At 38.6% G+C, this 123,950-nt stretch overlaps 11 protein-coding genes across 17 annotated transcripts; 7 read left to right on the top strand and 4 right to left on the bottom strand.

Moving 5' to 3' along the window:
* The first annotated feature begins 7,723 nt into the window (after window positions 1–7,723).
* Window positions 7,724–19,675, top strand: LOC140952656 (intraflagellar transport protein 22 homolog). Of its 3 annotated transcripts, XM_073402090.1 has the most exons (10): window positions 7,731–7,826; window positions 8,497–8,718; window positions 9,236–9,283; window positions 9,608–9,895; window positions 14,717–14,787; window positions 14,973–15,055; window positions 16,351–16,443; window positions 17,498–17,596; window positions 18,576–18,676; window positions 19,120–19,675. In XM_073402090.1, the coding sequence occupies exons 2-10, from the start codon at window positions 8,670–8,672 to the stop codon at window positions 19,269–19,271; spliced, it is 984 nt and encodes a 327-aa protein (XP_073258191.1). In that variant the 5' UTR covers window positions 7,731–7,826; window positions 8,497–8,669; the 3' UTR covers window positions 19,272–19,675. The 3 variants fall into 3 exon arrangements, with proteins under 3 accessions (XP_073258192.1, XP_073258191.1, XP_073258193.1); XM_073402091.1 differs by lacking the exon at window positions 8,497–8,718 and having other exon boundaries at window positions 7,724–7,826; XM_073402092.1 differs by lacking the exons at window positions 7,731–7,826; window positions 8,497–8,718; window positions 9,236–9,283; window positions 9,608–9,895 and adding exons at window positions 10,632–10,824; window positions 13,685–13,759.
* A 3,188-nt stretch (window positions 19,676–22,863) lies between these two features.
* LOC140953385 (metabotropic glutamate receptor-like) lies at window positions 22,864–25,585 on the top strand. Its single transcript, XM_073402869.1, has one exon. It carries the CDS (start codon window positions 22,864–22,866, stop codon window positions 25,549–25,551), a length of 2,688 nt encoding a protein of 895 aa, XP_073258970.1. The 3' UTR covers window positions 25,552–25,585.
* Window positions 25,586–26,801: 1,216 nt separating this feature from the next.
* LOC140951669 (uncharacterized) lies at window positions 26,802–41,418 on the bottom strand. Of its 3 annotated transcripts, none has more exons than XM_073400969.1 (6): window positions 41,231–41,418; window positions 37,177–37,837; window positions 33,335–34,129; window positions 31,462–31,593; window positions 30,736–30,768; window positions 26,802–30,301 (listed from the first exon to the last, which is right to left on the bottom strand). In XM_073400969.1, the coding sequence occupies exons 1-6, from the start codon at window positions 41,381–41,383 to the stop codon at window positions 30,186–30,188; spliced, it is 1,890 nt and encodes a 629-aa protein (XP_073257070.1). In that variant the 5' UTR covers window positions 41,384–41,418; the 3' UTR covers window positions 26,802–30,185. The 3 variants fall into 3 exon arrangements, with proteins under 3 accessions (XP_073257070.1, XP_073257071.1, XP_073257072.1); XM_073400970.1 differs by having other exon boundaries at window positions 33,335–34,099; XM_073400971.1 differs by lacking the exon at window positions 41,231–41,418 and adding an exon at window positions 40,720–40,957.
* A 45-nt stretch (window positions 41,419–41,463) lies between these two features.
* LOC140951667 (squamous cell carcinoma antigen recognized by T-cells 3-like) lies at window positions 41,464–62,802 on the top strand. Its single transcript, XM_073400968.1, has 27 exons — window positions 41,464–41,714; window positions 42,724–42,850; window positions 43,693–43,797; window positions 44,624–44,748; window positions 45,332–45,391; window positions 46,346–46,389; window positions 48,497–48,558; window positions 49,447–49,571; window positions 50,330–50,485; window positions 51,068–51,172; window positions 51,714–51,747; window positions 51,861–51,971; window positions 52,882–52,944; window positions 53,638–53,696; window positions 54,647–54,756; window positions 56,113–56,225; window positions 56,932–57,008; window positions 57,443–57,577; window positions 57,655–57,745; window positions 58,217–58,301; window positions 58,768–58,849; window positions 59,733–59,816; window positions 59,960–60,064; window positions 60,210–60,299; window positions 61,154–61,237; window positions 61,788–61,933; window positions 62,099–62,802. Exons 1-27 carry the CDS (start codon window positions 41,538–41,540, stop codon window positions 62,301–62,303), a joined length of 2,760 nt encoding a protein of 919 aa, XP_073257069.1. The 5' UTR covers window positions 41,464–41,537; the 3' UTR covers window positions 62,304–62,802.
* A 758-nt stretch (window positions 62,803–63,560) lies between these two features.
* On the top strand, window positions 63,561–75,695 carry LOC140952106 (uncharacterized). Of its 2 annotated transcripts, XM_073401531.1 has the most exons (8): window positions 63,561–63,670; window positions 64,716–64,911; window positions 65,723–65,835; window positions 70,522–70,607; window positions 71,923–72,076; window positions 73,391–73,531; window positions 74,177–74,260; window positions 75,268–75,695. In XM_073401531.1, the coding sequence occupies exons 1-8, from the start codon at window positions 63,589–63,591 to the stop codon at window positions 75,522–75,524; spliced, it is 1,113 nt and encodes a 370-aa protein (XP_073257632.1). In that variant the 5' UTR covers window positions 63,561–63,588; the 3' UTR covers window positions 75,525–75,695. The 2 variants fall into 2 exon arrangements, with proteins under 2 accessions (XP_073257632.1, XP_073257633.1); XM_073401532.1 differs by lacking the exon at window positions 73,391–73,531.
* A 5,505-nt stretch (window positions 75,696–81,200) lies between these two features.
* Window positions 81,201–81,863, bottom strand: LOC140953384 (uncharacterized). The gene has a single exon (XM_073402867.1). It carries the CDS (start codon window positions 81,861–81,863, stop codon window positions 81,201–81,203), a length of 663 nt encoding a protein of 220 aa, XP_073258968.1.
* Window positions 81,864–85,651: 3,788 nt separating this feature from the next.
* Window positions 85,652–86,314, bottom strand: LOC140953383 (uncharacterized). The gene has a single exon (XM_073402866.1). The coding sequence runs from the start codon at window positions 86,312–86,314 to the stop codon at window positions 85,652–85,654; it is 663 nt and encodes a 220-aa protein (XP_073258967.1).
* A 3,161-nt stretch (window positions 86,315–89,475) lies between these two features.
* On the bottom strand, window positions 89,476–94,097 carry LOC140951477 (uncharacterized). Its single transcript, XM_073400734.1, has 3 exons — window positions 93,948–94,097; window positions 92,764–92,968; window positions 89,476–92,322 (listed from the first exon to the last, which is right to left on the bottom strand). The coding sequence occupies exons 1-3, from the start codon at window positions 93,987–93,989 to the stop codon at window positions 90,647–90,649; spliced, it is 1,923 nt and encodes a 640-aa protein (XP_073256835.1). The 5' UTR covers window positions 93,990–94,097; the 3' UTR covers window positions 89,476–90,646.
* A 131-nt stretch (window positions 94,098–94,228) lies between these two features.
* On the top strand, window positions 94,229–101,036 carry LOC140951478 (glycolipid transfer protein-like). Its single transcript, XM_073400735.1, has 5 exons — window positions 94,229–94,426; window positions 95,991–96,049; window positions 96,551–96,681; window positions 98,132–98,264; window positions 100,729–101,036. The coding sequence occupies exons 1-5, from the start codon at window positions 94,318–94,320 to the stop codon at window positions 100,906–100,908; spliced, it is 612 nt and encodes a 203-aa protein (XP_073256836.1). The 5' UTR covers window positions 94,229–94,317; the 3' UTR covers window positions 100,909–101,036.
* A 3,634-nt stretch (window positions 101,037–104,670) lies between these two features.
* On the top strand, window positions 104,671–116,733 carry LOC140953113 (leupaxin-like). 2 transcript variants are annotated; one of them, XM_073402610.1, is made up of 7 exons: window positions 104,671–104,839; window positions 105,838–106,131; window positions 110,599–110,721; window positions 111,385–111,666; window positions 113,576–113,874; window positions 114,254–114,484; window positions 115,154–116,733. In XM_073402610.1, exons 1-7 carry the CDS (start codon window positions 104,827–104,829, stop codon window positions 115,418–115,420), a joined length of 1,509 nt encoding a protein of 502 aa, XP_073258711.1. In that variant the 5' UTR covers window positions 104,671–104,826; the 3' UTR covers window positions 115,421–116,733. The 2 variants fall into 2 exon arrangements, with proteins under 2 accessions (XP_073258711.1, XP_073258710.1); XM_073402609.1 differs by lacking the exon at window positions 104,671–104,839 and having other exon boundaries at window positions 105,527–106,131.
* Window positions 116,734–120,180: 3,447 nt separating this feature from the next.
* LOC140952462 (transmembrane protein 45B-like) lies at window positions 120,181–122,194 on the top strand. Its single transcript, XM_073401888.1, has one exon. The coding sequence runs from the start codon at window positions 120,493–120,495 to the stop codon at window positions 121,414–121,416; it is 924 nt and encodes a 307-aa protein (XP_073257989.1). The 5' UTR covers window positions 120,181–120,492; the 3' UTR covers window positions 121,417–122,194.
* The last annotated feature ends 1,756 nt before the right edge of the window (window positions 122,195–123,950 follow it).

Below are 123,950 nucleotides of genomic sequence, written 5' to 3'. Positions count from 1 at the left end.
TTTGCACCTTTTTCTACAAACAGAAATTCAAGGGCGAAGACTTGTCCATGGCCACTTAAATTTTTGAGATGGGTTTTTATTTATTTATGTTTTATCCGCTAGTGCGGTTATCGTAATTTTCCCTGATCACCGGTATTTCCTTGCGTTCACCTGGGATCTCGGCACCTCGATTTTTAGGTATTTTCTACTTTGTGCGCTTCCCTTTGGGTTCTTGTCAGCCTCCCTCAAACCGCTTCAGAAATCAAGAAGAAGCCAAGGTATCCCTACTGCCATTTTTCTTTACTATGGTCTAGCCATAGGAGGAGGAGCCTATCGCGTTCAGGCCAAAATTTACAGTTTGCGGGCTGTCCATGCCGATTTGCCTTAGTCTCGCTTTGTTCGAATTCCTAATGAGGATAAGTCCCTGTGGGAGCCCCGTTCAAATTTTCTCGTGGCTTCGTGTTCATAACACTCTCGATGGAAGTATTAGAGCCACGGATGAACGCATTGCTAAATTGTCTCACGACCTGGTGGCTTTGTCTTCATATTAGTCTTCCCCCACAGTCTATGTTCTACGCGTCCCGTGTATAGCTGGCCAAAGTATTTCCCTCTCGAGTTGCGTGGGATCCGTCGCGTGTATCATGGCCCGATTTCTTTTCTCGGTTGTTTACTCAGGTGCTCCCTGGGATAGCTAGGTTTTCCTGTCCGTTGATTCTTTGTATGAAATTGAATTTTGGTCGAACAATGTTAGCCTCTCCACGGCAAAATTTATTAAGGGGGTTCCAGTTCGCTTCCAGTGAGAGTAAGCTCCGGCTTCTCAGATGCTTCCTATTCAGCCTGCGGCGCTTAAGAGGAGTCGGAACCTGAGCTGATTTTTCATCAGAATTGGTCGGAAAGTGTTCGTAGATCGACTTGGAGAGAACTCAAAGCGGTTTGTCTTGCCTTACTAGCCTTCGGGAGCCCTTTACATAATCAGTCCAAGGGTTTTTGGTATTCTGACAACAATAACGTCTAAACCATTCTTCGCGACGGCAGCAGGAAACGCGATCTCCGGGATTTAGCCCTAGTTGTTTTTCAAATTTGCTCCCATCATTGCATTTCGTTCGAGGTCACGTGGATCCCTAGGGACCTGAACGCCAGTGCGGACTGTATCTGCAAACTCGTTGACTTCGATGGTTACGGCCTCAACGATTCCGTTTTTCAAGGGCTAAATCACCTCTTAGGTCCTTACACTATTTACAGGTTCGCCTGTAGCTACTACGGCGAGTTGCCTAGGCTTTACTCTCGATTTTTTCAGCCAGGCTGTTAGGCTGTTTATGCCTTCGCTCTAAATTAGAGTTACGAAGACAACTGCCTTGCCCCACAGGTTTGCCTCATTATCAGAGTCTTCAGAAGCATTGGGCTCTGCCGCGCTCAAGGGAACCCTTGTTCCTTCCCTATGGAAGTCAGCTATTTTCTGGAATGTTTCTACTAGAGATGAAGTGCATTGGAATAGTTTTGTTGTCGACTAGGTTTTATTGCCTAAGTTCCAGGGGTTATTTGTTCCAGGGAAGACCCGTAATTCCCTTTTCAGATCCAGGCCTTTATTTTTTGGCGTCATAGCGCTTCCAGTTTATTTTTGGCGCCCCAGACCTCCCTCGTCCCTGGCGGGCTTCTGCTCTACGCCGCCTGACGGAAATTGTTACCTGTGCCTCTACAAGCGTGTTATGCGTACCTTTAGGTTGGAAACCATAAGGTTTTTAACCCCCCGCCCCCCCCCTTCCGCCCACTCTCCTCTCACTTCCCTTTTCCGGTGTTTTAAGCTCGCTTTTTTTTTTTTTTAAATTCTTTTTTATTTCGTGCTCCTCACATTTTCTTCTTGTATTTTCGATTATTTTTCAGATATGTTCCGCTCTGGTTTCTAGCGCGGGCCCCAGAATTTCCCACCAGAGGGTTGAATACTGAGGCTGACAGACAGTCTACAATGCAATCGACGGTTCTCTCCTCAAAGGCCGTTAGTACGACAGTGGTGTACCTTCGTGCTTCTCGCAAGTAAAAATGTTTTGCTGCCAGTAAGCTTCATTCCTGGGCCTGTCCTGCCAGTCCCTGCCATGTTACCTTGTATTTGCAACACCTCATTGAAGAGTAGCACTCCCCGTGCGTCGTAGACTCGGCTGTTTACGGTAGTAAATGGGCTCATACCATGGCGGGTATCCCCTCTCCCACGGACAAACCGATTATTGAAGGGATATGTTCCGCTCTGGTTTCTAGCGCGGGCCCCAGAATTTCCCACCAGAGGGTTGAATACTGAGGCTGACAGACAGTCTACAATGCAATCGACGGTTCTCTCCTCAAAGGCCGTTAGTACGACAGTGGTGTACCTTCGTGCTTCTCGCAAGTAAAAATGTTTTGCTGCCAGTAATATAAGCTTCATTCCTGGGCCTGTCCTGCCAGTCCCTGCCATGTTGCCTTGTAATTGCAACTCCTCATTGAAGAGTCGCACTCCCCGTGCGTCGTAGACTCGGCTGTTTACGGTAGTAAATGGGCTCATACCATGGCGAGTATCCCCTCTCCCACGGATAAACCGATTATTGAAGGGGTTAGGTGTGCTTCCAAAACGATTTTAGGTTTGATGAGGTCTCCATAATTAGGGAGAATTATATTTTCATGAGGGTTTCATGATCATTAAGGTTCTCAAAAGCTAGAACGATCAACTTTGTAAGGGCGATGAATCGGAGGGATTTTTTCGGAAATGTTTGGCCCTGCTTGTACCTTGCCCATTTTTCCATCCCTCTAGCTCCAGGGATCTCATTTTTAGGCCCATATCTCGCGGGAACAGCTCCTCTAAGTTAGTTTCCCAGGACGAGCCTATCAGCTATACCACAATTAGAGAGGCTTTTCGCAAGGACCTGAGAAGTTTCGGGGTTGACCCTTCCACTTTTGGTTTTTTATTCCTTGCGTTCGAGAGGGGCCACTTCCGCTGCTTATAATGGGGTTAGTGACAGTGTGTTTCAGTGACTCGGCCGCTGCAAGTCCGTTCTAGCCAAGAACGTCTAGCGATGATGACCTAGGAAAAAAGGTTTTCAGTTTCTTGGGCTCTAGGAGCTTTCATTTGTCATTTCGCCCAATACTTTGTCACTCTACGTACTTTGTAGGGTTGGTTCTCGCCAAGTCGTCCCAAAATAAACTTATTTGCCATTACGTTTTGGCTGTTGATGTTGTGTAGTGGAGTCAAAATATGTTATTTCTGACGAATGAGCCAGCGAAGAAGACAGAAATAAATATTTTGACGGCACGAGATACAACAGGGCCTGGGTACTAGGCCGGGTGCACCATGGGTACCCATATCGGGGGTATATAAGGCTGCGTATATCACGTGTACGTCATCTAGGCTTACGAACCACCCTCTCTTTGGTTTTTCTTTATTTTTGTTTTATTTATTTTTAGGAGCAACATATCCTCGATGACATTGTAAAGTTCCGTAGGAAGGGCTTTGAGCTTGAGCCTTGGTTCCTACCCAGATTTCGTGCCCGCATTTTTCCCTTCGGGGTTTTTTGGGCAGGTTTTTTCTGGCCTCCGTCTGACCGCATTTACTTCAGTTTGTAAGCGGTAGCTCAGCTCTGCTAGTTTTCAGTTTTTTTCCCGTTTCTTATTTAATGTACTTGTACAGTTATCTCAGTTTTGCACCTGCTCCTTTACTTGATATATTTAGTTTCTATGTATGTCTAGGTCAGCTGTCCCGGAACCGCTCTTTAGGAGGCGACATAAGTCTCGTTTGATGCAATTAGGTTGCAGGCAATGTTACAGACTTCTAGCCAGGGTCGTTATCCATTTGTTTACTTTCAATGTCCTGCCCTAGCCTTTTATGGCAGCCTTACTGGTTATTAGGCTACGTGCCTTGTTGGGTACATTAGTGGAGATAATTCCCAGTTTTCCTGGCACTCAGCCTCTGTGCTCCTGAAGTGTTCCCGGTCCCAGTTATCCATTGATCAGAGTTTTATTTAATTTCCCCAGCCTAACTGGCAGCCTAACTGGCACTAAGCCTGCGTGCTTCTTTGGGGGACTCAGGTCGAGATCGACCAGTTGTAGCAGATCTCTCTTTTGCTTAGCCTCTGTGCTCCTGCCGTGTTCCCTGTGCCAGTTACGCGTTGTCAGAGTTTTATTAATTTGTTTCCCCAGCCTAACTGGCACTAAGCCTGCGTGCTTATTTGGGGGATTTAGGTCAAGATCGACCAGTTATAGCAGTTTTTCTTTTTGCTTAGCCTCTGTGATCCTACCGTGTTCCCTGTGCCAGCTATATGTTGTCAGAGTTTTATGAATTAGTTTCCCCAGAATAACTAGCAGCCTAACTGGCACTAAGCCCGCGTGCTTAGCTGGGTGATTCAGGTCAAGAGCGACCATTTGTAGCACGAGTTTTTTCTTTTTGTGAAAGCTAGTTTACGAGTGTTGTACATTAGGTATTCCCCAGTAATCACCTATTATTGTATTTACATAAGTACTTTGTAGGGTTGGTTCTCGCCAAGCCGTCCCAAAATAAACTTATTTGCCATTACGTTTTGTCTGTTGATGTTGTGTAGTGGAGTCAAAATAATCTATTAAAATAGTCAAAGAAAGCAAGCTATCTTTGTTTACCACGTTTCCCTCCTCATTTTTGTTATTCCCTCCTCCTCAATTTCGTTATTTTCCCTTCTCAATGTTATTATTCCCTCCTCCACAATTTTATTATTTTCCCTCCTCCTCCACCTCCTCCTCATTTCTATTGTTTTGATAGGGTCGATGTAGGGTCGATGTAGGGTCGATATGGGGTCGATGTAGGGTCGATGTGGGGTCGATGTAGGGTCGATGTAGGGTCCATGTGGGGTCGATGTGGGGTCGATGTAGGGTCGATGTAGGGTCGATGTGGGGTCGATGTAGGGTCGATGTAGGGTCGATGTAGGGTCGATGTAGGGTCGATGTGGGGTCGATGTGGGGTCGATGTACGGTCGATGTGGGGGTCGATGTTTTATTTTGGCTTCTTTGGCCTTTTCGAGAGAAAACAATAGAAAGGAGGAGGAGGTGGAGGAGGAGGGAAAATAACAAAATTGTGGAGGAGGGAATAATAACATTGAGAAGGGAAAATAACGAAATTGAGGAGGAGGGAATAACAAAAATGAGTTATGAAAAAAATTAAAAATGGTTATTATTCCCTCCTCCACAATTTTGTTATTTTCCCTCCTCCTCCACCTCCTCCTCCTTTCTATTGTTTTCTCTCGAAAAGGCCAAAGAAGCCAAAATAAAACATCGACCCCCACATCGACCCTACATCGACCCCACATCGACCCCACATCGACCCTACATCGACCCTACATCGACCCCACATCGACCCCACATCGACCCTACATCGACCCTACATCGACCCCACATCGACCCCACATCGACCCTACATCGACCCTACATCGACCCTACATCGACCCCACATGGACCCTACATCGACCCTACATCGACCCCACATCGACCCTACATCGACCCCATATCGACCCCATATCGACCCTACATCGACCCTACCTCGAGGAGGAGGGAATAACAAAAATGAGGAGGGAAACGTGGTAAACAAAGATAGCTTGCTTTCTTTGACTATTTTAATAGATTTCTTTCAAATCGCTGTGTATTTGACTCTTTTTGTTTTAAACGGTATCTCGTGTCTGATTTTATTGCTAGCAATTATTAGTCGCGTGTTTAATCAATTGATCCTTGTTAAGTTATTTGTTTTATAATAATACGTCAATATGGTCCCTTGAGGTTTTTCCTATAGAGCTAATTTGTATTCAACTTTGGGCTTGTGAACTCGCATAATTACCTAACTAATGACGCGTGAAACGTTGAGACTTCAATAGTTTTTCATTTCCTCGAGATAGAAAGGAGAAAACAGTTCTGTAGTAGTCAGACAAACTTGAAATAAAGCGTTTTCAGCTCCCCTTTGTGTATGTCTTGTTTATATATATCCGAGTTTTAGCGCTAAATAAGATATAGGAAGCTGTTTCTCGCGTTGCTAGGTGATTGCTCTTATTTTCCTTTTAATTAAGTTACTTACCGGGCAAGTCTAGGCAAGCCTATTGTTCCTATTGTAGTAGAGAAACACTCATTAGTAAACCTATACCGAATTAGTATGCAGGGCGACACTTAATTAGTATGCAGAAAATCCAAATTAGTATGCGGGAAGATATGATTATGAATTAGATGAAGGTATGATACCTTATAAATATAGATCATTTACAATTCGGGTGCAAGGGGATAAAAATGTCAGTCAGTTTTAATGGTCGCAAGCCGGAGACGGTAATTAGAAGTTTCAGTTTTGTTTCATATTTTTATTTTCACTGTTAATTTTTGCAGTTTGGTTTACATCGACTCCTGTTGGACATAACAAACTTGGAAACGTTGTTAGCAAAATGTGTAAAGACGCAGACCTACAGGGCCAATTCAGCAATGACAGTCTGAGGGCCACAACAGCAACACGTGGACTGGAAAAAGGAATCTCAGATAACTTGATTATGGAGCGTACGGGCCACCGAGATATCAGACTTAAAATTTTCTTAGAGTGAACACATATAGCCTGTATGATATATGGGATACTACTGTATTTTCTATAGTTGCAGAATAAATTTCTATATTTGTGTTAAAGGGAGAGATTTTCTCAGAATGTTTGGCAGGATCAAAGGAAGTGTATGATTTACTTTAATTGCTCATTATAAATGGAAGGGATTTATTTGTATATTGCCCAGGCCAGCAGGGCAATATACAAATAAATGCCGGGTATTTATATAGATATTGTCCTTGCATTTATAATTAGCAATTTATTCAATTCATCAGCCCCGCTCTTCCCTGCTACATTATCAAGCCCTCCCCGGACTTTCAGTTAGTTAAATATTCATGAAGTATGTAAGTTGAATAAAGGATGTTGAATAACAAAAGAAAATGTGTGATTCATGAAATAAGGTGCAATATGGTAGATGTGCAAGAGGCGAATCAGCGAACAAAATCGCTTAATTGAACATTGAATTTACACATTTAATCCAAACAACGTCAGCTTTTGACCGAATTGCAAAGAACTCAACTCTCCGTCTTGCGTGATCATTAAAATGCTACTTTTGTAACAGTTTATCTTACTATCGAAATCTTTTTCTCACTGTTAGAGTCCCTACTGCTTGATGGCATTTTGACAAAGAATTCATATTGAAACAACACGGCTTTTTCCATCCAAAGAAAACTAAAACAACCATGACTCGCTCAAGTTTTAATGGTAGATAATTCAACACAGCCACAACATATTGGGAACCGCTGTTTAACTGAAGTTTCTCATAAAATACATCACTACCTCATTTGTCGTATATGAATGTTCAATGTTTCGTACTCTAGATGGCACTAAAACTGCTGGTATATCCTAGCAAATTTTGAAACAAAAGAACTGTACTGGCGCATAGAGCAGGTGATGCATGTAAATTGGAAATTTAATCCCTACTTTTCTTTAATTAAAGATTCTGGGTTAACAGTTTTTGAAACATATAGATGAAGTGCTAAAACTTTGAAATCAATCACCACAACTTCAATGCTGTGAAGTTCAATAAAGTTATCAATCCTCAAAAAGTTGATCCCTAGATTGTTTGCTGTTACAAAAAAAATTAGCCGACATTTCTGCCTTATTGAAGATGCAAATTATACTTCCTTTTCAGCAAAATATAAATAGATTTATTATTCATTTAAAGCAACTAATCGATATCTGTAATTTTATATGGCTTATGGACTCTATTCGGTGTAAAAAACCATTTGCCGCTCCTCAAGGCGAACCTTGGTGCTGATAACCGGCTACAAAATGGATGCAAAGACCTCAAACGGTATGTATAATTTTTCTTTAGACGCATGGGAAACGTTCTTTTCGTAAGGTTAACCGGCCGGTGATGTATAGCTTATATATATTTTTGGAAGACTTTTTAGCTTTATATTTTTGCCAATCACGCCTTAAAATAAATATGAGCAAAGATAACAACTGTGCAATAAAAAAAGTTACAAGCTATGATTCGATTGGAGTTATTAAAAATGTCGTCGATCTTTCAATCAAGTGGCTTTGTGAATAGGGAAAATTGACAGAGATTTTTGGGATGAATTTTTATCTACTTTAAATGATTGAGATACATCAAGAGCCTTTTTTTTTAAAAAAGAATGGAACAACACAAAATTTTCACCTTGGAACCTTGATGACAGAGTTATAAATGGAAGCCAATTTGCCGCGTGGCTTAAATTTAAAACGGACTCTGTTTCAAATTATTTATTGTCAAAGGCTCTCGCCTTTTAAGATATGTTTATTGTTATTGCTATTGAAAGCTATGGCTTCACGGTTTTGTGTTTCAAATTTCCTGCCAGCGCTAACGGGGACTAGGGCTAGTCAAGTTCAGACGGTCCTTCTTCCCTTGTTCTTTGGCCGGAAGCCCGTCCGGCCATTCGTCGATTTTTCGCTGTTTTTGCCTCCCCCATTTGATCGCAGATTAACACCAATCTTGATTCCAGAACCCGCGATTGCTTAAGGAGGACGAGTGATGCGGGAGGTGGAGGTTGATGCTAGAATAATGGGACACTGCGAACAGATCAGGCGATGTGAAAATAAGTCACTTTAAAAAGTACATAGAAAACTGAGGAGATACGAGAAATTGGTTCGCTAAGTGGGAATTATATACTCTTTTATGGATCCACGCTGTAATGCGACCAAAGGAACGAATTACTCGCTTCAGGATAAACAAGACGTTTGTTAAGATTAGTTCTGATCTTATCCGTTAGTCAATTGCAGCTGTGCCTTTCTTTCCCTGAGAAACTGAGGGGACGGTACGCCTTGTCAGTCTCACCGGTCGGGTGTTCGGCCTTCCCCGAGGCTGTCCCGGCTTGACTTTAGGCCGTTTGACACACGTGGTGTCCGAAATACAAGCATGGAGGATTTTATAGGAAAGGACTAGCACTTAGACGCAGATTGGCCTTTTCCGTCAATTACTGGACGAACTTGGAGAGGTTTTTTTAGGGTAACCTCTGCAGTGTTGATTGGTCACGATTTCTGAGGCCAACAGGAGCTCCTTAGGGGGATCATATGCATCCCCACCACAGGGCATTTGCGAGCTTAGGTGTCCTTAATCCACTGGAAAAAAAATGACTCGGAGATTAAACTTGGGCAGAAGGTGCACAGTTAAAATTGAACGATGCATTAGGGTGAAAGTTTGTATTTAATAGTCATGTGCTAACGGGCCGTCCCTTTACACAGGTGAACAGCATCGACGACGGAGAAGTAGCGGTGCACATCCTGCCTCGGGTAAGTTGGGACACCTCTGCAACAGGAATTAAACTTTTGGAGCAGTTGTCGATTTCCTCGAAAAATCTTGTTTTGGCATTGTCGCTCCGGGTTACTCAGTTAAGTGAACCTACGACTACGAGTTTTTCATTTAGAATGGGTTGGAATTGCAACACAACATGCACAATAAATGCCAATAATTTGCGAGATTACTAATCTACTCTTTCCAAATCCGAGTTTGTCGCGGATTAACCTCCAGAAATCTGACCTTTTGGACTGTAATGAACTGACACCAATTTTCACTTTTTACTTTATTGTACTTATATAGTGTATCATTGAATCTAGGTCCGACCGGTCACGGAGATCAGCGACGTTCATCAGTGAGCACTCGAGGTCAAGACGAAAAACGACGCCCTTCTGTTCTAAATCGAACTCATGAAGAGCAGCGGCGTCCATCAGCTGGCGGCCGACCCGGTCACGAAGATCAGCGACGTTTATCAGCGGTTAGCGCACGTGGTCAAGACGAACAACGTCGCTCGTCCGTGGTCAACCGAACTCAAGAAGATCAACGGCGTCCGTCAGCTGGCAGCCGAATCAGCTACGAAGAACAAACCACGAGACGCAGATCCGAAGGCAAGTGCTACGCGCATGCACGAAACAAGGGGTCTTTGACTCGAATAAACGCGCACTTATAGGTTGGCATTTTATCCTTCTCTTTAATTATGAAAGAGGTATAGTTGTTCTTGTGTTTTCACGTTAATTTAGGTTGGTGATTACCATTTCTAGAAGCAAAAACGTTTTTTGAAAACACTTAACAAGCGCAATCTCTCTCGCTTTAAGCGGTGATTAAAAAATGACAGAGGTACTTATTAAAATGCTGATTATTTAACTATGTACCGAGACACGAAAATATTTTTGAAAAAACGAGAAAAGTTTACGTCGTTTCCAGAGCTGAAGCGGTTTTTCTTCATCTTTTTAAAACAAAATTGTACCAAGATCGATAATTTTGTTTTCATGGGGTTTTCTCTGACAATTGAAAATTGTCAACTCTGTAGATGAACACAGTACAGAGTCTTTTTCGTTGAATTTATTCGATAAAATGTTAGCTCTCTGATTCAAAATCAAGCATCATAGTGACAAAGCTAAAAGCCATCGAAATCTCATTGGCTTTTCAGTAAATCAGGTAAATCTCTTTCAAACAAAACGACAAGTTGTCAGAATAATGTTCCGGAACAACTGAATTTAAACCTCCGCCGGCGTCTCGCTGCACAGTATTAGATAAAAGAAAATGCTTGATTAAATCAAAATAATTTCCTTGATTCGCAAATGTCAAACGTGTGGCACTCATTATGTAAAGAGGTCTTTTAAAACTCGAATACCTAATACTTATTCAAAAAAGCAAATGTATATTAACCAAGCACTCGCCATGTCGGCCGAGCGTAGAGCAAATGTTCTAGCCTCAGCAAAGCATTCTCGGTCATCGCACAACGAAGGGCGGGATCAAACTAACCGTGAAAAGTCTAAAAAGAAATCTAAGCCTGAAAAATATGCGACGAATGGACGTAAGTATTAAAAAAAAAACAAGGTTGCAATTTGTACTAAATTGAATCATTGAAACTTTTGGATGGTGATCATTTGTTCCAGGATAGCTACGCCTAGATGCAAACACGAAGAGAGGTCGATATATCAAAATATAAACGTATATTTCACAGAAAATACTTCTAAATATTAATTAAGAAAGAAAGGAGACAAAAAAGCGTAAAAAAACAAATATTATATCGCTTTCCTCTAATAAGTGCAATCCATATGCATTTGATATTAGGGCCATTTATACGAGGAAAAATAAGAGGCGTCTTATTTTTCCTCGTATAAATGGCCCTAATGTCTCGCATAACTCTTTTAAAATAGACGGGTTGTCTCTCTGTGGTCTTTCTAAAACCTCTTTTTCAACTCGAAAACTATTTGCTAATGAATGGAAGTATTAGCTTTGAAAATCAGATAGATACAGGATGCCACATAATATTACCATTGCTAATGTCAATTCTATGTCAATTTACTTTTAAGGAGATCAAGCTTACATTGATCGATTTACAGCTGCCTTCCTCTGTTTCACTAAAACCTTTTATAGTGTACTTTTTATTCTGTTAACAGTAGACACAATCTTCTCGTATTTTTTTAAAGAAATCCCTCTGTTATAAAAGATAAAATTAAATACTATAGGCTTGTTAAAACAATATGAATCACACACTGAATCCGGAAACAACTGGTGATTTAAACCCTGCAAGTGGAAAAACAGTAATTCATTGCAAATAGCGATTGTCTTAAACCACAAACTCTTAGCGATTGAAACGTGTAACTCGCTTTCAATGCTCGTAGATTCATTTTTTCTAAGTAACATATTTGGAAACCCTCGCTGGCGCCTCAAAAAAGCAAGGCTTTATAACAACAACGTTGCAAGTTCATCATCTGGTTCATCACACAATACGATATGAAAGTGCCGTTTTGTGGGGGATGAAAACACAAGACGACGACTTTCTTTTTCTTTTCCTGGACTTCAATGTCTTTAGAATTAATTATCCAGAAAAAATTGCTAACATTTTACGAACTGAACGAGATGGAATATAAAGGAGATAAAGTTTGAAGCAGCGCGAATACACCTTTTAAGTGACGTCAGTTGTAGCCGTCGCCACCGTTCCCTCCAGGGAGCGGGAAGTAATATTACGTCACCTCTTTCAGAAAGTTTGATTGGTCCATCTTTTCTTTTCGTTCCAAATATAGTATTTACATGCGAAAATGAAAATACACGAGCATTTACCTGATGAGATCAGGCTCAATTTTCGTTTCGCCTGGTAAATCAAATTCTGGCGGGAAACGCGAAACGAAAACAAAGTTAAGGCCCAGATTTAGCGGGACCTCGTAAACGATGATACCCAGTAAAAAAAATACGGCATTACTTCACCCGTAAGCCTAATGAGTAGGAAACTGGCCATGGGTCGGGAAAATAGTAGGAGCGTCGTGTAACTAGTTTAAGAATCTAGACACAATTCTGGCTGTCGTTTCCTTTGAATGTGATGATCTGAGAAAGAGAATCGCATTTTCTAAGCTCCGCGACCAGATCAGTTACGGACGTATCTAAACACAAGAGAAGAAATCTTAGTTATATGTTCTGTTCTGGGTCCCTCAGTTTTATCAGTATCTGATTAGGGTTTTTAACGCTAAGCAAAAGGAATTAATGTCATTTCGCTTTTGTTGACGAAACTGTTATCTACCGCAAAAGTATTCCCCGCTGCTTTAGTTTTAGTATCTACAATGGATTCAATTAGAGCAATGATCTGACAGGCAATCGCAGGAGTAAAATCTTTCTTCTAGTAGCTAGTGACGTCGCGGTGATCAGTACGGCCGTCTCTGACTCGTCCCCAGTCGTCTCTCTTGAGAATCAGCGGCCGTCTTCTTGTTAGAGCACGAGGATAGGGTGCGCGCGTAGGCGAACTTTGTGATAAACTGCTGTTCGTGGGTTACCTGTGGCATAGCGCTTTTGTCTTGTGGTGTCGATGTTAGATCCTAATTTTTAAGCATATTTAGGAATAGAGGATAGATTTTCATCCAAGGAAGTTATCATATCAAATAATCTTATATCCAATAATTAAACCGAACACAAAATATTGATAGATTTTCCCGATTTCGTCTTGAAAGCGGAAAGAACACAAGACAATTTCATGGTTTGATCGCGGTTTTTTCTTGTCGGTCTAGGTATAATGGCCTGTTATCAGCGATTATAGTCACAGCTGTAGAATGCAGTCAGTTATGGCTAGGTGATCAAGTTATTCAACTTATAAAAAATAAGTGCGTGCGACACTTGAAAAAACATTTACAACTTAAGTCCTTTTCTTGATAATTTTCTCTGTTCCTTTGTTTGCAAGTAACCATGGTAACCAAGTTAGCCAGACCCTGACGGTTTGCTATTCACAGCCATGGATGGCCGGGACCGAGAGAATTTGAACACTTTTTACACACGTTTATTACACAACGCTAGACAGTCAACTGAAACTGACAGAGAAACAACGAGAGACGGGGGGTGAAAGGTTACCTAGATAACGGGTTAATTATGCGCGTAGCGAATAACAAAGCAGTACAACTACGCGAGCTATGGCGTAGACGGAGTTGTTTTGTTTGGTCATTGTTCGATTGACTAAACTTTTTGGGCTCATGTAAAGAGGATTCTTAATATTTTTTGTGTTTACCCTTGATTTGTGAGGCTTAATGTCGAGACATTTTCATATTAATTATTAAAAATTTGTTGTTCAATTTTGCCGCTGTGGAGCCAAGGTTTAGTAAAACATCAATATTTAAAAGCTCTATTTCGAACTATTGACGGTCAGTAGAATTCTATTGTTGATCTTCTTGTTCATTAATCAACTGAAGTCATGCCACGAACAACCCTTCAGAGCTCCGTCTTGACAGAACCCGTAGACATTCCTAGGAACTATAGGAAAAGAGGTATCTTAAGTGCTTTCCTATTTTGACCCTTTTGCAATCGCTATCCTTTCAACTCTTATTCAGAACGATGTGAATGCCTCATTATTGTTTTTGTAAAGCGATGCAAGTAGTTTCACTAACTAGGGTCAATTTCCGCTATTGCGGTCGTTTCCAACAAACAAAACTCGAGTCTAGACTTACACATTCCGAGTTAAAAAAGTGGTATAAAAACTTTTTCCATAGTTAGCACATTTTATTTTTAACTTCCCTCAAATTTACCGAAAATTGCAAGGTTTAATTTTAATTTTAATTTTTTTTGAAAGAAGAGAACAAATGTGGCAGGTGTTAGCTCAATAACAAGGACCAGACCACGTGATCAGAAGAAGCGACGGGCTCTGGGTACGAGAATGACTCAGTTGTCACTGGCGCTGATCTATGGATAGTCTCCCTCGCAGAATCCTCGCAGCCATTTTTTGGATGTCACGCAACGCTCCCCCAAAAGAACGGCTGCTGACATCCGAACTACATTCCTTTCTCATTGTCCTTTCGGTTTGTTTGCGGGGAGCGTTGCGTGACATCCAAAAACGGCTGCGAGGGAGCCTAATCTATGGAGTGCGTATACCAAACTTTAAAAACTCAGGGACTTAAAAAAACTAAAGATGAAGGCCCTGCGTTGTTACTGTCTTTCGCGCACTCAGTAGTCCGGAAATACGTCTGTGTCCACGGGCTATAGTCACAACGGCGCGAGTTCCGCTCAGTTGATACGGTTGCTGCACCTGGACGATAATATTCCACTCACTTTTACATTGCATGGTTTCTGGGTTCAAACCATAGTCACTGAGTTTTTCCTACCTACACCAATTATTCAATGTCTGAGCCACGGCAGCCCTGCAACTGTAACAATGATAAAAATTTACTTTTTTTACCAGGCGTTCCTTACACTCGCCCCAATCTTCTCCATTTTTTTTCTTTTTCCAGATCGAAGAAAGAAAGAGATCGCTTACCTCGGGATGTTTAAAGCAAAAGTTCTTGTGTTAGGGCCTTGTGAGGTAAATTTCTTAGATTAATCAACTAAATATGTCTGCTAGATCGCTATGGAGGGTTTCAAAAATATCTTAGGGCTGTCAAAGAAAATATGTGAGAAAATATTGTGGCGAGATGCTATGTTTTTCCACTCGAATAAGTCAGATAAGTCTGGCTGCTTCACTGTTAATATTTTTTTTGCTTTCCACAGAGCGGGAAAACCGTAATTTCAAATTTCCTCTCTGACGCTACCGAGACTTCAGGAGGAGAGTACCATCCAACACAAGGTGTCAGGTAGTTTTAAGAGATATATTTGATGTAGATGATGCACATTTTAGTGCGAAATTTCAATATATGGCAACCGGGAATGTTTATAAGCAGTGGAACTTAGAGACCAAGTATTTTGTAATTTATACTTTGCATTTCTTTATCAACTTAATGAGAAATCGAATTAATCAGGTTTTGTTTACGAATCTGTTGAGATTTGCGGCCTCAAAAATTGATCATGAATCAAAATGTACGAATAAGTTATTTTAGTTTAGCTTACATGTAGCACTATAATGGTTGTATAGGCAGCTGGAAGTTATCTCTTTTCTCTGAACTTGTGACAACCCGTCCTTGAGTGTGTGGACAGAATAAACTTAGGTTTGTATCGCTGGATTTTCGTGAGGTATTTGTTGATATTGCCTGTCTTCATTATTTGTGTGTCTATGCTAAATCGTCAGTGACATTTCATCTGATGTGGTTCAAATAAGCCTCGAACCTACCTGTTGCCAGTAACACTCGGGATACTGTTCTGACACATTAGAACATGTGCTGTGGGCAACAAGGAGTATTGCAGGTCTGCTGCTGGCATGCCTGTGAAGTTGAAATCAAGTCAACTTTGTAGGCGCACCGGCTTAGCAGTTGTCGGCATTTTCTGTCCTCATATCAGAACATGGCTATGTAGGTAGGTCGGCAGCATATAAATTATGTGACATCTTGGCATTACTTACATGTACTTAGCTTTCATTAAGGTGACATAAGCAGGTGCAGAACTGGTAGTAGCCTGCGCCACAGATGAAACAAAACTCTGGTTAAGTCCATCTGTGAGTCAGCGCCAAAATCCTTGTTCTGGGTCCCACCTTTGTACCAGGATTTGAGTAGGCGCCATGATTCACCTTTTAAATAAGCCATTGCCCAGAACAAGGATCTCAGTGCTGCTTTGCTGATGTTACTAACTGAGTTTAAATTATGTCTGTGAAGCAGGCTAAACTGACAGAAGCATACAAATTTTATCAAACTAATGTTGGCTGAAAAGAATAAATCTGTCATGGCAGGAAAGGAGAGGTTTTGGGACAAGTGCCCTAATTTGTGTTGCTTATGGTTATGTGGAACATGCCCTCACTGGAAATAACACTTACATAAGCATAAGTATATAAGCAGAGAGGAACGCAAGGTTTTGCTATTCTTGTGTTTCCGCTTAAACTCACTTTAGCAACAGCTACCTGTTTACTAGCACAATATCATCCGATGCATCTGTTGCTAGAAGGACTGTATTTATTGCACATGCTTGGTTTATTTATTTTGTATCATTATCTCCCCAACAGAATACTAGAATTTGAATGCAATGGGATAGAAATATCACCTGGCAAAACAGCCAATTGTGAGGTGGAGTTATGGGACTGCAGTGGAAATCATAAGTAAGTGTGAACTGACCTTGATGCCACTGCCTGAGTTGTCCAAGTCCAAGTTTGGTGTTAATTGGGCCAATATTGAACAAGATCCAGCTGTTCAAAAACTTAAAATTTTATTAAGAAATTTATGGATTGTGGGACACATTGTGTAGATGTCTTCTTTATTATTAATTTTTGGAGTTTTTAATTGGCTGTATCTTCATTCTTGTTGAACAAACAGCTTCACCTGTAAATATTCCATCCCAATTTCCTGTCCCCAAATTGCCAAGGATGCTATTTTTCTAAAGTGTCCCAGAGTTTTGTGATGGTTGGTGATCATTACTGCATTACTGTTAAGGATGTTTACAATCAGTTAGCAATAGTTAAATTGCTTGATACAGATTCTCTAATTGCTTGACTCCAGTCATTCTCGATGAATTAAAGTGACATTTACACTCAAGGTTGTGCTCTAGCAAAGAATGAAGGGAGCCGAATGAAGGGAGCCCAGTACTTCTGAACTCGGGAAATCTAGGGTGCCCAGCATATGATTCATATGAAAAACCCCAAATTTTCTAGTGACCTTTTTTTAAAGGGAAAAATTAAGGCTCCTGGGGTCAACAGGGGCTGTAAAGTCACAGCCTTAACACTGTAGGGCTGAATGTACTCTTTTCATAACATAACCACCACCTGGTTAGCTCAATTGGATAAGTGCTGGTTTGCCAAGCAGGAGGTCACAGGTTCAAACCCCGACCAGGCCAACACCCAGGGTGTTGAAATAACTGACCCCAGTAGTGTGGTACAACCTTTCATGGGCAGGGTGGGTAATAAAGGGGTTGATATCAAATTGGCCACTGGTGCTTTTTCATCCCCGGTAACCGTGTTGAGTCACTGTGGCGAATTCAATAAAGTAAGTATAAAGTATATGCTGGGAAAACAAAGAATTCCCTAGTCATCTGTGTTTTTGCAAACATTGTAAAACTGTGGCTTGAAACACCTGATCAAATCAACACTTAGCTAGTAAAAAAATAATATAGAAAATAAATAAAGAGCTTTTTGACTGTGATCTTTTTACCTTTTGTAGATTTTCTACCTGTTGGCCAGCTTTTCAAAAGGATGCAAATGGAGTTGTAATTGTATACAATCCAGATGAAGCAAACCATGATAAGGAACTGGAAACATGGTATGAAAAAGATAAGCTTCTTTCATTTTATCATAAATGTAGCGATTATTGTTGAGTGATATATGTAATAAATAATAAAGAGGATGTTTCACTGTCTAAAGGTAGGTTTGGTTTCCTCTGCATCGTTCAATAGAGTTTACTTCGATAAGTAACTCAAACAGCCTCATGTTTCACCTGCAGAGTTTACTTATAATCTGCACAAATAAACTTTCAAGATAAAAGTGGGGCTTCTAGTAACACAAACTACATATGTATTTTGAACAAAAATCTTGGTATCATAAAAAGACTGATTCAAATAAGTGGTAATTTTTACCAGTTATTTGATCTGAAGATTTATGCAGATCAAGGAAAATGTTATCGGCTGAGGCAGATAACGCTTATCAAGATCTGCATAATAGTTCTTCAGATCATGCAAAAGCCTTATCCAATAATATTGCTGATTTATTGTTCAAATTTGTTCAAAATTATGATACAAATACATTTATCTGTTCCACGGCAAATTAAGGATAGAAAGGGATTGTTGGTCTACAGTGTAGCAGATCATCTTCAATTAATAGCAGTTGTCATCCATTGAGTTGTACTTTTGCTGTTCTTGCTATGTTTTTAGGCAGAAGTTCCACAATTTCTTCATACCCAAAGAGTGTGAAATCCTCCGCCATTTTCTCCAGCTCTTAGTCATGCTGACAAACCCCCTAACATTTTGCCAACGTTTAACCATTTTTTTTGTCTAACATTGTTCTAGTAAAAGGTAGCATACAATCTGAGTGGATAAAGTATTATGACTCAGTGCTGTTTTCACCTGATTTTTTTTAACTTTCTAGCATATGAATTGAAGTAAGTATTTTTGACTTATGGACTTAAGTGCAAGTAAACCAAGGAGAAAAAAGCTAGAATTTTTATCTTTGGAAGAAATTGTGGCTAACTTAACCTTGTCAGTCAGTTTCATTCATTAGTTACTGTACTTCTTTATTGTTTCTAGGTACAGTCAGTTTGTTCAAGGACAAAACCTCAAAGATTCTCAATGTATAGTGTTTGCTCATCATCGGCCTTCAGCTGCTGATTTGACCAGAACACAACTTCGTAAGTTTATTATAGTAACTGTGTGCAGTGTTGTGCAGTGCAGCAAATAGAGGGTGATCAATAAAAATGTTAATAGCTGTTTGCCCATTCTCCATGGGTATGTAGAAAAGGCAGCTGCTTTTATCTCATGTTCAAAAACATGCATGGCTCAGTTTTGCTTGGTTCATCCATCTGTGTTTCTATAAACTCAGTAGCTTTTGTTGGATATGCGATGAATTTTTGCTTGTGTTTTGAGCTCTCTGTTAGCTCGCTTGGAAGGTGTTCGAAAGGGAGGGGAGAGAGGGGAACATTAGATGCACAGGAGAGGGGAGGGTGTGAGGGGATAGAGAGGAGGGGTTCTCACATGCCCAGTTTTTGAGACTGCACGAAAAAAAATTCGTAGTCGTCCTCGTCGTCGAATCTATTAAAAACTCTCTAATTTAATGCCTTGGTTCTCTCCTCAGCCTCATCGCTATCCAGAGTAACATGTGTTCAGACAAACCTTGATGAAGAACCAGAAGCAGTGAGGGATGAATTTCACAACTTTCTGGCTAAAGTGATCAGTAATTGGACTGATAAACGAGACCAGGAAGAACTGAGTATAATGAACACATGATACGGCTTTGATACAACTGTGATTCACTGTTTGGCCCCGATTGTTGAACTGCATCTCTTATGTACAAGATTTTTACGTTTAGAAAGCAAGCACAGAAATGCAGTGACTTTTCATCATCATTATCACTATCATCGTCGTCGTCATCATCACTTCTCTCTTGGCACATGGGTAAAGAAAAACCCGCACATAAGGAATAGTCACTGGAAAAGTAACCTGTGTATGGCTGCATAAACCTCTCGATTAACCCAAACAAAATTAGATTTTCTGTAGTGACAGAATGGCTCTTGTTCGGCACTTCAATTCTCGTTTGTTGCAACTCTTGTGAAATCAGTGTAAATAATTATTGTAAATATATTTGTTTTGCAAAAGTTTAAATTATTAAACGTTGTTTCTTCGGCGGTGTACGTTTTCATCTACTTTCGTTCATTCGGCAATTTTTGTAATATTTAATGTTTGTAAACCGTAGAGAAATACATCCAGCTAGAGATGATACCGTGAAAAAAAATTAACGTGTTTTATGCATCAGTCAATTCCACCTGCGCCCAGCCCCCCCCCCCCCCCCCCGGGCTGACCCCCGGGCATTAGCATTTTTTTGGCCTTGGATGGCAAATTCCCGGGGGTGGGGACTCTTGAGCTGTCAAATCCCCCGGGGTGGGGACGAAAAAAGAGGGCAAATGCCCCGTCCTCCGTCAACACTGCAACAGTTTTTATTGATCGCACAGTCAAATAGTGCCGTTTTAAGCATTTTAATGTGCGATTTTTTTTGGTTTAATTAACGGCTTTTTTTGTAATAGCGCGAGGATTCTAATTAAGACTTCGCACCGCGACGACATGCACCAGTTTATGGTTTTAGTATTGGTATAAAATTATTGACATTAAAATTAATAGAGCGCTGTAAAGTTATATGTTATGAATAGTTTTATAAATATGAAGGGATGTTCTTCAAATAGTATCAACATAAATTTGATTCAATAACCAAAAAAAAACGTTGATTCACATCGATAGCTCCAATTTCGCTACGTAATTCTGGCTTGATAAGCAATGAAAAAATTCATACATATATGTAAAATCGAGAACATGCCGTTACAACCCTCTACAATTTATTCCTGTCCTTGACAAATGAGCCAATCTGCTTTTCTTCCAGTAAAACCTTCTTTGTAGTTATATTCTGATAGGAAACCGCGTGCGTGTCAAAAGCTCGGGATTGGCCCGGGGGTTAGCAAATGCCCGGGCCCCGGGCAGTGCAACATTTGCAAATGCCCCCCCCCCCCCCGGGACTGACAAGGCGGGCAAATGCCCCGCAGTTGCCCCGGGGGGGGGGGGCTGGGCGCAGGTGGAATTGACTGATGCATTAGGGTCTGGTTTTTTTTTTTTAAGCGGTCGAAGTTGTGTTCTTTGTCATAAAACTCTACAAAAAATATTAGCACAAATATGTAGAGCCTTATAAATGGATATGATCGCGGTGTGATACAATACTGTTGAACAGAGTCTTAATTGGGGTTCTTAGCCTTTAGCTTTGAAAGCGATGCGTATGACAGATCTAGAATGAATGCGTCGTGTCAATACAACTCCCTCATGTTTGAAGGTGACGTACGACCTATAGGGTCAAATTCGGTCATATTAAAAGAAGACGAATTTTTTTTTTTAAATAAAAGACAAACTTAAACTAGATCGTTATTTAAGAAAAAACTTTTATTTTTTCGAAATCAGGAAATGTAGGAATCGGTAGCAGGAACACTCCGTTCGGAAAACATACAATTTACGGTGAGAGGATAACTTACAGGAATAAAAGATTTAACATTACATGTAGGAAACAAAAAGGTCTTAAAAAAGCGAGGCAAGGGTGTGGTAATAAAAATACTTTTCCCTTCTCCTGCTTTTATCTACATTTAATCATGAAGGAAGCTAGCACTTGGTTTGGCTTCTTCAGCTGCCATTTAAAAGGTTCCTTGCTTCCGCTGAGAAACTTGGCAAATTTGAGGATGATGAATTGTTTTAGTTTTGTACACTTCTAGGTCATCTGTTGAGTTAAGTCAGAGTTTTTTACAATGTCCGTCCTCGTTTGAAACTTTACTTCATGAAACAATTGTCAGGCGAAAGCCGCGTTGTTTTTTATCACAGAACCGGTAGTAAATTAAGCCGAAAAGTTGATGAATTATTTGCTTGTCAGAGTTAGGCGTTATATTTAGTCAGACCCAGAGAGGATAACGAAGCAGCGATTCCGCTTGTTAATATAGTAGTTGAAATGATCGGCAACTTTTCTCGACTTAAAGTTTACGGGGATCTGAACATTGCTAATCGCCAATTTAAACGTCTCCTGAAGCGAATAAGTTAGACCCGTCCGCTAAAACGTCGTGCTTTTGTCATGTCGAACTCAATTTATGAATTATAAATACTTAGGATGCATTTTAAAAATTGTCAAAGCCAGGCGTTTTTACATTTATGCTGAAACCAACAGTGGTGCAGTCTTGTTACAGTCGAGCCAGCCGGCTTCAATTTCGGCAGTAGCATTAAACTCGACATTTGAAACGATCGAGCCTAATGAAAGAGTTTTTGTATGGACGCTCAAGCAGTATAACTCAATAAGATGGACGTTAGCCTTTTGAAATGCTATCAATTGTAAATAAAAAAGAGCCTCAGGATAAAAGACTCGTTCTTATTAGCAAGATATTGGCGCGTTGTAGTCTTTTTTCCAGTACTTTTATATTAAACAAGTTTTACAGGTCTTAATCCTTATTCGACTTATTCCTGTGTAATTTGTCAGTGAGCGCATAGCAAGTGTTCAAAACTTCCAGCAGGAAAGTGTATTTTCAAAGACATCTTAATTATTACCTTAATTTCACCTGCCGGAATTTTCCTTTCTACTTTAGATGTCAGGTCTTCCTTTAAAAAGTAAATGTAAATTAATTACAGCCTCACAAATGAAGCCGTGGATCGATACCCAGCAGCTGACTTTTAGTTTACTGTGCAAACAGTTATCAGTGCTTATGTGCGCACGACTTATGTCCAAAGAAAAACCAAATCTTTTTTGTGTTAAATGTCAATTCAAATACCTACATAAAACTGCAAACTTGTGGTACGTCTTGGCGAGGTAAGGAGAATTACAAAACTAACATCAATATAGGTAGCACTTCTTAAAACGCAAACGAAATTCTATAGCCCGCCTAGCAATCTATGGTTCAATGTTATTATAAGTACATGTACATACAATGCCCAAATACGAACTTGAAAGAAATTTAATCCGTTCAAACAATTTGAGTTTTTGTTTAATGTTTTTGCTAATAAAAGTACTAAAGGTTTAAATCTATTTTGAGTGGACAAAATTTTGTTTTGAGAGATATTGCACTACGTTTATGGCGCATATATGACCGGCTGACTACCGCGACAAAGTCAAATGTTTTTATTAAATTTCTTAATATCTGCTCTTAGGGAGGTGATATTTTTACAAAGAGAAAGCCAAAAGGTGTGGCAGTTGATACCGAAAAAGAAAGAGCAATACAAGATGCGTTCTTCTGGAGGGACAACTGAACACTTTAAGAAAAACGCCGCCAGTTAGATAATAAACTCGGGCTGAGTACTTTTCTAAGGAAAGATGATTGCACGTTGCTGGCTAATTGTGGTCGCGATAACCGTGTCTTGGCGGACTCGAGCAAAAACAACTGAAAAACAGTCTCCGAGAATTTTTCTCCCGGGGGATGTAATTTTGGGTGGTTTGTGCCCACTTCATAACCCTCCGGGAACCAGGCAGGAAGATCCAGCTCAGAACTCCTACGGAGAAATTGTTGGTCACTGCGGCGGACCGTTTAATTTTCGAGGACTTCAACACGCTGAGGCCATCCTTTACGCGGTGGATCAGATCAACAAAAACGAAACTTTGCTACCTGGTATAACTATAGGCGTCGACATAAAAGATACTTGCAACAGTGTCGATCATACCATTAGAGAATCGTTGAAATTTGAGTTTGTTCGAGAGGCATATCTGCGCGTGGAAGGCGACGAGGGCGTGTGTGGATCTTCTCTGAAAACTTCCGCTAAGAGTAGAGGTAGAGTTGTGGCGGTGATTGGAGCAGCATATAGCGGAATATCAATAGCAGCCGCAAACCTCGCCGGATTATTTCATGTTCCTGTTGTAAGTTACGCATCCACGAGTCGCCTTTTAAGCGACCGCAAACGCTTTAAAAACTTCCTTCGCACTGTCCCGTCTGACACCCGCCAGGCTCAAGCGATGGTTGATGTGATCCGAGAATTTGATTGGAACTTTGTCTCTACTATCGCTTCTGATACGGAGTACGGCCGATCAGGAATTGATTCGTTCAAACAGGCTGTGAATAACCAAGCAGACCATCGCGTCTGCATCGCCGTGGACGAAGTCTTCACCGTGCGAACTCCAAAGGCGAGAGTGCGAGAAATTATAAAGAAGATTCGCGAACATCCCGAGGCTAAGGTAATCGTGCTTTTTGCTGAATTAAACGACGCTGACTACTTCATAAATACAGCAAGGGAGCAGAATCTGGCTGGATACATTTGGATGGGCTCCGACGCCTTTTCTCATTCATACTCAGTTTTGCGTCCTAACAAAGATGTTCTTAAATACTGGATCGCAACAGAACCTAATTCGAACGTTTATGAAGCCTTCAGGGTTTATTTTCAAAACATTACCAAAGAACGCGTGAAACGAAATCCGTGGCTAAGAGTTTATGAGAAGTATGTAGCAAAACTGCTGAATACGAGTGATCCGGTTGACTATTCATCTTACACAACAACGGCGGTAGATGCAGTCTACGCTGTTGCGTACGGCTTACATGATATGTACCATTGTTCCAATACGTCTTGCTTTATTGATGTTTCAAACACACTACAAACAGAAATTTATAACTTTATAAAGAACGTTTCATTTTTGTCCCCTACTGGTCACCATGTGTCGTTTGATGAGACTGGAAGCACGCCTTCTTATTATAACATTCGTTTTCTGAAGAATCGACGCGGGAAATATCACTTTGATATCCTTGGTTCTTGGCTTCTGGGTAAGGGATTCAGATTTTCGCCCCAGTACAAGCACTATGAACTCAGCACATTACAGTCCTATGCAAGATGTAGTCCAAAATGTCACCCAGGCTTCTGGAAACAACCTAAAGAACACTACCCAGAATGCTGTTGGAACTGCATTCGTTGTGGTGGAAACAGTGTCTCTAACCACTCAGGCGCCACAACTTGTGTAAGTTGCCCGGATGGATCAAAAGCGAATTATGCCAAGTCCTCTTGTGACGTCATCCCTATAACTGAAATCTACAAAACCCCAGCTGGCATAGCGGTCGCAGGTGCCTGCACTGTCGGTGTTGTTGCTGTTTTTCTAACTTTTATATCCTTGTTTAACAAAAGAAAAACTCCACTTGTGAAAGCCTCAAGTCAGGAAATCACCTACGTCTTACTGTTTGGACTTGCTTGGTGTTATATCATTCCCATATCGTTGCTTCTGCAACCGACACACCTCCTCTGTCAAACTCGCCCTTTTGTGTTGAGCAGTGGTATTGCCATGGTGATAGGCTCGCTTCTGACGAAAACCAATCGCATTGCGCGAATTTTCAGTGCAAAAATCATGCGAACTGGAAATACGAACTACCTTAGCAACAAGTGGCAGCGGGTGTTTGTGGGCCTGTGCATTGTCTTGGAAAACTCTTTTGCAGCCTTGTGGATCATCACATCCCCCATAAAGGCGACTCGTGTCTCTCATGGAAGCCATGAGGTATTGATAGAGTGTATGACAGATTCAATGTTGGGATTCACCATCTGGGCTGCGATTAACGTCGCACTTGTCCTGCTTTGCACCTATCAAGCCTTCCTGGTACGCAAAGTCCCGGAGAATTTCAACGAAGCTAAGTTCATTGCCTTCAGTATGGTGACAGTCTGTGTAAGTGGAGCGGTCTTCGTGCCGACATTTTTAGGCACAAAGGGACTCTACAGGATAATTTTAACCTGTTTTCTCGTTATTTTTTGCTCTACTATAGCTCTCGTTAGCCTGTTTGCTCCTAAGGTGTATATTATATATTTCCGTCCAGAGAAGAATAAACCACACCCACAAAAGACCGATCCTAAAATAGGAGCGCCCAGGCCAGAGTATTATCGTTCAGTGTCTTCATTGAGTACTATAACTGCATGTGTAACGTTGGATGACTTGGACACTCCAAAGCTTTCCGATGTACTGGATGTTCAAAACTCGCATTTACCACAAGGTATACCCGTGGGTACACCCTCCAAAAGCACGGAAACAAAGTGGAGTTAGTTTCCTTAGCATAAGCCTGGCAAACAGATTGCGCGCGTTTGAATAGGACTGGGTTCAAACCTTTCACAATATAACTTTTTTTTTGCGCATTTTTAGATTCCAAAATAATGAAATGTAGCTTGAACTGAGTTGATATGCGTTATCAGACGAGAGGTCAAAGTGGTTGGATATTTGTCACGTTTTCTTTTGTTGATTAGAGTAGGAACTCGGTTAAAAGGAGAGTCCTTAATCGAATTGGAATTTGGAATGTTGGTTTTGAGAAGAAGGGAAACCGGAGTACTCTGCGGAAAACCTCTCGGAGTGAAGAAGAGAAATGGGCTGCGAACAGTCTCCCTTTTTCTCCAGATTTGGTGAAGAAAGTGTTCGCGTGCGCGATACCCAAGAAACGAGCCCGGCAGCCTCTTCCGTCTCGCGCCCTCGTTCACGCGCGTGGTGAATGTTTCACTCGGCAGCCTGAGAAAAATGAGAGACTAGTCTAACCCTAGGAGAGAACCAACAACAAACTCAGCCGCCATATGGCGTTGACGCGATTTTTAACCCGGGCCACATTGGTAGAGGGAGAGTGCTGTCACCACTGCGCAACCTTGCCTTGCAGGATGATGTTAGAATCAAAGTACAGTCAAATACCCGTTAATACGGACACTGAGGGGGCCATACAAAGTGTCGGTATTAAGCGGCTTGGATTTAAAGAAACTGCATCGACAAAGCAAACTGTCCGTATCTATAATTAAGTGGGTATCCGTAAGGCGGGGTTTAACTGTAAGTTCTTTCGCAAGTATTTCCTTCCGATTTGTTTTTCTCCAAATCCCTAGTATTGTAGCTAGTCCGAGTTCAAATTCAATTGAGCGTTTTGTTATCTTTATTTGCCATCCTCTTCTACCACTTCGCTTTTTGACTTCACTCGTGGTCTCACTTGCGTTGGCTAGGTTATACTCGGGCTTAGTATGTACTTGTACTGTCTAGTAATATGTGGAGACGAAAACAGTGAACCTAAAACTTACTGATGAATAGCTTTGAAACGGACCGAAAGCCACGGAAATACAAGTAATACACACAAGAGAAGAAATAATTAGATTTTTCTCAAATTTCTTTCCAGTATATCGATCTGTCATGCACGGCTGTTACATTCCTACACAAATTCTTACACACTGTGACCCGATACTGTATGTTGACAACATCCAGGGAGGTTAGGAAGGTAAGGCTACCTTTGTCCGCGCGTAAAACAAATACAAAATACACTTTTGCACCTTGTACAAAAACATTTTTATTAAACTCACCCTTTTTCAAGGTTGCACAATTCTCAAACTTTAAATGATCCCAGTGAAATGCATTCTTGTGCAATTCAGTAATAAATTAGATTACAAGTAATTGTTAGCCAGTTGTTGGCCCTTTTACAATAACAGCCTATCAAACTATTGCAAAGAACTGGTAGTTTGAAATTAAAAAAATGGATAAGTCTGTTTTCTTAGTCCACTTTACATACATAAGAGTAAGAAAAGAAATTACTGCCTGGACCAGAGAGTAGGTTTTCAAATCATAAAATCACAATAATCAGAACTATCTTTTTAATTTAACTCAGAAATTCACTCCCAAGTACAACAGAAAGAATTCCGTTCTTTTTTTCGCAACATGCCTGAAAACCGCTCAATAAGCATATTAGTTAGAGAACTATATACGAATTGCTTTCTTGTGAACTAAAAGGTAGACATTTTATCGCCTTTCTAAATAGCGAAACGGAAACTCGCGGAATTTGGGGTTGGCTTTTTGAAATGCGCGCCAAAACGTACCTAGCTTTCAGATAGGTTAGTCAATTAAGAAACTTAACAGCATTAGGAATTTTTTCCCAGAAGTCGAGCAAAGCTTTTCGAGTACTGGTACAAGGAACACACAGAAAAACCGTCTTTCAAGTTCACAGGAATATCACTCGAATATGGCCCTTACGTCATTAGTACATGTTTAATTAAAATAAAAAAAACAAAGAAGAAATTATCAGTATTTGCCAAGGTTCTCTAATAACTTAAATTTCCATAAAAATCGAGGAAAATGTTCACCGGAACATTCACCGAGGGAACTGTTCACCGAAAATTCATTCCGTACAATTACGGTTAACAGGGCTAACTTTCTCCACCAAATCTCATTTTAAATCGCAAGCTTAGGATGCCTTACAAAAATAAATTTACAGAAAAGGAAAGGTGGAATGAACACGGAGTTAATGTGAAGAATTTCCAACCAAGGCTCGGCAATAAAATTTTATTTTAAAGTCCGACGAATATGTAGAATATGGCTAGTTGAATTTCAAACATTGTATAAACCAAAAATAGAGTGACAACTTCAAACGCATGCGACGAGTGAAGGAATAATATTTCATGTTGAATAAAAAAAACTTAGAGAAAAATCATTCCGCCCTATGAAACTGTATCGAATGATTTCGTTTTCCCTTCAAAGGTATCGGCATTTACTGAGCTTAATTCAAGAAAATTCCCCTTTCCAGATGAAATAACTTTTTAAAGTACTCAAGCACAGCTTGAAAATATATATTCTAAACTGTTTATCAGCTTAGAATTCATTTTCGACTGCAACCACTCATTAATTGATTTAGGACGAAGTGCAATCACGTGCTGAAATATCAATCTTAAATAATCCAAATAAAAGTTCGCTATGTCTGTTTAATTTTTCTTCCTTTTTTAATTTTTTTATTTGCAAAATAAAATTCGACGTTTTTCCTAAATTCGTTCTTGGCCACTTTTGCTAAAATAGTTAAATAGAGTTCAGCTAAGGCACAAAAATCGTCAAAAAAAATCTAAGTCACTTCAGAAAAATAATAAAATCTAATGGAAAACAATTAACAAATAAGTTAATAGTGTCTTGATGTTGGCAAGAGCATCAAATGCTCTAACAGAAGAACAGTTGAAATAACTATACGGAAAAATGTTTTTGCTCTATTTTGCTTTCAACAGAAAAGAGAATATACTGTGGAAGAATGAAGACATCACAAGCAGAACTTCACAAACATAATGTAGACGAAAATTGAAAACCAAAATACCGTTGGCGACAAATAAATAAGGATTACATGCCGCTGGACTTTTTTCTTTCACATGCCTATGGTCAATGGCACAAAAAACATATTATCTTGTCTTAGTCATTAACACTACTGTCCCACCAAAAAGTTGAAATTGAGAAGAATTTGCTGAATAGTTAAGCACTGAGAAGCAGAAAAGGAGATACCTCGTACTTTTTATGGCACAAATTGATCCAAAATTACAAATACCTTATAAACTAGCATAAAAAACTACTATTACTGTGGCAAAACTGATCATAGCCTTGAAGCGTTGCATGCGCCAAACGCTCTTTTTTAAAATCACGATCCCTCCTATTTTTTGCTGCAAAAGTACCATGTGCAACACTTAATCATAAGCAGGTGTCTCTTTAACGATATACAATGGTTGAAAATAATGCGATACAAATTTTCATATCACAATCCAGGAGTTTCTGAAAATATACAAATTTTTCTTGCAAAATGGAAAGCAATGTAAGTCTAGAAAAGCAAGCTAACTGTCTTGCTTCCATGATAAAAGACATATAACTAGATGTTTTCAGTTGACTCAAATAAACTCAAGATAGAAAACATTTGCCAAACTGATGTGAAAAACGAATCAGAATGGATCAATATTACACCAATCCACTTTTTCACACCTTTTTTTCCAATTGAAGTGGATGGTGCTTGTTAGAATGAGGCATTCAAATAAATTAAACGATTAAAACATACAAAACTCTGAATGATGTTGAACAACCACTCGATAAATTCTTAGAAGACTATATGAAAAATAGATGATTCTTTAGTAGAAATTAGACGTAAGACCATTTATATGACAATACAGTAAACCCCGCGACTAAGAACCCTGGTGTTTAAGAATCTGTTGGCCTAAAATTTGCCAGTTAGGCCCCCTCTATACAATAACCTGTTTAGCCTAAAATTTGAAACAGGTTCTTATTTTTAAAAAAATCTTTACAATTGGGTAGGATAAGTCAACTTTCAGGATCCTCTTTGAGGACATAGGTGCATTTTAACTCCAACTGCAATGTAATGGTATGCAGATTTTATATAAGAAATAAGCTGAAATACCACTAAATGCTCTTAGCTACAACAAATTTTTTAAATTTTTTTCTTAAGAAAATATAGCTTGAATTTCAGATGATTACTTCAGGTCGTTTTTACTGAGGGAGTAAAAACAACTTGAAGTAATCGTCTGAAATTCAGGCTAACGAAATTTAATAAGAACCTATTAAAAAACCTAACTACCCAAATTTGTGTTATACCATTTATGTAAGAACCTGTTTAGGCTAACTTGGGAAAATGCGTGTTCTTAATCGTGGGTTTTTACTGTATTTAACATAACAAACAAACTGACTGGACATTTGAGTACAAAATTGAAAACTACATGTCAGGATTCCAGTACAACAATAATTTAGGTTAACGTGCACGCTGGAGAGTTTATTTCACACTCAAAATATTATTATTATTTCCTTCCCCAGCAAGACATGGGAGCACAAGCCCCAAACCATGGATTTCCTTCCTATTCACACACTGCATTTTGCCTATTTGAATGTCACCTTTTTTAGTGCTAATAGTGGTGTTACTTAGCTTTGTATATCTTAGAGGAATTATCAGGGTGGTTACTAGATGCAAGCGTTTTACGCTTTTGTTCACACAACACAGGATCTGTATCCACACTGAAATAAACAACTAAACCTGAAAAGAAAGAGAGAAAACAAAATAAAGTTTGCCATCAAGTATTTCATGGCTTGGCCTTAATAAAAACACAACTACTGTACATTGCCTTAATGTCCTGCAAGTGGAAAAAATTAGGAAACATACAACCCTCTCAGGCCTTTTGAAAACATTGCTGCAGCAAATAAATGCTGTTAATGTTCTAAGTTACAGTTAACTGAAGACTGCCAAAACATATGTAATAAATTATCTTCAAAACTAACAAGTGTAGTGAGTTTTCTCAACACTGTAAATTATTGTTTCCATTAAGATAAGAGTATCCTTGTTATAACCCAATTTCTATGGCTTTCCAAACTATGATGGCATCCCAAAATGTCTGGATATTTTATATTTGACAGTTGTAAATCTCATAACAGTACACACAAATTATTTATTCCAACATCTATTGTACTTACCTTGCTTGGCATTTGACATAACTTTTTTCCACGCTGAAACAACAAGAAAAATAAACATGATACATATAAGTTAATCAGGAGTTACTTATTTAATGTTCACTTTACCTCAATTTATATTAGCAACTACAAGAACAGATCCACTGTCCAAGACAAATGCAAAAGTCAAATACCAGTTTACCAAGCTACAATGTTATTGATTAGCATATGTTAAAAAATGGTTGGTACAGTGGACCCTGCCTTACGGCCACCTTGTTAATACAGCCACTTCTTTTGGGCTGCCTAGTAAAAACTGCCATACATTTTCTTGTAAAACAACCCTAGTTAAAGCTACCCTGTTAATACGACCACTTTTTCTTCTGCCCAATGGTGCCCGTGTTAACAGGGTTCCACTGTAATATTTAAGATCTATAATAACACCATACATTAAAAAGTTTTTTAAGAAGCTTCATTCCAGTTGTAACATCCTTGGTTTTCAGTAGTACATGTATGTATGAAGAAACAGAATATACAAAACCTACCACTGGTAAAAATGGCTTTGTTTCCCTGAATCCCCTCCCCGCCCCCCCAACACAAATGCATCTTGTTAGAAGCAAGCTGAAATCAGTGGCAGATTGCCCTGAGATGGATCATACATCAAACTGCTGGGAGAGTTTAAATGAGCTGCCATATAAATATTGGCAAAAATGAAAAAGGGTTTGCATTGAGTTGCCCAGGAGTTTTACTCACCATTTCGTAAATATTCAACACATTGCTGTTGGTTAAATGCATTAGTCTGCATTGCAGGCTGAACAATACTAAGGTCACATGAGCTGACACTATTAGCATCCACTCCACTGTCACTACTCTCAGGTCCCTCAACTATTGAAATAAAGAGTATTTATTGGTTTTGTAAAACAATAGACCCACATACATATAAGTAAATAGTTAAGTAGAGACGACTCTCTCTTAACAAGCACCTCTATAACACCTGTGCACACCTCAGTAAAATGGACAATCCCAGACGAAAGCTTCGTGCCCGTCCCAAAGGTGTCTGTCTTAGAGAGAGTTGACTGTAATTTAACTTCTTATTTTATCCTGGAACTCCATTTGAGGGCTTTATTTTTTCATGACAGTTTTAATTGTTTGACTGAGTGTTTTTAACAGGTTTAGGGTAATGGTTTAGTGCTGGGAATAACTGAATACCAGATGAGGAAATCTGTCTGGCAATTATTGAAGAGAAAATGAAAATTATTTAGAGTAGCTTTATCATCCATTAGAGGTGACCTTTCAAAGTGACTAAAAGACCCAGTCAAATCAGAGGACCTAGAATTCAATTTAAAAACTTGCCACTACTGTACCTAACCTTAACCCCACTGATTTGCATGTTCAAGACAAGGCAGTGGTTCTCAAGGATTAGGCTCAATTTCTGTAGCCTTGTTTGACCATCTGTTAAGTTATAAAAAAAAACTTAACAGGAGAGATAGTTTCAAGGCAGTTTACTCTTTTGATTGCATTTTATTTATTCTATTACGTAACACTGAATAAGAGGGTTTTTCTTTTAGAAAATCTTGACCAAAGCTGTGACTAGGTTTTGGTTTACACTCTACTCCTCTGGAAATGTTTTCTGAACTTCATTCATTATTCAATGTTGGCTTTCAGACCAACTCCCTTGGAATTTCTAACAATTTTAGAAAACCTTCATATATAGGCCATGGAGTGGGAACCAAATTTCAAGGAATAAAACAATGTGTGAAGTTTACAAGTAAAAATACCAATTGCTGCATTCACTCAAAAACAGCTTATAATAGTACTGAAAACGACTGTTGAACATTTTTTGCTTCACTCATAGTATCAACTGTACACTTGGCTTGACTGGTCATCTTGAAAATGAAATAAGCTTTTTTCCAGAGTTTTGGTTGAAAAATTAACACTGAATTATTATGAAATAGCCTTATTTGGCTGGGCAGTTCAGATTTGCAGTAGTGTTCTCTTTGTAAATGGGCTAATCTGGTCAGCTTGTTCAGATCTATGGTAAGTGTCCAAGATAGCACTGGTTAAAGAAAAAATGAAGATTCCCACTGTTTCCCTTTTGACCAATTTTGCTGTAAAACTTTTTATGCATGAATAAAATTTATTAATGCATAAAAAGTTTTTTGTATAGCACATGTACAGAAACTAGGGTATAAGCTCTCACTGGGCAGACCTTCATGGCTTTGAGTTTTTTTTTTTTAATCTAAATATCATTAAACACACATTTGAACATAACAGATGTCAAAATTGGGATTTTTCCTGTCCTGATCGCATATTGGTTGGGATTCAAGATTTTCAAGCAAAATCGGGAGAATCCTTATGTGATTGCGATGCTTGAGTGGTCTGTAAGAAGCACTACACTAATAACAATAATTACTATTATACAGGGATGTCACTAAGAGTTACAAGTTTCTAGGCACTATATAATAATTAGTAGGTGGAGAATTTGAACAGCTAAGAATTACTTTTGGTTGTAAGTTCCTCTTGCTTTTGAACAAAAATAGAAGCAGTCATGCTCATAGTACATGGCTTCAGACATTAGCGAAAGCCCTCATATTATTTGTGGATTTTTTAAAACATAACATCTTACCTTTTCTTTTGGCTTTGAGTAAAGCATCTCGGTAAGACAATACTCTTTGAGTTGTCACATTTTCCTTTTGAGAACTAGTTTTATCACTGGAAGGTTCATTTAGTCCATTTGTGACCCTTGACTCATTGCCTTTTGGAATGTTTTCATGCAAATGGCTCTTGGCACATTCAGGTGAAGATTCAACTATAACATTGTTATTTTTGTTTTCTGTATTCTGCAACATTTTATCTGATGCCTTGCTATGATTCTTTTTATCATCAACAGATTTCTTCCGATGATGGTTTTTCCTAAACTGATTTTCAGGCTGACGCTTATGAAAGTCTTTTCCCTGAAATCTCTCCATGTGATTCCGAGTTTCTTTGCCTGTCCTTGCAGCAAGCTCCTTCTTCTTTCTCCTGTGAGATCTCCTTGTTTGAGACTGCCACCCTCCCTCATCCTCCACTGCAGAGGAACTTGAAACATCACCATCCACAGAATCCCCTTCAATTACAACAAAGTCTTTGCATACCTCTTTGGTGTCTGACACATCACTGACAGGATCATCATCTATGGCAGAAGTATAAATACTACCTCTGTTTTTCAATGAAGTTTTATCAATATGACCAGCCTTTCCTAAATTGTGGGATTGCTGAAACACATTTTTAATGTTCTCAGAATTTTCTGCAGCAATTGTTGGATCGTCCTTTTCAAGTGCCACATTTGGCAACAGTCCTAAAGCAGATTCCAAAAGCTTTTGTGATGAAGGTGGGAATCCAAATGGAGGCTCTTTGTAGAAAACAGGAGAAGTATAAGATCCTGCAAATACACAAAATGTTGCACTTGCTTAATCTTAGTAGAACACTTAAAAATTTATGGTTCTCAAAAAAAAAAAAAAAATAATAACAGCAATGATAATAACTTGATTTTGAAGGAAATACCATCAGTAACATCTAAGCAAGTACACGTGATGAAAAAACATGTTCTAATTGCGTAATGCACACATGTTTTGCTGACAAACATTTGAAGTTTGGGGTGGCATTAAACATTAATGTTCACATGCAAAGTACGTAGGCGGCTGTTTGTTGACTTGATTTGTTTTCCCTCAACAAAATATTCATCACAAGAATTTTTAGATGTTGAGAAGAGTTTCTGGAGTTTTTAATAATTTTAATATTATTCCAAAGAACAATTCTTGAAAGCAACTGTGTGGTGTTTAAAGTACTGACAAGAAACATAGAAACAACTTAAACCTTTGGCACAACAGTTTGCTTTAACGGCTGTCAAACTTCAAATGTTTGACAGTAAAACACGTCATGTCTGGCACCCTATTAGAACATGTTGTTTTGTCTTGCGTCGACACTTAGATGCCACCCATGGTATGAGTACCTTAAGACTGAACTGTTGTAATGGACCATTACCTTGTCCACACTTGCTCGATTTGCACTAAACACGTTTAGAACACTGAATGTTTTTCTTTAAGTTTTATGCCTATTCCTTAAATTAATAACATTTATATATTATTATAATGTGTGGTTCCAGAAAATATCCATACCCCCCCCACGGATGGTTCTTCCGATTAGACCCCCCCACCCCCTCGGAATTTCCGTTCCAGAGGGGTCATGTATAACCCCCCCACCCCCCAGGAATTTCCTATTTTCCTTTTCATGGTCTTAATTTGCCATATTTAGAGATAATCGACCGTGTACCGCTTAAAATTAACTGTTCTCATCTTAAGACACATCTTTTTTATAATCTTTGACCTATTTGTAATCTTTTACAAGACAATATGTATTTCTTACGTAGGTAGAGCACACTTGATATACTATGAGCGGTCTCTCTTTTTTATTAGTCCTTCCAGCGAAACGCGCGAGGCAGAACAGAGATTAATAAGTTTATGTCATCTCAAGAAAACATTTAAAACATAACTTTAAATTTGAATTATTCATTGAAATAAAACTATGTGAACATTTTCAAATATTTTCAAAACGAATCTACCTACAGACAAAGTTAGACAAAGTTGATGTCTGGTACTGTAATTAAGTTTCACTATGTACACGTCTTGTCTAAGACAGTTTCATCTCAAATGCAACATTTACAGCATAACTTCAAAGTTAATTATTGATTTAACATTAAACTATGTGAAGAAATTCGAATTTCAAAACGGATCTACTAGAAAACTAACATACAACAAAGTTTATCGTTTGTTCGGCCTCGGGTCCTAAAGTCACCACAAAGTCGATCTCTCGATGTTTGTAATTAAGTTTAACTTTGAATGAATTACACTTGCAGTTGAACAAATCTCAGGAATTACAAAAAAACCTATTTGGGTTATAAAAGAACAAAATATGCAAACATTCATTTTGCGTCCCATATTTGCATCGATTCATGTTCAGAAATGAACATCAGTGAAACATGATCTATTTCGTTGCCTAGCACGTGATCGAAAGTCTTCTCCACAAAGAAGGAACAGATCATTATTATTTTCGGGCAAAAGTTGATTTGGCGAAAGGTCTGTTGGACAAACAGCTTGCCTTCAACGGTACTCTATTAGAAGTCAATAATAAAATACAGCAAAGGTCTCATTTGGGTCGTCACGCAACGCTTTGTCGCGACGAGCTCACTGAATGTCAACAGAAATTTGCATAAAGTTGTTTACACAAAACTCGAGAAATATATCGCCGAGTTAGACGACGTTTGTTCTCGATTAGCGTAAGTTTTTGTCAGACTATCTGCAGTCGAGTCCACAATCTAGATACATGTTCAACATAAAGAAATTATCATTAATCGATGCGCTAGAATTTATTCCCGGAGAAGTAACCTGTTGAGAATTGCGATCGATTTGCCCGAAAGACAATATTTATTTAAAGACTTCGTCAAAGTCAAAGGTTGGACGGACCGACCGTTAGCTGTTTCGAATCAACCGTTAGATAGTAAGAGCAATCCGTTAGAGCGTTAGAACAAATCCTTAGAGCGTGTGGACAAATCGTTAGAGCGGAGATGATAGCGAACTCCCAGCAAAGAAGACGATCGACGTTTGAGACAAACATCTTGAAGTTTTTTTTCTCGAAAGGGCATCTACTTCTAATTTTTGTTGTGCTACAAATCAAAATAATCCACATATACTTAAGTATGTCTCGTATGATCGATCGCGTCTTTTACAACCCTGTGGAAAATTATTCTCGTGGGCACCCCCTGTACCCCTCGGAAAATTCTACCCTTTAGCCCCCCCACCCCCTAGGAATTTCCATTAACCATCCGTGGGGGGGGTATGGATATTTTCTGGAACCACACAATGACTGTATAAATGATAAGTTAGCTTTAATAATAATATTATGATATTAATTTTGATTTTTGAGTTAAGTAAGAAAGGGAAAAGGATATGGCTGAAATATGAGCCACTTAATAGACCTTTTTACCGATAAGCGGCCATATTGAATTAGATTTAAGGAGCATTATGGGATGCCGAGGGGACATGAGCACGATCTGATATACTCACCCAGCATTTACGCACGCTTTTCGGACCAATTTTTCTTCAAGTTTTCCTTGAAAAAGATTGTTATGGGAAAAAAAGATCGTTGTGCTGTGTTTGGATGTAATAATGATTGCCTTTTCCCTTGAAATATACAATGAAGTTCTCTTTTTGCCCGAAAAGCACGCGTAAATACTGAGTGAGTGCCCCCTGGGCATCCCATAAATACTCCTTAAATCTAATAAATTCAGTATGGCCGCCATATTGGTAAAAAGGTTTATTATTTTTGCCTTTCTATCCAGTAATATTTTCAGAACATCATCCCATCATTATAAAGAGTAGTAGTGGTAGTAGCAGTAGTATATTATTATTATTATTATCATAACAACCTTACCCAGTCCAGAATCAACTTCCTTTCCATCATCACTTACAAACAGTTCTTTAGGTGTCACAATTCCACTGTCATTGGATGAACAGCTCCCACAAGATGCTACATCTGTTCTGTTTGAGCTGAAATGTTGCCCTGACTCAAACTCTTGCCCAGTTGAAATGTCTGCTACTAAATTTGTATTCATACTGATGCAAAGAGGAGCACAATTTCTAGAGCTAGAAACCTTGAACTTCATGTCCACGTCACTACTGCCTGGTTTCCCTGTTTCACTTGTAACAGCACTAGTAAGTGGTTTTCCTGTGCTATTGGCATCAAAATTGGCAGCAAGTGGCTCTTCACCATTCACAACAGAACTTGCAGCTTTTCCTTTCTTTGACTTCCTTTTCTTCTTATTGTTTGTCTTGGGTTTTTCGTTATTATCTACTTTGTCTGAACCACTACTTGGAATATCCACTATATTTGGAATAACATTTAAATCCTTCTCAACATTACTAATGAAATTTTTACTGACGAAGCTAGTGCTTAATTTGTCCTTGACAACTTGATTGCTGCCTGGCCGCAGAAAAGAGTGATCACTAGAGAGAATTTTCTTGGTACGATACATCTCAAATTGTTTTTTTGGAAGTGCTGCCAGCTGCCTTGCCATTTCTTTTATTTTGTCAACCTGCAAACAAACGTACAAAGTAAAACAATCTTGAGACAATCCCATAATAAAAAAAGATAAAACCCTTTCATCGCATTTCCTTACATTTGACAAGCATCAGTGTACAAGATACAATGTAAGGTAAAACCTCTATTTACCCTGCAGAAATGCATCAGCTACACTATATATGGAGTATAGCTGGTATAAATTCATGTGCAGTAAACCATATGAATTCACATAAACATGTGAGAATCTGATGCTAAGAACATACGTATTAAAATAAATATCTAGAATAATAAAGATCAGAAAAATTGCATGGTAGAAAATGGATATGCAGTTAAGTCGGCGAGTGAAGCTTGCAACGGAACACTGATGGTTGTCTCTTTATCGTAGCCATTTCAGTAAAAGGTTCCCGTCACTGAGAGCAGAATATTGAAAGCTTCTTTTGACCCATTGCGGATTTTATGCAAGGAAGATTAACAGATCTCCATCCTTAAATGATTTTGAATAGTGACCAAGTCTAGCTGGTAGAAAGGTACGAGACAACATGCTTGGGACAGTTATAATTATGTACAATCTTGAAGACCAGTTGAAAATGCAGGAATCTGCTACAATTCTTTAGCGAGAGTAGATAACACTTTTTGTGCATCCCTTGTGAGCACAATTTTTGATCTGATACCCGCCATGTTGATATCAATCAACACGGCTGGAAAGAGTGTCTTAAAAATTATTTCATGAATGTAGTAAATTAAAAATACAAAATTTGGAGGCAATGAGTATGTTAGAAACAAGCAAGACACAGCTTTGAAAAGTCAGAAAATCCACAGATGTTTGTCTCCCACCATGTAATGTCTCCAATCTTTTGTATCTTGTTCATGCTTTGGAAGGTGTCTAAATTTATGGCAGCAGGAATTGTGAGCTTACTTAGACTATAACTCTGCTAGTTTCATAAGCTGAGAAATCCACATTTCATGTTTCACTTAGACCTGGAAATTTCAAGTGATTTAATCTTATTCTAAATTGGGTGAATGTATGTGGTAATACATGTGTACACTTGACCAGACATATTATTTGAACTTCAAATTATGTTTACAGCAAGGTTTAAAATTTTACTTCTAAGAATGTACCACTTCAAAAATAATTGTAGTTGCCTTACAAAGGGAAGCTAGAAGGCATTACAGATATTTTTATGACTACAAGACAAGTATACATATAATATGAAAAACTCTGACATTATGTTTTTAAAATCAAAATACCTGACAAACATCAAATAAACACCAGTTTGCATTATTTGATTGCCCTGTGCTTTAAGCATCACTAAAAAGCTCTTAAATGTATTTTCCCAAAGTACAATTAACAATGTACATCTTGACAATTGCTTTTGACAAAAAGTTTGTGTTTTTGTCATTTTGTGGTCTTATCAATCTGTTTCTTGTGGCACCAGCATATGGACAGTTTAAGCTATAAGGATTACCTAGTGAGATAATAAGTCCCTTGGAGCTGACAATACAAGCTTGAAGATAAACATGTTACCGTTATATACAATAAAACTAATATTAGTTCCCAATGCCACTTACCAGTGATAAAAAGTAATGTTAAAAACAGAGAGATTTATGATTTTACCTTTGAGTGCATGTCACATGCTGCTGACTGAAGCAATTTTGATGGCTTTATGAGTGCATGTGACCATTGAGATATGTAGCCGGATGTTAATTAAACAGAACACATTAATATAAAGTAGACATTACTGACCGTCTGTGGTCTGTTACCCCTTCTGTAATGTGATTGTGAGCTGGAATTTTTTTGCTCCTTAAAGAAATTATCAATTTTGCTAACTTACACAAGTTTTTTAAGGCCAAATTTCTATCCAAAATTTTCATGAGTATGTCTTGCTCACTCAGCACACACAAATATCCATCAAGGCCAGGACTAGCTTGGAAAAACACTAGTAACACAAAAGAATTATGTACTTGCTATGTGTGGCTGTTATGTAAATGTAGATTTTTTTCATTTGTGCAGTATGTACAAAATCTCAAACACAGTGTAACTTGAAGATTTAATTATCCTTAGCAGTATTAAGATGTAATAGTTTAAAGAGTTTATATTTTGATATCCCTCTTTATGATGTATGATGCAATCTCTCAAGATATGGCTATTAAAAAGTTATCTAAAAATAACCCTTTACTGATTTTAAAAAAGACAAGCCCACCACTACAAGATTAATAGAATAAGTAATTTTGTTGTAAAAAAAATTTGTCTTCACAATTATATATAAAAACAAACAAAATAAATTACTTCAGTACACTGAGCAGAAACATGCAAATATTGAGAAACAATATCAAACCAGCCTCAATGTCGGAGGAACGGGTAATTTGACAAGTAAAACCAGAACGGAAAAACAAAACATTGGCAGTCGTTATGTCTTCGATTTAATCTTTGTTTGACAAACAGATGTAACGAAATACTTATGAAATATAACCAGTTCGTTTCCTTTTCGTGCAGTCTACCACGCAACGGGCAAAGTTAATATCTCATTTCCATTTTTTAAAAAGCTAATATTGCAGACCGAATCCCATTGTATTAAAGCAGATTAAAGCAAAGGTAGAAGGCCAAAGAACTATATCAGAGCCACACATGTCGAAAGTAAAGAAATTTACAGCAGACAGTGATTTCTTTTGGAAAATAACTTCGAAATTGAGATAGATTCACGGAATTACGACACATGTTGGAATTTAAAACAAGTTTACCCAAACTCGCCGCGTGTACATTTCCTCAGCAAATGTGAATGAAGCATGTACATTTTATCTAAAAAATCTCTAGATCTCAGAAAAACTAAGACCAACTTTAGCGCGCGACGAGAGAAGGCAAGAGAAGGCAACATTTAAGAAGAGAAATTATTTTACCTTCAGTTCACATTCACCAGGATGCAGGACCAGATCAACGGGGTAGGAAACGATAGGAACTTACGGTGCAGTGACGAACAAACTTGTTGAGTAGAACCACGGCAATGCAATCAAGTCCGGTAATATTAAGCTTACGATATTAACTTTTATAGAACTTTTTACGCCCGATCGATATGACTGGTTGACTGCAAATTACGAGACCTTGTACGACCTTTGCGTCCACGTTTCTAAATGGGGAAAATATTGGGTAACGATTGCATAATCTCCACCCTAAAATGGTACGTCACATGGCCTGTATGAATAAATTTCGCCACCAGGGCAACTCGCTTGACAGTGTGAATTTACCTGCTTGACTTGTTGTTTTAGGATATCCGAAACTTTAAATTTTCTCCTTCACAAACAACAACCATTTGTATAAGTAAAATGCAAAACTATAAAGATGATTAACAACCTGAACTTACAAAAATGCAAAGAGTTGTTACGTTCGATTGCATAGCAACGGAAAACTCACTCGTTTGATTTCAGTTGAAGATGGGATACTGTCATAAATCTCGAGAAAAGTTTCGACTTCATCGGCGCGGAGAGCTTCAGCAAGATGTATAGCTAGCACAGTCTCTTCATCCTCTAATGCAAAGGAGCTAAAACTATCCGGGCAGGCCGCCATATTTCCTCAGCTCCATTACCAACGAATTTGTATTTTTTTTTGCAAGTTTTGCAATAAATTATTGCGCATACTCCATTTTGTTTTCCGACCGTTCAAATATCGCGGGCTTCGCTTTTTATTTTACCCACAATCCTTTAGTATTTCTTGTTTCAATATGGCGGAAAATACGAAGATGGAAGTGGAAGCGAACGTGAATGAAACGTTACCCGAGGAGGAAAAGGACGAAATTATGGGCGAAGGTGCCGAAGGAGAAGATGGTAGCTCAGATTCTGAAGATTCTGATGCCAATGAGGCAGCTGTTGACCCGAAAATTCAACAGCTTGAGCTCCAGGTGACCTCATGCTTTTTTTGCTTGCCTCTGATCTTGTTAGTTGTACCCCTGCTAAAAACAAGGAAAGAAAAAAAAAATACTGTTTTTATTACTTTACCCCATTTGACAATAGTGTCTCAACAGTTTTGTTACCTATGTACAGCACTGCAATGTAACTGAGATTGTTAGGTTCTTGCTTATGCTTGCACATCTGTCGGAATCATGTACAGTATCAGTATGCAAAGTAAAATGTGCATTATTATAACAAGGTCCTCTTAGGGGGTGGGGGTGGGGGTTTTGGTTACATATGTCCCTAGTCTGAAATTCAAAAAACGCGGTCGTTTCGCATTTTGATGTGTAGGCCATGTCCCTGTACGTCAGTTTTTAACCCGTCTTTATATGAGCCTCTCTATATGGCAGTGGCATAGTGTGACTATTTTGTCAAGTATGCACGTGGGTCTATATGGTTTTAAAAACTTCATAGAAGATAACGTTTTTGCTTTCCTTTAATACATAATTGGCAGTTTAATTGGCAGTCTGCAAGCCGTTTTCTTCCTTTGTATTTAGTACACAAAAAGGCGGTTGTGGTCCCAGGCATTCCTAGCGGTGACCATGGAAACTGGAAATAAGAATCGATGTGTGACCGAAGCCATGCATGTTTTTTGCAAAGAAAGCTTTGGAAAGATTAAATTTAGAGATTTTCCACGACAGGTCGGTCCACGAATTCTATAGCTTGAAAGCATTGATTACTTTGGAGTGAGTGAGCTGGCTAAGCAAGCTAAGCCTCTTTTTCATCTGTAAATAGACTGAAAAAATTAAAACAGCTGTCAAAAACTCTGCGGGAATCAAATCAACAATCATTTTGAATTTACCCTTATCAGAGCTACATATAAAATACCAGTGGTTGTTCGCCTAAACAGAATAGGTTTTTTAGGTTTCTTTTTGTTGTAAACAGAGTCGGGTCTGGTCAGTGGTGCATTATATATACCTAATTGTGTCCGGAAAAGTACATTTGTGATTGTTTTTTCAGGTGGAGAGTAATCCTTACCACTATGATTCACATGTGCAACTTATCAAACTGCTCAGGGAGTCTGGTGATCTTGACAGAGTAAGGAATGCTAGAGAGAGTATGAGCAAAATCTTCCCTTTGACACAAGGTAACATTATTTTGTATAGCGGTATTTATGAACTACTTGTAGTAACTACAAGTGTTGTTTGTTGTTTGTTTTACTGTTTGTTCCACATGTTAAAAAAAATGCATTATACGCAAGCTGAAGATCATCCTCTCAACTAAAACTCACCTGTTCACTTTATTATTATTGTGTATTATTATTATTCCAGTCAAAATACTCGGCATTTTCTGCTCATTATTATGACTTTCATTACTCCCTTACCTAGTAAGGACATATATATACGTCCTTTATGAAGTCACTCAGTGACCTAGGACGTTATTATATGTCCTCACACAAATGAAATCACCAAAAGTCTGGTTGCTCGGGTTGCCTTGAACAATTGAACTCTAGTCGTTCAGAAAGGTCAGCGGTTGCTGGGTGTATTTGGCTCTGGTAGGCAAGCGGTTAATTATGAACGGATTGCATTACCAGCATAAAAACTCCACTTTCAATTAGATGATTGAAATTGTCCAAAAGAAGCTTTATTTATAAAACAAAATTAAAGTTGTTTGGGCCTTCCTGACATATCCTGAACCTTTACACATGAAATATGAAACCATTGCTGGCTGTTGCTTTCAGTCGGTGTGACGTTGTGGAGAATTTTTCCTCAATATTTAGGAACGTTATTTTCTTGATCAATTACAACACACTTGCATCTAATACTTAAATTTCATTTTCTAGATAGTGCTTTTGAAAGCACTAGGGGTAAGATTTGAAAGAGGGCAGCTGGAGTGATTTGTTTCTTGTTGGCTATAAAGAAATTAAAATTAATTGATATTATATCAGTACAACACTGAAAACTTTTGCATTGGCTTGTTTTTAATTAGAGCTCTGGTCAGAGTGGCTTAAAGATGAAATGCCATTAGCATGTATACCTGAACAGAAAGAGAATCTTATATCATTATTTGAAAGAGCTGTTAAAGACTATCAATGTAAGATTTTTATTGTTTGTTATGAATAATGTAAATAACTAAATTAAGCTTATTTAGCAGTGTTTCTTTTAACATGTGGTCCTTAGGACCACCAAGTGATCATCTTCCTGTTTTAGCATCTGTGCGTGCATGCATGGGCCCGTGTATCCTTCAATCTGTTGGTCTATCTTTCCTTTCTTCCTTCCTTCTTTATTTCCTCTTCATTCCCTTCTTTTCTTTCCTTGTTTTTATTATGGTGAGAAATGTCAAGCTGTAGGATGAAATCTTTCTGTGTCCATAGTTTTTGGTGTATTTGGCACTGTGCTGCACTATCTAAGGGCAACAAACATACCTCCAGAACTTCAAAAATTTTTGACATGCTGGAAAGTACTTGAAACACCATCATAAACAGCACTTTCCATTTTCTTTTGACTATAATTACATATATAGGAGGGTCAGATGGGGTAAACACGGGACCTATGAAACATTGCCTACCCTTCCTTAACAACACCAGCCCCCCTTAAAGTCCCAGAAAATCCTTTTTAACGACAGAGCACTGGGTTAAGATTTACTCCAGCCAAAAGGAGATTAAGTACATCTCACATTCCAATATTAGAGCCAGTGTTGAAACCCGCCCTCCCAACCTACACAGTTTTCTCCAGTTCTCTCCCCCGGCCCTTCCATCCCTGACATTTTATGGGCCTCCCCCCCCCCCTCGAGCTTTGCGAGTTTCTGCGATACACGTATTTCTAATACAGCACAGCTACAGCTAATACACCATAAGAAAGAAAACAGTATTTATCATCACTTAAAAGGTGCTTTGAATAATTAATTTTAACTGCTGCAGCTGTACAACTGTGGATTCTGTACTGCCAGTTTATGATGGATACCATGGAAGGTGAAGACAGTCTTCAAGGAGTGAGATCAATCTTTGAAAAAGCTATTATTGCTACCGGTCTCCATGTAACTGAGGTAGGTACTCAATGCATAGTTGTCCCAAAAATTCCATACTGATGAGACGTAAATCTGTCCAGGATCTTGTTAACATGGAATGTGCAAGGTGCTTAATCTTCCCAGAAAAACCCTTTTCCCAGCAGTAAATTATTTGGATCACAAGAGGTATTTTAGTTTTGCTGGCAATAAATTGACAGCAGAACTCAAAATGTAGGATTTCATAATGATGTCGTAAATCACACTCTGATATAATTGGAGACTGCAGGTTGATTTGTGTTAATTGGAGGGAGGGTGGTTTGGTCATTGATATTTGGGTGGGGAGGAATGCAGAAGAGGGAGTCTCCAGATTTTAGATCTCCAGAGCTTGGCATCTCTGCTCTGTACTTCACTATTCTTGTGGAATACAAAGTCCTCTTGTAGCGTTATACATTTTCCATAACATTTTTGGGATTGTGCAAATTCATTTTTCTATACTATCTTTATTCCAAAAGCTGCCCGGGAAAAGGTAAAGTAGCATCTTATTTGGTTGACACTAATATACATTTTTATATGCTAGCACTGCACTGCCAAGGAACATAATTATGTTGTTTTTTTTTTTCAGGGATCATCCATTTGGGAAGGGTATAGAGAATTTGAAACAGATATACTAGAATCCCTTGAGGTCAGTATTCAACAAAATGTTAAACCAATGGCTCTTGGTATTTACACTACAGTGCAGTGTTTGTTAGATTTTATTTCTCTGATGGAAATTAGTTATCGAAATTTTGAATTAAAGATGTTCTGTGAATGCTTTTTTAATGGTCACCTAAAAAAGCAGACCTACAGACCTATTTGTGTGATGTTGGACTGTGTTGGAAGAGGAATACTGTAGAACAGTGATGTTCCACAGGAAATGAAAGTAAAAGAGAATTTCTGGGCCAATTTTTTTCCCAGAAATTAAACCTCACATAGAAAGTCATTGATTTGTGAATGAGAATGCCAGACAAAATGTAGACTCAGCTTTCACAAGAATGTGCACTAATAATTTGTATTGCACATGTATGTATCTTGCCAAAAAAGCACTTTATTTGAGTGTCAAGGTATTTATAACAAAATTACTGGTTAGGTACACTATTTTTACGTCTCCAACTGGAGACAGGACCACCATTTTACGTGGTCATCCGAGCCACGCAAAGGTCTAGCCGCTTGTAGTGCAAAGGGAGTACCTTCATTTCTCAGTTAGTTTAAGACCCTGAGTATCGGACCAGCCTTGGGAATCAAACCCCTGACCTTCTGCTCTGCAGTCAAGCACTCTACCGACTGAGCTAATCCTGCCGTGGTTGAATGATATAGTTCAAACTTGGCCAAACATGGCTATTAAGTTGCAACGTGGTTCACTGCACACAGAAAACGGGAAATGATTGGATGGTTTTCGTTTAAAAGATTCAAATCATTCAAAGCCGATCCAACAACATCTAATATTGCCCAGCTTGGTGTTCAAATGGATCAAATAGGTTTGATTTAAGAATTGTTTTGGCTGATACATTTACTCCAGTGTTAAACACATGTCCTTACCTGTGTTTTCGTAGTTTAGTTGTAAAACTGAACTCCATTTCTGTTACATATAACTTTACAGCAAATGGTGACTGAAGAAAACAGAGAAACTATGATGGAGAAAATGTGAGTTCACTACTCGTAAAGTAGTGCATGTACACTAATCTATCCCATGCTTTAAAGAATACAGCCAATCAGAAAGCTAGTAACTTGTTGCATATTCTGTGGTATGCAAGGGGTAGTATTTAACAAAAAATCCCAGTGAGGCTTGGGGCCTCCATATTTTCCCTTCAAACACAGCAGATAGGAACAGGAAAACTTTTCATTCTACAAAAATTGCCAGGAGTAGGTTTGTTTAAACCCTAGTTTAAACTACTACTATTAAGACCACTTGAAAGTATTGAATACCTATGTATAGATAGTACAATGGGGGCATTGGAGTGTATAACAAAGGCAAGATAGCTAAGCCATGGCCAGAATTTTTTTTTGAAATTATTTTGAAGGAACTGCATCTGGGTTGTTGAAGGATAGTTTTATGGGCATCGGTGTGGTTTGAAAGATGCTGCTTGTCCTCTCCTGTAGTAGTAAAGTGTCAATGTTTTCTACAACCCTTAAAACTGATGATGTCACTGTGCTACAAGAGACGTTGGTCTACATGGGCAGTTACAGGCAGTTGATCTGTGAATGTGTTAAAGTGAAGAAACTGTGTAGTTCTGTGGCATGAAAATTGAGGGACAGTAAGAAAAGAGAGAAGTGCATTATGAATGACCATTCAATGACACCCCAATTGACACCAGAGCGAAGTGTCCCAGACTGATGTTCTCAGGGCTTTATCATGCCTTCCTGTCCCATGAACGTTTTCTGAAATGAGGGGTTAACACAGCCCACTTTGGTTTCAGCAGGTGTTCTTGGGGCAGAAACGCATGACAAAAGCCCTTTGAATGTCTGCCTTGGAGGCTAACCAGAGGGTAGTTACTAAAACAAGGAACCACCTGAAACCACCTGAAACCACCTGAAACCACCTGAAACCACCTAAAACCAGCAATAATTTTTTTTTAATTTTTAATTTTTTTTTTTAATTTTTAATTTTTAATGATGTACCAGTGAGCAGCACACTTACACTTCCAGTGAACAATTTCACTTGGAAGAAGGAGAAACCATGGTCACCCGGGGCTACAAAAATTTTCGTGCCTCGGGCGAGAATCGAACTCGCGACCTTCTTACCTCTGAACCACCAGGGCTCTAGCGTTAGTGAAGTCGGAATTCTACTATACCAGCAGAGTGTACTACACTTCTGTACTAGGAGCTGAGTGCATTGCACTTCTATGCTCAGTTTCTCGTGTGGCTTCTGCTAGTTTCAGTTTTTTCATTTTTAATGATGTACTAGTGAGCAACACACTTACACTTCCAGTGAACATTTTCACTTGGAAGAAGGAGAAACCATGCTCACCTGGCGCACGAAAATTTTTGTTGCCCCAGGTAGACTAGGGCGAGCAGTACAGAAGTGTAGTACACTCTGCTGGTATAGTAGAATTCAGACTTCACTAATGCTAGAGCCCTGGTGGTTCGGTGGTTAGAACGTCCGATCTTGTATGCGGAACGTCCGATCTAGTATGCGGAAGGTCGCGAGTTTGATTCTCTCCCGGGGCACAAAAATTTTTGTTGCCCCGGGCGAGCATGGTTTCTCTTTCTTCCAAGTGAAATTGTTCACTGGAAGTGTAAGTGTGCTGCTCACTGGTACATCATTATAAATTAAAAATTAAAAAAAAATTATTGCTGGTTTTAGGTCGTTTCAGGTCGTTTCAGGTGGTTCCTTGTTTTAGTAACTACCCTAACCAGAGCCATGATAAGAATCACTTACACCCCCATCAAAAGTGCATTAATTTTTTGTTTTAAGGATGGCAGACACCTGGGCCGAGTTGTTCAAAGCTGGGTTAAGATAACTCAGGGTTAGTGCAAAATTTGAATTCAGATTTGAAAGGATAAAAAGCAAATTCATTTTAATTCTTTTTATCTACATATGATGATTGGATGATCTTAAAAGAATAGAGAAAACTACCCAAGAAAATGCTTTCCAATAAAAGAAAAAGAATCCCAGATTAAAATTTAAATCAGGTTAGCTCTAATCAGCCTTCAAACAACTGGGCCCAGGGAATTTCCTTTAAAGCCATGTTTGTATTATTTAATACTTAATTTAATTAAAAATAATTAATTTGTTCCTCTCTTTCCATAGTTCAGCTCAGAAGGAGAGAGTGTTGTCAGTCTTCAAAAGGCAGCTTGCTGTCCCTCTGCTTGGTAAACACCTACTTATAAGCTAGCCCTACCTGTTAAAATATTCAAGGGTCAGAAGCCTTTTACACATCCACTACTTTAAAAGTGAGAATTAAGGAAACTGGCCCGAGTTAGCTTTTTCAAAGACTTCTGGGATTGTTACTGGTGGTGCGCCAGTCAGCTATTGGTCAAGTTGTTTACCCTGTCCCCGGTAACAGTCGCAGAAGTCTTTATTAAAGTTAACCCTGCTCAGTTCCTTCTCGTTTCTAAAGTGGCAAATAGGCACAGCAAAAGCAGTAGAAATTTCAGTTACATGTTTAAAAGAAATTGGCATGCTTTCAAATTTTTCGGAGTTTGGGGTGGGGGCATCATTACTCATTACTCCATTTCTTATAAATTGCACTATAACCAGTGTTGAAAATTATCCCTCTAAAGGCTGGAGCAGAGAGGTGACTAGTGTTATTACAAGGGGTTAAAATTAATGGAAGAAAAAGAAGAATTAGGCCTCTCACAGCATATGTGAACATGTTGAATCTACCATGATACTAATTATGCCTCAAGAAACAGTATGTGGAAAAAAATATTGTTTATAAGTTTTGTATAATTTACATTTTACATTGTTGCTAGACCTTTTTGACTGGTCAGTATCTTTAAGATATAATTCAATCTGGAGCTTTAAAGCCTTTGATATTATTCACTATAAAGGAAGAGATTGCTCACACCACATACTTTGCCAAAAAACAAAGAAAAAAAACCACGACAACAAAAATGCCAGTTCTAGAGGTATTATCCTTTGTGAAAGGTACAACGTACATGTATATGTCTTACAGGACAGCCATAATTAACAAATGGTTTATGAATTCTCACTTGATTGTTAATACGGGTTGATTCTTTAATTTTGGTGATCTCTAGGGATGCAGGCAACGTTTAGAGAGTTTGAAGACTGGCTGGAGTGCTCCGTCCCTGATGCAGTGAAGATAGCTTATGACAAAGCGTTGGCGAAACTGGAGGATTGTCTGCCCTTTGAAGATACACTGGTAATGTACATTGTACAGTTACAGCCCTGTTTATAGGATTTATTAAGACTTTTTTAATAAGGATATCTCCATTCAAGAGAGTTATTGAAGAGAGTGCAATCATAAACAATTTAATTTTTATTATTATTGAATTCGGCTTTCATTTGACGTGAAGAATTATGCAGATTGAGGATGGATAACATCCAAGATAGGCATAATTCTTCACGTCATAAAAATGCCAAGATGAATAGTTGTTTTATTATTCATTCAAAATATTTTAAGTTCTTAACAAGCTTACCTCCTCATAGACTTTCCTCAGAACTTGGTCTATTTCTCGGCATGGTTTCAGGATAGTAGCAGATGTTTTTTATTGCAGATAGTCCTCAAAAAGTAGGTAACATCCATCAAGCAATATGTTTTGTGTGTCTTGTATTTTTTCCATAGTTTTAGTCAGAATTCCAGATTTTTGGTCTTCAGATAGCTGTGAATACCATTTTTATTTGTTCACTATTACCCAAACAGCTTTGTTTCAAAGTAAATATACCATCAATGAATCAATATTCCATTTTCGTGCAAGTGCAATCGCAAGAAGGAGAAAAGCATGGTTTCATTTAGGCATGAGCAGAGTATTATTTTGCAGCCAAACACAGTTGGACAACATTGCACATGAGCAGACCATTATTTGTGGGCAGTTATTTGTAGGTCATTTGGTGGGCTCTCGGCCAATGAAAAGGAGGGCAAATTTCACTTCAAGTGGTAATGTTATTTATCTTATTTAGGCTTCAGCACAGCCTCCAAAGACCACTGAATACAAATCATACTTGGAATATGAACTGAAGAAAGGTCATCCAGCCAGGATACAATGTTTGTATGAAAGAGCGATCAAGGACAATTGCCTTGTAGGGGACATGTGGACTGAATATACCTCCTATTTGGTGAGGCATTTGAATTCAATATTTTTTAGTATCCTTTGTATGTATATTTTACAAATTAATGTACTTTTGTTGAATCTTACGCAGTTTACAGACATTTAAGTTCTATGTGAAATAACAGGGAAGGATAGAAATGAAAAAGGAAAAAAAAGGTTAATGTATTTAGCATGAAAGTGCTAATAAAATTGAGGACACTTTTAAAAAACATCTTTGCTGGAGACAAGGCTGCCATTTTATTGGTCTTTCATAGCTCATGAAGGTCTTGCCATTTGCACTTTAAGACCCTGGGTATTGGTCAGGCCCCGGGGATTGAACTGGTGACATCTCGCGTTGCAGTCAAGCACTCTACTGACCTAGCCAGTCCTACTGCAGTAATGTGCTTCCTGCAGCACAACTCTGGAAAAGCCAAACTGTACATGTATTTATGACTCTATGTTTCTCCTTAACAAGCATTGTATGCAAGCCATCCAGGAAATTCTACCTTGGCTTTCTAGGAATACTTAAGTTAAAACCTGATTTATCCATTTAGAATTAGTGCACTTTAATTTCTTATTTCTTATTAGTACCAAACTTATTTTTTTCCAGGATTCCACTCTAAAGATAACCACAGTCGTAATTCCTGTGCATGAACGTGCTGTTAGAAACTGTCCTTGGGTATCCCTGCTCTGGCAGAATTATATCAGAGCACTGGTAACAATAATTATGCATGTTATGTTGTCCATCCATCTGTCCATTGAATTCTATATTTTTCTCTAGTCATCTGATCATTCAGTTAGTCACTCATTTTTTGTGTATTTGTGTTCCTCAATAATATATACATCCATTTAGATAAAGCATTTTTGTGCACTTTTTAAATATATACTTTAGTTACACATAAGTTTGATGTTGAGGAATACCGTATTTATTCAATTAAACGCATCGGCGTTTATTTCAAAATTACGTTTTTAAATCACTGACATCAATGTTTACGATAGATCATTTGGAAATATTGTGTGAAACAGAAAGGTGTCTTTAAAAAAGTTGCAGTGTCTCATCTCTCTTGCTGAGATAGAATTGTAACTGTCTTGATTATTTAATTTTCAAGAATCAGCGAGTTTTTTCTTACAATCCTCAAAAAAATGCGCATATACTCTTGATTGGGTGCAGTGTTACTTGGTAATTTTGCTTCCATCTGCGGCGTTTAATCGAGTAAATACAGTACACAAAGAGTTTTTACTCTTTTCTTTATTAGGAGCGCACTGGGCAGGATAATAACAAAGTAAAAGGTATTGCTGATTATTTGCTTAGCTGGAAGTGGTTCTTGCTTTCCCTCTCTTTTGTCCCTGTAAGTCATGCACTTTTCATCTGATGTAATGTGTTTTGGTGTTTGTTTGTATAGAAACCCTGGACACAGCTCTTGGTTGTGGGTTTAGCACTAGTGATGATTACCTGCAGTTATGGCATTCTTACTGTGATTACATGAGAAGAAAGACTGATGACTGGACTGAGGGTATGCTGCTGCAACAAATGCATATTACTTTTTAACAATTTTGTTTTCAGTCAGTGACACAGGCATCAATCAAAATATCTGAGTTCTTGCAACAATACCCAGTGTTGGAACCTATGACCGTGAGTAGTTCAAACTGGATTCCTGGGGTACTTACCATTTACAAATATGGGAAAATCAGAATTCTGGTTGGAAAACCAAATGTTTCGCACTATTCCATTTAAGAGGTTTTAGAAAATATGGGCTGTGATTTGTGGCGATGCAATTTTTCTACTCTTTTGAGTCTGTTCAGATGATTTTCACATACTTCGCAGGGGTTGTTCTCCCACCACATAGTTTCATGTTTGTTCACAAGATTGGTTGGTGTAAATGTTAAGCCTCCTGCTCTTCATGAAAACTGTTCTTACTGGTTCCATGTATTGTTCAAAAGGTGGACAGTGCTATATACTGGATAAATCTCCACCTGGCCCAGTGGATAAAGTAATTGGTTTCTCTAATACTTTAGCAGGCATGTTGGCATCATTTGAGACTGAACCAGGCTTCAAGGGAGACCAAACCACGCAGCTATACTCACTTGGGGCTATACCTGAGAGCAACAAAGTGATTTCAACCCTCCTGATTTATTTCATAGTTTCCTTATGATCTTCATTACTTTGCACTTTTTCACCTTCTGTGTCATGCCAGCGTAAAGGTTGAGTTTATCCTTTGAAAATCACATGGAAATATAAAGTTATTCTTTCAGGCTGAGTGTACTTATGGCACATAGCAATACACTGATTGACTGTGCACACGCATGACTTTGAATAAATGTCTCGCTTGGCAACTGTCAGTCTTCAAATTATTGATTATTTCACTTGCTATCAGTTCATTCATTGTGTTTAATAATTGCCTCATCATGCAATCAATTTTACAGATGGCCAACAGGTTAAGGAACTCAGAGAGACTTTAAAAACGGCAACGGAATATTTACAAAATTGTGAGTTTAGAATCAAACCCCTCCTTGTAATTTACTGTTCCTGTTTTTTTTCCATTTATACAACTTGTGTGACGTCGTGGTCTCTGTTTCAGTCTACTTTTTTATTTGATTGGCGTCCAGTCAACCACAAAAATTATTATAGCTAACATCTTCAAATTTGAGTCAACACTATAAAATATTAGCCGAGGGGATTTGAACCAATCGTAAACGAGGAACAGTTTTTTTATTTGCGTAATAATAGTTATTATTATATAGACACGAGTGTTTTACTGGAAAATATACCACTCGTAAAATTAATTAAAACTACATCCGGGACCCGAGTGGTTTATTTTCCATAATCTCACACGTGAGTTTATCGATGACTTAATTTCGGTCATTTCCCTCTATTATTTTATCGATGTATTTTTGTCTATATAATAAAAAGGACATTACACGGCGGCTTTAAAGATTGGCCTGAGAACCTGCAAACGTACTTAAAAGTTATGTTTTTGACAGTTAAAATTAAATGTTTCATGCGCTTATATAAACTGATACAAATACTTGAAGACATAACTTGTTTACAATAATTTTATTCATTATCTGTTTTTCTTTTTCAAACTTCACCAGCCGCTGTAAGCGTATGCTTGTATGAAACCGGCGTTATCAGTAGAAACCTGTCGACCTGGCTCATGTTCGAACTTTCTTCTTTCGTAGATTTCGGCAAAGATGGTGATCCTACAAATCTTTTGGACAGATACTGGGCACGAATTGAGGTAAATAAATTGACAGTATTTTTGTTTGCTTATTTTCTGAGGTTGGGGATTGATAAAGTATCATATCTCTTAGACCCCCTACGAGTTAGTGTTAGTGTATTGGATATTGGACTTAGCGTTAGTACCGAATACTCTCCTTAAAAGTAGGATTGGAGACATCATTGTAACTGCCCATTCCTTGAATCTGTCAGTTCATTGGTTTCTCAGTTTATTAGTGAGTCAGGCGACGGTTTAAAAACAAGGATTGACCTAGTCAGTTAATGCTTGGCCTTTTGTGTAAGAGGTTCCGAGTTCGATTTCCAGGTGTGATTTCAAGTCCTCGTTTCGACTGCTTTCCTTTCAGTGTAACTTTAGGTAGCAAGGATGGAGAGTAGGGGGTGGGCCGTCGGGCCCAGGTTTGTCTGTCAAATGATGACTGTTACAAGATACCGACAAAAAAAACTGACCACGAGATATGATAAACTTTTCTTAAGGACCACTTTATTATCCTTACTTAACAGCATCGGGGTAACAAATGGGTTTCTGTTTTGCGTTCTCAAAAATTACGATGAAAATCATAACTATAACAAAATTCTCAAATCTGATTGGTTATCAACTGTCCTAATTTCAGCACTTACAGGACAGTGCAATTGGACAGTAAGCGTCATGGCTTGGTAATTGGACAGTACGCGCCATCAAGAATTTCTTGTGTTTTAATTGTTTAAAAAGCCTGAAATATCCAAACTTTTGTTATAATTGTGATTAATTGGTAACAGAACTTCGTGTCGTCCAATTTGGTCTGTAATCATACTCGTGATTAAATAAATCGGACTCCTGTTACGCCGTCGGATTTTGTTAATCAGTCGTATGATTACATTACGAACTGTATCTCTTCGTTATCTTTATCTTAGGTTCATTATTCTAAGGTTGTCTCTGGCTGTTTCCTTTGTTTTCTTCGTTTTCAATGATAGGCGTTTCACATCAAAAACATTACAGAATGTCAGAGAATCTGGGACAACGTAATCTTGCCAAACCATGGGCGAGAGGCAGAAATCTGGCTCGAGTACGCCAATGTGTTAAGGTCAGTTAAAAGTGATCTCGTAATCTTTCGAATTTTTTGCACAAGAGAGGGGAGAAGTCGTTGCGTCACGTTGCCGTTGGAAATACTTTACGCTACTTATACTTTGGGTGCTTGTCTTCTGTTGTGAGAATTTTCACAAAATTCTGTGAGAAGAATTTCGAGATAACTTTGAATTTCTACAAAAAGGTATAAATAATCCATGATCTGAAGACTGGACTTAATCAAGACAAATTTGCTACTTTTGGATGCTTCCGAAAAGTTTTTATCACTCATTCGTTTTGCAAATAAACTTTATACACTCTACAACCGGCTAAACGCAAATAGACATGCGCGATTTCGAAAGAACATGAAAACATGTGAATCAGTAAAACGCAATGCTAAGCTCTTTTTGTAATTTCTAAGGCTACTTTCACGAAAACAGCGATTGAACCAAAATTTGTACGTAGATTTTCTTTAAAAAATTTCAGTGCTTCAATTAATTAGTGTACTACAAAATTCCCGAATTTCGTGTCCATTGAAAACTTTTTAAGTTGTCTAACGTAGGCGCAAAATGGAGTAAATATTGAAGCAATTTCATAGGTCTGGCTTAGTTTTTGCGATCATTTATTCATAAAATCACAGAGTGCTGTCTTCCATTCTTTCTGCGAACTTGGACACAAAATCACGATTTCCCAATTAAGTACAACTGTGGCGCATTGCCGTAAAGCGCGATCTACCAAAAAAAAAAACCCTCCTATACTTCCATCATTTCTCAATGATTCTGTAAAATTTTATCCAAATCGCCTCTAAAACAGCCGAGATATGAGCGTTTTAAAAGATGCAGCAGGAGAAAAACTTTTGCTCATAGACAGGTGTCTATCTCTAAACTAAAGAAAGAGGAAATATAACTCAGTATAAGCAACTTATGGTTACGCTGTTTGGAAATAAACCTCTTGTTTTGTCGCGCTCTCTCAAGGCCCCTATGTCTTTACAGATCTCCGTAGTTTTGCAGCAGTAGTGTAGGGCGCGCCGAATTGACTCTTTTTTTGCGTAGGAATCCCTTTAACTTGCGGAGGATACATTAGCGCCAATGACTTTGAAGCCTTTTGTCTTTATCTCATGAATAAAATGCGAAGGAAAAAATCTATCTCACGCAGTCTTTGGTTAAAAGTATTAAAATTGTTACAGATGATGTTTTTGGATTTGGTTGTAGTTTGTCCCGTGCGTGTTCTTAATAAACAGTGCCTCATTTCCAAAGGCATAGCACCATCCGAGATTATGACAGGCGGTTATGGAAGCGAATATTAATAACAAAGTATTGTTATGCACGTTGCATTGAATGTACTCCTATATCTTTGGACATCTTGTTCCAACCAGGTCCGTTCGTGACATTAAGAAGTGTCGCAAAATTCTTCAACGAGCTGTGCAATCAGCAAGTGATAACCCTGAAATGGTGATCCAGGCCCTGCTCAGTTTTGAAAGAGAGGAAGGTGAGTGAAGCCGTGCACTGTAGTGAAACCTGAATAAAGTTAAGTTGCATCTGTTTCTAGACTTTGCTAGCACTCTTATTTTACCGAAAACTTGTCCCGCACTAAGCTTAGATCAGGCTCTACTTTCATTTTACTGGGTAAATAGATTCCAGGCCGGCAAGGCGAATCGAAAAGTCTCCCATTTAGTACAGCATTTGTGTACTTGAATTACGTGTGCTTGCGAATCGACTGTATAACAATGATTGTTGCATCACTTGCATGTGCATTCACGTGATTACTGTGACATCAGACGGACCTTTAACTCAACGCTAGGGCTTTCGAGTCCACATACCATGCATATTAGTCGGTACAACACGGACATCCCAAGAATGTGAACAGAATCAAGAAAAATCTCGCTATACAGTTAAAAGTGTGTCGCTGACCAAGAAGAGGCGGCGGGCTCCTTTTGTCGCCCGCAACAAGCGTTTTCATTTTCTTGTATGTTTATTCAAAAGCAAAATATTTCCTGCTCATCGTTTTCTGATCTACAAAACACCTGTCAGGTCAGTTAAGCGTGCTTCTCTTTCCACGGTTATCTGTTATTTTCAAAGACACTATTGAAGTAGCTGTTTCTGTCTGAAAAACGTGGTTCTACCAATGTTTGGGCTTATTTCAGGAATCGAATTTTTGTTTAACTGAACCCTAAACTGTGCTTTGTTGGTCCTAGGAACCTTGGAAGACTGGGATGCTGCTTTTTCAAAATGTCGTGTGCAGCTTTTAAGGGTCAACGAACGACGGCAGAAGGTTTGAAAAGCTACATAGATTTGTCGTTTGGAAATAAGGCAAATAAAAATGTAGCGAGTTTTTCTCTGCTCCACGTTATTTCTTTTTGTTAATATCTCACGATTGTCACAATTATTTTTTTCCAGACATGTCACAAAAATCAGGCAGTTAGACGTCGTTACAATTAACCAAGTCTTTTAGCGGGTATATTAGGTGATATTAGTCAGCCGTAGGAACTTTGTGACTTGTTTTAAAAAACGCAAGTTTGGAACATGTCAGGGACTACCTTCACAGATTGCGAAAAATAAAACATATGAACCGTTGACATCAGCTCGTAACTAAGGGAAAACTTATGGAGTTAGTAGCGGATACTGTCAGACATCACCATTAGTTGTGGTTTTCCTGGTTACAATTTTGACACCGTGACCTGTTTTATATCTGTTTAATACTTAAAGGCTGCTGAAAAGCAGGTTGTTCGTGAAAAGGCTGAACAAGAAGCTCAAGAGAAGAGAAGGATTGCAAATGCCGAGAAAAAAGCCGCGAAGAAAGCGGAACAGAAGAAAGCTAAATTGGAATTGAAAAAAAGAAAGGTGACTGAGCTGGTTTAATATGATAATTGGGAACTAAGGCGAGCGTGTAACCCAGATCGTACTTACTCATTCATTAGGCTGTTGACCAAGGTGTCACTGGAGAAAAGAATCAGAAATCAAAGCCGAATGACGAAGATTCTGGAGAACCTGCCGCTAAGAAACCTCACGGTAAGATTACAAAGCTCGCTATTTTTTATTTATTCATTATTTATTAAATTTTTAAAAACGCGATTATGACAACTGGTAAAAGTGATATTATTTGAGAAAGCTGTTAAAAAATCCACACATTCTTTGCAGTGAAAAACATTTTTGGTCGATTTTGTTTGTTATCTCCTCTTGAATTTTTCGTTTTGTAATGGTTGGAGAGGGTTGCTATGTCCGTGGCGCCCCAACGGTCACCATGACTACGGGATAGGTGCCAGGTGCACTAAAACACTCAAATAAACTGACGTTAAAGATGTTTGCTCCTTCGTCTGTCAGAAGTATCCCATTGAGAATATCTAGTGCTGACTCTCTTTAGTTCACTGACCTTGACCTCTGGCGCTGTTTCTGCATGAGTGGATAACGCGCGAACTCTTTTAATACTTGTAATTTCTACCTTTTGTTTCCTGGTTTGTAACTGTTTTTTTTTCCTTTTAGTTGACATGGAAAAGATCGATTCCTCTACGTCTCAGGAGACAACAGATGAGCAGACATCGACCACAACGAAACGCACGCATGACAGGTTAGGATGCACTTTAAACAGTCGAAAAAAAAATGCACTTTACCATTCCTTTGCGTTCTTTTTCCTTTTTAGTTTTGATAGCTTCTTCCTTCTGGTTGCAACCAAGGGATGGGGGTTGACTGAATCTACTGTTTCTTTCCCATTGCACTCTTCCTTTAATGGTTATTCTTCTTTCCATACCTTTATGAGCTCGCCATCAGTCTCTAATCGAACAGTATTAGTGAGAGCGACTAAGAAGAGAAATGTGGAGATCTCTTTAGGTAAAGCCACCTACCAAACTTACCTGCTCAGGTAGCAGCAGATCAGAAGTCCTGAACCATTTAACTACAGTTTTCTTCTTTTTTCTTGCTTCAACTAACTTTTGCAACCTTTTTTAAATGTATTTATTAACTGTACTTTTAAGGTCATATATACTCACATGTGCTTTATAAAGTTTTGCAATTTGTTATTTTTTTCCTTTTTGCAGCACAAAAGATCCCAATACTGTATTTGTCAGTAACCTACTGTTTTCAGTTGATGAAGAGCGTCTAAAGGATGTTTTCTCACCGGTAAAGATCACTCAGTAAAATGCTTTTCTTAAAAACTTCCCCATTTATTATGTCCTCCTGTTTAAAGAACAACGTTTTATTAACTACTGAATAATATTGTAATTAGGTTTTAAGGGTGTTTAACTCTTTTATCAATTTAGCTTTATCTATTAAAAGTTTATAGGACAGATTATACAATTTTTTAGTTTGTATTATGTAAATAATATGAATTGTAAATACGCAATTCAGCCTTTGGGCTTCAAAAGTGTTTAATAAACTATCTATCTATCTATCTATCTATGTATCTCTCTACCTCTATGTATCTTTCTCTTGATAATTTTCAATCGGAAGCAAATGAATTGGCAAAGTAAATTGGCCATTGCACTGACCTTTCGAGCGATAGTTCTTCGTCAGAGCGCGGCATACAAGTCAAACTATCGTGGGTTGTGTGTGGTTTATAAACCGAAGATTGCAGCTATGGTATTGGTTGAAACATGCTAACGTGTTAGAAAAGAACAAATTAGTTGAATGAAAAGTGTTTGTTGATCCCCGTGTGATGAGTGAGATGGCTTAAGTTAGTTCCGCCCGCTCTTCTTTAGCCTGGAATTGAACACTTCATTAGACATGGTTGTTAGTACGGGAACAGACAGTATTCGTGTTTTACATTTTTTAACTTTAACTAGATTGTAGTCCTGGCCAAGGAAGTAAACATGGAAATATTTTTATGACAAGTCTAGAGCAAGAGCTTTATCCTCTCTTGGCCTAGAGTGCATGGTAGTTCTTATTCTTAACACTCAGTGCCAGGAATTCAAAGGTGTTCTATAGTCACGTTTACTCTAATTCTTCTACAATGATTATCAAATGGCTACTAATGACATAAATCGCCTTCCTTAATTATTTACAGCTAGGTGAAGTAGTTGAAGTTCGACTAGTAAGGAATCAGAGTGGAAAATCTAAAGGATATGCTTATGTCGAGTTCAAAAATCAGGTAACAGGGCATTGGTGTTAAAAGGCCTTTTCCCTTCTTAACCTTTTTTTGTCTGAGGACGTATTCGTTTGCAAAAAGTTGTAGCGTAATGAAATTGTATCTTTTACTGCTTCTTCAATCCACTGTTTTTTTTTTAATTGAAGTCATCAGTGGAAGCTGCTTTATCCATGGACCGAACCAAGTTGGAGGGAAGACCCATGTTTATCTCTCCTTCAGTGGACAAGTCCACAAACCCTACTCAGTTCAAGGTAGAATATTACTGACACCTGTTAATTGTAACAGATATATGTTATTTATTTATTTTCTTTTGACTTTCATCGTGTTTAAATAAAGGTTTTGATTGATTGATTTATTGATTGATTCAAATGTGGCCACTGTATTTTTTCTTCGTAGTTTCCCACATCACTGAACAAGAAAACACTGTTTGTCTCTAATCTGCCGTTCGACGCTAAAGAGTCAGATCTAGAGGAATTGTTTAAAGGGGTGAGATTTTTGCATACTGTAGTGATTTATGATTAGTAGACTATCGGTACACCAAACATAATGTACAGGCAAGTCTGCTTGAGGGAACTAAACTGATGCTGAATATTTAATATTCAACATTGAACTATATCACGTCTTCTCTGCATCAGTTGGCATTGAGCGGTTTGAAGAATTTCTGCCTCATAGCAAACACCACTAGTATATCCTCGTCAATGATGGCCCTTATGCATGTGTACGTGAGACGAGCAAATTTAACCACAAAGTAACGTTTGCGAAAAGGATATGTTGCATTTGACCTCTTTCTGTACGAATATACCGGTAAGAAGAATATACGTTATGAACCTGCTATTGTTGTGTTATAAATAACAACGTCGTTGATTTATCGCACAGAGGTGAATTTTCCTAAAAATACGGCGAAGGAACAAAGGGGGAATTTGATTTCTTTGTGGCTCTGTGCAGACGTGCGTAGAATCAACTTTTCGCGGGAAATTGTTAGTTCTAAAATAAAAATACGGGAAAGGTTGACGCAAAGTTATAGCACAAGTGGAGACTCCGGATAATCGGCGCCTGACAATAAACAGTAAGTTTCCACAATGACAATAGATTGTTGTTTATGTTTTTAACCGCAGCAGGATTATTTTAGTCGGTAGAATGCTTGACTGTGAAGCGGGAGGTCGCGGGTTCGATTCCCGGGACCGGACCGGTACTCAGGGTCTTAAAATAACTGAGAAATGAAGGTACTCTCTTTGCACTGCAAGCGGCTGGACCTTCCGGTGGCTCGGATGACCACGTAAAATGGCTGGGTCCCGTAAATACATTAACACTCAAATAAAGTGCATTTTTTGTGATTACAGCATGGTAAAATTAACGAAATACGACTGGTAACCAACAGAGCTGGAAAACCCAAAGGATTCGGATACGTAGAGTATGAGCAAGAGGTAAGTGAGACCGCTGGCTCCTTGTCATCCACCTGTGTTTTCGCCTCAGTGTGTTCGTCCTTCCGAGCCTCAGGTGTTATTTGGGGTGAAGTCCTTTAAATTGTGCAAATTGCTTTATCGTGCTAGATCTGTGTGTGGAAATATCGCATACGAACGGAGTTGTCTTTTGCCTCTGATTCGGAGAAACTAAAGACTACTACGTAAACTTCATGAGATAAGAGCGATAACTTAAAACTATCAAACGTAACAATCTTGTATGTAATTTACGGGAGGCTTTGTTGACACTTCCATCCTTTCAAAGGACTTACCTCGTTTGCACATTTGTTTGAGATGCTATTATACTAGATACACGTTGAATTGCCTGAGTAATCTAATTTAAGCCAGTCCCGTAAAGAACTTGGATGGAAAAAGTTGTCAAAAGAGGTTTACTCTCTGAAGATTACAGCATGTAGAAGATTAAGGTTAATTCGTCCTGTTACTAATGTAAGTTTATTAGGCTCGAAGTGCGGAGATTTTTTTGTTGGTCCGAAATACCTCGTGTTTTAATCAGACAGGGGCGTCATCCGCTATATTAGCGTTGGATGGAAGTCACGTGGGAGGCAGGCAGATTTCGGTTGCATTGTCAAATCCACCAGCTAGAAAACCCAGACAGCCCGGAACCGAACAGCAACAGCCTGGGAAAGAGCAGCCAGGAAGGTAAGAACGCTTCACTTTATATGAATAACTCCATAAGCCTTTAAGAGACCTCAAGCGTATGTAGCTAGTCCTGTAATTCTGGGAGGGTGGGGAGGGTAGAGTGCTTACTGCAGCAGCTAATGAAACAACAAGTTCATAACTGATCATACCCATTTTGTTTTTCAGTCGTGGCCGTTCACGAACCCAGTTGCAGCTCATTCCCAGGTCTCTTCAGAAAGCCACATCGTCGGTACCAGGTCCCTCAGCAAAGAGCTCCACTGCAGCAAGTGAGGAAAAGACCGAGGCCAATGGTGCCAGCCAGTCGTCGGAGCCGGCTAAAAAGGGTTTTACCAATGAGTATTTCAGAAACCTCATGCTTAAAAAGAACTGAAAACCAATCTCGAATTATCTGTTATTTATACAAGAACCCATATGAGTCCGACTACAGCAGCGAAACTCAGAAACTGCTACATGACATGAGGCAAGCAAATCCTGCATTTTCTTAGGACTGACTACATCGCGTTAAAAGAGAACTTCTACGAGCTTAAATATCTGACAGAAAGAACGCGGTACAAATTTTGATAAATGCCAGTCTTAGAAATGAATAGAAACTGTCCCTTGACCGTCCTCTTTGTGTTTTCCTCTAACTGTAGAGTTGTGTAGGTTTTTAAGTGTAAAGGAAAGAAACTAAGATGGTAAAACGTCGGAAAGTCCTAAGATCCTATGTATCGAAGGGACACTGACCCCGTCATGTTTTTTATAAACCTTGTGGTAAAATGATTTTAGTAAGAGCTAAATTGAAGAAAATATATCGTTTTTACTGATATAAATGCACAAAAATGAAAGTGTAGTGAAGTAGGAATAAATGAAAAGGCAAGGAATCTGCTTTACACCTTTGACGGCCTGTTCTGAGGATCTCTGAGTTACCCATTCCCTCGCGTTAAACTGAAAGCAGCCTGCAGTGATTTATTTTCCGTTAAGTCTTGTGTACTGGTTTTCTGTCTGTACCGGTCACAGTTTCTGTCCGTTCTGGTTTTCTGTCTGTACTTGTCACAGTTTCTGTCCTTCTGGTTTTCTGTCGGTACTGGTTGTTGAATATAAAAACTGGTATAAGGAAAATCACATAAGGGTTTCAAGGCGAGGTGACCCCTACCCCCCCTCCCCCCACCCCTAACCCACTACATACGCACACACACAAACAAAGAAGCCGCTTTTTTATTGTGCTAAAGGGAGATTTCCTACTGGATCAATTGGAAGAAGTTCCTTTTTGTCCGGTCTCTCAGTTTGCCTCACGTTGTTAACCGGAACTTTAATTCACCACTTGCGCAGTTTGAGTCCTTCGGAGCTTGTTCAGTGCCAGCAGGAGAAGATGCTTCTGCAAATATTCGTATCACTGTTCATGAACAGTGTGGCATTGTACAAGAAGTATGGTACACGGAGAAAGAAAGAAAAATAGTTAGAGTCCTCCGAAATATCGTTGCAGCGTTTTTCAAAACCTTTTCCTAATAAATGACAATGTATCCTTTCCTGATATTTCCCGCTGTTCTAAGTTTGGCAAAGAATGGATAAAATGAAATGCACCCCGCATTGAATAATAAGCATGTAGTTTTGAGGATCGATTTTCAAGCTCTCGCTAGTGCCACGCCAGTGTCTCTGCCCTATATGACCTTCTTCAAATGCTGATGCTATTTGGAACCATGAATCGAGGAACACATAAACAAGCCATCCTGATTTGGATATTGCTGAACTTTGAATGCGGTAAGTGGTGACAGTTCATTTCTTATACAGTTGTTCGCTTATTAGCCGGCAGTGATGAGCCGGCGGTTGAATTCAGAATTTACATTTTCACTACGTAAACCGATTGTGTTATATTTTCCTTTAGCAACAATATTTTAATGAGTCTTTTGTAGGGGCATTTGCTTTCAAAATGATGAGACTAAATTTAATGATTTTACATACCCTCTCCTTAAATTGGTTATTTTGGGGAGACAGGGGCTAGAAACCTGGGAGAATAGGGGGAGGGAGGTGGGAGAGCCGAACGAGCGAGAGAAAGAGGGAGAATTATGCAAGAATGCTTAATATTTCGGCGTAATCGAAAAAGGGCTAAAGGGAGAAAGCCAAGAAAAAAGAAGCAGGAGCCGGAAATACAAGGTGTTCTGTTCGAACCCCAAAACAACTTCCTCCTCTTGATAGCAATAACGAACAAATCTTACAGACTTCTGCCTACAATTTTTTCGAGAGCGAAAAGCACATGTTATGACACCCCATAATACTAACTCAACAAAATGTCCCGGTTAGGGTCATAACATTACAGTTCTAGTCTCACTGGGGGTCAAGACGATCTACCGCTGGAGGTTTGGATCGCCTCGGGTAAGGTTTAGCGTGCGAACGGGTTGGACCGGCAGGGTTAGCACCGGAGTATTTTTACAAGTGTGATGTGATTATCGTCTGCTTTATCACTTACAGTAATGATAAAGTAGACGCAGATGTAGTTATACCCGCAACAGTAACATTTTTAATTTAACCCACAGCAATTAAAAACATTTATCCATGACCGGCAAGCTGTAAGAATTAGCCCCACCCCCCCCCCCCCCCCCCCAACATGGCTTCCCCTTACAAATAAAAATAAATAAAAATAAGTGTTGTCTTTTCTTTTTTTCTTTAATACTGGTTAGTGTAAGACACAAAATCTCAGTATACATAGCATGTGTGGGAGGGTCTGATTACTTGTGAGCTTTCTCCAGTCTCGTGAGATTTAATAGTTATGAGTTATTTATGAGAATGTGGTTTTCGTTTTTTTTAGCCTTCACCAGGAACGATGCCTCCTTTTGCTTCAAAAAAGCGACCCATTATAATGTTGTTCTCGAGGGAAAGCTAAAAGCTGGTATTTACACACCTTGGGAGCCAGACCCCAGTGAAGTGAGTCACATGACCATAGACAGGTGCACAGAGCATTGCTGTAGAAATCCCGGTATTGATGTTGTCTTTCTGCTGGATAGGTGAGAGAGAGTGAGCTGTTTCATGCGCATGTCATTTGTAACGTCCTAGTTTGCTTAATTGAAAATAATGTGGGTGATTTTTTTCAAGATGACATACCGGTGGCAGTACTTGGCTTTACCGCTGCAGGATTAGCTCAGTCTGTAGAGTGCTTGACTGCAGAGCGGGAGGTCGCGGATTCGAATCCCGGGGCCGGACCAATACTGCCTTTTCCCTACAAACAGCTAGACCTTCGCATGACTCGGATGACCACGTAAATTTGCGGTCTCGTCTCCACTTGGGGACTTAAAAGTAGTGTCCTTAATTGGCACTTTTTGCTAAATACATTGACACTCAACTAAAGTGCATTTGTTTCACGTAGGGACACAGATATCTTTCGGGGCATTCTGGGTTTTTTGGAGGAATGATGTTGATTTGAAAATAACATAAATGAAGTTAGAAACGATATACACCAACCGTGATGGTGGACTACATGGTATTTGTATACTAATTATTCATTTCATATTTCAATTTTCAACAACTTCCAGATCCAAAATTTTTATACATTAAAGACATTCGAAAAATCATCGAAATATTCTCAAAACATTATTGAATTAAGGATCGACTCCAAAATAAATGAGTCATTTTTGATCGAATGAAATCTCGGCTAGATATTTGAGGAAAAGGGCTGAAATAGACGAAAAATGATGCTTTTACCAGACATATCCCCTTAATTAACACTTCTAATACTGCACTGTAAATTTCCTGTACGCTTTACGGTTTTGTTGCGAAAGATGCTCACGCGATTCATCTAAAGCCTGTTATTCTTAATAGGTTTTCAGAAAGATACTGCTTCTGTGTAAAGTGTCATTCCGATCATCTGTGCTTCTTAAAGAAGATTACACCTCCGCCATCATTTACACCAATTACTGTCACTCTCACAAAAAGTAAGTCATCCGCTAAACAATTCTTAATATAAATATTTGACGGAAGGTCTCCATTAGTGCATAAACACTTGTTGAAAGTGTTTACGCAATCTTCCCACCCTGATACAGTAGATTTCTCACCCTGGCATTGAGGAAACTCTGCTACCCCACCCTTCCAACAGATATTTTTTACCACCCAGAATCCGGGTGGCCACGTGATCAGGTCCGACCAATGGGTCTCTCCACCCGACAACCCGACCACAAGAAAGGAAAAGGAGAGAGAACCTGGGTACGAGGTTAACTTGAACTTTCCAAAACGACTTCCAAAACTGGTTTCTTGCGTATTTTTCTTGTCGAGGGCAAGTTGAATTGATACGAGAGATTGCTTGACGGCTTCGTCATTTTGTTGCTTTGACTATGAATGTGTAAGTGAATATGTCGAGCGCGTCCTCACTGGAAAAAAAAAATCGACCCAAGCAAAGCTTAAAAAGCACAAAAGGTTTTTGATATTCTTATGTTGTACGCTTTTGATTATGCAGGGTTATGCTGCGTGAACACCAATCTTAATACTTTCTTTTTCAGTATTAATGCATACAACATAACGAAAGCAAAGTGTTTTCAAATATTTCATTTTTTATGTAAAATGTTTTTGTTCCGTGGACAATTATTTTTTTCTAAGACAATGCTACATCATGCTTTGTTGTTGTTGTTGTTGATTCTCTTTAAAGTTTTGAAACATCGGAGTAGGCCAACCTATCAGCAGACTTAAGTGTATCCGTCGGAAAATGTTAACGATCTGCAGTTCTCAAGTTTTCAAATTAAATCATTAAATCACTTCGTCTATTGTTTCAATTACGGCGCCTGTTTTTTAAAGTGATAAAGCTTCTACATTTTTTCCTTTTACAACTAAAATAACAGGTAATGCTTTCATTTAATTTATGGGGTCTTTATGGCTGCAAGTAATTGTTTATATTGAGTTTAATTGTTTTCTTCGCGTTTTCTCTTTGTCGTCGTCGTAGTTGAAAGTTATTAGTTTGAGTGCATTCTCATTTATTAAGTTAAACTTTATGGACAGTTTTTTGTACAGACTCTATTTTCTTAAAAATGTTTTAGATCGATCGTTTGGTCGACTGCTTTCATTAGAATTTTTGCCAGACATCACACATTTCTTTCATTCATTAAATCCGATTCGGAAAACTGATAGAAATGTGTACATATAACTGAGCTATAATGAAGTTGTTTTGAAACTAGGCATCGCATACAAATTATTAATAATGAAAATTTTATTGGCTAGCGATTCGAACACAGTCTTGACGTCGTTTTGCTAGTGATTATATTTTTTAATTACACCACTGTGAACTGACATGTTATAAACTGAACGAAACCTTTACTTCAAGGTTGAAAATAATGAATTGGTTTTAACATTTACTTTACCGTAAATATTTTCAAGGCTTTTATTGTCTAGCTGCTATAACTACATGAAAATAATCTAACGGCGACAATTAGATTTTTCCGTCAGTTGTTTCATTTATCATATTTTGGTTAGAAAAAAAAACACGAAGTCTTCAGAAAGTTCATGAATACAAGTCGTCGAGCTAAAGCTGAGGGCTCAGTAGCCATTACATGGTAAGTTGATGAACTATTTCTTAAAAATTTAGAAAAACAAAAAAAATTAGCATTACTGAAGTTTAAACTTTTACAGTGTTTATTCGCGGGCCTGGTGGTGAAAATTACCTTTTATCTGATCTGTTTACTAGTGACAGCGCGGAATACATGTTACTCCTTTCCGTTAATCTACAATTTTCTGCTATAATGCACGAGATGTAGGGATACATTTAAAGCCTATAGAACTTGTTTTACTGAGAACTTGTCGCAGCAACTTGTCTAGCAGTCTAAAATGTCGGGAATGTCCGATCTGTTTTGTTGGGGACTGTAAGGAGACTAAGATTTAATTGCAAAAGTTTCTAGTTATAGATTGCGCCTTGAGTTAAAAGCGCACCCTTAAGCACGTCTAGGCTGTAGCCATGACATGTTTTACTCCAGGTAGCTTCGAACTGATGACAGTCCCACGGGTTTGTCGAGTGTGCGAACAAACTGCAAGCGAATTAAAAGTATTTGGAGCCGTTTGGAGGATGACGACCAGACGGAAAGTAACAGCAAAATCAGGGAGCTTTTAAAAAGCATCCAAGACGACGGCGTGGTAGCGAAGACGTACCGCTAAAAAAATGAATTTGCGGCCTTTTATCTTTATCGCGTTTATTTAGCCTTGCTTAATTTACCAGATGCAGGCAAATTTTTCCTGCGTTGATTTTTTAAGGACTGTATATAAGTTGAAAAAAGTAACACAAAATTCGTCTCCCTATGTTCACGTCCTGATATGAAATGTGGCATTAAGAATTTTCATGCACGCCGTCGTCGTGCAGTGGACATAAAGGAAATACTGTACATACCAAAAAGTGTTATGCCCTGATGAACTGTCACCGCTTAAGACCGCCGTTCGAATTATCGCGGTGCTGCAAATAAAGTCGGGGTATATAGCCAGACTTGAACAATAACGGAAACTTTGTGTTACTCAACTGATTTGTTGGTACCTCTCAGGGTTAATGTGGATTTGAACCACTCCCCAAAAAGATACATTCTGTTACCTTTTCAGGGATGTGTCAAAACTTTACGACAAGCCTCCCTGTCATTATTAGGAGCTAGAAGTGTACCCCTCCCCTGGGATCTTCCCTCCTTTTCATCTTCTTTTTTTTCTTTCCCAACCTCCCCTAGGCTCGTTTGCTCGCTCCAGTCTCGACGAGCTTGCCCGAACTGAAACACTGCAATTAGTCTACTTCGAGTGTTATCAATAAGCATAAAATTTGGGCTACTTCTCAGCATAGCCCAACACAGTTACAGACAGATACTTGACCATACTTTTTAACTGGTATTGGTAAACTATTCTAATTATTTTATTAATCAGCACAACCGGCAAATTCCAAAAAAAGCAGATAGATTCCGTTTTCGGTTGATACATTTCAGAGTAAGCTGTTATTTGAATGATCACCGAATTTGGGATTTCGACGTCCCTAACTGAATTGTGTAGTTAAACCATGTTTATATTTGGCACATCGTGTCTTTTTTACAGACTGAAAGGTCATACTGAGACGTCATCCTAATGCGAGTTTTACTTTCAAAGTTTTCACTTACAGTTGGGACAAATCAGATCAAGTTAAGTGTTCTTAAATCTCGAAATTTGACAACATGTTCTATGAAAAAAGGAAGATGTTGAAGTGTAGCAGTATGCGACATTGGTCGCGTGCAGCCACAAGGCCAGTTTTGTTATCTTCACAGCTTCTGATAAGATTTGGTGTGCTGCACCCATATCTTATCAACTGTGAAGAATTTTCTTATTCGGAGTAACATTTTAAAAAAATGCTATCAACACCTATGGTCAAGCTGTTAATTGCAGTATATTCTTATCGTCAGTCAGATAACAGAAAAATCAATCAAGGATTTTCTTAACAGTTGACGTTGCAGGGGTTTCCAATCCGCACAAATAAGGTTGGTGGAGTAGGAACTCTTCCTTTCGTTTTTCATTTAGATTCTAAGGAAATGCATGCGAAACGCGCCTCTGCAGCACATATTTGAAGTAGAATCAGTGCTACGAGTAGAAAGCAAGTCTGTTGGTCTGAGAATCAGACTCGGAACTTGATCGAGCTGGTCCCCAATTTACACCTCCTATTTCGCCACCAACCATTATCACTACATGGTAGCCCCTGTTTGAATCCTACGCTAAGCTCACTTGCTGGGATTTCATAAGTGTTGTTTTTGAGTTTATGATGTCCACCTCACTGCTGTCTCCACTTTTGAAGGAATTCTTTATTATTATTTAGTCGGATTTCATTCACTGTGCAGCGAAAATAAGTCCATTGTAATAAAACTACTAGTTAATGCAAGTAGCGTATTTCTTTTGTAAGTACTTGAAACTTTCTTCGCAACGCTTTTAGAAATATACCTTAAAAATCAACAGTGCCCTTTGTAAACGCTTAGCAACCTTCAATAAAATATGATTAAAAAATCAACAGGATGTCGATTAAGTTTCAAACTCTGAATTGTAACATTCTTTAGTTTCTATATTCTTTCGCTCTCTACTCGACCTCGGACAAATCCACTTCGGTCTGTTAGCACTTAAAAAGAATACTGATTGCCTTACAATTGAGTGACTCTCCTTTTATTGGAGGGCGAAGGTAAGTATAGAAGAGCTTTTCTTTGTCGTTTCTTCTCTAAAGCTTAAAAATTTTTCTTACAGCAAGAGAGATAAAAGGAAAGAGAAAGGGGCAAAAGATAGCCACAAAACGTTTTTCCTTCGTCTATTAATTTGCTAGTTGTACACCGGCTACTTTCACTTGTTTTCTAGTGTTTTAGGTATCAATGCACAATGTAAATATTTTGTAGAGTAAACCGCTTTTTGTTTGTAGAGTCAATGTCGATTCGCGACCATGTTTTGCTTTTGTGAAATAGACGAAGCTTTCAAAACACTGGGTGTTTACAGCTTGTTACTTTAGGAAAAAAGCTGCTTATTCGTTCATTAAAAGCCATCATAAGTTATTTATGTGCTTTGCGGTAAGTCGACGGAGCAAACAATCCCTACAATTGAACAAATGACGCTCCGTTCTCCTACGCATTCACTTTTCTGTTGAAGACTTTCTTATTTTCTTTTCTCAGGCATTTCTAAGCTTTCTACCACTACGACACCTTTTTCGGATACCTGGACTTTCACGAGGACCAAACCTACAAAATCTAGTACCAAAGTAAGTAACTCAGTACATCTTTGCTTACTCAGTGTAATACTCATAGTTTCGCCTACAAACACGTTATAACAAGTAAAGTAAGAAAGAAAAAACTCTCGAGAATTTTTGTTCTCGTTTAGCCCTAACTATAAGAACTAAATTAATCTTGTAGTGAATTCTTCGATAGTTAACGTGTTGACTGATAAAACTGTGATCGAATGAAAATGATGTGGCGTCAATTATTTTATTTTTATTATTTTTGACGTACTTAAAGGCATTGATAACTAAAAAAGATATATACTTTGAATACTCACGAAGTCTGAGTTTCAACAGAAGTAAACACAATACTCTCGGTTTTTATAATTTTTACTAAAAATAAATTGGGGTTGAGACAATTTCGAAAATGATCGATCGCTGCCTGGGATCATTTTGAATAAGAAAAGGGAGTGAATAAGTAAAGATCGTTTTTGGACTTGACAAGTTTCATGTAATTTCATTTTTTAATCCAATATGACTGTGGAGGTCAACGGCAGACCAAAAGATATATCATAGTCCCATTTAGGCACCCTTCCTCCCCCTGATTCTGTCTGTGTGACCCCCCTGCTCAAGAACTGTCGATTAAGCAGATCACTGCCAGTGATAAGACCAATTGCAATTCAATATGATGATGGTATATAACAATTTTTCTACGTCCTCACAGAATGTATGGCACATTAAGTATTTTTCATTGACCGTTCATTAACAGATAAAGGAAGACGTTCATTTTCTTTTGGTAAAAGCTCGTCTTTTGATTCCGCACAATAAACCTGTTCCCATAAAGAGTCTCTATTTCGATGCCGTTTTCGCTTCCCTAAGTCACTCTGGAGTATGTTTTATTCGCGTTCTTTCTGTGCATCAAATGGTTTTTAGTTCATTGACCTGGTTGTTAGTGTTCAAGGAGTCTCTTGAAAAGGCAGACTGAAATAATAGCAACGGATAAGAATGATTAACCAAACGACCAAGCCGTGACACTCGAGAATCGCTAATTTACTAATCTGCAAAATCATAAATCAGCTCGAAGTCTACCTGGATGTGGAGTATAGAGTTAATGACTAATGAGTGAACAGAGGAATATGGGGTATTTTTCAGAAAACTCTCTCACATGAAGTCTGTTTCAGGCTCACAAAGATTGAGAAGAAGATGAAGTTAAAGGTCTCCTCTCTTATCTCTCTGTCCCTCCAGTTCTCACCCTTTCTTAAAATAATATTCCGTTTTTTTCATCTTTTGACATCCTGTTACCAGGCCGCATATACGGGATATATAACACTGCTTACTTTTTATTTCCGTTTATTATCAGTCCTCCACCGTCAAGCCCGAGCAAACAGAAACAAAAAGAACAACGGAAAGAACCGAAGATGTCACGACAACCTCCGGCAAGACGACGAGTGATCATGGACTCGGACGAAGAACTGGGTCAGAAGCGGAACTCGGGGGACAGCGAAGCAATCCGCGTAAGTTCGTGGTTTACTATAAAGTACTTAATTTTTTTTTCGCTGCTACAAGTATAAAGTGAACAAAAAGCCTTAATTCTTGAGATTGTGTATTTAGTTACGTCAATATGTAATGTGACGCTGGGGTTAGTGTGGTTGGCTACATCAATGGTGAAAAATCAGTGTAGTGACTGTAGTCAGTTATAAACCAGAGTGATCTGAAAGCTAAAACAGAGCTTGTGATTTGTTTCCTTTCCATATTTAAGTATATTTAGTTCGCAGTATTGCTGCCTTCCCGAACGGGAATTAATATCCTCTTTCAGTCTTGTGTGAACTAAAAATTAAACGTTATCCTTTTCTGTTGCATCCCACATTTAAAGAATCCGGTTAACGAACAAAGTCCAAGAAAACTCTCTCTTGGTCACAATTTATAGGCTGATGATTTTCTTCTTCTTTAATTTCCTGTAGAAATTGTTCCGTATGTTCTCTCGAAAGCATAACCCAAACACAGCTCTTCTTCTTCGCTACGCTGTTTGTTTTTTCCTTGGAGGACTAGTTGGCCTTATTCCTTACTTAGTTTTTGTCATTGAACTCTGTAAAGGTTTGTCTCCTAGCCTTTTTTTCTACCTTCTTTACACACTGTCACTTGTTTAAACACGAAAACTTAACATTGCCTTACTGACGTCTTCTGGAGGAAAGCCACAAGGTTTTTCTCATCATTCTTCCCGGTTTTTTCTTGCTCTTATTCTGTATAATCAGTTTGGTTTGAAACATCTTGCCTTCAGTTTCTATCAACAGACCCATCGAGGTCTGTGAGATATGTGTGAGATAACTTTGAGTTATTGTTGCCGATAACTGAAGAATGAATGAAATTCTCGAGGTTTTCCTCTAGAAATTATTACTGATCTTTCATGGCTCGCCCAGGACGTCCCAAGATCACACTAAAATCGGTTTACCGAATTATTTGTTTTCACCTCCACTCCTTATATTCTCAGTCGGTTGAATGCTTACTATTTGGTCCCAATTGCTTAGTACTGAACTGATCTCCAGACATCTCTCATGTATTTTAAAACTGGCGAACGCAAATGGGACGAGATAAAGTGAGGACGATCTATCGATCGTATAACCTTTCTGTCATTCTTTGCCCTTGTTCCTTATACTGGTAAATCTGGAGTGGTACGAGATGATCCTAACCAACATTCCTTTCAACTTTGCTTTACATTAACACTATGGCTTATATCGATAACAAATTCTAAAAAAAAAGTAAGTTCCGAAGAGATCGCCGGTACCTTTTCTCTTACATGGTTTCTTGTAATACTCACTCACTGTTTACAGCTAATTTAGAAGTAAGAAACGCTCATCTGCCTGAGCTTAATGGATATTCCCAAGGAAAACAAGAGCCAAGTAACAAGGCAGTCACGCCTTATAATGGAATCAACCGTGTGAGCGAATCGATAACAACAACATCTAATATTGGTATGTTTATCCTGACTTTGGAGTCGACAGTGAATAATCTAAGTTGATCTCTATCTTTCGAACAGCTTTTTTTTTGTCCCGCAGTACAAAGTTTTTTCGTCCGGCAGTTAGTAAAAAATCTCTTTAAATAGGAGTTTAGATCGGTTTTAATTAGCCTTATTATTACTTCATTGTTTTATGTTTATTTTTTTCCAATTTTATAGGTATTTTACCACTTATTGTTGACATATTGTATCGCATTTTATTGCTCATTGCATTCTTACCTTTTAAACTATCTTTAAGCGTTTGTAATATATTTGTGCAAATTTTATGTTTTACTAGCACTTGAAAATGACCTTGGAGAGGTCGAAACGTCGCGACTTTTTATCGCTAGCTTTTATCACAAAATTTAGTAGGAGGAGCAAAATGAGTCTTAAGAAGTTTATGAGAAAATAATTTGCCAGTAAATTTAATATAACAGATAGGAAATCGCTTATAATAACTCATTTTTTCTCTTTAAGAGAAAAAAGTAAAACTGATTATTAGAAATCGACTTTCTTGGCTAAGACTTTATCATAGTAGTATACATGGCGCTATTAGAGTATTGCCTCAAGCGTCATATCACTCACTGCTTAGAACCCTATTTTTTCCCTTTCTCTTTTTTAGGAATAAACATTACAACACCCAATGTGAGTTCAACTGGACCCACTACACCGCGCCCAACACGAACAGTAAAAACGCAAAGAAAAGGTAAACGAAAAAATAGAAAGAAATAGGATTCAAACCTCAGTTTCTTATTTAACAGATCTAGCTCCTTGGTAGCCAACTGGTAGTGGACACAATCTCTTTTTAAGGGGTAAATCTGGTTGTTCTTCCTGGGAAACGGCTTCGATTTCAGAAGGAAATAAAAAAGGATAAAAAAAAGTTTTCCACGGCTCATAAACCAGTACTTAGTCTGCTCAAATGAGCTCAGGGGCATTTTGTTTTGGTGGTCAACTATCTGTCCACTAATTATTCCCTTCATATTATTTTGTTCATAATTTTTGTCAACCCCCACCGTATCCAATATTTTCCAGTTTTCCATAATTTAAACTTTCCCCACCCCATTTTAAATGCTTTTGAAATCATAAATGATTTTGAAAAATCATACAAAAATTCTCACACATTCATTGAACCAATGAATGAAATAGACCATTTTAAGAATATTTCCTCAGTAATCTGGTCTTTGAACGGATGCGAGGCCTGGAGGTGACTTTGTATATTTTTCAGTTGTAAATGATTACATTCACTGGCTTGTTTGCTTTTGGATGAGAGTTATCCGAATGGCACATAAAAGTCAGCCAGGCCTACAACTAGTCGAAAAGCTGGCTACGCCCCTGGCTGTCAAAAAAATTAAACAATAAAAAGGCTTTGCACAACAAACACAAGGTGCAAACAAACTACAAGTTTATACAAACGCCGAGTTCACGAGCCCAAGTTTTCGAAAAAATGGCGGCGCGTATTATAGGTCCAACTTTTTCGCGCGGGAACTGTGTACGCGCGTCAAGCTCGATCGATTACAAATCCCGCGAAGGCGGGAACCACCGCCATTTGGAAGGAAAGCAAGACGGTTTGCAAAAATGTACTTTACATTTTCTCCCGAGCCTGATCACTAATTGCCAAGGTAGAAAAAGGCTAAAGGCGCTTGATATGTTATAATTCTTCTATGAAAAATCACAAGTATAAATCTGTTTTGGTTACTTTGTTTTTCTTTTCAGCCGAAGGAACCGGTAATGACGATATCTCGCTTCAGTGTCCTGGTGCTTTAAAGATCATCCGCGTGGCCGCATTTGGAATTCCCGGCGACAACAATACCGTGAGCGACTTTGACAAACACTGTCATGCTAATCTTGCACAAGTTGACGGAACAAACGTCTGCATCGTGAGTCTGAAACGAGTTTACAAAACCAGCTATCCTCCATTCATAAAGACAATTGTAACGTACACTTGCTCATACACAGAAGAGGTCAGCTAACAATCATCGACAAGAGCCGCCCGGGTATACCGGGTCAAAAGATCATATTACTGGAAAATGTGTGTCATCAAAAACTGTTTCCTGGAAATGTGTGGAAATAGCTTGTGAAGAAAGCACACTCCGATTTTTGTACTTACTTAACTTGATGAAGGAGCTAAATTTGATAATAATAGTTTTTGGATTGTGTTTCCAGACCTTTACAGCTTATTCCCAGTCTCTCTTCTTTTCTTTGCAGTTTTCTCCTTTCTCGTTTAAAACCGCAGGAAAGCAAGAGTAGCCTTCGGAGGAGGCAAGCGCTGCATTTGGCTAGGGTACAGATTTGAACATAGGAACATCGAGTGACCGTAGAGATTGGCTTACAGCCAGTTACAGCGAAAATACGTGATAAGAGTTATAAACATTTCGGTGTAAATTCTAATAAAATAGTCGTTTCTACTGAAAATTTTGAGGAAGCAAAAATTCTGGCGAGGGTGCTTGAGGGTTTGTTTAAATTACCGCAGCAGGATTAGCTCAGTTGGTAGAGCGCTTGACTGCAGAGCAGGGGGCCGGGGTCTTGAAATAACTAAGAAATGAAAGGACTTCTATTGCACTGCAAGCAGGCAGGACTACGCGTTGCCCGGATAACCGAAAAAAATGGCGGTGCCGTCTCCAGACGTAAAAATGGTGTCCCCAGTTTAATATTACTTTCGTGCTAAATACATTGACCACACTCAAAATAATGAAGTGTATTTTTTTTGGTGCCCAAGCACCTATTTCGGAGACGGCGACTTCAAAAAAAAAAACTGCACGATTATTGCAAAGCTTCTTTTTTAGCCTCCTCCATCAAGACTTAAAAGATAAATAAAATCATATTCTTTCTTCTTAGAATTTACAACAACACGTCGTAGTAATTATAGGAATTTTTACTTGGTACAGTCCTAGTTACAACTCTTTCTCTCCCGGGAGAAGTGCTGTCTTCTCCGTCCGCTTCTTCTTTCCTGCCAAAAATTCGAAATCTTCATGGAAAGAAGTAATCTTTTAGTTTTTTAGCTTTTAGGCTCGAAAAATTTTTTTTCGACAGTTGACGGTTTTGTGCTTATAATGTAAAAAAAAAAAATACCACTTAGCAACAGTACACATTGTTCTCGCTTTATTAACGCCTTTCTTGATAAAGAATCACACAATAATTGTGATTTATTTATAACAAAGTTTGCTATTTTTCTTTTTTTTTTCTCTTTGCTTTTTTTGCAACTTGAAAATGACAGTTTTAGAACTCGCTGCCTCCCCTAAAACTGGAATGACTAGAAGCACAAACTACCGTAATTGGCGAATCAACAAAAAAGAGACAATATTTTGATCACCGTATTACTGTATTAAAAGCTAGGAAATTCTTAAACAGCGTCTTACACAATTCCGTACCCCTAACAGTTGGAGTCCTAGGTCAATTCTACTGGTTTACCTAACCGAAAGCAAACAGGACACCGGGTAAAACAGCTTGAGCTTGCTTGACACTTTTGCATTTTTTACCATTTTAACTGGTGATCTGGTGAAAAAAATCAGTTCAATCATTGTAGCAACAAACAATGGCGTTCTTAAAAAGATTGTTGTTAATATGGATCCTACACGTTTCTCTGGATTTCTCAAACGCTGTCTTGGCAGACGATGATCGATCACAGGCTGAGGTGAATGGGAAACTTTCCTCTTTTCTCCGTAGAGCTGTTAGTTTACCGCTTCTAGGAGCAGGAAAAAAGAAACTTTGCCAGGAAGGACAAGGAAATGCAATAGACGTGCCAAACCCACCAGAATTCGTTTATCGAACAGATTTTCGCCCTCCGAGCATTGTTTTCAAAAAAGGGATGGAAAGCTTAGGCAAGAATGATGGCTTACTTGATCATATGAAAGGGGTATCCACTCACTACGGTCCGAAGAAAAACAGTCTTTTTGTGTCCACATCAGCTGTAGAAGCAAACTGTATAGAATGGGCAAGGGTGCAAATGAAGAACAACAAGAATCAACGATCTATCTACGTGTACAAAATAAGAGCCAACGAAAATTATTACAGTATGGAGAAGTCATTGATGAACGCTTTTGCTGTGAGCGGTAACGCGGAATTTAAGACCCAAGCAGAGAACGTCGCTAAGTTCTATTCGGAATGGGAAGCTTGCGGAGGAGTCAAACCTGAAGAGGTTGTAAGCGAGACTGAGTATCAACGAGACCCAGCCCAACCGGCAATGTTGAAGCCAGTCCAAACTGAAGTTAATCCAAAATTCTCTCAGCAGCCTACCCGCGGAAACCAGCATTCTTTTGTTCCTAAAGCACTCAGGATGAAGGTTGCGTGATTGCAGGAGCCACGGGTGCGGATTCACGTAGGATATTTTATAGTTAAAATCCTTAGGATGTTTAGGCAGTTACGGTCTTAAAAGGCGTTCTTGAATGCTGTCCTAGGCTATTTGGGGCAGCAAGAAGTCAACAGAATTTTTTTGACAAACGTACGTTGAATTGCTGTAAGTAGCGGAATATAAATGTATGAGTATGTACCATGGCGAACTGAGTTTAAAGTAGAGCGTTATAAGTAGTCAGTATCTCCGTCCGACGTTATACATCAGATACAAAAGCCAGTCATTTATGTGTGCAATCAACAAAAAGGGATCGCTTACCACTAGAAAGAAAATAATTAGCAAGGAAAAAAAAAGAGATGACTATAGGCTGTTGTCATATTAAATGTAATAGCTAGATACGCGGCACCCGAAGCCAAATATTGGCTTATAGCAAAACATAACGTGTTTATTCAAGATGAGGAAAATAAAAGTTTAAAGCATCTTGAAAAGGAAAACTGGAGGTTGACTCTATGACGTTTGCCTAAAATAAAAAGATAAAACAGATATAAGCTATGTACCATATAAAATATATAAAATAAGACATTTAAATTCAAAATTATTTACAGGATATTAATTGGATCACTAATGATCAATGATAACAATAGATGAACAAGACGAAGGGGCTCAGTGCATTTGGCTAATTAATTATCGCTACAACCCTAAGTTTCTTAATTTTATGTACTGCTGGTCAGCAACTGGATAGAGTGAGCGTTCTGAAAAATAATGTAAGATGAGCTCTGCCAGGGTTAAAGAAAGCGGAACGCTCTCCGTCGGCGCCGTGAGTGATTGAGACGACTCTCAACAAATATGGCAAGACGATTTTAATATTAAAAGAGATAGTTACAATTTTCCTTAACTGAGTTTAACCAAAACTGCAAATCTTTATCTCTTTTAATACTCCAAAGTTCTTATTCATTTTTTGCCTGACATTTTCTCTCTGTTCCTCGTCTTTTCTTCCTTAGTTTCTCTCTTTGTTTTCTCCTCTCTTACTTCTCTTTTTCTTTCTCAGCGGTTTTACGTCTCAAATTTGATCTTTCTCCTTTCTCCGTTTAATTACAGATTTTTCTATTTAAATGCTCTATCCTTTTAACACTAAAGGTAGAAATTAATTATAAACGAAAACTAAGGTTAAGTTGGGTACAAGATGTCCGACCAGTAAGGTGTAATTCAGCTGATTCCAGCAAAATAAACTCTTAACATGTAAAATTGTTTTTCCCAACAGCGCGCGCTCTCATTGGTTACGTCGAGGTCACATGACATCTCACAATGAAACTTTTTCCCGCCAAAATCTCTGAGCACCTGTGAGCGGGCAACACTACAAAATCTATGACGTCAGATGGTAACAGTGCACTGTTACCCGCGAATGTTGACCAACGACCACCGTTACAGCGAGGTTATTCCTGCTTCAAAATTTCCAGCTATGTAACATATCATTTAATGCCTGGTCCCTCGGGAAACAGTGAATTTTGTTTCCGTCGAATCTCAATGTTTTTCTCAGCTGCGCCTTGGGAAACATTGAGGAACATTGACATCTGTTTCCCTCGGAACCAGTCATTAGGGAGCTTAAGCGACGGCGACGGCGACGGCATCGAGAACGGCAACAAAGCAGTAGGTTTAGATAAGCAAAACAACAACTTTGCACGTGTATCATGTGTACATTTCTTTGTCGTCACTGCACGACTATGACGTGAAACTTCCTAATTTCACGTTTTTTGAAGAACGTGAACTCAAGAGAGGAAGAGGTTCAAACTCTCTGGTCAAGTGTTGGCGCTGTCGAATAACGTTCGCATTTGTTTGGAGAAAAAACGTCGATTCTCTCTGTACTCTTCGTGTTAAATAAACTAAAAACTGTCTAATTTTACTTTTTTGTTCGTCGTCTTCTTCTTTCTTCTTGTGTGGTTCTCGAGTCGATTTATGCTCATTTAAGGGGTTTTATTCCCTATATTTAAAGGTTACGCAACAGTGCCGAAGCTCATATTTCACGGTTGCTAGTATCACTTCCTCGGGGTCCCAAGGAATGTCCGATTTTAAAAATGAGCCGTTTTTTTTTTGTGGCACAAATCGCCCTCAGATGTCGTCAGCGAGCGCGCAAGATATCGCATTGGTGATGTTCAGTCTTTGAAAGCTTTGAAGTTCTTTGCTTAGCTTCCGCAAGAGTATTTTATTTCCAATTATTTTAAGAACTGGGCATTAAGCTGCCACATGTTTGCGTGAACGAATTCTACCCATGTCAGCAATATATCTAAGGAGGGATTTGAAAATAGCTAATGAGGGTGTCTAGTAGTGTACAATAACACCCCTTTTACAGAATTGATATCTTTTTAATTACATAGAAAAGTCTGAGGAAATAATTAAATTCTTTAAGTTAAACTTATTCACCTCTATAATAACTAAGAGATCAGAAAACTAAGACTTACACAAAAATTACTGAAAAATGGCAACATAGAATCTTCAATTGAAATAAGCCCTCTGCATTTTTAGATCTGAAAAAAAGTTAAAGAGAGTTAAGAAAAGAAAAAGTTATAGAAAGATCTTCTATCTGCTTTCTGTGAAAAATTTCACCTTCGACTACCATTTCTGCTGCTAGTGGAATTGATGTTTCACAAGTAAATACTGAGCGAAAAAGGTTTTGAATAAGCTTGATTGTTTCAAGTAATTATAATTGGCGTTAATATTATATTGTAAGTGTAATCACAGTCAAAAATATTTATAGGAATCGCATATTGTTTCCTGGTAGAAATCAGTTTGCAGCACCTCGACTCAGTCTTAAGGGGATGTTGCACGGGACGATTCGTAACGACGATTTTCAGCTCAACACAGCGTTGCAATGTTGGAACAGCGTTGCAGCCATTTGAAACAATGTCGCAACAATGCTGCAACGCTGTGTTGCGCTAAAAATCGTCGTTTCGAATCGTCCCTTGTAACATCACCTTTACTCTGCGTCATGGTATCTCCGTTTCTTCTCAAGCACGTGCATGACACACGAGTCGGGTGTGATCTTCTTTGATCTGACTTGAAGTGACCAATTGAACATTCAATCTTGGCAACAGTATCTCACTAGGTCGCTTAATTGAATGTGAAGTTTTTGAACAAGCAACTTCTTAAATACACCAATCCGCGATAAAAGCTAAAATGGAAAAACAGCTTCATTGGCTAAAGTCTTTTTTCACTTATTTCGCTTATTGGTTCTAAATTAAAGTAAACAACTTAAAAAATAAACAAGTTCGTATCTATCACTGCTAATAATAAAAGCGTTGAGAAAAAGCAGACATGAAACGTATAAAATGTTCAGAAAAATCTTTAACCTTAAGTGACATTGTTACAAAGAGTATGTCAAAATCTCTCCATTTGGATAGTACTGTTCAAACGGTCTCCCATAATACTTTTCAAGGAAGCTTCTTAGAAACCCACTGTGTGCGAAAACTACAATATTTGTCTCAGGTCGGTTTTGAAGAAAATCGTGAAATCGCTCCATTCTTTCCTGAAAATGACTTCCTTTGAAGGTTTCTCCCAACTTGCATGTTCCATTGTTTAAGACAAATTCGTAGCATTTTATTGGATCTGTTAGTTGACCCTTTAGCTTTTCATCCACATACCACCAAACTTTGGGAGGCACATTGCTGAAATCAACTGTTGGATACATCTTGACCAGGTCTTCTTTCAGAGTTCCAATGTCACAGAGCGATTCTCCTATCTCGCGGCAAAGATGTGAAGCAACCACATTTTGATCTCCATAGGTCAGTAAACAGGTCTCGATTGCTCTGCTCAAAGGAGAAGTGATGGCGACTTCTGCATTGAGATCCCGAATTTTCTGTTGTATCGTCAACGCCTGTTTTTTGCCATAAGTGCTCAAGGGCGCATCCAAGAGAGCATCGCTCTGTAGTCCTTTGTCGAAGCGCGTCAAGTTGTGTTCGTCTTCAGCTTCGTTCCAGGTAGATTGGAAGTGTCGAACAAAGTGGACGGTTTTACTCTTTGACGGCATGGCTAATACTCGTTTCAAACGTTAGTAACTGCTGCCGAGCTGAACAGAATAATGATCGAGTAAGTTAAAAGATGGAGTTAAGTATAAGAAATAAATTCGACTTTGTCACGGCGGTTGTACCACGTGTGAAATCAAGTCGTGCTACTGCCGTGAAGCTCTGTTAGCGTTGCCGTGGTTCCGTAGCACGTGTTGATTTCAAACGTAGTGTTATGGCCGTGACAAAGTCGATTTATTTATTTATTCATTCCAGCGACCTAGTCTGGTAATGTTGTCAAGATCGAATGTTCAATAGGTCACTTGAGGGCAAAGTAAAAATCACACCACGACTTGTGTGCAATGCACGTGCTTGGAAAGAAACGGAGATACATCACGCCTAGAGCTCACATGAGGCATTGTGGTTCTGGGTTGGAGGTGCTTAAAAAATTAGGATTTTCTTTCTAAAACCGTTTTCACCTGAGTGAGGTGGAACATCAATTCGACACGCAACAGAAATGGCAGTCGAAGGCGCAGTTTTTACAGAGGGGATAACAAACCTTTTTCTCTCTGATCTGTGGAGTTCTTTCTTTAATCTTTTGAGCCTCTTTCGCCGTTTAAAAACGCAGGAAGCTTATTTCGATGGAAGTCTCTTTTTTAACATATTTGTTCAATAATTTTTGACAAGTTGAAATGAGTTTAACTTAGAATATTTAATTATTTAATTTTCTCGTTTTTTTCCGTCTAATTAAAAATAAATCCTGTAAGAGGTGTGTTATCAAAAACCCTTTTTCACTTTCTGATTCCAGAGGCCGAAGGTACTCCAAGTTCACGACTGCATGAGAATCTTTGTTGTATAACATACTTAATAAGTCAAGCTAATAGCTGGACTTTTGAAACTGGCCATGGATTGGAGTTAACGAATCCATGTTGGAGATTTTTCGCCCTTATGACCAGGAATAAGGCCTTGCCTGATCATGTCATCATGATTCACCGAAAGTAACCGGCACGTAAGTCGCAAAAATAAAATGTGAATATTGACAGCCAAGAAGAGCAACAGAAGAAGTCACTTTGCTCTTTAACCTAGCGAAAAAGGAAAGAAAAGGTAAACCAGCTATTAGCCACTGAATCTTTTAATGACAAAATAAAAATGAATTTTTTTCAGTTTGAGTAAGCTATGTAATTTTAATGTTCAATGCTAAGCATTTTTTAATACAGACTGATTTGGCGCTAACTGCGTTTGGGTCAAAATTAAAAACAAAGAAAAACAAAAACTAGGGAAACAAGTCTAGGATTAACAAGGAATTTTATTAATAAAATATCGTGTTCGTGCTCAGGACGGTACGTAAAGAAATTGCGGCAGTGCTTCTGAAATATTAGTTAATATTTATTGTACGCGTGTTTTCTATTTTAAATTCTTTTTCTGTAACATGGCTTGCTTGTTTTACTATGGTCTGTATCTTGGTTGTATTAGCTATGCGCTTTTTTCTTTTGTTTAATAAATCTATAAAAAAAACCCTCAACCGTAAATAGCCGAAAATGATTAAAACGTGTCCAAAACGTTGTTTCCCGGTGGGCAACAGCTATTTACCCGTGGGTAAAATCGCTAGACTAGACTTTCTCAAAGTCCTTTGCTTCTTGTTTTGGTTTCGGTAGTAAAGCATAAAAAATTTCTAGCTGGCGCTTTGCGCTCGAGAAAATTTTGAGCTCGACTTGTGGGCAAGTCTATGACAGACCCTATTAAACTTGAAAGTCTCTTCATCAGAATTAAAGGAAAGCTTTTAATATTTTTGCAACTCAATAACGCAACTTTATTTAAGCATGCAGAAACAATTTTTCGTCAATTTTACAAAGGGTAGCTAGCAGAAATCGTTATATACACAGTTGAACCTTCCTGGGAACACGCGAAGGGGAGAGGTGGGATCCTCTCCTTTTTTCCCTTGTGCACGCGCTCGTCCTCGAAATTTTCAGCTCTCCTTATAAAATTCTCTAGCAGGAGAATCACTTTATTTTGAAACAAACGCACCATGGGAGCAACATTACTGGGTCTATACTGATCCACAATCAGTTGCCATCTTTTATCTTGGATTGTATTTTCCTTCATCAGACGTCAAGATACTGCCAAACAAGTGTAGTAGGCTTTAATAGAGTTAACAAAAAAAAAAGTACTGTCGTCGGGATGGCCTAAAGGTGACCGCGCACGCTTAATCGGAGGTTTGCTGAATTGAAAATTCTTAATTTTCTACAATTACTTCGGGACTTTGATCACTGGGCGCTTGATAGAGGGTGGCCGCTTGATGGGAGTTCAAACTCCCTTGTCAAGTGTCGGCGCTGTTGAGTAGCCTTCGGATTTGTTAAGAGAAAAAGCGTCGATCCTCTCTGTACGCTTCGTATATGGAGAGATTTAAATAAACTAATAACTGTCTAATTTACTTGCTTCTTCGTCTTCTTCTTCTTCTTTCTTGTGTGCTTCGAATTCTCGACTCGATTTATGCCCATTTTAGGGCTTTTATTCCCAGTTTATTAGAAGGTTACGCAACTGGGCCGAAGCTCGTATTTCACGATTACATTAACATTACATTAGCATTTAGTATCATTCCGCAGGATTCCAGGGAATGTCCAAGTTAAAAAATGAGCCTGTTTTCTTTTTTTCTGGCACAAATCACCCTCAGATGTCGTCAGTGTTTGCGCAAGGACCAAATGTAGAATAGGTGAGCGGACTGAAGCGCATTGGTAATGTTCAGTCTTCGTAAGCTTTGAAGTTCTTTGTTTAGCTTTCGCAAGATGTATTTCATTTCCAATTATTTTTAAGAACCGAGCATGGACCTTCCACCTTTACGCGAACAAATTCTACCAATGTCGGGGGGAGCTCTTGCCCATGTCAGGAATATATCTAAGGAGGGATTTGGAAACAGCGAATGATGGTCTACAGTAGTGTACAATTACACACCTCTTACAGGATTGATATCTTTTTAATTATATCGAAAAGTCTGGGGAAATAATTAAACTCTCTAAGTTTAACTTCTTTACCTCTATAATAACTAGGAGTACACAAAAATTACTGAAAAATGGCAACTAGAATATTCAATTAGCTTCAATTGAAATAAGCTCTCTTTTTTAGATCTGAAAAAAGGTTCAAGATAGTTAAGAAAAGAAATATTTACAGATCAAAGAGCAAAAGATTTTCTATTTGCTTGCTGTGAAAAATTTCTTCTTCGGCTGCCACTTCTGTTGCAAGTGGAATTGATGTTTCTCAAGTAAATATACCGAAGAAGGTTTTGAACAAGCTTGTTTGTTTCGAGTAAATCGCGTTAATATTATATTGTAAGTATAATCACAGTCAAAAAATATTTATAGGAATCATATATTGTTTCCTCCAGTCGTAGAAATCAGTTTGCAGCACCTCGACCGCGTCTTACTCTGCGTCACGTGAGCTGTGGGCGTGCTTCAGTTCCCTGTGATATGTCCGTTTCTTCACAAGCACGTGCACGGCACACGAGTTGGGTGTGATCTTCTTTGCTCTGACTCGGAATTAAAGTGACCTATTGAACATACGAATCTTGACAACAGTATCTCACCAGGTCGCTTAATTTTATGTTAAGTTTTTGAACAAGTAACTTTTTAAAAACGCCATGATTATCAATCCGCGATAAACCGCAACGAGAGCTAAAACGAAAATCAGCTTATAATAAACAAGACAAAATCTACACAAGTCCTTTACCTGGTACTTTATAAATAGCGTTGAGAAAAAGGAGATATAAAAACTTACGTATATTAAAAATGTTGAGAGAATTCTTTAACCTTAAGTGACATTGTTACAAAGAGTATGTCAAAATCTCTCCATTTGGATAGTACTGTTCAAATGGTCTCCCATAATATTTTTCAAGGAAGCTTCTTAGAAACCCACTGTGTGCGAAAACTACAATATTTGATTCAGGTCGGTTTTGAAGAAAATCGTGGAATCGCTCCATTCTTTCCTGAAAATGACTTCCTTTGAAGGTTTCTCCCAACTTGCATGTTCCATTGTTTAAAACAAATTCATAGCATTTTATTGGATCTGTTAGTTGACCCTTAAGCTTTTCATCCACATACCACCAAACTTTGGGAGGCACATTGCTGAAATCAACTGTTGGATACATCTTGACCAGGTCTTCTTTCAGAGTTCCAATGTCACAGAGCGATTCTCCTATCTCGCGGCAAAGATGTGAAGCAACCACATTTTGATCTCCATAGGTCAGTAAACAGGTCTCGATTGCTCTGCTCAAAGGAGAAGTGATGGCGACTTCTGCATTGAGATCCTGAATTTTCTGTTGTATCGTCAACGCCTGTTTTTTGCCATAAGTGCTCAAGGGCGCATCCAAGAGAGCATCGCTCTGTAGTCCTTTGTCGAAGCGCGTCAAGTTGTGTTCGTCTTCAGCTTCGTTCCAGGTAGATTGGAAGTGTCGAACAAAGTGGACGGTTTTACTCTTTGACGGCATGGCTAATACTCGTTTCAAACGTTAGTAACTGCTGCCGAGCTGAACAGAATAATGATCGAGTAAGTTAAAAGATGGAGTTAAGTATAAGAAATAAATTCGACTTTGTCACGGCGGTTGTACCACGTGTGAAATCAGGTCGTGCTACTGCCGTGAAGGACCGGAAAGCGTTGCCATGCTTTCTTTGGCAAACGTCGTGGGTCCACCGTGACAAAGTCGAATTATTTATTTATTCATTTAAAAAGGCTATGTAGACGAAGAACTACTGTGTGGATGTGCTACCTGCAAATCGTTATTTATTTATTTAATTCCTACCTTTTAACAAAGCTAAAACTTTTTTTCGCACCAATTGATCATGAATTCCTAAAATAATGGTCCAGTTTTGTTATTTACGACTGTATTTAGGCATTGAAACCGTTTCCTGCTGGTCTTTTGCAACGAATGGCACGGATGGACATGAATTAAAACTTGAAAAAGATGGGCCAACCTTTTCAAGTTTTAATGCTAATGCCTCCAAAAAAAAACACCAAAAAAATTACGTTACAGGAGCATTTTGTGTTTGGGTAAACTGGCACTATGTAATGACTTCACCATAGAATTGACGTAAAACTTAATTATTCAGGTATCGTTGTCAAGATCGCGATCGAAGGTTCAATGGGTCACTTCAAGTCAGAGTAAAGAAAAATCACGTCACGGCTAGTGTGCACTGCACGTGCTTGAAAAGAAACGGAGATACCACAGGGAACTGAATCACGTCTAGAGCTCAGCGAGGCATTGTGGAACTGGGTCAAAAAAAAATTTAAAAAAGTTAGTACTGATAGACCATACAGACCTCTCACGTGACGAGTCCATGTTGAGATTTCTCGCCCTTATATGCCGGATCATGTCATCGTGATTTACAGAAAGTAACATGTAAGTATAAATACTGGGGTAAAATGTGATTGCAGTCAAGAAGAGCAACGTACAGAAGCAGTCAATATACTTATAAACCTTGCGAAAAAGGAAAGGAAAGGTAAACCAACGATTAGCCTCTGAATCTTTTTATGACAAAATAAACTGCTTATTCCTGCTTGAGTAAGCTATATGATTTCAATATTCAATGCTAAGCATATTTTTATTACAGATATTTAGCGCTTACTGCGTTTGAGTCAAAAGTAAAAAAAGAAACTAGGAAAACAATTTTATGGCAGGGCACCAAGAAATTTTTTAAATGAAGGGCTTAATAGATCCAAGCTTCTATTCTTGTTCAGTACCGTACACCGCTAAAGAAATTGCAGCTCTTCAACTGTAAATAGCAGAAAATGGTAATATGGGAGATGGAGTGCGTTCGATGTCCTAGAATTAAAGGACATTTTTTTAAAATAAGGTTTTGTAATTTTAACTCAATTTTATTTTTAATTATAGTTTACGTCACTACCGGATGTGACTTTGGATGGGCCATAGTACAGTCAACTGTCTCTCTAAAACGGTCACCTTTTGGACAGGTACCAATTGTCTGTCTTAGAGAGATGTCCGTCTTACAGAGATTCAAACAAGTAGAGTAAAGAAAGTAGGGACTAGCTTTGGGTCTCCATTTTACAGAGGTGTCCGTTATGAGAGTTGTTGAATGCAGTCCCCTCCACCATCTATGGATGGGTAAAGATGGAATTGAACAAGATAGCTTCGCTATTGACCTTGAGAGAAGAGATTTGTGCGCAGATGTCTCCAGGGAGGGGGGGGGGGGGGGTGGGTGCAGTCAACAAGCTCTATATGGGGAGGCTTCGCCCCGAGGCCCAACCCCTTTTTGACAGGAATGGTATCTCCTATGTACACCCTATATTGAAAAAAGGTACCCCTTTAACATGCCTATTTTGATAAGAATAAATGACTAAATCAGGAAGTCTTTTGCCATTTTCGTGTAACATTTAATAAATTAAAATGATATGGCCACAAGGCGTGTCTGTTGGAAACAGTTTAAACCAAGGCCCTTTTAAATACTTTTTAAAATGATAGATTTTCCTTCCCTTTCATATACTTCGCATCGTAAATTCCCCACCCATTTATACACCTGACGCCTGAAACTAGGCACCCCTATTAGGTGGAGCCTCCCGGTCCCCGTATAGGCCAGAACCCCTTATTGAGTGGAGAGTTGTCTTTGTAGGGTGGCTAAATCTTAGAAGTAGAGAAGTGAGTTGGATGAACCAACGGTGCAGTACAATTAGGTCAATTAGGAATTTTAGGCACGGAAGCTCTTGGAGTTAAGCGGTCAGGTGAGTAGTCTTCACTCCCGGGTGTATTCAGCAAAGTTTTTTTAAGGGGAGTCCTACCCCTTACCTTTTACAATTCATTTTTTACAGACAGCATACCTTCCATGTGAATGAGAATAACTCACTAACCGGAAGTCTTCTTGTCATTTCGTACGACGCATTGTTTAATAAACTGATTAAACAGTGTGATAGCCATAAGTTCAAAGATCATGGCTGTATGCTAACCCTGATTTAACCCTTTAAGCCCTGATATACACCAACAAATTCTCCAAACTGACCTTCATACATTTCCTTAAAAAATTAGTTGAGGGAATTTGGTAAAAGATCAAAGCATTTTCCCTGAGATGATCATTTTATTAAATCTGATAACCTTTACTTTTGCTAATGTATTGACATTGTGAGGAGAAAACTGATGTTGGTCACTCTTGGGACTTAACCGGGTGTGGATCCATTAAGGTTTTTAAATGCGGTTTTCTCACTCATTCATGAGCACTATTGCGGTGTAGGGAACCCTCTTATTCACCCCCTCCCCCGATCAAGAAGACCACAATCACAATAGTCACCACAATACCTACTTAATTAACAACTTTTAGAGAACTGAACCTGTTTTTTTCGAAGTTTTTCGGGGGTAATGACATGACTAAAAAAATAACCAAGGAAACTGGTGGAATGTCGCATAGTAGTGTGTGTACAGCTGTTCCCTCCCCTCAAATAATATCTGTTTCTTTTTTCTTGATGGGAGGGGACAGCTGTACATAGGCTATATACAAGACATATGAAACAAACGGCTTTTTTGGGGGGGGTGGGGGGAAGCCTTTCACCAGATAAATTTAACAAGGTTGAAGTGATGTGCATAGTGGAAAAATTATCTGGGAGCATTATTGTTGACTACGTCTGCTACATCAAATGCTAACAATATCAATAGGACAGCAAAATAAAACAAATTTTATTCATTAACTTTTATATTATAACAACAGTTCCATATTTTGCTCTTAAATAAAGGTTAGGCTTTTATGAATAATACAATAAAAATAAGGAATGTAAATCAAATTAACAAAATATAGTCTGTCAACAAATAAAACAAATTAAAATAAAATTTAAATCTTTTCGCAGTTATCTTAAATACTACTTTTTCATAAGCCATCTTATTTAAATAAATACTATGCCAGCAGATTAAAATTTATGATTTTGAGAAAAACTAATGCCAAATTTGCATTTATCTGAATATGACCAACACCCACTGTTTTGTCACCAACACCCAGAAGCTGTTTTAAAATAATGATAAGTACGTAGAATTATTATCACAAGTATCATCACAATGTTTTTCTTTTTCTTGTGTGTGGTTTTCGTTCATCAAGAAAATGATGGAGTAGGTGTTATCCTTTACTTAACAAAACACAAAATGAAAAACTCGCCACAAAACTGCCCAGTATGCAAGCACAATGAGTACAAGGAATAAGGCCCCAAGTGACTTTTAATCTTCATCAACTTCTCTCTTTTCTTACAAGGAAATAAAGACCAATTCGCATGTTCACAAAACAGGGCTATAAAATATTAACATGAAGACTTTGACACTGCTAATTTTTTTCTCTGCACACCAGGATTTAGCATAAGCAACGCTTATTTAATAGGATAAAAAAGAGTTAAAGAAAGATCTCCAATTAACTTTAAAATAATATAAATAGATTTCCATGTCTCTTTATATTTAAAATAAAACACACTGCATGATCTCTGGCAAATAGAAACTATATAAATTATAATGATAATTATTTAATCATAACTCAGTGCATTTAAATCTGTGTTTATCTACAACATTATCTACACCTAGCATTTATTTATTTTTTTATTTCTATGGGAATCCCCCTATACCCATGACCGATTCTCCAAATTTCAGCTAGCTATAAGCAAAGCTTTGCAGGTACCTGGAGCTTGTATGAATTTATTTGACATCTCAGCCTATTTGAGACAAACACTATGATAAATACCTGTAGTTTTCAGTTTTTGGTGGTTGTCTTTTAAGCTTTGAATGACACATTTGGACCACAATTAAGCTGAGGAACTGAACAAGTCTACAGAATTAAAAATTTCCTTATGCATATGGTTGAGACAATTCAGGGACACTTGTGCTTTCATTTTGATTCTCTCCATTGTGAGATCCCACCTCCTCTGGGCCATCTTCCTTTATACCATGCCGTGTCAACATATGTTTCTTTAGATTGTGTCCAATAATAAATTTGCTGCCACAAAGTTGGCACTGGTATGGACGCTCGCCAGTATGGCAACGAACATGTGCCTTCAGGACATTTGACCGTGCAAAAGTCTTTCCACAATAGACACACTTGAATGGCTTTACCTTTTGATGAATAGCCAGATGCTGGTTAAGATTGCCACTCAAATTAAAACCCCATCCACAGATTTTGCAAATATAGGGCCGATCTCCACTGTGAGAGCGCTTATGACGCATCATAGAGTTGGCTGAGTCAAACCGCTTATGGCAGATATCACAGCTGTATGCTTTAGGTAACATGTAGTCATCAGTGGGTTGTGAATGAGACTCCTCTGTTGATTCACTATGATCTGGAGATGCACCAACAACATTTACAACTCGTGGCATCACAGGAGGCTCCTGATGACCTGGCAGTGAGCTGGGATGGGTATCCTGTGAGCTAGTAGGCAAAACTGAGTAGCTGTCAGTAGGAATCCTGCGCACCATGCCACAATTTTCAGAATAGTCATTTTTTTCATTAGGGTGAAGTAAATGTATTCTATTATTCTGCTCTGAAGAGTGACTGTCTGTTGTTGGCAGGAATTCATTAGGTTCTGTTTTAACCAAAACTGTGCTTTGCAGCAACACGACTGGTGATGTGTGTGAAGAGTGTCCTTCTTCATTAGCTCTAGGTAAAACTTCCTTAATGTTACCACGTGAACCCTGGGCAATACTTGGATGATTGTGTGAAGGACTATTCTCTAAACTTACAAAGTTTGAATCAGAATCATTTTCTCCTCCACTAGTTTCCCTTGAGTCACTATGCACATCAATGATGACTGGATGGTCATCACTAACAGCAGGACTTGAACCATTAGTTGAGGAACTTTCCAAGTTTGGAAAATTAGAAATACCAGTCGCATCTTCCACTGAATAGGAGGCTGCAGCAGCACTTCCCCCATTTTCTCTGTGTTGAGCTGCTGACAAGTCCATGTTTTCTGCCTCCTCCATGTGTAATGTAGGATTCCCATTTTCTGTGCTATCACATAAGCCAGGTGAGTCACCATGTTCACCAAATCTCGCCCTTTTGTCTCCTAATTGTTCATCTCTTAAGTTAGTTCCGTTTTCTCTTTGAAAAGGTATTCTGTGAATGGATTTATTAGCTAGGATTGGATTAGGGCTAGAAGAAGGAGAAACTTTACGGGGGATAACTGATTTCCGAGAGGTTGTTTTCTTCCTGCGTGATGATGCAAAGATGCTTAAATGAGAAGGTAAATGATCATTGTCACTTCTGGCTACAAGCAGTGAGCTGCCATTGCTCTCTCTTTGATAAACTAAGCTTTTTTTAGGGTTACTTTCTGGTGATATATTCACTGTTAGAGGCGTTCCATGATTTGTGTGTGCCATCTGTGGTAAAGCTGACGATGTTTCGTATGAAGAGTGGATTGATGCTTGGGAATAAAATGAGTTTGAAAGATTTGAAGAATTTCCATCATGAAATGCCCTGGTGACAACTTCTTCTTTGCTGGCTGGGTGACTGGAACTTTGTGAGGATGTTTCTGAATTAAAGTAACATGAGATTCATGTTAATGATCTATATGTCAGTAACAAAAATGATTCTTGTCAAACCCACACTTTTCCTCACTCTCCTTTGAAACAAAGGCACTTTTAAAGGGGCTATGCCAGGCTATTTGCTGAAATTTTTCAAAAAGCTAAAAAAATTGTTTGTATCAAGAATATTAAAATCCATAAATAATGGTCCAGTGTTGTTACTTAAGACTACATTTTAAGCCTTGAAACTGTCGTCTGTTGCAATGGATGCTAAGAATGGGAGTGGATATTGGAAATTAATGTCATGCCTGCAAAAATCACCAAAAAATTAAAGTTGTTAGTGTGCACGCAGCATTGTGAGTATGGGTAAAGGTGCCAGTTTAAATTTTTTCAGAACAGAATTGACCTGAAACAGCAATAGACTGATGATATATAGTACCACCCCTTACCATGAGTTATCAATTCATATTTTGCTTCTTCTAGTGGAGAATGATCTAGTGTCAGCACACATGGTAATGGTTCATCTGTTTCTGGCCTCAAACCTATCACGGTTCCCTTGTTTCTAGGGTCAGCTTGATAGAGCAATTTGATGACACTCAAAGTTGTCCCTCGCTCAACTCTAAGGATGGGTTGGCCATTCTTAAGAAGTAAAACCTATGAAAAGGAACAGAACAGGTATGCTCAAACATAATAAGCAGCTGTCCATAGGGTCAGTTTATGTAGCAAGCAACTCTAAGCTTTCCAGGAAGTTAAGAAAATGAAAATTGGTCAAGTAAATACGATATAAAACCCTTAAGTGTGAACCTTCATGTCTCCATTGTGCGATACAAATCTGAGCTGGTTTTTTTTTCTTAAAAACGGCATCAAATAATAAGCTGTTTAAATAATTCTTTCAATAGTTGTTCTCTGTGATAGTATAATACAAAGCTTGATGATAAGGTGCTGAGGCTTTACAATTTTCCTCGTAAATATTGTTTTTCCTGTACTTTACAAATTCTGAACCAACGTCATAAATTTGCGGGTTACATGCATATGAGATAACCACTTACACTTTTTCCCTTTTACTTCCCTAAATGTTTATAATATCGCTTGTAATATCGAACAATACTGTAAATGTACGTATATTACTGTAGATGTTTTCGAAAATTTATTACATGGACAAATGACAGTTCAGGGTAATTAAATTATCTAAAAAAATGTGAAAAGCCTCGGTCTTTTACCATACATGAACATCAGGTTTATTAAAATCGAAATGGGCCACGCGTGCTGTTTATGAACAAAGAGTGAAGTGTGGGCATTGGTTTTACAGGGAAGTCAACTTATTTTGTTTCCGCGAAACTACAAAACATGTGAAGCTAGACTGCCTCAAACTTTCCGTTTCCCCTAAAATAGGCTTTCATCCTAAACGATCTTAAAATGAGAGAAAACAGAGAAACAGAACATGCATGCACGTAAATGACAATAAGACTTTCCATTTACACATTTTGAGTTGTGAATGAAAACGTGACTGATGTCATAACGTTTGATGAATGGAAAGATTAAGTTGTTTTTAAGCTCTCGAAAACATTTCGTCTTACAAAATAAAAACAACAGCATGGCTAGTTAAAAAACTGAAAAAATCGTTAGTTCTCACCTCATTTTTACGGACTTGAATACGTCCTGATTCAGACGCCATGTTAGCATATAAAATGAACAAAACATTTCCCACAATTCCGCGTAATCTCTTCCTGGTCCAAATGAATGAGACGACAAAATGTACTTAGCGTGGAGGGGTAGGTATAGAAGATAAACAAAAAGATGTAGCAAAATTAACGGTAAAAGTGCTAAATCATGCTAATTTTTAAATCATTATCAAATAAGGATAGATTTTAAACTAAATTTCATGCGCTTTAATGTTTAAACCGCTATATAGGGAAAATTCAACAGAGCTTTACCGGCCCTACCCCCTGGCCGTACGCCAGTTAGAAACGAGCTGACGCTAAACGGATTTTGTCACGGAAATCATGTCTTTCTTCTCGGAGGCAACTCATCGGTTCTTGCCAGTTCCTGAGGACAGTAGAATAGAGACAAAATCATTTTTAGATGCTGCCAGTGAAGTAGTACCCTTTTTTGGTGAGTAGCCTTTGGTAAGATACATAAGTTCTCTAGAACAAATATGGATAGAACTTTAAGATCATGCAGCTAATCTGAATTTTGTACATCATCATGATTTCAGCAGTGATTACCCTTATCAAAGATTGATTTTAAACTCTTTTGTTTGCTCTCTAGTATTGACTGAGAAAAAGTAATATCTGTTTTACGTAAAGATAGAAATGTCGAAAATATCGAGGCCTAAAAAATTTTTAATATGAACGAGGGGTGATGACGTGGATTCAGAATGTAAAATGCACTGTTGGGTTGTAGATAAAAACCAGCAGTGTAGTGCAAAACCAACTTGGTTGAATATGATGCTATCAGAGAGATCAGAATAAAGTTGAGAGTGACTGGCAAGCAAGTTCTTAATCCTTGGGATTATTGGTTTATCCCTTAGGAACTTGCCCACCGGTTGTCAAGATTGTCAAGTGTGATCTATCTCTCTTCACGAAGTATTTGTGTTTGTACATGGTCATTTTCTGTAATCTATGGTAATGGGTACATACGTATGTTGTGGTTCAATTTTATCCTTGTTTTCAATTATATTTTCCCTTGTTTTAAACTCATTATCATACATTAGCATACCCCTACGTACCCTACCACGGCATAGAATGGAACCACTATATGGTGCATTCACTCACCTAAATGTGACCTTGTACTCAGATTTCTTGTTGACTTTGAAGGGGAGATCTGGCCAAATCCTATCTGAGCATGTGATGGCCTGTCAGGAATGTGACAGGCAATGAAATATTTGCATGCTTAAAATAAATCCTCAAAATGGTGGCTGTGTTTTAAACAGCAACTTTGATAGAGCTATTAGTTTTGTCTGACCAAACGTAAGGAGAAATTATAGAGTGCCCCTTCCCCCCTGGGGGGGTACTCCCATACATTACCTATATGGGTATGTGCCGCCCAAAGGGGTCGTGATTTTGAAGCTCCTGATTTAGAATGGGGTATCCATTTCAGAGGCGTTTCCTAGAACGGGGTATAATATTTCGAACGCACGAAAGCTCCACTTTTGTAAGCAGCCATTTGAAAGTATTCAAGGACAGATTGCTTTTAAAAATAGGGTTCAATGCGTTAACAAGTAAACCGTTGTACTCTTGCTGCACCCTAGAACGGAGTATAAAAAATTGGCCCATTTCTAGAACGGGGTATCAGTTTTAGGGGAAAATTTTTCTAGAACGGGGTGCCAATTTGGGGTCCCGGGTGGCACATACCCACCCAAAAAATACCCAAGTGCCCCCCCCCCCCCCCGGGCCCTTCCCCCACCCTCCACCTGGATTTAATAGATGACAATAATAATCAGCAGGAGTACCAGGAGCTAATTCAGGAAGTGCAGATCCCTTATGTATAGATTCTTTGTATAAGAGGAGCACTGACATTTGAATATTAAATAAATAATACTTGTAAATTCTGAGCTGTATATAATTTAAATAACAGGAATGTAGCAAGATTCCTGAGACGATATTTTTCAGTTTGCTTTACTGCAACATTAATTACTAATTAGTATTTTCTGTCTCATTATGTTCTTGTCCAACAGATGTTTTAGGACCTACAGCATTTGCTCCTGTTAAGTCTGATATAAATGGTAACATAAAGGTATAGTACTGCATGGTTAAAAATTTATTTTCTTTCACCATTTGTCCAATCCAGAAAAGTAGCAAGAATACTTTACAATTTCTTTTATCATGGAGCATAAGGGATGAGCAATAAAACCTTTGCCTGCGTTTGAGTTAATGCACATCTCAGGCAACTATGTTGATGAAAAAATTGTTGAGACATTTATCAAACTGGCTGAAGTTTGGCAAACAAAACAATCTTTCCTCACCCCTCCACTCAAAGCTGGGTTACAGGTAGCTTGAACAGTGGCACAAGGGTGGCAGTGGGGAAGCTTCATTTTAACCTTTTGAAGTTAAAATGTTAAAATGTGATAAATGTCCTTGAGGGTAAAGTATCTTCTAATTTTGTTACTGATGGTAGAACCTTGAAATCCAAGATTTGGCCTCAGAGGTTCCATACCATGGGGAGAATGTGATTCTGCTATCCTATAAATCTGTTGTTTTCTGATTTTGATCTTTTGTGTCTGTGTGTTGTTTTTAGAAACTTAGAGAGAAATTTGCACAAGATCCAGAAAAATTTAAAACATTGCAAGATATTGTTGAAAGTGAGATAGCCACAGGAACAACCACTGCCAAGAATTCTGCCACAGATGCCTTGCTTTGGCTAAAAAGGTTGGTCACAGACCTTTTACTTGTCATATATTGCAAAAGGAAAAAAATCATACTACTGATGTTTGGACATGGGGATGTTTTGGCTAGTGGTATTTAATGTTTTTTCTCTGATAAAGTCAAAGCTTCCTTAAGCAGCCATTCGCTGGAAGAAAGGAATGCAAATGTGTCCGCAACTGCATTTTATGAGGCCTTCCAAGGGGGGTAGCCTTGCTGCCATGACACACCCCTTTTAATACCTATGTCACCAAACCAATGGCTGCAAAGGTCACTGTCATTTTTCACCCTAAATGAAAAGTTGCTGTCACTTCCAGGTATCTATAAAGTCTCTATATAGCTAGTAAATACTTTAAAATAATGGAGCTGGTGGTTGGATCATACTCAACCTAATTTTTAAAAATGTCCCCTGGGTGTAAACCTTTCACATTGAAAAATCGTTGGATCAATAAAGATACCAAAGCTGTACGTGGTTGAGTTGAATTGAAAGTGTTGACCAGCTGAACGAAGTCTAACAGATTTAGTTGACAAGTACAAATACATGCAATAAAGCTGCATTCCTAGGTACGTGGAGTTCAAGGGAAATTTTGCTGGGGCTGCATATTGCAGTTAGCTTCACAATCATGATATTCAGCACATGCTGCTCATTATTTCAGTGGAAATGACCTTCATTTATCGGGAACTGATTTCGTTATTGAAATAAAACCCCCTCTTTTGAAATTAATGACATCTTTCATGGTAGCCTTATTTGAAGTAATGAATGTTGATTGGGTAATACTACCTAAAACAAGTTACAAACACCCAAAAATACCAAACCATTAGTGACCAAGATTTGCTGACCAAGAAAAGTCTTCAGGCTCTTCTTGTCGCCTGCAACAAACAAAAGAACTAAAATAGTAATATTACTACAAATAATAACATTCAACTAACCCTCCCTAAAGTTTTAAACCCTTACAGTTATGTACACTATGGATGAACAAATTATAATAGTTATTATGATAATAATAAATCATACATCTTACAACTAAGAATATTAAAACATAATTTTGCAAATTAAGCATTTTTAAAATGGTTTATTCCTTTGACCTCCCTTATTTTTGTGGATAAGGAGTTTCAGAACATGGCAACAAATATAAGAAGAAGATTTGTGTACCCACTCTGAATTTAAACATAGTATAGCTAATTTAGTTCCTATGCCCTGTAGATTGAGTTAAGCTTTGGCTATTTGAGCCCCCTTGGATTGTGAGTGTCTTACCTTTAATGTGTCCTTTGAGGATTTATGAGCATCCTGAATGCGAATGTGAGAAACCCCAAGGTTCACATGTCAGGGGTATGGTTTAAAGGCCTTCATTTGGTGTTGCTAATTTCTCCATTAACCTTTCTCCTTAGTTTCCTTGCCTTACACTCATTCAGCCTTCAAAACTCATCTTTTGCATTTTTTAATTCTCTCTCACAGAGCACTTCAGTTCATTGTTGTGTTTCTTGAAGAGGTTCTTACAGGAGAACAGGATCTTGTGAAATGCGCCAAGAAAGCTTATGAGGCATCACTTAAGAGATATCATGGTTGGATGGTTCAGGGAGTTTTTTCCGTAGGTTTTATAAATTGATGTTTTCAATATCTGATAACCCTTCCTAGAGTGTCACTTGTTTCCTTTTGACTACTTCTATTATTGAGGGTATATGATAAACTGCTGCTTATAAGCCCACCCCCAGTTATTATAGGGCCATCTACATGTAAACAAAAAGGTACATCCAATTGAGCCCCTCAAAATTAATGTAATCCCCCCTCGACCAGGGCAGGTCAAGATTGCATTAATGAAGTTATTATGCAAAGGTTGAATCCATTGGTAGTTGTGCATTTCAGTTTCGTCTCTGCACTTCTGCATACGTAATGAGCAGTGAATTCACACGCGAGGTAGTAATGAAATTTCTGCCAGCTCAGTTTTCTGGACTTTGATGTAAAAACAATTTTATCCATTCAAAGATTTTCAATCTGACCGAATACAGAGGAGTTACCATGAGAAATTCACTGCTCATCACGCTATCAGGAAATTATGCAGATTTAAATTTGAGACTGGTTGTGGCAACAATAATTGATTCATTGATGCAATCTTAGGGGGTACACTTGACCTGCCTTGACTGTAAAATGAATTTGATTCATTAACCAGTAAATGCAAAAGGATTTTAGATCAGCACCACTACCTACTATAGCTTGTTTCAAAGTGCTTTTTCTATTCCTGTTATAAATCCCCCTTGGATATAAGCCCCTCCATTTACAGGGTTCGCACAGTCTTGAAAAGTCCTTTAATTTTAGGGGAAGTCCTTGAAAAGTCCTTGAATTCCATTTTTCCTTTAAAAGTCCTTAAAGTTCTGTGCAAGTCCTTGAAAAGTCCTTGAATTTTCTTCGACTTTGAATGTAGTAGCCTGAAAAGAGTTTTTTGATGCTTTTTGGTTGTCCAAGACACTAGACAGAATATAAATCATAGCTCAGAGAATTTAAAGGTTATTTACATAAAGTGCTCAATGTTTTGTGCAATAATTAACTATCAATTTAAGACAAGTGTACTGAAAAATGTAGAGAAGTTGGTGAAACAAACAGTTAAAGCCTTAAAGTCTTATTAGAATGGACTGGGAATGTGCATTTTTGTACCATCTGGGAAATTATACTCCTAGTAGGTTGTCCTTGAAAATATAATGTGGTCCTTGAAAAGTCCTTGAAAAGTCCTTGAAAAATGGTTGCAATTTTCTGTATGAACCCTGATTTATTAACCCTCCTAAAACCCCTTACAAAGATGTAAGGGCAAGCAGCAGTTTATGGTATCTATCTGACTGGGGAATATCTCTACACCAGTTTTAAACCCAGAAGTTAACCAGAACCTGAAAGAAAAGTCATTGTGAGAAAACACTGACGTTAGAGAACTTACTCTTTCAATGCTGTATACAAGCAATATGGTAAAGAAATTCTGATTAAAGCTCGGGGTTCTCATTAAGTTTTAAAGTAGACAGCTAGGATGTAAACAGGCCCGTAACCAGGATTTTATGTTGGGGGGGGGGGGGGGGGGTGCTAACGAGGCCAAAGTGGACTTTTGACCAACTCAGGCAGCTTATTTGCGGAAGAACCAAATTTCTCAGAGGTCGTTGAAAACTTCCTGATGTCATTTATTTCTTGTTGCATCATTGGTTCTAAGTGATGCCACGTTAGATTGTAATCAGTACTGGAGCTTGCGAAGTCTTTACAATTTTATAAACAATGCGGAATTGTTAAGAAAGTACACATCTGCTTTTCATAGAATATTGTCATGACATCAGGAAATGACGATAAGAGACCAAGAGAAACATAAAATGTATTTTCCCTCTTTGTGTCTCGAAAACTTCTATTTTGATGGTTTGGGATGCCTGTGGATTGCTCCTTTAGATTAACCCTCCCAGTCCCTCTCTGAATTGTTACTCTATGTTCCCTCACTGGCTTTTTATTAAGCGAGTTTGTTTCATATCAAGGAATAGCGACTAAATCTCATATCATAATAATGGGATCAAGACTGGTGGGCATTGCGAAAATAAGTATGATTTACCTTCTATAACTTGTTGTAAAACTGTAGTTACCTGAGGTAGATCTGAAGTCGTGGTTTCAGCTGGGCTGTCATCGCAGACTGCACTGTCATTGTCAGCGTCTGATGGCTCTTGACGGGGTACTTTACTGACCCATGTATCGAGAGACTGGCAAGATTTAGCTGCAGTCTTCCTCTTTCTATTTTGCTGTTCTCTCCTACCCATAACATATTACGCAAAAAACTAATGTTGCATCTTCGGGCGTTCATGTGCTCGTACAAATAGAGAATACTACCCGACACGCTAGCGGACGCGGCCTGTGTAAAAGTAGGAGGCTTAGCAATCGAGTATTGTAGGCAATTTCAGGCTTTCACTCCCTGTTTTACCCCTTTTCCTTTTTCCCAAAAAGTACAGGGCTCAGACTTTAATGTAGCCGGTTTTTTAGCCAGTTGCCGGCACTTAATGAAAACCCTGAAAGCTAAAAGTGTTTTTTTTTTCCTTTAGCTTGCCATGAAAGCTGTTCCATATCGTAAGGACTTCATGGAAAAGCTGGGTCGAGGAAAAGTTGATGAAGAGACTGTCCTAAAGGAAATGAAGGACTGTGTTGATCTCTTATCTGCAAATATTAAAGTTATACAAGAATTTTATGATAAAAATAAGTTGGATAATTCACAGAAGGTTTAAACAATCAATATTTATAAATTAATTTTTGGTCTTTAAAATTTTTCAGTTATTTAAGTTTTTGCAAGTGTCAAAACCACACATAACATTTGTGGGTAAATGGTAGCCGGTGGGTTAAGGAATTTAAAGTTAAAGCTAGTCAGAGTAACCAAAGAATAATTAATAACTAATTATTATTTCTAGTAAAAAATTGCAATAAATCACTTTGGGTATATTATTTTACTGCTTAGTGCTAACTTTTTACCACCTTGAACATTTTTCTATACATAAGAATAGCCCACTGAATTGAACTCATATGATTTATGCCACATAACATAACAAGAACCTAATCTGGTTTTGCCATATCATGTCAGCTCAGGAACAGGAAAAATTGAGTTTCTCTGTCTGCATGTTTCAGTACCCTTGAAAACTTACTCCTCACTTAGAGTAATGTCAGCCTAGATATACAAGATACTCTTGAAAAACTACAAGTACTCTTGAAAACTTGCTAATGTCAGCCTAGATATACAAGATAAAATGTAATTCTTTTTTACAAACACATTACAAGCCCATATATAGAACCTTGCTGCTCATAAAAAACAAAACAACAACATCAACAACAACAACAAACATAATTTTAATTTATTATTTTATTTTTGGGGGCTGGGTTACTCCATCCCTCTATCCCCACAGCGTTGTCTGTTCTTTTCTTGTTTAATATTTCAAAACTTCAGTTGAAATCTGTTTTTGGGAGCCTTTATTTTGGACATAAAATTAAATGCTCCTAGAGTTTTATCTCTATGGAGCTAGTGGTACATTTTTTTGGTGTCATGTAGGGGTTGGGGGGTGGGGATGTGATTCTCTTCAGGTTTTTCAGATTCTGTCTGTTTATCAGATCAACTATTTGGTAAGGTCTATTTTGGGGATGGTGCTAATTAACAAATCATAAAGAAATGCAGATAGTGCATGTGAAATTTCTGGATCTGTCCTTGATGGACTTGAGAACAGAAAAGTATTTCAACCTCTCAGATGCATCTTAATTTGCTGAGTCTTGGGATAAATATATACAGTTCAAAGTGCACATTTAAAAGCACTTTTAAAAATTATGGCGATAAACTTTTTTCGACTGTATTTAATGACGTGTACGTAAAATTTACCCCACTATTGCGACTTCTGTTTAAACGTCTTCCAAGATCTTTTTTGCTGGTAGTGACTGAAGCCATTATACAGGCTCCAGTGGAGCTCCACCCCGAGGTCCAACCCCTTACCCTTTTACATGTATATACCATTTTTCACGAAAAAGGTACCCCTTTCGTACTCCTTCTATTGACAAATGGTACCCCTTTCACATACAGTCAACTCCCCATAACTCGAGCCTTCAACGGAAATCGAGAAAAGTTCAAGTTATCAGGAGTTCGAGTTATTGGTAGCCTCCCACGCAGACGTTCTTTGGGGTAACCTCTAAGAACGTCTGCGGTGGAGGCTAAGTTATTGAGTGCGGGCTCATTTTCCCGAACAGCAGCTGGTAATCGAGCCTGGTAAACTTTATGCCTACAACACGTCACTGTTTTTTAACGACTTTTTAAGGGCTCAAAACATGGTTCGAGTTATCGAGGGTAAAATTGTATAGAAATGATCTGAGGGGAAACGAAAATTACTTCGAGTTAGCGGGAGGTTCGAGTTATCGAGGGTAAAATTCCAGTAAATGTATGACGGAAATCCGGGGGAAATCGGTTTTGGTTCGAGTTAGCGCGAGGTTCCAGTTAGCGAGGGTTCGAGTTATCGGGAGTCAACTGTACCTCGTTTAGAACTTTGCATCCTTTTTAACTGCTGTAAATGCATTGTCATTTAAATAGCAATCCATCCCAAAACAGAACGTTTTCCCGACTTTATAAAGCCATAAAATTCAACTGTTCGGTCCTTTGGGCCATTTTGCGGACCCAAATGACAGATTTCCTTACCCTTTCATATACTTCACAGGGGCGGATCCAGGATTTTTTTTAGGAAGGGGTGCAATCGTCTCTTGCTCTACTTCAACACCAATAAACCACATAGTTTTTTTTTTTTGCAGCATACCAGTTGTATTAGAAAACCGCAGGTCATCTCGAGGGGGGGGGGGGGGTGCGCACCCCCTTCACCCTCCCCCTAGATCCGCCCCTGCTTCAACGAGTAAAATCCCTACCCTTTCTTATACTTGAATCCTGAGAAAGGTACCCCTTTCGGGCAGAGCCTCCCCGTATAGGCCATCATAGGGAGTACCCCCCGGGGACTGAAGTTGATGTTAATGTTCTCCCCTGAAAAGTATCGGCTACTGGTACGGTATATTTCCAAAACAAGAAATTGACTGATAATCTCTGAGAACTATGAAGGTAATTCCGCTGAGTTCAGTGGAACCTATGTTCTTCAACTCCCCCCTACCCTTTATGTCCACTTTTTTCTGGTCAAAAAAAGTTTACACATTTCCTTATTCTACAAACCCCGCAATTCATACAACCACTTCATTGTTTCAAAAACCACCTTTTACAGTTTCCAATTTTTTCTTCACAATTAATACAACCAGTTTGCCTGAACGACCTAAACAGTTCTTTAAATCATAAATGATGCAATTAAGGATCACAACTTGATATTCAGGTCAATTTTTTTCACGTACAATCTGTGACAAAACAGAGGGAAAATTTTGTTTCCTTCCCCCCAATTAAGGATGGGGAAAGCGGGGAGGGGTTAGTTGTTCCATTTTCAGTCTGTCTGACACAGTCTGCTTCACAGCCGTTCTTTTTGTCGTCACGCAGCCCCACAGGAGCGTTGCGTGACGACACAAAAAACAGCTGTGGAGCATGAGAGCAGACTATCAGACACAGGACTGCAACTTCCTTCGGACTACAAGTAGTGCCTCATTTTACCTCAGGAATAGTAGAGTGAGCGCCCTGGAGTGAGCGAACCATGCGAGCGTGCATGAGAACCATGGCCCATGAGTAGATAATTTTAGGCCAGGGGCCCGTTTCTCGAAAGTCCCGATAATTAACGGGCCCGGTAAGCTGTCTCCGTTTACATTAAAGATCGAGGTTTCAATAGTTTTGCATCTAACATTGATAAAACTGTCAGTTAATGAAACAAAATGGAGTAGTTTGCTGGGACTTTCGAGAAACGGGCCCCAGAAGACAAAAGAAACACTAGCCTGTTCCAGGCGTTCAGACAGTAGAGCGCAGCGGTCAGTGGGAGTACTCGAGAGTACAGCGCGAAAACGGTTGGGGGGGGGGGGTGGGGGAGAGACTTCCCTCCCCCTTTCCCCGTCTAGTCTCCCCTCGTTCTTTTTTTCTTCTTGAATTTTTCTCCCTCGTTCTACTATCGGAACGCCTGGAACAGGCTAAGGAAATACGCGGAATTTACCCCGGTACCGAGGTTAAGAAAATTTAAACCTGTGTCGTGATAACAGTCAAAGTTTTTTCAAATTTATATTTGCAATTTATATAATAGTTCGGCTCCTGATGACAATCATAATCCGATGCTGCCCCCATCCGTAATAAATACAACGTGGTCGTATAAATAAAAACGTTCTTCTTTAGCAAAAAGCTGCCTTTCCTTTTAAACTGAGAACCAAATTAGAACAACGGATTTATTGTTTTCTAACGATTTACGTAATCGACCTTACGTCACGAATCGTAAGACAGCATACACCCAACTTCCGGTATTTTCCATATATGACTATGGATTGCGATCGGAATTCCAGTTATTTGCATACTCGTCATACTCGTGCAGTTGATTGACAGAGGAAGATACCCGATCCCTTCACGAACGTATCCGACGCCAGACGATAATTGTAAAGGAACTGCAGCAGAAAATGTTCTTTCATTTGTGATGTTTGAAGACGCTGAGGCTCATTTTTGTGACAGTTGTAAGCGTACAGGGAGTTGCTAATTATTCTAGTTGTGTCGACAAGTTACTATGGATGACCTAGGTATGTCTGATCGATCATATTTGTATTTTTTTGTGTAGTAATTTGGTTTGCTCATTTCATACACAGTGTTTCATGCGAAACCTGTTCGAGATTCTGATCTCCGTAATTGTCATAATTCAACCTAGCTGTTGGTTTGGTTAACCTTGTAAACAATGTAAGAATTTTTATTGGAATATTAGCTGAAAAAGCTCGTTGAAAGTTTAGTCACGTTGATTCGAAAAGTTAGAGCGCTAAATAGCTAAGGAACTTCGAACCCAGGCGAGCTGTTAATTAAGCTAAGTCCAGGGCTCGAAATTACTAGTTTTACCGCGTTATTGTCTGTTTGAGGTATTTGTTTGACCTGAAGTTCCACAGTAAACTTCTTGTATTGCGTTTGAACTCGAGAAACGCTGATATCAGCATTCCGATCTTTACCGATTTTCCTATGAAAATAAGTCTTCATAGCACAGATTCCAGCACTCAACGCTCCGTCTTAACTCTTATGTTCGTCACAACTACGGGCGATTGCAAAGTCACTGATTTTAAACAAGCCTCACACCTTGACGTCCAATGTCATTAGCGATTCGGCATATTTTAAAATTTTTTTGTCATCGCAATTGTAGCTATTTTTTATGCTGTCATTTGTGGTTTGCGAGCTGAGCGAGTGATCGCGCGCGCTCAACGCCTGTTGGTGAATTCACGCAACGAAATCAAAACATTCGTGCTCCAAACAGATGTCAATATACTCGTGAATTATTTATATCGTTTTGTGTGATTTTATTGTGCAATGGTGAGCCAAATGGTGGCTCATACATTCGACAGCATGTTTCATATGTCATCAAAGACACGCGGTAGAACGACGCATTGAATAGAATTGAAATGAAAAAATTATAAGCGCAAAGACAGACAACTTTTTCGATCGAAAAGGGATCTTGAGGAAATTTAGAATATAAGCATGCCTGGAAGGACGAGAAAACCGTCGATTGAAGAAAAACTGAGACAAAATATTGAATTTTTAGATGCACTGTTAGCGGATCTTCAAGCCACAAGCCCTACGATTTCTACGTCGCCGGTTGAAGCTCGAGGAAGACAAACTGCGAATGGTAGAGAGTCGCCTGAGGAACTTCCTCCTCCGCTCCCCCCTCCACCCTCCTTTGAAGCACTCGATCCTCGTGTACCAATTTCAAAGGACGATGTTTTGTTTCCCCCGCCTGTACCGTCATCAAGCTTGGGACAGAACCTTTCGGAGTTGGACAGTTTGTTAGAAAATTTGAGTAACCCATTACACTATCCTTCGCCATCTGAATCACCAGGTAAGTGGCGCTTATCGATTTTAGTAAATATATTTTTTAGAATTTTAATCTGTCCATTCAGTTTCCCATAGAATCAGAGCTGGTTCCATTTTTGGGGGTATATAAATTTTTTGGGATATATAAAATGTAAAAAAAAACATGAAGGTAAATTTCTATTAATCAAATGAATCAAATGACTGTTTTAGTAGGCGTTCTATATATATGATTAAATTCCAAACCAAGCTCAAGCTGTAGCTAAGAAATATCGATTGAAATCAATTTTTTTGCTTCACCCTTAAAGTTAAACGTGCTGAAATTTAAGATCTTGTCTGTTGAATTTAATCCGCTTTTCATGTCGGCTTGTGGTACATTTTCTTTGATTTGTATCGTTTCTTTTAAAACTGTAGATTATTGGCTTACGATGAATTTGCCTCACCGAAGAAAAGCAGGAATATTCGAAATTGTTTTCTCCTTTATATCGCGCGTTGGGCACGCGCTTTGTTTCCATTCATTCAAGACGATTAAAACTTGCTCCCAAATTAAAGTCCGCACACTGTAAAGTAAAGAAATTGTTTGCCCATTTTATCCACGGTGCAAATACACGTACTTCGTCTTGTCAATATTGTACAATTTGCGATTTAATGTGGGAGAAATATTCCTTTTGATTTTCCGGTACACTGATGAATTTTTACATTTATTTCATGGCTGTTAGCATCTTTTGTTAATGCTGGTGTAAATCTGTTTAAACTTCCCCTAGTTTTTTTTAATGGCAGCTGGTTCCATTGCCTTTGAAGCATAAATTTGCAAACTAAAACTTCTCTTGTAATTTACTACGAGTGCGGTCAAGAACACAACGGAGAAAAAATTGAAAAAAGTAATAAAGATTTTTTGGAGTTGCTGTAAAGTTTCAAACTTGTGATTGGTCAAAATGTGAATCTAAATACCGCGGTAGTTTTGTAAGTTGATAGCCAGTTTAAAGTCATATTTTCAAACATTTGCCAAGAATATGCTTTGCAGTTACCTACACATATAATTTTTGAAGAATAAAGTTGTAGAGAAGCCTGTGTTTGATGTTACCCCCTGGTGGGAGAATGAAAAACATGTTTCTCCACACTTTAACTTGTATTTGTAGCGTAATTTCCATTTAATTTCATGCAATGATCCTCACATTCTTGCCATTACAGCCATATTTTTTTATGTGCAAATTCAGGGTTGTCAATAATAACAGTAAGTGCAAAATTGGGTATGCTAGAGCAAGAGAAGGCCATTATGCAAAATCTTTTGTTTATTAAATGCTTGTGGTTTTCAAGAGTCTCAGTAACTACAAAGCAACTAATTAAACACACCCTGGTGTGAAACTCACTTTGCTCATCCTGTTTGGATTAGAAACAGTATCTTTGAACAGAATGGTTCCTGTAAGATAATACAGGGTAACTGTTGACATTTCTAATTCTTCAGCAAGACATTGAGTGTAGTGTAAGTTTCGTTAATTTCACATATGCTTCATATGTGGCCTCAGAAATTACACAAAAGTGATTTGCATAATTTAATATGCCTTCATATACAACTAGGCCACTGCAAGATCTGATTTGTTTTCTGTTATGAGATTATTGTTTGTAAAATTTGATGTTAACCCATTTGGTTGTGAAGATTTTGCAGAAATATTTAATATGGCTTTGGAAGCTAGTCAAACCATAAAGAATGAAAACTGACCAAAGAACTGTTCAAAAGTTGAGTACTATTGCTGCCTTTATTCTTTTTCTGGTGTATGCGCAGAAGGCAGATTTCGGGTCAAATTCACATGTTTGTTTTGCATTTTTCTTTGGCCTCTGTGACTGAACCTGAACCATGGTCATTCAGTCTTGGTTTGAAGGATTTCTTTCCTCCTGTACCCGTAAGATGTCCAAATTCTCCATGACCATTAAAACTGATGACGTCACAAGTGCAGAGGGGATGTTGTTATGGGTGGTTATGTTTTTGTAATCTGGTGGTTACGTGATGTTTGACCAAATTTCCACAGCTGTACACTGAATTCAAAGGCCTCAATCAAATGTCTTTGTCGAAAAGTGGAGAGAATATTATTGTGAACCTCCAGCCACTGAGCAAAGAAAGATCAGGCCCTGCCTTTAAACTTTGTAAGGAAACAGGCACCATATCAACACATAAAATAAAGTTCCATCCACAACTTACCATCAAGAACCAATTGAAGAAGGCCATTGTTTTAAAATGGAGGAGTCCATCCTTGAATTAGAATGAGGAGCCTGACCTGGGTTGGTTTGCAGTTCTCTCCTGAGATTGTGTGACCATGGGGTAACCTGTTCTCCACTGCCATACCATGGGTGATGACTAAGATATTCAGATAAAGTATATTAATTCTGATTGAGGAAAGCTGTCATCTTGGTGAAGTCAAGCCTGTGGGTGGGATTGAGGGTCTGAATTAGTTTATCAATCCCAACTTAGATCATCCCAACTCAATCCAGTAACCTCAACATTTTTATAGACAGATAAACTAATTTACATAGGCAGTTCAACAGCTAGTTTCAAAAAGACCTTGAACTATGACTACACATTTATAACTTTAACTATTAAGCTGCTTACCATCCATGAATGCTGTGTGTTGAAGAGCTTTGCTAATTGCTCGTTTGAACAACCCAACAGACTCCGCGTGGCATGCCTTGCAAGGAAGGCTATTCCACAGTGTGGTACCACCATAACAACTAAACTGTTTTGAAATAATTTGTGTGGGGAAATCAAACTTTAAGTTTGTTCTGGGAGTCCCTCAGGTTGTAGCTTGTATTTTGGTGGGTCTGATACACAAGTCACTTTCCACAGGTCATAGTCAGCAAAGTACAGCTGGTCACCATGACACAGATAAAAAGGCAGCACCAAAAGTGTCTCCTAGTGCCAATCTTTTTACAGAATGCCCTTCTAGATCGAGGGGAATATTTGTGGTTTAGTAATTTATTGATGGAGAAGTGAATTATTGTACTCTTGACCTGTGGAATGTGACCTGTACTTAGGCCGCTGCTTCTTTTGAATGTTTTGTTGGTAGTCAAGATTTTTCCTTCCCAAAATTTCCAACAATTGGCCAGCATCAGTGTCAAAATCTGAGAATGTCAGAACCATGCCCAGCTGCTGCAATCTTTGCAGTTGGTCTTGTGAAGTCATCCCATAGGTTCCCCAAACAAGAAAGGGTGTATTAAAGCTTAAAGATGCAATGACGTCAGGTGCCTTCAAAACACCTTTTATCCATCTGCTAATTCTGTTGCCAATTATGTATTTGAAAAAAGTGCTTACATGTAGTTTAATTATATTTGTGGTATTTGCACAAATCAAATTGTTCCGGATTTTCCTGTGGACCCAGCAGTTGTTTGAATTTCCCCTAACTGGACCTGCTCCTTCTAAAGAAAAGTGTATATTTATGTCTTCTCTTGTTGGCCATGTATCTTGCCTTTGTATAATAAGTTTAATACAGAATCCATTAGGAAATTGAGTAATTTGAATTTTCTCCTTGTTCTGTACCATAATAATTTAAATTATAACAGTGCTGTCAACTCTCCCAAATAATCGGGGAGACTCCAGATTTTGAACTGTATCTCCCGGACTCCAGATTAGAGTCTGATATTTTCCGGATAATCGCCAAAGATGTTATTTCTTGTAGACTGGACTTTCCGACCATAAAATTTGAAATATTTTGCGTTGTTTGAGCTGCTGTTAACATGGAACGTTTCCTCTAACATTCTGGCATGCCACTGTAATTTAAGCAATAATATGGCTAAATATCAACTGCTTATGCGCTATATACGTCGGTCGGAATCAACAAGCATTTTTGGCACAAATGACGTCATTTGTCATGCGATATGACGTCATCTATCATTCCTTCCCTACCAATTCTCAATATTTGATGACGTGGGGGGTTGACAGCCCTAGTATAATGCATTCTTTATTACACTTTTCTAGGGCTATAGATGTAATTAGTTCTATGTAATAACACCAAAGAAAATTTCATATGAGAACTTGAGAATACAAATTTCAAAAGCTTTAAATTTCACAAAATGAAATCTTACTCAACAAACATTTTACCTGTGTTTTTACAATTCCTGTGAAACTTGAAATTTATTTTCTTGGGCTCCTGTAATTGTGTTTGGTGTTATTACAGATAACTAATTATATCTATAGCCCTTGAAAAGTGTAAATTTAAAAATTGTTTCCACCATGCATACTTTTCAAGGAATTCATTTTCTTGTACTCCAAGTACAAGTAGTTGACCTCATTCCTGTGTCCATTAGGCTTTTCTCTACTATTATTTTTTGTCTGTGTGTATTTTGCTTTGGTGTGAAGCAAAGTATTATATTTTTATACTTCTATCAATTCTATGGCCAATTTTTTATTTGGTTAGTACTAAAATTGACTGAAGTTGTATAAACTGTACATGTGGTCTCTTGAAATGGTTTAAGGTGTTTATTTCCATTACTCTGTCTCATACAGCTCGACGAGAATCACCAAGAGCAAGTCAAACTTCGCCATCTCCAAAAAATACAATTATTAATGGTCGACCACCAAGTTATAAGGGTCCTGTTTCACCAGTTTCTCAACATGAAACCCAGTCAGGTAATAATTATATTAGTTATAATTTAATATTATAGTTATATTATCATTTATATGAGTGCTATTCAGGAGTATGTTCACGCGGACGATTATACTCAACCTACTTTTGAAATGATGCCCGAGTACAAACCTTTTGCAATTATTTCTATATTCATCCATATACATTCTGTGTTAGCATTCCCTCCCTTTTGCTAAGCACATGATTATCTTTGCCTTAAATTTCATCTATAACCTTTTCCTTAATCATTTTCTATTTTACTACATGTAAAGTACCGGCAGTTGAACATTAGTGTTTATGGTATTGCGGTTTTGAGCTTAAAGCTGATGTGCAGTATTGTGGTATAATCTGGCCGCAGAATTTGGGTTTTTATTCTTTTTGCTGACAGTATATATATTCTGTAAAAGAAGATCTTTCACGGTATTGCAGTACCATTCATTTGTGTTCTCCCTTCTAACACAGGTTATACATAATACACAGCACAAAACACAGTAAGCTATACAGGTTGATAAAGGTCTGTTTAGACATAACAGTTAATGATTACCCATTTCTGACCTTAAAAAGTGACCCTTCATGGCATTATTATACCAAATCCTGCAAGCATGCACACTTTTCTTTGACCTCCTGCTCTAATATTATTGTTTGTTTTGTGCATACTATTCTTCTAGCTGAAAAACGTTTTAGTGGTGGTGAACGAAATGGGTTCGACAGCCCCAAGACCTCTGTGACACACATTATAACACCCTCTGCACAAAATAGCCAGCTACAGCGTGCAAGAGATCTGGACAGCAGACAGTCACGTACAGCCTCAACAGCAACTAAGGAGCTGGATGACTTGATGGCATCCCTGTCAGATTTTAAAGTAAATGTGTCTGCTGCTCCCACACCAGCTCAAGCAAGGTTAAGTGGAGATTATGCCAAGCCCAGTAAGGCTAAACCACCCTCTCCAAGTAAGTTATAAAGCAGTGTTCCTTGAGATCAGGGCTGTCAATAAGGGCCGGTAGCCAGAACCGCTGGCCAGTTAGCCATCCTTTGACGGCTACTTTCATCTCCTTCGACCCTAACTGCAACAACAACAAAAATTATGCAACATCGAGTGAAATAAATTTTAAAGCATCCTTGTTCCAGTTTTGAATGACATTGAATGCATATTTAAACAGGTTTAGATCTGTGAAACATTCGAACCACTGTGTGATGTCGTGGAATGCCTGCAACATTTTAATGGCATTTTTTTGTCTGGATTATTCACAACGTTCACGCAGTGATTGCAACAGCAGGGTAGATTTTCTAACCCTACTAGAACTGTAACTGAAACTAAGTGAAACTTCTGCCTAAACAGAACTATCATCAGACAGATAAACAAGTGTATTACCAGAGAAGGGATCAAAAACTAGTGTTGTCGCTGGTTTAACCGATGACACCAATCGCTAAAAATCTATGAGCTTGAGTTATACACAAGCGAGTTTATTTTTTAAAGGTAAAATCCCTGTATGTTGAACTTCTATATTAAAAGTTTCAATGTTTGTCTGACAGCGGCTGGTAATCGGGCCAAATAAACCTACACCATTTGCGGTCTTAGCGATTCGGCGTGAAAAACCCCCGGGACAAAACATGGCAGTTAAATTGAGAGCAAGGAGTTCAGTTAATACATTTACGATCAAAATAATATTTTAGATCTAGTGACTTCAAGGAAAGCAATGGCCTAAAATGTCAGCATTTTCCACCCCTAACCTTTGTTATGATGCGGCAATAGAAAAGTGGTTAATAGATCAAAGATAAAAATAATTATATACCACGCAACGTGGAAGACAACAGGAAATAGTATAAACAGAGACAAAACAGACAACATAACCTGCATAAAAGTAATCTTAAAAACACATGCAGATACTGTACATTTGTTTTCTAAAGTGGCCTCAGCAACATAGCTACGGCAATTCAAATCTAGTCCGTTTCGGTATGTATACTACTACCAGGCAGACCAGGATACCTAAATGATTTTTGACTGCACAAACGGTGAATCCTCCGCGATTTCCGTTGCATGTGCCAAATGAAAGTATCGCTGATAAACATCCCATCAACATCCAGATATTCTGCAGGAAGTTAGGCTTTTGCTGTCAAAGGATTTTGTGCATTATTTTCGGCATTCAAGATCAGGTCAATTACACAGCTTCATGGCTGCACTGACCTGTCTACGCTCTGTAGAGACAAATCTCACAGTTACCTGCCCCTCCCTCAAATCGTTTGTTTGTAATCTCCCAGATTCTGGGAGACACGTGACCAGCGTTTTCCAGGGTCTCTCTCTCTCTCGCTCCATGGGGGCGGGTAGGAGAGAACCCTGGGAACGAGGTTGAAACTTATCAACCTTTTTTGTGGTCGGTCATGTTTTGAGTGCTAAGGTGTCGTCTGAATGGAGTGTAAACCTGGGTTTCAGGAGCCAGAAAAGTGTCATTTTTCCCCTGACGCACCCCTTCCATGGAGGAACAGATATAAAGATTATGTGAACATTTTTCCAGGACCAAATAATGTGTCCCCTGAATTGAGGTGTCCCTTGAAATAGATTTGTCCCAAAGGATAGGTTGCACTCTATTTACTTTATCATTAGATGGGAAGAATGTCAGATGTATTTTCAGTGGATGGTAATGTAAATATTCTTATGCCCGTAAAGTAGAATGCTAGAAAAGGGTTTTCCCCATTTTTGCTCTGACTGCTTCTTCAATCTTTGACAAATATCCTTTATTTAGTGAATTCAAAAAGACATTGCTTATTTTAATGATCCTTTAAAAATGAATTATTTTTGCTGTCCCATTAATTCATGTTGTGTGTATTGAACATTTATTTGTTTATTTTAAAACCTTTTAGGTGTTGGCAAAGTAAGCCAGCTAGACTCCATGTTAGGAACACTTCAGTCTGATATGACCAGACAGGGAGTCAGCACAACAAAGAAGGGGGAATGTGCAGCCTGCAGCAAACCAATCATAGGCCAAGTTTGTACGGCACTGGGTCGTACTTGGCATCCTGAGCATTTCACGTGTGTTACTTGTGAAGTACCTTTAGGTGCTGCTAACTTTTTTGAACGGGATGGAAGGCCTTTTTGTGAAAGAGATTACCATGAACAATTTGCTCCAAGATGTGCTTACTGTAGTGGTCCTATCCTAGATGTAAGTTTTTTATTTTTCTTGTTTCTTGTTTGAAGGCATGTGCATATAGAATACAAACTTTTGAGTCTGTCTACAAAATCGTATGGTGTGACCATTCAAATGAAATCCTGGCCCTTCAGAGGTTCATCCTTGTGGATATATTACAGGTCAAATTTGATTTCAGGTTAAAAATTTCCTTCCCAGGTTGATTCTCAATATTTGGTTTGTCTACTAGAGCTACGTGTTAAAGGAAATTGTTAATCAATCTAGGTTTAATCAAAATTAACCTGCAGTTAAATTTGAGCAGCAGCAGATGCATGAGATTTTAGAACTTTGTCTTACAAAAGAGTTAAAATTATGGGTTATCGGTGCAAACATTTAACTTATGCTTCTTTTGCAGTCCTGTGTGACAGCACTTGACCAGACTTGGCATCCAGAACACTTTGTATGTGCCAGCTGTGGCCGGCCATTTGGTGACTCTGGTTTTCATGAGAGAGATGGCAAGCCTTTCTGCCGAGAAGATTACTATGCTATGTTTGCACCTCGCTGCGGAGGGTGTGGTCAGCCTATAATGGATAACTACATCTCTGCTCTTAGTGCACACTGGCACTCAGAATGCTTTGTGTGCGCGGTGAGTTATAATGATACTTGCCGCTTTGCACTTTACCAGCAATTTTTACGTCACCTCATCAGTGTTGAAGGGACTATGTCAGGCTGGCTATTTGCAGCTATCATTGCAAGAGGCTAAAATGTGATTTGCATCCATTGAATTCCAAAAATAATGGGCCCATTTTGTTGTTAAAGACTATATGTACATTTGGACACTGGCGCTGTTTCCTCTCATATGTTGCAACAGATGGCAAGGATTCAAAATCAATTTGTTTTAAGAATCACCAGAAAATTATGATGGTTAGTGATCCCTGGTTAAAATTGTTTGATATCTCCGTCATAACTCAGCTACAGGAGCATTTTGTGTGTGGGTAAAGGCACTTATGCAACATTATTTAAGTACATGTTTTCACTTACGGTGATTAGAAACTACACCATCTCATTTATATCATCGTCAATATGCCACCTTTCGATTTTCCAGTCTTAAAGTCATAGTTTGACTCCTATTGGGAAATCGCGGGGGTATTTTTTTGTTTGTGGCGATGGCTAAAATGAAAACAAGCATTCTCCATGTATGTATGTCTTCTTTAGTGCAGAAAGTGAGACTGTGAGACCTTAACCGCATTATGACGCAGAAAATTCAGCTGGAAAATTATTCGAAGTTAATCTTTGGTCTTCTCCTCCTTTGCAGGAATGTCATCAAGCTTTTCCTGGAGGAAGTTTCTTTGAGCATGATGGTCGGCCGTACTGTGAGATGCACTACCATTCTCGACGTGGCACTCTGTGCTACAGTTGTCAAAAACCCATCACTGGCCGATGCATTACAGCCATGCATCGTAAATTTCACCCTGAGCACTTTGTGTGCGCATTCTGCCTTAAGCAACTTAACAAAGGCACCTTCAAAGAACAGAATGATAAACCTTATTGCCATCCATGCTTCATAAAACTCTTTGGGTAAAAAGAGGAGTCAACCGTGGTCATCAAGCTGCTGCAGCTACTTTCTATTTTATTTTGTTTTTGTTTGTTTCATTTCTATGTGAACAGCTATTTGTTTTGATTCGAGAATTTTGAAGAAAACAATCAAATCATAGAGTCGAGGACATTTTTTCAAGGGATGCAAATAATATTTTAACTGTCATAGTATTATGAGTCACTGTTATGATAACCTAATCTCGAAGTGGGGACAGTGATTTCACAGTGAAAACGTGAAGTTTAGAATAATTACACAAATTTTCCTCGCTATTCCTTCCTGCTGCAGTTATGCTATTAATTTGTTACAGTGCCTCCAAAAACATACACAGATTTACAGGTCCATATTTTCTGGATAGTGGTTAGTTATGACTTCCGGGGTGCTGTTGTTAAGAGCCATTCCCTGGACATAACACCGCTTTCACGGCTGGCAATTTTTGGTTGATCCATCCGGCCAAATTGTCTAGGCACCCAAAGCAATGTGATGACAATTAAGAAAGGAGGTTATCTAAGTTAAATTGCATGTAACTGCAAACAAAATCAGATGTTGTCACAAGACACCGTTAATGAGGTACAATCTGTATCAAAAAAGTGCGTGAAAATTATTATTACAAAGAACTGTTCAAGTTTTTAAGAGAGATTCAAAGACATTTTTATGAAAACAAATTTAAGCTAAGTTACTTGGGTTTTAATAACATGCCAACATTGACCAGTATCGGTTTTCAGTAGCCAGTGTTTGGCCATCTGAGCTGCTAGAGAAGCAACCTGCTAGCAGAGCTTTTCTTTAATTTCACTTGCTCGGTTTTAGCGCAGTCGATCGAGAATAAGATAAAAGGAGGCTCTGTTTCGTGGGGTCCTATTGATGATAATTTACGAAGATTTTCTAGAATAATGCATGTAATTATAATAATTTCAGGCCGACTGAAAATGGAGGCGAAAGGGCGGTGCAAGAACCCAAAAAATTTCATTGCAGTACATGTTGCTTACATGTAGTGTCAATTCTTTCAGAAGCATATGACTGCGATTATGACTGTAATTTCCCTTTGTAGCGCTTCGTTTACATCGCGATACAAGATTTTCCTAAGCACTCATGCGACAGTCTCGCGTATCAGTAATTCCTTATTAGGAAGTAAATTGTGATTGGTTCTCCAACAGAGTTATACGCTTCAGGGTTATATGCTTCTTTTTCTTCCAATGTTAAAATATAAATTATCGTTATAATAGTTATCATTGCACTATCTTAAAAGCCGACCTTTAATATTATACCGTACAGGTAAATGATTAAACGCATTTCAAAGCATACGGAAGTTGTATTCTCCTTTTTCTGCATTAATTTATTGGTGCATGGTTTTGATTATTTGCGGGAAGGGAACAACCATGGCCACGTCCATACGTATCTGTTTTTGTTTATAAACGGAGAGCTTTCCCCCGTTACAATCAAATCCGCGTCCACGCGTTGCTTTTTTGAGTCGGTTTTGCCCGTTCACGCGAAAATTAACTGAAAACGGTACCATCTTTGATGGGAGCATGCGCATTAACTAATATCTGAGCTCGTGACCACCCTCGTAGCCAGCGTCTTCGTTCCCCTTGACCAGCGGCCTCGTCCCGTCAAGCCAGCATGCGCAGTAAGGGACAGAGACTAGAGGACGAATTAAAAACATTTCTACAACGATCTGATGAAACCACCCAGTAACCACCCCTTCCGTCATTACTTATAATCCAGCATTACCTGACCTTGCAAACTGCGCTTATCATTCACAAGCATTTTAACGTGCTGTACTCATCAGATCGTTGTTGAAATCACGGTTTTTAAAAACCTTACGTTAGTAGCTTATCGCCGTTGTAAAAATATTAGCGACATCCTTAGAGCCCAGTTAACTAACAGTACCGATACCAGTAACTCCCGAGCCACCCCCGGTTCCTTTCGGTGCAACAACAGGAATTGCACCACCTGTCCCTATATTGAACATGGCCGTAATCAATACACTTTTCCTTCTACCGGTGAGACCCACCACATCAAATCTCGTATCACTTGTGAAACTTTTAATGTTATCTTCTTGATTCAATGTCACCTGTGTAATCTACAATATATTCGAGAAACTAAACGTCACCTCAAAGACCGTTTTAATGAACACAGACGACCTATATTCAACCCTGCTTGTAATTACGTCCATACTGCAGTTTCAGAACACTTTCTAACCAGCAATCATTCCGACAATCGTATGCTTTTGATTCCTATTGAAAAACTTAAAAATGGGCGTGATTCTTTCAGGAAAGCACGCGAAGCCCACCTTATCCACAGAATTAAGACAACTGAGCCTCTGGGCATTAATAAACGTGATGAACTGTAACTATATATAGTATATCTTTTATTTTTTGTTATCTTGTCTTTTTAGAAGCCACCTCATACCACGTCATATTATATGTAATTTCAGGTCATTATTTTACTTCATATATATTTCTGAAAATTAGTGATATCTCAATAAAACTGATGAAGACTGGTATTGGCCAGTCGAAATATCACAACTAAACTCTATTTCACGTTGTTTGATCAGTCCCTGCAAAAGTCTTCATGACTGTAACGTTTTCAATTTGATATATTTTGACTGATCACAATCTTTTTGGATCCGACGTTGAGCAGGAGAAAATGCTATGAGAAAAGCTATGAGAAAAGCTATGGCTGGGAAAGAAGAAGAGTTGGGATTTACCATCACCCCTCGAAGATCAAGAAGACACAGATGACATAGCACTACTGTCGGATGAAATAGCTCAAGCTCAGGAATTACTGCTAACAGTTGAAAAAGAGTGCAAGAAAGTTGGCCTTGTACTGAATGCTAAGAAAACAAAATCAGTTGCTTATAACATTGATGATCCAACACCTTTACATACATTTGATGGCACTTATCTGGAATGGAAGGATGACTTCAAATATTTAGGGTCATGGGTTGATAACTCAGAAAAAGACATCAGCATAAGGAAAGCGCAGGCTTGGAGAGCTTTGAATGGTATGACGAAAATATGGAAGTCCAATACGAGTAAAGATTTGAAAATCAGATTCTTCATAGCCACCATCGAATCAATCCTACTTTATGGGTGCGAGAGCTGGGCTCTGTCAAAAGCACAAGAAAAGTCGTTGGATGGAACATACACTAGGATGCTGCGAAAAGCTTTAAACATCCACTGGAGCAGCCACATACCAAACCAACAACTGTACGGAGATCTACCAGCAGTCAGCAACAAAATCGCCTCTCGTAGGCTACAACTTGCGGGACACTGTTATCGCCATCCAGAGCTAAGTACCCAGAAATTAGTCCTTTGGGAGCCCATACATGGCCATCGCGGGAGAGGAAGACCGAATACTACCTATATTGACACTCTTAAGAGGGATACTGGGGCATTTGAAGCAAGTGAGATTGATGCACTGATGGCTGATAAGAGGAAAGATCTAGTGGTTGCCCGCCTTCGGGCGACCAAGTGAGTGAGTGAGTTGAGCAAGATAGATCGTACAAGGTTTTTGCAGTGTTTTTTTTACCTTAATTTTGCATTATATAAAAGGGTAAACCTCAGGGTGGATCCTCCCCCAATCAAACTTTGTTGAGTGCTCCCGGGTATTTATCTAAAGTCAAAAGTAAACCTAAACCATCAAGGCGAAAGGTTTTTGAAAGTTTCATAAAAGAGCCCTAAACTTGGAAGAGTGACCACCGAATCACGCGATATCACGTGCCTCAGACTAAAGGTCTAGAGTCCAAGTGTTTAAAGTCAAAAAGAAGGAAAAAAGACAAAACCAGACAACAGGCAACGGTGTACACTCTTGAGTCTTCAAGTCTTATGTTACTTAAAATCTTCGTGTAGACGACCATTTTAAAATTTACCTAACAATGGTCAAGCGCTAGCAGAGACAAGCGAAAGCTAGTCGCTACCTTACTTGTCACTGACTATCCCGTGACTCAGTTATTACTACTTGGAAGATGACAGGTCATTGACTATAGGTCAAAGGCTATCGTTTATAAGTTTTGGAACTAACGATCCTCGGACTTACTTTCTGATCAACAGTCTTTTTCTATCGCTACCTACGGAGGGTCGCCTCTTTCGCGGGCACCTAAAGCATGCCGGTCGTGCATGTGCTCTTCCAAGTCAGGTAGCAAAATCCACACCTATAGTTTCGTGTACTGTTGTTGATTTGGTAACAGTACTTACTGGCTGAAAAAAAAAAGTATTTAACTTTGAGGGTTTTCTTGGAATTGTTTTGCCTTTCGAATTTGGATGTCAAAGGTCATTATCATCGTTAAAAATAAACCTTGGGTCATTTTGGGATAGCTTGTTTTATCTATCCTGATTTCCATTATTTTTTGCAAAAAGGGAAATTACTTAAACGGAGAGTCCTGTTTTTCAGGTTTTTGGACCCAGGGTCGCTACTTTCGCGATTTGCTAACACTTGTGAAATTTCATCCTTACTTTCAAAGAGTCATCAGAGTCATTACTTTCGGGGGTCGTTACTTTCGGAACGTGACGGTATCTGCTTAAAAGTTAGGCGATACATCATATGATCAGGTCAAGTTTCTCATTTTAACAAATGCTATCAGATCCTCGAACGGATGCACTCTGTATGTCAGTAAATTTTATCATTCGACAAGTACTCGGAGCCGTAATTTTTATAACTTCTTGTTTTGTCACCAAAAAGTTTAACACAATCTTCTTTCACGGCGTAACAGTTTCTCTAGCGGAAGTTTTGACATTATTTAAAAATAATGTCAAAGGACCCTGCCAAATGGGATTGGCAGCTCCACTTAATGAGAGCCAATCAAATGTAAGATACTGTGGAATTTATCTGTGCGGTAGTGAAGAACCTGCGATTATTCTATCGCGTGTGTCTGGAGAAAGTGGAACATTGGTCGGTAAAAGGGCATTTAAATAGGAACGATCGGATGATTCTCAGAAAAAAAGTGATATTAATGGTGGTGAGCTGTGAGAGTAACCGTGGCCTGTAGTTCTTTTGTCCCTCCACCCGAACGGAGCTTGTTAGACAAGACTGTCCGGAACTGTACTGGTGTTGAGAAAATAATGGGAGATTTTCTTGGTCACGCGGTTCCTGGAGCTATGCTTTTGTTATTATCGATCTGGTGGTTCATGGGCCCGCTTCTTCAAGCCCGCAACAATTCAAAAACTCTGTCGTCCAGGCGCGGATTGCTTCGGTCGCCCGGTTCTTCATATGTTCGATTGAAATCAGAATCGTCCGTGTGGTACCCCTGTCCTGGGCGATGTTTGTCTAGAATCCCGGTAGAACCTATCATCAAAGTCCTGTCGGGCATCGTGGGCGTTGTTGGAGAACTGTTTCTTGACGGCTCGTGGATCTTGATCGACGAGAACGGAGAATTCGTTGACGAACATATTAATAATCATAGTCACACAGTTATGTACTGTTTCTTTAGTCTTTCTGGTATAATAGATCTTGTCCTATGGCATGGTAAAACGCCTTTACCACCAAGGATCGATTACATTATCCTGTCTACATGCTTTTGGATCGAGGGTTTCTTGTTTTATTTCCATCTTCAAGGACATTCAAAAATCAGTATGCGTTTGCACATCATTCTTTACATTTTAATTTTCATAACTGCTTCAGTAGTTTTAGTGGAGTCATTTTTAAGGCGACATCAATTACTTTTTAGCTTAATACGGGCTATTTTAACAGGAGTCCAAGGCAGTTGGTTCTTCCAGATCGCCTTCGTTCTCTACGGACCGAACGCATGGGAGAATAGTCCTCGCAATGTAGAATTTTTGTCGATTGCTTTCGGCTGGCATTTGTTTATTTATGTATGCGTGGCGCTTGTTCTCTTCGTCGCATGTCATCTTTGTTGTGGGAAAATTCACCCTCATCATGACGATCGTCAAGAACAGCTGCGAGATGTACTACTCTCGGATGAGGAGGAAGAAAGTTTTCCTTTAGAATCACAGAGACAATACAATAATTCACCAGCAGAATCATAGTGCACTTGTTTATTTGCATAAACAGTATCTATGCCAGCTACTTGCCCATAGGCACAAAAAGATAGCTATCAATGGTAACACCAGGTGTTCTGTAAATAGTCCACCGAACAATCCCGCTACAACTAGCTCGAGTAATTTTCAGACTGAAAACGTTCAACACGCACTCGCGTAGCGCGAGTAAAAACTCGATACACAGTTAATGACTACATGCACGTACACAACCATTGCCGAGTTGCGGTTTAATGAGACCACCCTTCGTCAACAAAAATAACTGTTGAAGCAAAATGGAATATATTACCCATTCATAAGGTCATATCAGTGAGAATTTTTCCGCTCTACGAAGCCGCAGATAAATTTATGACCATAATTACAATCTGTAACGCTATAAAACAACTTAGAAAAAGACTCCTTTCTTTTTTTGCAATAAGGTGAGAAGAGAATTGCTTAGTTCGACTCCTCAAACAAACCTTGAAATTTGTTTCGAGAGAGAAAAAAAAATTAACAGGCATATAAACTGAAATTAGTTATAATATGACAAGAAAATTTGCGTGCCTTTATTGATAGATTCGAATGAATTTTAGTTTAAATTTTTAGCAGTTTGTGTACTTCAGTCTACGTTTTTTCAGAATTGTAAACTGTTTATAGTTAACGTACAACATTCTGGATTATTCATTGTCAGTTTGAAGCAGATTAAAACAAAAAAGACCACAAGGTATTACTTCTAACAGAAATAGACCTTTCAATAAACTAAGTATAGCATTGAGTTGATTAAAGTTGACATAGTAATATTTGACTTCCTCCCAGCTAGAACCTCCGTTCTGTCAGTATGATGGCCCTCTTGCCCAAAACAAAAGCTAAGCCCTCAAGAACTCGTTTTTACTTTTAAGTGTATCTTGATCGAAAAGCATCACAGTATCATAAACATGCAAATTTGGGTCCAATTTGTTGCAAGACGCCCACAAGTCGCTATAGTTTCACGCGCGAAAAACGCCCTCAATTTGCATTTTCATAGCGTGTTCTATTGTGATTAAGTTTGTATGCCCTGTGTCAAATAATCGTTGGGCGGCTTTGTTTCTTTAAAGCTTTAATTACATAGCTTCCCTCTATTCAACGCTCATACGCACTTCATGATAACTACATCTTCTTTCAGGGACCGCGCAGAGGGAGGGGCTGGGGGGGCTTTAGCCCCCCCACTTTTTTGCAAGAATAAAAATAAATTAAACAAAAAATAATTTAACAAAAGTAACGGAGTGAAAAATAGCAAAAAATCGTTAATTCGAAAGTGACCAGAGTTACTGACAAAGACAAACACGCAGATAAATAGACAGAATGAAGCATTAGTCGTTACAATTGTAAAATATTTTTTCGCTTCTAACGTAGCAGAGGATAACGTCTTTTAAATGATCATTTTATGATGGAGTTTTACTGAAAAGTAAAAGCTATCCCTCCATGAGTGGACCGCTGCTACCAAGGAGAACTCGCGCGCCAAGAAGAATTGAAATTGGCACTGGAGAGCCAACATATCCTCTGACCGCACAAGACTATTACAGGCGAATATACTTTGAGCTGATTCTCGTAAATCCAGCAACAAGTGCAGCCGGTGAAAGATCCTTTTCGACTGCCCGGAGGCTAAAAAAATGGCTCCGTTCAAGAATGAACCAGGAACGATTTAGTAACCTGACAGTTTAAAACATACACAAAGAAAGAACGGACAGGCTTTCCACCACTGACATAACGAATTTACCGACCGCAACACAAACAGAAAGCGTAATTTTGGCACTTTTCGAGTAAATGATGTACAGTAACTTTAATATCATTCAATAAATTATTTTCAGTTACCGTTTTGTTTTGCCGTGTAAATATTTTGAATGAATAATTAAACAATTATTGAACTCAGCTTTCGTATGATATGAAGATATACAGATCTCGGAGGGTGTTATCCACCGGGCTCAAGCCTTCGGCTTTGGCGGATAACTCCCTCGATCTGCATAACTCTTCATATCATACTCAGCCTCGTGCAATAATTGCTCAGTAATTATACAGCCTTGAGTTCAAGGCAGCTCAAGCAAAATCGTTGGATTTCTGGTTTATTTATAGTAATTAAAGGTTGATATCAGTAGTATAACAACAATCTATGATATTTCAATTGAGTGATGGTGAATTTTCAGCCCCGATAGCAACATCACTGAAGACGTGGAAAAAAATCAATAGTTCTATCGTTATTCGCATTCTCCGCCACTTTAGAGAAATTAAATAGAAATCCACACGCATGCCCCCCCCAAAAATTTTCCTTCACGCATTCTTCTTTAGCCCCCCCACTCGAAAACTTGCTGCGCGGTCCCTGTCTTTTCAAATCTTGCTTTCTTTTACGGCTTCAAGAAAGCTTCAAAAACGTTTATTAGTTTCGAGTGAGAAACTGGCAACAATTAATATTAAAGAACTTGAAGTACTTTGAAAAGCGATTTTTAAACACCAAAATAATTATTCAAGTTTTAATGAGAAAGGCGAATAAAACATGATACAAGCAGATCTAC

The sequence above is a fragment of the Porites lutea genome, chromosome 11 (genome assembly GCF_958299795.1).
Source record: "Porites lutea chromosome 11, jaPorLute2.1, whole genome shotgun sequence".
NCBI classification, from domain to species: Eukaryota; Metazoa; Cnidaria; class Anthozoa; order Scleractinia; family Poritidae; genus Porites; species Porites lutea.
This window is presented reverse-complemented; position numbering and strand designations above follow the sequence as displayed.

Bases quoted from the DNA above. Each gene is read 5' to 3' on its own strand.
- LOC140952656 (XM_073402090.1), top strand. From the start codon at position 8,670: ATGGATCCACGCTGTAATGCGACCAAAGGAACGAATTACTCGCTTCAG. The intron at 9,896-14,716 runs GCAAGTGCTACG...TTCTTTTTCCAG, and splicing joins CACGAGACGCAGATCCGAAG to ATCGAAGAAAGAAAGAGATC. The intron at 14,788-14,972 runs GTAAATTTCTTA...TGCTTTCCACAG, and splicing joins TTGTGTTAGGGCCTTGTGAG to AGCGGGAAAACCGTAATTTC.
- LOC140953385 (XM_073402869.1), top strand. From the start codon at position 22,864: ATGATTGCACGTTGCTGGCTAATTGTGGTCGCGATAACCGTGTCTTGG.
- LOC140951669 (XM_073400969.1), bottom strand. From the start codon at position 41,383: ATGGCGGCCTGCCCGGATAGTTTTAGCTCCTTTGCATTAGAGGATGAA. The intron at 30,769-31,461 runs GTGAGTAAAACT...TTGTTGTTTCAG, and splicing joins TGTTGAATATTTACGAAATG to CGTGGAAAAAAGTTATGTCA. The intron at 30,302-30,735 runs GTAAGTACAATA...CTTTCTTTTCAG, and splicing joins TATGTCAAATGCCAAGCAAG to GTTTAGTTGTTTATTTCAGT.
- LOC140951667 (XM_073400968.1), top strand. From the start codon at position 41,538: ATGGCGGAAAATACGAAGATGGAAGTGGAAGCGAACGTGAATGAAACG. The intron at 46,390-48,496 runs GTGAGTTCACTA...CTCTTTCCATAG, and splicing joins GAAACTATGATGGAGAAAAT to TTCAGCTCAGAAGGAGAGAG. The intron at 51,972-52,881 runs GTATGCTGCTGC...TCAATTTTACAG, and splicing joins GACTGATGACTGGACTGAGG to ATGGCCAACAGGTTAAGGAA.
- LOC140952106 (XM_073401531.1), top strand. From the start codon at position 63,589: ATGCTGATGCTATTTGGAACCATGAATCGAGGAACACATAAACAAGCC. The intron at 63,671-64,715 runs GTAAGTGGTGAC...CGTTTTTTTTAG, and splicing joins ATTGCTGAACTTTGAATGCG to CCTTCACCAGGAACGATGCC. The intron at 72,077-73,390 runs GTAAGTTCGTGG...CACTGTTTACAG, and splicing joins GGGACAGCGAAGCAATCCGC to CTAATTTAGAAGTAAGAAAC.
- LOC140953384 (XM_073402867.1), bottom strand. From the start codon at position 81,863: ATGCCGTCAAAGAGTAAAACCGTCCACTTTGTTCGACACTTCCAATCT.
- LOC140953383 (XM_073402866.1), bottom strand. From the start codon at position 86,314: ATGCCGTCAAAGAGTAAAACCGTCCACTTTGTTCGACACTTCCAATCT.
- LOC140951477 (XM_073400734.1), bottom strand. From the start codon at position 93,989: ATGGCGTCTGAATCAGGACGTATTCAAGTCCGTAAAAATGAG. The intron at 92,969-93,947 runs GTGAGAACTAAC...TCCTTTTCATAG, and splicing joins TTCAAGTCCGTAAAAATGAG to GTTTTACTTCTTAAGAATGG. The intron at 92,323-92,763 runs GTAAGGGGTGGT...ACTTTAATTCAG, and splicing joins ATATGAATTGATAACTCATG to AAACATCCTCACAAAGTTCC.
- LOC140951478 (XM_073400735.1), top strand. From the start codon at position 94,318: ATGTCTTTCTTCTCGGAGGCAACTCATCGGTTCTTGCCAGTTCCTGAG. The intron at 94,427-95,990 runs GTGAGTAGCCTT...CTTGTCCAACAG, and splicing joins TGAAGTAGTACCCTTTTTTG to ATGTTTTAGGACCTACAGCA. The intron at 98,265-100,728 runs GTAGGTTTTATA...TTTTTCCTTTAG, and splicing joins TGGTTCAGGGAGTTTTTTCC to CTTGCCATGAAAGCTGTTCC.
- LOC140953113 (XM_073402609.1), top strand. From the start codon at position 105,774: ATGCCTGGAAGGACGAGAAAACCGTCGATTGAAGAAAAACTGAGACAA. The intron at 106,132-110,598 runs GTAAGTGGCGCT...TGTCTCATACAG, and splicing joins TTCGCCATCTGAATCACCAG to CTCGACGAGAATCACCAAGA. The intron at 113,875-114,253 runs GTAAGTTTTTTA...CTTCTTTTGCAG, and splicing joins GTAGTGGTCCTATCCTAGAT to TCCTGTGTGACAGCACTTGA.
- LOC140952462 (XM_073401888.1), top strand. From the start codon at position 120,493: ATGGGAGATTTTCTTGGTCACGCGGTTCCTGGAGCTATGCTTTTGTTA.